The sequence below is a fragment of the Calliphora vicina genome, chromosome 1, assembly GCF_958450345.1.
Source record: "Calliphora vicina chromosome 1, idCalVici1.1, whole genome shotgun sequence".
NCBI lineage: Eukaryota > Metazoa > Arthropoda > Insecta > Diptera > Calliphoridae > Calliphora > Calliphora vicina.
The window spans coordinates 139,121,333-139,261,803 of record NC_088780.1 but is presented as its reverse complement, the minus strand read 5'-3'; the positions used below and the strand labels follow the sequence as shown (position 1 = coordinate 139,261,803).

At 28.6% G+C, this 140,471-nt stretch overlaps 1 protein-coding gene across 1 annotated transcript; it reads right to left on the bottom strand.

Moving 5' to 3' along the window:
• Positions 1-20,911: 20,911 nt before the first annotated feature.
• betaTub97EF (beta-Tubulin at 97EF) lies at positions 20,912-138,207 on the bottom strand. Its single transcript, XM_065515955.1, has 7 exons — positions 137,717-138,207; positions 70,612-70,846; positions 70,310-70,539; positions 43,859-44,026; positions 37,072-37,336; positions 26,372-26,694; positions 20,912-21,636 (listed from the first exon to the last, which is right to left on the bottom strand). The coding sequence occupies exons 1-7, from the start codon at positions 137,771-137,773 to the stop codon at positions 21,547-21,549; spliced, it is 1,368 nt and encodes a 455-aa protein (XP_065372027.1). The 5' UTR covers positions 137,774-138,207; the 3' UTR covers positions 20,912-21,546.
• Between the last annotated feature and the right edge of the window lie 2,264 nt (positions 138,208-140,471).

The window sequence follows — 140,471 nt, the reverse complement described above, 5'->3', positions numbered from 1 at the left end:
CAATAAAATTGCTATTTTTACTCTAAAATACGAAATTATTAAGGAAATTTTATTACACATTAATTAAACTTATTACTTATTACTTATTTCATAAAATTATTAAATTTAAACACTTTTTACTATTTTAAATAGAATTTTATTGAAAAATATTTCCAAAACACACGCGTTACCGAAAATGTTGCAAATAAACTGATTAACGAACTTAGATGTGAAAAGGAGCTAAAATAAACTACTTAATGCTAAAGTGAAGTGAGAATTAGAGGTAATAGAAAAAAACTTTAAAAAGCTTCTGATAAAAAGTTCGTTATTTATTTGTATCGTTTATTATTTATTAAATTAAGCCTAACTAATCAGTTTTTATAAGAAAAACGCAAATAGAGCGCATAGAAAATTAAAATAGAAGGAGACGTTGCACAGTGAGTTCAATCGCAATAGCTGTAATAAATCAGAATCGTCTACTGCTGGTCCGATTGCTAAATGATGGACGAATATATCCTACATGAGGATATAAGCTTTCATAAAATTTTATTTTTGACCACCTTATTTGAATATAAGGTCTGATACAGATTGTCAAAGACGACCAGGTCTGTACAGTAACGTCAATCGGAAAAATGGTGTAATAAATGTGAATATTCAACGCAACTGGTCCGATTTCAAAATGATATGTACGAAGCATTAACAAAATTAAATTTGTGACCACCCTGTTAGAATACAAGGGATATACTGGGTGTCAAAGTTAGGAAAACTTTGGACAACTTGTAACTTCTACAAATATGGACAGATTTCAATAAATAAAACTTTGTAATAAAACACTAATATAAGTGATCACAGATCGAGCTCCTTTTCTTGATTAATCGCTTATTAATCGCAAGTTATTAGAGATTTTAGATATTTTGAGTTTTTATATAAAAAAATTATTTTTGGTCAGAAATATGAGTGATCACAGATCGAGCTCCTTTTCTTAATTAAACGCTTATTGGCCAAGTTATTAGCGAATTTAGATACTTTGAGTTTTTATATAAAAAATGGATTTTTGTTAAGAAATATGAGTGATCACAGATCGAACTTCTTTACTTGATTAAACGCTTATTTGCCAAGCTATTAGCGAATTTAGATATTTTGAGTTTTTATATAAAAAATCGATTTTTGATCAGAAATATCAGTGATCACAGAGCTCCTTTTCTTGATTAAACGCTTATTGGTCAAGTTATTAGCGAATTTAGATATTTTGAGTTTTTATATAAAAAATAGATTTATGGTCAGAAATATCAGTGATCACAGATCGAGCTCTTTTTCTTAACTAAACGCTTATTGGCCAAGTTATTAGCGAATTTAGATATTTTGATTTTTTATATAAAAAAAATAGATTTTTGGTCTGAAATATAGTGATCACAGATCGAGCTCCTTTTCATGATTAAACGCTTATTGGCCAAGATATTAGCGAATTTAGATATTTAGAGTTTTTATATAAAAAAATAGATTTTTGGTCAGAAATATCAGTGATCACAGATCGCAATCTTTTTCTTAACTAAACGATTATTGGCCAAGTTATTAGGGAATTTAGATATTTTGATTTTTTATATAAAAAAAAATAGATTTTTGGTCTGAAATATAAAGATCACAGATCGATCTCCTTTTCTTGATTAAACGCTTATTGGCCAGGTTATTAGCGAATTTAGATATTTTGATTTTTTATATAAAAAAAAATCAATTTTTGGTCAGAAATATAGTGATCACAGATCGAGCTCCTTTTCTTGTTTAACGCTTATTGGCCAAGTTATTAGCGAATTTAGATATTTTGATTTTTTACATAAAAAAATCGATTTTTGGTCAGAAATATAGTGATCACAGATCGAGCTCCTTTTCTTGATTAAACGCTTATTGGCCAAGATATTAGCGAATTTAGATATTTTGAGTTTTTATATAAAAAAAAAATAGATTTTTGGTCTGAAATATAGTGATCACAGATCGAGCTCCTTTTCTTTATTAAACGCTTATTGGCCAAGATATTAGCAAATTTAGATATTTAGAGTTTTTATATAAAAAGACTCGATTTTTGGTCAGAAATATAGTGATCACAGATCGAGCTCCTTTTCTTGATTAAACGCTTATTGGCCAAGTTATTAGCGAATTTAGATATTTTGATTTTTTATATAAAAAAATCGATTTTTGGTCAGAAATATAGTGATCACAGATCGAGCTCCTTTTCTTGATTAAACGCTTATTGGCCAAGATATTAGCGAATTTAGATATTTTGAGTTTTTATATAAAAAATCGATTTTTGTTAAGAAATATGAGTGATCACAGATCGAGCTTCTTTTCTTGATTAAACGCTTATTGGCCAAGATATTAGCGAATTTATATATTTTGAGTTTTTATATAAAAAATCGATTTCTGGTCAGAAATATCAGTGATCACAGATCGCGCTCTTTTTCTTGATTAAACGCTTATTGGCCAAGTTATTAGCGAATTTAGATATTTTGATTTTTTATATAAAAAATAGATTTTTGTTAAGAAATATGAGTGATCACAGATCGAGCTCCTTTTCTTGATTAAACGCTTATTGGCCAAGATATTACGAATTTAGATATTTTGAGTTTTTATATAAAAAAGAGATTTTTGTTAAGAAATATGAGTGATCACAGATCGAGCTCCTTTTCTTGATTAAACGCTTATTGGCCAAGATATTAGCGAATTTAGATATTTTGATTTTTTATATAAAAAAAATCGATTTTTGGTCGGAAATATAGTGATCACAGATCGAGCTCCTTTTCTTGATTAAACGCTTATTGGCCAAGTTATTAGCAAATTTAGATATTTTGATTTTTTATATAAAAAAAATCGGTTTTTGGTCAGAAATATAGTGATCACAGATCGAGCTCATTTTCTTGATTAAACGCTTATTGGCCAAGATATTAGCGAATTTAGATATTTTTAGTTTTTTTTTTTTAAATCGATTTTTGGTTAGAAATATCAGTGATCACAGATCGAGCTCCTTTTCTTGATTAAACGTTTATTGGCCAAGTTATTAGCGAATTTAGATATTTTTAGTTTTTATATAAAAAAATTATTTTTGGTCAGAAATATGAGTGATCACAGATCGAGCTCTTTTACTTAACTAAACGCTTATTGGCCAAGATATTAGCGAATTTAGATATGGATTTTTGTTAAGAAATATGAGTGATCACAGATCGAGCTTCTTTTCTTAACTAAATGCTTATTGGCCAAGTTATTAGCAAATTTAGATATTTTGATTTTTTATATAAAAAAAATCGATTTTTGGTCAGAAATATAGTGATCACAGATCGAGCTCCTTTTCTTGATTAAACGCTTATTGGCCAAGATATTAGCGAATTTAGATATTTTGAGTTTTTATATAAAAAATCGATTTTTGTTAAGAAATATGAGTGATCACAGATCGAGCTTCTTTTCATGATTAAACGCTTATTGGCCAAGACATTAGCGAATTTAGATATTTTGAGTTTTTATATAAAAAATCGATTTCTGGTCAGAAATATCAGTGATCACAGATCGAGCTCTTTTTCTTAACTAAACGCTTATTGGCCAAGTTATTAGCGAATTTAGATATTTTGAGTTTTTATATAAAAAATCGATTTTTGGTCAGAAATATGATTGATAACATATCGATCTCCTTTTCTTGATTAAACTCTTATTGGCCAAGGTATTAGCGAATTTAAATATTTTGATTTTTTATATAAAAAAAATCGATTTTTGGTCAGAAATATAGTGATCACAGATCGAGATCCACCGATCGAGCTCCTTTTCTTGATTAAACGCTTATTGGTCAAGTTATTATCGAATTTAGATATTTTGAGTTTCAATATAAAAAATCGATTTTTGGTCAGAAATATGAGTGATCACAGATCGAGCTTCTTTTCTTGATTAAATGCTTATTGGCCAAGATATTAGCGAATTTAAATATTTTGAGTTTTTATATAAAAAATCGATTTTTGGTCAGAAATATCAGTGATCACAGATCGAGCTCCTTTTCTTGATTAAACGCTTATTGGCCAAGATATTAGCGAATTTAGATATGGATTTTTGTTAAGAAATATGAGTGATCACAGATCGAGCTTCTTTTCTTAACTAAATGCTTATTGGCCAAGTTATTAGCGAATTTAGATATTTTAATTTTTTATATAAAAAAAATCGGTTTTTGGTCAGAAATATAGTGATCACAGATCGAGCTCCTTTTCTTGATTAAACGCTTATTGGCCAAGATATTAGCGAATTTAGATATTTTTAGTTTTTTTTTTAAATCGATTTTTGGTTAGAAATATCAGTGATCACAGATCGAGCTCCTTTTCTTGATTAAACGTTTATTGGCCAAGTTATTAACGAATTTAGATATTTTTAGTTTTTATATAAAAAAATTATTTTTGGTCAGAAATATGAGTGATCACAGATCGAGCTCTTTCACTTAACTAAACGCTTATTGGCCAAGATATTAGCGAATTTAGATATGGATTTTTGTTAAGAAATATGAGTGATCACAGATCGAGCTTCTTTTCTTAACTAAATGCTTATTGGCCAAGTTATTAGCGAATTTAGATATTTTAATTTTTTATATAAAAAAAAATCGGTTTTTGGTCAGAAATATAGTGATCACAGATCGAGCTCCTTTTCTTGATTAAACGCTTATTGGCCAAGATATTAGCGAATTTAGATATTTTTAGTTTTTTTTTTTAAATCGATTTTTGGTTAGAAATATCAGTGATCGCAGATCGAGCTCCTTTTCTTGATTAAACGCTTATTGGCCAAGTTATTAGCGAATTTAGATATTTTTAGTTTTTATATAAAACAATTATTTTTGGTCAGAAATATGAGTGATCACATATCGAGCTCTTTTACTTAACTAAACGCTTATTGGCCAAGTTATTAGAGAATTTAAATATTTTGAGTTTTTATAAAAAAATCGATTTTTGGTCAGAAATATGAGTGATTGCAGATCGAGCTCTTTTTCTTAGCTAAACGCTTATTGGCCAATTTATTAGCGAATTTAGATATTTTGAGTTTTTATATAAAAAATCGATTTTTGGTCAGAAATATAGTGATCACAGATCGAGCTCCTTTTCTTGATTAAACGCTTATTGGCCAAGATATTAGCGAATTTAGATATTTTGAGTTTTTATATAAAAAATAGATTTTTGTTAAGAAATATGAGTGATCACAGATCGATCTCCTTTTCTTGATTAAACTCTTATTGGCCAAGTTATTAGCGAATTTAGACATTTTGATTTTTTATATAAAAAAAAAATAAATTTTTGGTCAGAAATATAGTGATCACAGATCGAGCTCCTTTTCTTGATTCAACGCTTATTGGCCTAGTTATTATCGATTTAAGCTATTGTGAGTTTTTATATAAGTAATCGATTTTTGGTCTGAAATATGATTGATCACAGACCGATGTATTTTGCAGATGTATTTATTTAATAAGTGGACGTATTAATGGACGTGGACAATTTTTATTTATGTAAAAACTTTTGCGGACTATGTATTGCGAACATTAAAAAAATAGTTAAATCGGTCGAGGCGTCCTGCGACCTGGTAAAAACTTAAATTGGATTACTATGAACAAAAAATTAGCCAAATCGATGTAGCCGTTTTCCGATTTTAGATAAATCGAAAAAAGTGGGCGTGGTAAATTTTTCATTCCGTAAAAACCTAAGTTGGGCTATGACCAACATTTAAAGTCGGTCTGGCCGTTCTCTACTGATGCAATTACCAACGAACGACATTTGATTTTTATTTATATAGAATAGATCGTGATCGGCCCGGTTATAACCGTTTTTTTTTTGGTTAAGTCAGTTTCGGTTTTTCTTCTTAAGTGTGTTTTTATAAACTCATAAAAGTGTGTTTTTATGAGTTTAAAAAATATTCAAAATCCAAAAAACTTTTTTAAAACAAATACTATCTGGAAAGCTTGAAAACTTACTTAATGATTTGTTAACTATATATCCTACAAGTACACTGATTGAAAGAGTGCACAAGAGCAAAAAATTGTATACATATTTTTCTTGCCAATTTGTTTTTTCTAAAAACCTAATGTAATTAGAAATAATTTCAATTTTAATTTCAAAATAGGTCAAAAATGACTTGAAGACCTTTTGTAGGTTAAAAGAAGTATTCAAAATTAGAACTAAAAAGTATTTAAGTGTTTTAAAAATGCTTATTTTTTGTTATTTGAATAAATGTATATTACTTATCAAAATTATATAATCTCTTTTTGTTTTGTTGTTTTCCCATGATCTGTTTATGTTTAAATAAGTACTATTTTAACAAATAAAACATTTTTCTTCTTGTTTCTAGACGTTTTAATATCATGTCGAAAAAACCGGTTAACCGGTTACTATTAAAAAACCGAAACCGGTTTATATTAAATTGCAATTTTTCGAAGAAAACGAAAACCGGTTTCTAAAAAATGTTTTATACATACAGAAGTCATGTCATCTAATTTTATGATGATCGGTCCATAATTAGTCATAGCTATAATTGGTCATATCTCCCACTTCCTAAAATCATTTTAACGAACATAAATCTCTTAAAAATGTTGGAATCCAAAAATAATTAACAAAAATAAGTTTCATATAGAAATTAATCAGACGGCCTAATCTCATGGTGATCTGTCCATAATTACTCGTAGCTCCCATATAAGGCCCACATCCGAAAATGACACAGGAAAATAAATTATTGAATTTTTAAATCATTTACTCAGTGTAGGTTTTCTATAAAATAAAACAATATTTTTAAAAATGGTATCAAAGTTTTTCAAAAATATGTTTAAATAAGCTTTAGAAAATATATTTCATTAAAACCGGTTAACCGTCTTACAAAAACCGGTTTCTCAAAAAACCGAAAAATTAAAGAAAGCCGAAACCAGTCGAGTATACAAAGATGAATAAATCAGTTGAACGGTTTTCGGTTTTGGATACTCTACCGACTATATACTTTCTTAATTGTTATTTTTTATGAAAAAATTTAATTTATAGCTCTGGTTTAAATTTTTCAAGTTAATAGCCCTAAAAATGTTTTAAAAAAGTAGCAAATTTTCTTTAACTGCTTTATGCAAATTTATGCAAAAATTCTACTTAAATTAACGGCCTGAATAAATAAAGAACTTTTGGTCAAAAGCTTTCAAAATTTCTTTTCAATTTCCTCTCATTCTCCCATTCCTTTAGCAATAAATCGTTTTTTCAAACTCCTTTTCTCACCCAAGTTTGTTACTCAGTTAATTTACAACAATTCGGAAACGCGTACGTTTTAGTGAAATCTCGTCAATAAAATAATAATAAAAATAGTAAAAAGTGTTTTAATTTAATAATTTCATTAAATAAATGTTAAGAAATTGTTTTTTTATAAGTGTATATAAAAATGTTCTTAAAAATGTAGTATTTTGTTGAGAAAAAATCAATTCGAATGGCAAATTTCTAAGTAGTGAAGTCGACAGCGCAGCCTCTGTCGCGTATTTTCTAATTCGGGTTGTTCGTTCATTCGTATGTATGTGTTGTTGTTTATTTTAAAGGAAGGAAAAAACAAGAAAAAAGTATTAAAAAAGCTAAATAATAAGTTTTTCAATTCTAAATAAAAAAGTGTGTATAAGTTTTTGTATAAAATAATTAAAATATTTATATTATTTAATATTTATAAAGGCAATTATGTGATGTATAGGTAAGTGTTTATTTAATACTTTTTTAAAACAATTTTACGTATGTACATATTTATATTTTGAAATTAATGCAAATTTAACAGAATAATGCCCATAGTGAGAGAACTGAAAGAAAGTGGAAATTTAATAAAATGTTCCCATTGCTATAGAAAGATTATATAGGTATCTAAGGATTTCGCACAAATTTCGAGTCATAAAAGTATTTTATTTAAAAAAAAAGTAAAGAAACTTGGTCAACGTTATACTAAAAGTCCATTAATTAAATAAAATATTAAAATATATAAATATTTTCCCGTAATGTAATAACATAATGTCTGAAACTGAAAACTTTATTTAGATAATTTTTCCAAATTATTATCGTGTTCAATTCACTGGTATTTCTATATTAATGTCTTTTTTAAATACAAAACCTAAGTGCACGTATTTTGTACATACATATGTATTTAGAAAAAACAGCACAGAACAAAAAATGTATCTACAAAGTTCAAAAAAAGGTTTACCCTTTCACCTTCGAATTATATATTTTCCAAAATGTTTTTTTTTTTTAATAAAAATATAATTTTTTTTATACACTATTGTTTTATTAAGGGAGCGATATGTTTCTTAAAAACTTACAAAGTATTTTTTTTACTATAACATGGTAAATAACGTCACAGTAGGCACTTTTCTAAAAAAAACTACGTTTTTGGAACACATTTTCCCCGTTTTAGAAATTTCGGTATTTGAAAATAAAAAAATTCTAATGCCATTGATTTAAGAACATTTGAGCCTATATTAGTTCCAAATTTTTAACCCTTAAAACTTTACGTTAATTCAAATTTTTTTAAAACTAAAAAAATCACCATTTTATATTTACTTTTAAGATAAATGACGTCCCAAAAATTTATAAAATTATTTAATTTTACTAAAATATCAATCTTCAAGTCTTAAGGTCTTCACCAATATCAAATACTTATTTAAAAAGTCTTTATTTACTCCTCAGAAGTTCCACAAACCTTGCCCCTTTTAACAAATTTGTACGTTTTTTCATACATATCAAGCAAATATATATGTATGTATATAGAAAAAGCTTCAAACTTTCGTAACAATATATCTAATATTTTCCGAGATACCGAATAATTTTCTAACAAAAAAAAAAAAAAACGTTTTTAAAACACTGCGTACCGCCTAAATACCGTCTAATGAAAAAAGTATTTTTTAAATACACATGCTTGTAAGTTTATGATAGAAAAAAGTTTAAATACAAAGTAAAAAAGAGGTACCAAAAAAGTACCATTGATATAATAGGTGTGTTCGCGTACTTTCCAGTAAAAATATCCAGTAACATTATTTTAGAGAGTAAAAATAAATTACTCTCAATCTGAAAAATTACAAAAAAAAGTACGCGAACAACAATTTGTAAAAATAAGTTGTATTTTATTATAAATCAAACATTAGTTTTGTAAATTGTATTAATTTTCCACTTTTTAGTTTTGTTTATATTTGCAACCATATGTTTTAAACATATTTTTGTGTTGATATTTTTTACTGGACTAGACTTGCCAACCGTCTAGTTTTCATCGGCTTAACCGACTCTCAGACATTCGTCGCAGGTCTCTGCTGGTTGATTACGATAACACAATAATACAGAGTAGTATTATTTTAGGACATTTTTTGCATGAAAAACAATAAAAACCATTGGCATTCGTCGCAGGTCTCTGCTGGTTAATTACGATAACACAATAATACAGAGTAGTATTATTTTAGGACATTTTTTGCATGAAAAACAATAAAAACCATTGTGAAATATTAGGACATTATGACATGATAAGAGACCTTGAGGTGAAACAAATTAGGTACAATTATAAAAATAAATTTTCAGACAAAGTTTGAAGAATCTCTCAATTTTAGTTATCCATATATTGACTATGTACTTTGTATGGAAGGTTCCACACCCACTGTTTTGATCCAGACAATTTGATTCATACAAAGTTTAAATACATTACAATTATAATACTCCAGATATTCGAAATTAACTATTTACTTTGTATGGGAGGTACCGCGCCTACTAATCCAATCCCAACCATTTTCAGCCAAACTATGTAAAATGATAAGAGAGCTATTCGGACAAAGTTTAAGGAATCTTGCAAGTCTAACCATTTTTGGTAGACTTCACAGATAAGAAATTGGATCGTATAGAGTTCGAAGACTTTCATAGTGATAGTTCTCCAGATTTTACACAATTAAAATTAATGTGTTATTGTTGATTTTAATATATAAAATAGGATAATAATTATAAACGAATTTGTTTGAATTTTTCTCTGATCATTTAGTGGTGTCCCGTTTTGGAAATTTCAAAAGGTGGCAAGTCTATACTGGACTAAAAATGTCCAGTAAAAAATATCATGTTCTCTAGCTACGAACTGTCACTTTTAACACTCTCCTGCTCTCTCGTTACATGTTTTTAAAAGTAAACGAACGCAATCCCGTATCTTCCAGTGATAATTTGTACAAATTATCAAATAATAATGTTTTCCATTAGTTTTAGATTTAGCTCTACATTACACCTTTTCCAAAACTCCAATCTCAAACTTTCAAAAAATATTTATGTTGATATCTCTCTTTATTGTTTGTAGCTGCAATTTGCATATTTTGGCTCGGTTTTAATAAAACAAATTTAAGAATTTGTTTACATTGTTTAAATATTTACATTAATTGAATATTTGGGAAAGTTTCCATTGTATTGACAACCACACTATGGTTTAAAATTTAGCTTTTCCCCACAACAACTATTAGCAAATTAATATCAATAACTTGTACTTTTGTTGATATGCTTATATTTTCGTTGTTATTAATTTTGTTTTTTATTGAAAATTCTGCGAAATTAAAAAAAAAAAACATCAGAAACCATCAATCTATTTTAATGGACTTTCTCCAAAACATAAATGCATTTTTTCTTCGTAATAAATTTTTAATACTTATTAGTGCAGGATGCGGGAGTTGCAAATAAATTATATATTTATGTATATAAATTAATGTACAGTACATATACAGATATGTGAGATTATTTGCAAAAAAAATACATACATATATGTATTTAATAGTAAATATGTACGTATATATGTATAAATTAATACCAGCGAAAGTAACAAAAATTAAAAAAAAAATATAAAAAAAATTTAAATATGGTTAAATCCCAGAAAATGTTGACATCAATGAAACTGATTTATAAAGGCAAATAATTTTTAAATTATTGAATTTTAATAAATCATGTTTCAATTATTGCTGTAACGACACTTGGATAACTAAATTTCGAAAAGCCGTTGGATTAAAACTAATTAATTTAAAAAGTTATGACCAGTCTAAGTTATCGTATGCCGCATCATAAACAATCAAAAGTAGCTTGAAAAACTTACCCTATTTATAACTATGAATGGAGTATGATGTGTCATTTAAAAATAATTATCAGTTTTTTCATAATCGAAATTTAAAAAATTCCGTGATTCTGCCATATATATGTACTTGCGTAGCCACATTATTTTAATATATTTTATTGTTGTTGTTTAATTACAATTACGCAATGAACAACGAACGGTCAGGTCAGTTAATTTACCTTGAGAGCTGCGTTATTATTCAGATGATGGCGGTGGTAATGACGATGATTATGTTGATGATTATTGCAGTGATGATGACCCAAACCACACTTGAAAAGCAATCAATTTAAAAATATATGCATTATTTGTAAACTGAGTTCAAGCGGAAACGGATGATAATAATAACGACATTATTTTGTAACGGTATTTAAAAACAAATTATTTGACATTTTATTATTATTTGTTGGAAATATTCTTATTTTTTTTTAACACTTGCATTTGATCAAGATTGGTAGGTAGATCCTTTTAATTTATTGTAGCGTATGTAACGTTTTCATTTAAATGATTTTGAAATATAAATATATTTGCATATAAAAATAGCGTATTTATATGTAAGCATATATGGAATATGCTGGAATGGAAATATGTCCAGTTTTCATATTAAAAAAAAAACTGCAATGTCGCTAATTTTATCTAAAAGTTCAATCAGAACAAGTGAAATTTTTATATACGGCTGTATCAATATGTGACAATAACATATTTTTCTGATACAGGAGTTATATGGGGGATAGGGTCAATTATGGACTGATCCTCACAAAAGCTGGTAGAAAGAGTTAGGATCATATAAAAATGTTTATGTCCAATTTCATCACGAAATTAATTATTATAAGGCAATTATAATGTTGCACGATTTTCTCCTTACTTTACAGTATAATTTCAGAGTACTTAGAAATAATTTGCCGAAATTTTATTTGAATTACCGCATAATAAACATACGTATGACATTTGTATTGGCGCTAGGAGAAATCGTGGAACGATATTGCCCATTTTCAACACCAAACAAACCTTATCATAAGGAAGTAGCTAGCTGGCTCCTTAGTTTCGTGGTCACAACCGACTTTGTCGCAAATGGAATTGTATCGGTTCCAACTACTATCTTATGAATCGCTTGCAATTTCCAAATATTTCGTTCATAAATATGGAATAATTCGGTAGAACAAACTGATTTAAAAATTACCTTTGTTATAAACAAAGTAACGCCCAAAAATATTAGTCTAACACCCACTTTAAAGTATACCGATTGACTTAGAATCACTTTCTGAGTCGATTAAATGATGTCCGTCCGTCTGGCTGGTCGGCTGGCTGGCTGTCCATGTAAACCTTGTGAGTAGGGTTTTTATCCCGGGAAGTCCCGGTACAAATTTCCCGGGAATTTTGCCAATTTTTCACTACCCGATTCCCGGGACTTTTAGTCGGGATTCCCGATAATTAAAAACTGACGAAACTACAAAGAAAACATGTTAGAACTCTATTTTTTTTTTTTAAAAAAAGTGAAAAGTTTTTTTTTTACAGAATTGTATAGAATTGATTTTGGCCTTGAAAGGAAACACAGCAATAGTCCTTGGTAACAATGACAGCTTTATAATGAGTGTGAAATATCTGATATTTTCAGATGTTGTATTATAAAAATTCACCTTTGAATCCAATAATTTGGAAATTTTCGAGATCAACATAAATTTTATCTTTTAACTATTCAGTTAAATGTATTGAATTCATTCCTTTTATTAAAATGATTAAGAAATTTTTTTCAATTCATTTTGAAAATGATTAAAATTTAAATAAAACTGAATGAATAAAAAACATTCTAACTCAATTTGTAGTAGATTTGAATCAACAAAAATTGAATCATTCAAAGTTTGAATAAATTCTGTTATTAATTAACTTCAAAATTAATTAATTTTGAAGGAAGCTAAAGAATTAGATATTGGGAATGGATTTATGAAATGAAAGTCTGACATTTTTTAATTACGGATTAAGATTTTAGTGAATTAAGCTCAAATTGAATTAATTACTACGAAGTTCTATATATGATGATTATAACACTAAGGGCCGTTTTCTCATTAGGTGATTATCTTTTTTCCCAACGAAAAACTGCAGATTAAAGAAATTTGGTTTTCTCAATGTCTCATTTGCTTCTATTCTGTCGCAAAGCTAACCCGACCTCACCTGCCAATTATTTATTTCTCGTACAGATAAATTCATAGTTTGTATGTGTTTGTGTTTTTCTAAACGAAATTAAATAGATTTTATAAAAAAAAAGTTTAATAGAGGAATTAACATTAATTTGATGGAGGATGAACACGAAGAACATGAGTTCGAAGTGAATGCTGAAAAATTTTATCATGCCAGGCCTAACTACCTGGCAGACATGGAGGATAATGAATATTTGAAAAGATTCCGGCTGTCGATGGCCACGTTAAACATGTAAACATGTTGTCAATTGAAGGCAGGGTTCCCAACTTTCACATCTATTTTGAGAGGTATTGCCAACTGAAAATAATCTTTTTTGTCGGTATATTGAGAAAAACAAAATTGTTAACGGACAGTTTATCGGCCTAATAAATTTATGTCGACATTTAGTAACAGACAGTTTGTCGATACATTGAGAAAACGGGCCTAAGTTTGTATATGAAATTTTACTATAATATTCATAGTTTACAGTATTATTATATATTTCGGGAATAGCCGGGTACCCGGGAATGTAGAGAAAAATTTTACCGATTCCCGGGAATCAAAAAAGGTCGGGAAATTAAAAACCCTACTTGTGAGTACAGTTCGCAATTTTGAAGATATTTCGATCAAATTTGGTACATATTATTTTTTGGGCCCAAGGACCAAGCCTATTGAAACTGGCTGAAATCGGTCCATTATTTCACCTAGCCACCATACAAATGTCCTTCCGAAATTGATCTTTATCGGTCATAAATGTTTAATTTATATATGTATCTACACAAATTTCTCTCCAAATAAGTTTTATATATACAAAATTCATATCACCAAATTTTGTTACGATCGGTCCATAATTAGTCATAGCTCCCATATAGTACCGCTTCCGAAAATCACTTTAACGTGCATAAATCGCTTCAAAATGTTGGTATACACACAAAGTCAACTTTAATATAGACATAAATCACACGACCGATCACCTAATTTCATGGTGATCGGTCCATATAAGGCCCACTTCCGAAAATCACTCAAAAATATAAATTATTGAAATTTTAAAAGAAAAATGTTATTGCTCTTTACTTTCTTACTTGTTTTACCTTGACTTTATTTTTCGCAAATATCTTCGGTATGAATTCTAAAATAATATGTAATTTTTTGGTAATCACCCCTATTATTATCGTTGTCGACGTCGACATCACTTCGTAGTCGTCATCACTTCGTAGTCGACATCACACAGTAGTTTAGAAACATGGTTGGAGCTGAGGTGTTTTCGAATTTTATCGCCAATATAGCTGATATTTTAAAAATACCCGCCATACCAAAAAAACCATAAAAAGATCGAGCGAAATTAAAAAAATAAATCAATATCCTAAATATCCCTTGAACTAAAAGAGATAAACAACATAAGTATGCATGTTTTTTGGAGATCTCCTTAAAGACTACACAGAAAGAATTATTGCAAAAATATTTTCAAACAATCGCCTGTCTGAAACTAATTTTATTTTCTATAAATATTTTTATAGATTCAATTAATGTTTTTGTTTGATTTTTATTTTAATCAGGGACCGAAAATAACAGTTATCCAGAAAATTTTAAATCAAAAAATCACTATGTTAGAGTCAACGGAGACATATACTCTTATATACCAATAGATTCGTATTGACGTGCTCTTTCAGAATCTATGGTGATATTAAAAAAATGATCCCAACTCCTAAGTTAACAGTTATTTTTAAACGTAAAAATAAAAGTTCTTATGATACTGTTAAAAAAGAGTTTTAAATATCCGTCATAAATAAAAGTCTTTTGAGGACTTTTATTTTTTCCGTCAGAAAAAAAACTCATTTGAGGACTTTTATTTTTTCCGTCAGAAAATAAAACTAATTTTTTTTCTTTTCTTCTTTTTTCAGTCTCTTTTTTATTGAGTGTGTAGTAATTGATTTGTTTAATTTAACGAACATAATTTTGTCCAAACTTTCTGCAGAAAGATTTGAACGCAGTTCACTCAAATCCAATTTAAGAGCAGGCAATGCTCTTTCCACGCTTACCTGTGTTACAAGAACACATTATACAGTTTTTGCCAATTTATATAAGTACGGATAATGTATTTTTTTTGCCTCCCAAAACTCAGAAATAGATTTATCAATTGTTAAGGGCCTTGGAGAAAAGTTATCTATTTCATACGAAGCAACTTTGTATTGAATACTAATTATTATTTTATTTAAATTGTTTAGACTCTATGAAACGCATAAAAACATGCGTTTTTAAATTGTTATTGTTTTATCTATTATCTTTTTATGCAGTTAGAATTGAGTTTTATTGAGCTAGTTATGATAAATAAAGAGATACGAAAACACGAAAACAATTTAATAATAGGAATCAATCAATAACAAATTAAAAACCCACATGTTTTTATTTTAATGACGATTTATTAAATTGCAATGCAAGGTGCTTACAAATTGTAATGATCTGACCAACGACAAGCAATTTACATAAAATTACTTTTATTTTATGACGGAAAAAAAGTCCTCAAATGAGTTTTTTTTCTGACGGAAAAAAGTCCTCAAAAGACCTTTATATATGACGGATATTTAAAACTCTTTTTTTTTAAAGTTTCATCGGAACTTTTATTTTTACGTTGAAAAATAACAGTTTTAGATGGATTTTTATTTTTAAAGTCACAAAATAACGGTTATAAAAGAACTTTTTTGATATCCCTTATAACCGTTTCGGTCGCTGATTTTAATACAACACTTGGGATAAAACAACAACACAAGCAAGTAAATAAGGTTGTTTGTTGTTATCATGTGCATATTAGTCACATTGGGTAATTTCGTTTGCATGTGAATTTTAATGATGTGTGGATATAATTCTCATTTGGTTAAAAATATTTTATCAAAGGCATACATAAATATGTATGTGAATTGTCTGATAAACAGATAATAGCATTGTTTAATGTTTTTCTTTTCCGTTCTTTACTTTTTTCTTTTTTTATTTGTAGTTTTTTTCATATTTTTATTTTCTGACATTTTTATTTTTAACAAATTTTTTTATTGGTACTCTAACAATTTTGTTTAAAAATATTATTTAAAGCAGACAAACTTTTCACTGAATCAGTAAAACTAAGAAATTCCAGAAAACCAGAATCAGTGAAATTTTTGTCTGATTTAAGCAAATATTTTTATTTAATATCATATTTTTTTAATTGAAAAAATATTGTTTTTTTTTTCAATTAAAATTTTGCAAAATTTTGTGTTTGAATTTACAAATTTTATGATAGGTCCTAATTCAAACAATATTTTGTCTGATTTGGTGAATTTCTTGATTGAATCAGAAATTTAATTCTTTCTGTATAATTAAATTTTAAATTTCAATTCATTCGAATCATACTTGGATTTTTGGCTTTATGGATTTTAAAAAAGTGCGTAAATCGCTTTATTTACAACATTAGTATCTTTGGTAACCCAACTTAAATTTTCCGGCAAAAATTTTCATAGAATATTTTAATCCTTAAACGTCCTTTTTGTTTATATAGTAAATTTTTAAGACATACATCTAAATACACATACCTTTAGAGTAGAAAGGGGATATCTGTTTCGATCTTGTCCTTTCTAATATGTACATATCGCTCATTTGTTGCAACAACGTCATAATTCAAAAAAAGTCGTTTCGAGAAAAACGACTTTGAATGTTTTATGACATTTTACTATTTCTTAAATAAATTTTCAACAAATCGTGCGATTTCAGAAATAAATCCTTATATAAATAGCAGATATTAATATCTTTCTAATCTGTACTTAACCCAAATTTTGACTTGTCAAATATACGAGAAAACTTCAATTTTAATTTTGACGCTTACAACGAAAAAACACTCTCATACAAAAAATAATTGACTTTTTTTTAAAACTGATAAAACTATATGAAAGACTAAAGAACGGCGCATATTTTGTATTACTCAGTTCAGTTGCAGATTTTGAGTTATCATGTTGTTGCAGCAAATGAGCGATATGTACAATTTTTTAATTGAATATAATTTTGAGTGCATCTGTTTTTTTGTAGTTAAAATTAAAAAAAAAAACACATGCCATTAAAACCAAATGAAAGAGTGTTTGTTTGTGGTTTTTAATGAAATTAACAATCACTGTAAACTACACCTTTAACAAATACATACATTCATACATACTAGGCTGACGCTTATTTTGATGCTTATAGTGAATGTGTTCCATCGGTTTCAACGTGCGAGAGATGGTTTGTGCGGCTCAGAAGTAGTGAGACCAAGAATTGAAGGCATTACCTAACAAGTGCTTGCAAAATAATTGAGAGCTACTCAAGCAGCAATTTTAAAACGTTTGCGAGCAACGTGAAGTCGAGAGACTTAGAAAGACGATTTTGTATGTTCGAAATGCCGAATCATTACTTGCTTGCCGAATCATGTGAAGCTCGGCCAATCAGACGAATGGACACCAAAGCCAAATATCCATGGCGCTAAGTTAATGGTCTGTATTTGGTGGGAACAAGAGGGTTCCTATATATTAGGAGCTACTGAAATCTGGCCAGACCTGTACCGAACTCAACTGATTCATTTAAATCATTGTTAACCAAACTCTCACAACAATTGATTTGTTTCGTATTCTAGTGTTACGATGTGTGTACACTGAACCAAATTTCTTATGAAAATATCTTTCACTGGCAACACTTGTAAAATAACTCAAGATCGTTTTTTTAAATTCGGTTTCACATATATAGGAAACTCACACATAGACGGTGTCCGCGGGCGTACTGCTGGAGACCAAGGATTTAAATCGAGCATCGCCAAATATGATACTGTAATCCTACATCATGACAACACATGTTGCAATACCTGTTAAAAACTATTTTGAACTAGCTGACCCGACAGACATTGTCCTGTCCATATTAATAAAATGCTTGTGTTAGATTTATGAATTTGTGAAAAGCGATTTGAAATGGGTAAAAATAGTTAAAAAGAAAAAAAACGTATTGTTGAATGATATTTTTTATTCTTATATGTATGTTTGGGTTATGTTTGATTTACATTTGATTTTAAAATTTTATCTCAGTAAAGCTGTTAACTAATCAAATTTTGGTCTGAAATATGAGTGATCACAGATCGAGCTCCTTTTCTTGATTAAACGCTTATTGACCAAGTTATTAGCGAATTTAGATATTTTGAGTTTTTATATAAAAAGTCGATTTTTGTTCAGTAATATGAGTGATCACAGATCGAGCTCCTTTCCTTGATTAAACGCTTATTGGCCAAGTTATTAGCGAATTCAGATATTGTGAGTTTTTATATAAAAAAATCGGTTTTTGGCCTAGAAATCACAGATTATTTTGAGTTTTTACATCACAGATCGAGCTCCTTTTCTTGATTAAACGCTTATTGGCGAATTTATATATTGTGAGTTTTTATATAAAAAAATCGATTTTTCGACAGAAATATGAGTGATCACAGATCGAGCTCTTTTTCTTGATTAAACGCTTATTGGCCAAGTTATAGCGAATTTAGATATTTTGAGTTTTTATATAAAAAGTCGATTTTTGTTCAGTAATATGAGTGATCACAGATCGAGCTCCTTTCCTTGATTAAACGCTTATTGGCCAAGTTATTAGAGAATTTAGATATTTTGAGTTTTTATATAAAAAAAATCAATTTTTGGTCAGAAATATGAGTGATCACTGATCGAGCTACTTTTTTTTACTAAACGTTTATTGGCCATTTATTAATGATTTAAGATATTGTGAGTTTTTATATAAAAATCGATTTTTGTTCAAAAATATGAGTTCTCACAGATCGAGTTCCTTTTCTTGATTAAACGCTTATTATCGTTTCTTGGATGGACCTAATGCGTCGTTGAAAAATAAATGGGGGAAACCTGAAACTGGATTTCCTTGATTCCGCCGTTGAAATTTCTTGACGATTGATTACAATATCATAGCATTTCGGAGTATTGCACCGTTCGGACAAATTTATCATTCTGGCACATTTCAAAAAATCTGGTCAATGTTGTAGATGGCGGTCGATCAACTCATTGTAATACATTCTCCTCAGTAAAGACACTCTTTGACCATTTTGGATAAATCGAAAAAAGTGGGCGTAAAATTGAGCGTGTTTAATTTTTCCTTATGTAAAAACTTAAATTGGAACTACGAACAAAAAATTAGCCAAATCGGTGTAGCCGTTTCCCAATTTTAGATAAATCGATAAAAGTGGGCGTGGTCAATTTTTAATTCCGTAAAAAACTAAGTTGGACTATGACCAACTTTTTAAAAACAAACAATTTCTAAATCGTTCCGGCCGCTCTCAACTGATGCAATTACCAACGAACGACATTTGATTTTTATTTATATAGAAGAAGACAAAGTGGTTGGGAAGTTTTACCTCACCCTCTTTATAGTCCACACCGTGCTACAGTGGAAAATTTTGGTCATTTTCGGATCAGATTTTTTATCCGAAAATTAACAAACGCTCTGTTAAATAGGTGGGACTTTAAGCTTTAATTTGTATTTTCGAACAAAAAAATCGAATCAAAAGTTATAAACGCCAAAAAAGACATTTTTTATTTTAGTTTTTTTATAAAAGTTTCTCATTAGATTTATAGGTCTTGCTGAGTACATTACAAATTTCAGAAACATCCTCAAATTCAGAAGTTGTTCTAAAAAATCCGTTTTTAGTGATGTTCGTCAACTTACGCAACTGTTACTCAGTCAGGTTTTGCTCATTAAATTTACAATTTTTGTTTTTAATTTCTGAGTTGCTCAACATTTTTGCATGCCATTTGCACAGGCACGAAAAGGCAACTAGTTTTGATATATCTTTTAGATAATAAGTCAAACATTAATTGTATATTAAAACTAGATAGGCGGCAAACGGCGCCAACAGTTAAAATCCTAGTCAAAGTTGCCAAAAAACTTTATATATTTCAAATGAATATAAAATATAAAAAAACTCATAAATATTAAAAATACGTTCTTGAATATGGTATAATTTTATTTTCGCCATTTTCGAATATTTCTGTTGACATAATAACTATAATTTCTGCAAATAATTATTGCTTGACATAGAACTTATTTTATGGTTAATTTCAAACATTTGCAAAAATCAATTATGAGATGCATTCACCTTATATTATGCACTGTGCGTGCCACGCCCAACTACTATTTATTTCGATCGATGCAGAATGCTCTCTCTGGTAAACATTTCACTTTGGAATAGAGTATCCGATAATGACTTGATTCGTTCTTTGCCTTAAAAGATGCGCAGTTATTTTGGCTCGGAATTCATATGTTGTTAGAAAGATGGGTGGATGGATGTAATGAAAATGCTAAAAATTTAAAAAAAATCACGCATTTTTAAATCATACACCCAATGTTTAATTTAAATTGCTGTTGTTTCTTTGGCTTGCTTATTTATGATTTTGTAATTTTTAATTTCTGGCCGAAATTGTCCAAATTGATTTCGAATTTTTGCAACAAAAATTGATTGTTCGAACAATAGACTTGTAGAAACCCTAATACTTACATACACACTTGCACAAATGTAATATTTATCTACATATTTACTCGTACTTATAGATTGGTATTTAAAATTAAAAAAAAATCCAAATAATGAAATAAAACAGCAGTATGATTTATTTTTAACGTTTTTTTTGTTGTTGTTATTGTATATATTTTTATTTAAAAAATACTCATATTTAATTATGATATACGTTTGAATGTGTGGCTGTATATACTACATACTACACATGCAGTAAAGTATATACACAGACACACAAATAAACGTATGAATTAATTACACGCAAATTGCGGATTTACAAACATAAACTTTTTTTATTTATCAATATTAACATTTTTACTTTTTGCTTTGTTTAAAAAGGAAGAAAAACGAAAAACACTACTAATTGAAGGATGAGGGAAAATAAGATTTAATATTTTGTTGCATTATATTGTTTTTTGTTGTTTTTTTTGTTGGCCTCTTATTGTTGAAGGGAGGTAGGAGACGGGTAAGGGGAAGGTAGGAAGAACGTTGTGTGTGTGTGTTTGTGTTGAAAGCCTTCTCCTTACAAAAATGGTAATATATGTTGTACTTCCATATACATATGTTTGTAGTTATTGTTGTTTATGATGTTGTGTTGGTATTGGTATTGTATTGATGTGTATATGTGGGTGTGTGTGTTTATTTGGATATTGACGAACAACATTATTTGGCTGTAGGGTGTATGTATGTGTACACACACTTACACATGTACAAGCGTGTGTTTGTATTTACATGCCACCATTTTGCAAATCAGCTTCATATGCTTCATGTTCTTCTTGTTCTTCGTCGAATTCGACATCATCGTCAGTGGTTGCCTCCTATGAGAAATAAAAAAGTAGAAAGAAAACAAACAAATGAACAAACAAACAAACAAATAAACGAAAAATCATCATCAACATCACCAACATCATCAGTGTAATGTAACAACGACGTGATGAAGGTTCAACAATAACAGCACGAGAAACAAAATTGAAAAATTGTTTTTAATTAAAAGTAGCAAATGGTTTCCGTTTCCTGTTCTACATACATATGACTATATCATCATGCATATTTGCAATATTAACAGTGTTGAGCAAAAGTGTAGATTCACACCTTTCTACCTTATACTCCTTTAGAGTAGCTCTAACGATCCTCAATTAAAACTCCCTGCAGAACAATGATCTTCTAATATTTCTTATCAGGACGTCTTTGTGTTTTGTAGAATTTGTTACAATTTAAAGTATCTCAATTTCAATTGATTTTAGCATGCGATTCAAGCAATAGACCTCTCGAAACAAATTCGTTGAGAGATGAATATGGAGTACTTTACTTTGACTTCTTTTTTTTGGAGTTTACCTTAACAAAATATCTTCTTCTATTTCTTATCAAGATGTCTTTGTCAACGACATTTGTAAAAAGTTATCACAATTAGAATAAGGAGAAGACTATAACTATAATTTATGTTACATTAGGTCGATCATTTTTCAATGATAGTTTTCCTGATATACGTTTAGAATGGTTGAATGCGATCGTTAGTTCACGAGATTATTTATTTTTGGAGGTTGAAAAATCTGAATCGTAGAGGACACATTTGACATTCGATATGCGACTGTGTATCCCTCTCCGTCTGATCTCATTGCTCTTTTTTCCGAATGAATAATGTATTTTCAGGTAATACGAAATGATGGAAATGAATCGACAATTGGTTGTATAAACTAGTAGTTCTATATGACAATCATTTAAAAATAGTTCTTATTCTCAAAAAGTTCTTTATCCGAAATCATTTTCTCAAATGGTGACAAATAGGGGCCGCATGAAAGCGGATCTAGACAGGAACAAGTAAAAAGAGCTGAATTTTATTCTATACTAGTTAACCGCCCCGGCTTCGCCCGGTAGCATTTACTAATGTTAGTTCGTCAAGTTTCACCAACCCACATACACTTGCCGCCTGTTCTTATTTACTTGCAAATAAAATATCTAAATTTGTACTGCATACTTTAGGGAGATTTTTTATTACAGTTGACTGGACTCAAAAAAATTACGAGTTTTACTGGGAATTTTTTAATTTTTTTTCTTTACAAACCATCTCCTGAAAATTTCGAATAAAATAAAAATCAGCCAAATCGCTCCAGCCGTTCTCACGTGATGACATTACATACATGGACCATTTATTTTTTATATATATAGATATTATTGCAGTTTTTTTATTTCTTCCTGTAGTTTATGCTAACTATACATACTTGCTCTTGAAAATTGTTGAGTATGTATGTACTACTAATATCAATACTACACCATTTTCAATATTAATTCACAAAAAAGGAATTGAAAATGAGATTGAGTATTCTTTGAAACTGATATTCAGAAAATACCTATTGAAATCAGAAAAGAACAATTGGAAATGAGATTTCCCATTAGAAAAAATCAAACGAAAATGAGATTTTCCATTTAAAATTCGGAATTTGTGTTTAATTTATAAATATACAAATAACTTAAGGAGTTCCATAAGCAATAATTTCACTTTAAAATTTGTTTGGATAAATTAATAAATAAACAGAGAAAATTCGGTTCCTACTACCAATAGGAACCGAATTTGTAGCCATTAAACAGAATGGTTCGGTTTTATTCACAGAAAGTCAGTTGATAAAGAAGAATTTCAGTTAAAGCAACAAAACTTTTGTTAACCCTTTTAAAATTTTATAGCCACAACTGTTAAATTCGGCCACTAAGGTAGAATCATTCGATTGACAACAAATTGTGTTGCTACTACGAATCTGTTTTCTCTATGTATAATTTAATTCAGTAGGATATATATTGGAAATATGTCAGTTTGGTCGGAGCCATTATATTCGTTTGAAATTATTGGCCTTTGGTATGGTTTTTAACAATGTTAACATAGATCTCAATGTATTGAATTGGATTGAGTCAAAAAAAAAAAATTTTTTTTCACTTGAACGTTCATGTGAAATATTCAGCCCAATTATGAATAAAAAATTCCGCGAGAGTTTGTTCCCCGGGAGTTTTTTTCCCATTGAATTTGAATAGGAAAAATGAAAAAAGGGAAAAACTCCCGGGGAATTTTTATTCATAATTCGGCTGATTGATTCGCGATAGGGGTGATTAACTTTCGTAATTGGTAAATGGGGTATGGCGAATGTTGAATATATTTATATGAATTTCAAACAATATTTTCCACAATACTTTTGCTCTTCACTGTATCTAGCAGCCTGGCGTTATGCTACACATCTACACATATTGTATGTTCATGGCTCATAAATGCTTTTCCTTGTGTAAGCCTTATCTAAATCACAATTTTTGTGTTCTTCGTAGTTTTCTTCAGAAAACCACAAACATTTATATTCTTTTCCAAATTTGTTGTTATTGTGAACATTAGAGTGCTCCAAAAAAATAAAATTGTGAATTTTGACCGTCCCCCCCTCTAGAATTGTTCTATGTATTGTAGAAACATATTGTGTAAAATATTAGGATGACAGGATAACGTTAACTGGTGGCGCAACGACGCTGAAGTTTTGAGGTGCATTTACAAGGGGAAAATATGCTATTTTTTCAGTTTTTGTAAAAATTTTGCCATTAAATAATGACTTTTACAATTTAATTTAAAAGAATCGAAATGTGTACGTAATTGTCGTTATAATAAGATATAAAAGACAAAAATTGGTGAAAAAATGTTAAAGTTATTAAAAAATCGCCAGGCCATTAACGTGTCTCAGGCCACTAGAACAAGAAATTTATGAACAAAATTAACATATTTTGAGAAATATTAAAATAAAAGCCCATTTTTACTTAAAATATATCCATATTTACTTGTATATGAGTTTTTGTCCTCGTAGGATACCGTTAACCTATTCGCAGGTATGACCAAAAAAATTAAATTTTTTTAACGGCAGTTTCAAAACTCCAATTTCAAATTTTTAAAAATTTTGTTAAACAAATTTCAGAATTTTTTGATCATCACATGGGGATTTATTGACAACATAATAGGGAATAAAAATGTGAAAAAAGTATGTCAATACCTCCCATAGTTTTTCCGTACCTGCGATATAAATTTTGCGATTTTCGAGAAAAACGAATTTTTTGGCCATATTTTGGGGAATGACCAGAATTTCCTTACTGTAATGATTTTTAAGTAAAAGCTATTCAGAATAATATAGTCCAGGTAATTTTAAATATAGTCTGAAAGTTTTACTAAAATCGGAAAACTTTAACCCTTAAATCTTGAAGGTCAAAGGTCAATTTTTTCAATATTTGGAATTTCTCGTGGAAAGATAGCGAAATATTATATATTTTTGGGCCGATTTTGATGAAACTTAAGAAAAATATAAAATGAAGTCTAGTATTCACAATAACGGTACAAAAATGGAAATTAACCCTTAATAGCACTTGGGGTCCAAATGACCCTCAACTTTTAAAATCACGAAAAACACATTCATTTTGACCCCAAGTACTCTTACTGGTTAATTTCCATCTTTGTACTGTTATTGTGAATACTAGACTTCATTTTATATTTTTCTTAAGTTTCATCAAAATCGGCCCAAAAATATATAATATTTCCCTATCTTTCCATGAGAAATTCCAAATATTGAAAAAATTTACATTTGACCTTCACGATTTAAGGGTTAAGGTTTTCCGATTTTAGTAAAACTTTCAGACTATATTTAAAATTACCTGGACTATATTATTCCGAATAGCTTTTACTTAAAAATCATTACAGTAAGGAAATTCTGGTCATTCCCCAAAATATGGCCAAAAAATTAGTTTTTCTCGAAAATCGCAAAATTTATATCGCAGGTACGGAAAAAATATGGGAGGTATTGACATACTTTTTTCACATTTTTATTCCCTATTATGTTGTCAATAAATCCCCATGTGATGATCAAAAAATTCTGAAATTTGTTTAACAAAATTTTTAAAAATTTGAAATTGGAGTTTTGAAACTGCCGTTAAAAAATTTAATTTTTTTGGTCATACCTGCGAATAGGTTAACGGTATCCTACGAGGACAAAAACTCATATACAAGTAAATATGGATATATTTTAAGTAAAAATGGGCTTTTATTTTAATATTTCTCAAAATATGTTAATTTTGTTCATAAATTTCTTGTTCTAGTGGCCTGAGACACGTTAATGGCCTGGCGATTTTTTAATAACTTTAACATTTTTTCACCAATTTTTGTCTTTTATATCTTATTATAACGACAATTACGTACACATTTCGATTCTTTTAAATTAAATTGTAAAAGTCATTATTTAATGGCAAAATTTTTACAAAAACTGAAAAAATTGCATATTTTCCCTTTGTAAATGCACCTCAAAACTTCAGCGTCGTTGCGCCACCAGTTAACGTTATCCTATCATCCTAATATTTTACACAACGTGTTTCTACAATACATAGAACAATTCTAGAGGGGGGGACGGCCTGTACCTAGAAAGTTTTTTTCGTCCATACAATCTTGGAGCACTCTAGTGAACATTTACATTTACACGTATTCCTTACATGCACATAGATACATACATGATTTACATGTATGTAACTATGTTAGTGCGTTTGTTTACATACCTGGTATTGTTGATATTCCGATATCAAATCATTCATATTCGATTCAGCTTCAGTGAATTCCATCTCATCCATACCCTCACCAGTAAACCAATGCAAGAAAGCCTTGCGACGGAACATAGCTGTGAATTGTTCCGATATTCTCTTGAAGATTTCTTGAATAGCGGTGGTGTTGCCAATAAATGTACCAGACATTTTCATGCCACGTGGTGGTATATCACACACAGCAACCTTAACGTTATTTGGAATCCATTCGACGAAGTAACTGCTATTTTTGCTCTGTACATTGAACATTTGTGTGTCGACTTCTTTCATGGACATGGGACCTAGGAAGATAAAAATAGTAAAAAAAAAAATAAAATTTATGAGAAATAATTTGAGATTTTAAAGATATGTATGTATGTATGTAAGAATTTTATTAAACTTTGTCGAGTTAAATATATTTATCGTTAGCTTATTTCGTTTTTCTGTGGTATGAAAAACCTTTTTTTTCAAGTACACATTTTTTTTGGAAAATTATTGATAAATATCTTTTCACTTCTTTTCTAGTTTGTTTTTGAACAGAAAAGAAAAATATTTTTTTTTTTGGAAAATTTTGTGTTTTCGTTTCTTAATTTCTGGTAATTTGTTTCATATTAAAAATGTTTTGAGAGCAACTTTAGTGAATAAAGAGCCTATAAATCAAATAAAAGACTTAATGAAAACGTGTTATAAGGAAATGAGCTAAGTCCACTAAAATAATATCAGTCCAATCCTGAATAAAAAATCCGTTGGAGTTTTTTCACATTTTTAACACTAAATTTGAATAGGAAAAGTGTGAAAAAGGGGAAAAATTTAGTTGGCTTCGTTGGGGGCTTAGAACTTTTGAGGTTTTATTTTCGGTCTCTAGTTACATTTTAAACATCATCTATTTGTCAATAAAATGAATTATTTATTTATAACAATTTTTCGAGCAGGTCCTATTATTTCCCAAACTACTTATCAAGAAATTCCTGATATAAAGGATTCCCTAAGTGAGTTGTTGCAAAAACTGAATTTTAAATGATAAATGATAGAAAATATGTGAACACCTTATTTTCGGCTTGTAGTAACATTTTAAACATCATCTATTTGTCAATCAAATGAATTATTTATCTATAACAATTTTTCGAGCAGACTATTAATCTACAAAACAAGTTATTGGTCCTATAAAAAATTCCTTCATGTCAATTATAATGCAGCTTGATCAAAGCTTCTTGAATAGTTAAATTGAAAAAAAAAACTTTATTAATACATTTCAGTAAGTACATTTTCTAATTAATTAAAATTTTAATTAAATGCGTGTTTAAAATTATAATTAATTTGCCAAAATTTGTTTTTCATATTTTCTGCTTTCGTTTTCCTTTGTACCCGTCAACATGTTTTTAACTAATGAACACAATTTTATACTTAATAACCAACATTAACAATTCCGTTTTATCTTAAATTCTAAAAACAAAAATCAAAAGAAATTGAAGAAAAACAAGTAATAGTGCTATATTCGGCTGTGCCGAATCTTAAATACCCTTCACCAAATTATACTTCAAAATTTTAAATATTTTTAGGTAAACAAAATTTAATTTTTTTTACAGTTGTTTTTTGAATTTTTTGGAAAAAAAAATTTTTTTTTGTTCATTTAAATTTAAAAATTTTTTTTTTTTAAATTTAAAATTTTTTTTTTTTAAATTTAAAATTTTTTTTTTTTTAAATTTTAAAATTTTTTTTTAAATTTTTTTTTTAAATTTAAAAAATTTTTTTTTTTAAATTTTAAATTTTTTTTTTTGTTTTTTAATTTTTTTAAAAAAAAAAAAAAAAAATCTGGTTCAAAATTTTATTCCCGATTTTGACCCATTGTAGGTCCAACTTTCTATGGTCTTATATACGTCGTTGCAAATGTCTTTGAAATATCTATCATTAGATATCCATATTGTCTATATTAATGTCTTAGTAATCCAGATATAGGTAAAAAAATAGGTCAAAAATCGAGGTTGTCTTGGTTTTTTCCTCATATCTCAGCCATTTGTGGACCGATTTTGCTGATTTTAAATAGCAAAATTCTCGAAAGCATGTCTGACAGAATTATTGAAGATTTGGATCCCGAAGATATCTGGGGTCTTCAGAAAACTGATTTCAACAGACAGACAGACAGACGGACAGACAGACAGACAGACAGACAGACAGACAGACAGACAGACAGACAGACAGACAGACAGACAGACAGACAGACAGACAGACAGACGGACATGGCTTAATCGACTCCGCTATCTATAAGGATCCAGAATATATATACTTTATAGGGTCGGAAATGAAAAATGTAGAAATTACAAACGGAATGACAAACTTATATATACCCTTCTCACGAAGGTGAAGGGTATAAAAACCAACAAGCCTACAAGAAGACAAATAACAACATAAAAAAACATATATTTTATTTGACTGATGACTCATAAAACAAAACAACAAAAAAAGGAACATAAAAATGTTTAAATTAAAATACAAATAATTAGAATTATATCAACTTTAAGACCATAGAGACCAAACCAAAAAAAAAAATATGTAAAAATACAGGTCGTGCGTGTGCGTGCCTCTCAAATATTAAAACAAATGAGCCTTAAAATAACTGACAAACAGCAATGTACTTATGACGTCCCAGCAATTCTAGGAGACAGTCCCGAACTAGTGATTTTACCCATTTACCCAACTAGCTATGAGGACTAATTATTTTAACACGTGCATGTCCTAAGCACCCTTTTTGATTACAATGAGACTGTCTGATAGCTGGTCCAAAGTAGCCAACGTCTTGAATTCACATACTGGTTACATCGCGACAATGCAAATGACTCAAATATATAAATTGGAGTCATCCAAGTGATAGGACATTAGTGACAATTACTGTCTATAAGGGATACATTGACTGCTTGTTTAACTGCTGGGGAGTATGATAGAAAGGGAGTGAGTGTGTATGTATGTGAGTGAGTGAATATCCTGTGTAAGTCAAGTTGTTATTTGGAACATTCATTATACCCGTGGCAAAATAATTAATCAAAAAATTTATGCGTAAAAATAGTGGTCTTCTGGGGATATAAACACACACCACTGACTGCCAATGGAAAACTGCGTTGCTTCCATTTGGTTTCTAAACACATTTGAACTTTTAACTGGGTTTGTTCGGTTGTAAAATCTATTTAAAATTTCTACTTAAATACTCGTACATATTCTTATTTTTTAATTTGCCATGGTAGCTGAAGGCCAGTTTTATGGTGGTGAATGTAAGTAGTTGTGGGGGTTTTATTTAAAGGTGTCAGGTGCATGTTTGATGCTGTTTGAGAGCTTTGAGATTTGAAAGACGTTTAAAACGTAGATTTTATTAACGTTGGCCAACATTTACAATTTATGTGTTTTTATTTATACGTTTCCTGCATAAATACACTTAAGCTTATGAGTTTTATTTTAGTTAAGTTTTTTGTTTTGTTATTTTTGTTGTTTTATTAAATGCAAATCTTTGTTGGCCTTTAAACTGCAAAATAAATGAGCTGAAATTTTAATGTTTTAATATTGTTTCATAAATACTTAGAAGAGGTCATAAAAATGATTGCCACACAATTTGTTAGATGATAAAAATGGTAATTTTAAAAGGCACAGGTATGCAAAATAAATGGTAATAAACATACAAACTAGGATTTTTCTGTAAACGAATGTTTTTTTCAACTCAAATTTATTGTATTTGGTACCATTCGAATTGAAGCCATTAGACCTTGAAATACTATTTTTCATGTCTGAAATGGTGTTTGAACGCTGTAAAAGAAAATCAGTTTTGCACCGAATTATTACTTGCGATGAAAAATGGATTCTTTACGATAACCCGAAGCATAAGAGATCATTCGTGAAGGGTCCTATCTACTACGAGATGCTGAAATCTGACATCAGAGAGTCCCTGTACCGAACGCAACTGATTCGTTTGAAGCGAGAATTTGCCGAAAAACGCCCATAATATGCGGCAAACCTGAAATCGTAATATTCCAACATGACAAAGCTCGGCCACATTATGCAATATCTGTTAAAAACTATTTAAAATTAAGTGGGACAGATCTTGCTTCTTCCGAATTCTAATTGTTTCGATCGATGCGCGCGCTTTCTATGGCATACGTTTCACTTCATAATACTTCTTCTCAAAAACCGAGCAGTTCTTTTGGCTCGGAATCCAAATGTTGATGGGGAAACGGTTATAGCTAACAATGGCCAATACATTAAATAAATTTATATTGTACAAATGATTCAAAATAAAAGCAAAACAATTGAATAAATCATACACCCAATGCAAATAAAGCTTTTTTTGAAAAGAGAGCGGAAAAAGAGCAACGTTATTTATCAGAAAATGAATCGGCTTTAAGAAATCGAACTCGTAATCCCCGAACTGACAGACTAACTTGTGATAAAATACGACATTGTTGTATGTGATAAATAATACAATAGTGCTATATACATTGTATTTGTTACTCGGAGTAGGATGATTGTGGGTTTAACCCAACTAACTAAAACTATTTAGAAATAACTTGTAACAAGCTTACCAACATAAGCCTTAAGCTTAGAAAAGTGTTGTGATTACTATTGTAAAAGTCTTATTAAAAATTATTTAATAATGAAAACTGAACCCTTGCGATAATATTACTTGTCTGTAGTATATAATAAGCTTACATTCGTAATATTTTTGTAAGCATGGGATTATAACCAAACAATATCAGTACTCGTTTTTCATTTGTACTTAATTTTTCAGAAATTTATTTATAAATTATTTATTAAGTTTTATTATTTTAATAATTACTTTTTTAAAAGTTTTAAACTTTTTAAAACACTTCACTCTTTGAACAAAACACTAAGACTAAAAACTTCAACAAATAATACTAAATGCACGCACGCGTCATATAATGGGACATCATTCTCAACAACACTTACAAAACTATTGCGTGCTTAAGTCATTTGCAATCATATTTGCTAAATTGTTAAATTTTTCTCTTATGAGAAGCTTATTCTACAATTTAGTTACATTTTGCTTATGAAATGGTCTGTTGGGAAAGCTGTGGTTGGCACTGATAGCCAAAAATGGCCGAACATGATCGCTTATTTACTTGCAAACAATACGAATGACAATGTTCATTAAAAATATTAAATAAGAAACCAACATCATAATAAATAAATGGCTTAAATTATTAAATTGAGAAAATGCACAGAGACTCATTTGAGAGAAAAACTATTAAAATTATTTTCATTAACTACAAATAAATTGATTTTGAAAATAAAAATTACATGAATAAATCCAAAAATGACCTCTGCAAATTAGCACTTTAGCAATAATTTGGCAACCCTTATAATGTCTTGCCATTCCATTATCTCTAAAACATTTTAAATTATTAATGATGAGCTGTGTCGTTAAGGGACGCGATCTCTAACGGTTGCAACAAACAGGTACATAAAGTAAGTCTTTATTGCTTTTTGACAACGCTGGATGGAACGCAATACAACAAAACTGAAAATCTTTCAAAGTTCCTTAGGGAATGAGAATTTTTGTTGTTTTCTCACAAATACGTGAAAAGAAGACAAAGGAAATGAGTCTACTACATTTAAATATATGAGCCTGTTGCGTCGCAAAGGTAATAAATAGAATAATGTGTCTTTTAATTAAGATTCCTACTACTTATTCTCTTTTTTCATTTAACTTTGTTTGAGTTTTTTTCCCCCCCATTTGTGTTGGGCTTATTTATATTTTTCTCTACGAATCTTGGTTATGTTTGTTTGCTGTTTCATCATTATTTATTTAATATAGAAAAACAACAAGACCAGCAAAAAATTACTTTTTTATTCTCTGTGTTTGTGAATGAACATTTAGGGATTATGGACTAAGACATAATTTTTTCCTTCATTGAATATTAAAATCATATACACATGTATGTTTTTACTTGCACATGTATGAATGAATGAATTACATTCTATACTCACTTGTGTAGGACTAATTTATGTGTGTTGTTTTTTTTTGCTTTCAATTTTAGTCCTTTGATAATTATTTAATTACAACAGGAACATATTGTGCAGCAAATTAAATGTGACCTTTTGAGGTGTGATTATCAAAGGTAATTAATATTCCAATGTTAATTATTTCTCATGATCTATGATGTTAATACAATTCTGTCATAAAAACAAAATTCAAATACTTTTTAAAGTATGACTGAGGTTTTATATCAAATAAAATAGAATAGAATCGTTGTAAAGCAGAACGAAAATCATTTTATTATGAAATATTTGTTTTATCTTGATGAAACTGAACGTTTTGTTTAACAAATGGTAATAGTTTGGAGCATAGAGAAAATAAAAATAGAGTGGAAACTCTCCTGTCAAAGACCTAACCTATTAGTAGAAAAAACTACGTGAAAACAAAAACAATATTCGTATGTGTTTTAAAATTTGAGTAGTTTTTTTTTCTAGTTTCCTCTCTATGTACCTAACTCAGTTGTGAAAAACCTAAGTGGTGAGAATGTATTAGTAAAAAAACTGTGAAAACAAAAACATCACTCGTATGTGTAACTTTTTTCAGTAATATTTTTGTTTGAGTTTTTTTCTAGTTTCCGCTCTATTTATGTTTTCTCTATGGTTTGGGGCATAGAAGCTTTACTGAGAGACAGAAAACCTAAGTCTGTTGGGAGAAGGATAGCTCGATTAAGTATTCTCTTGATGCATTGTTGAATATAAAAGGAGTTCCCAGTGAAATACTGCCTGATATGAAGGAGCTGGAGCCAATTCAACGGTGAGATAATTTGTGCAATATTGATAGTGGTCAATCGAAATTGACTCATCGTGGAACTTGTTTAAATTAAACTCTCGGATATGTGAACGATGTAGTGGTATTGATATCAAGTAATTTTCAGGACACAGTTAAAGTGAATTCACTTGAAGACTGAATTGGTTTATTGATTTATTACATTACTCCTCCGTTGGTGAATGAAACTGACTGAAATGGTATTATCATAGAGTCTAAATATCCAGAATATGGTAAATAAAGCCGATGGGCTCATATATTTATTGAAAAGGACAATTGGTACTAATCGCTTATCGAGGCTGTATTGAAAACTTCCTACAAGAAGTTCGCTTTACGTTCTTTTCCAACTGGAGCGGGGGACATTTGTATGGGGGCTAGGTGGTGAATGTGGTGGTGAATGTAAGTAGTTGTGGGGTTTTATTTAAAGGTGTCAGGTGCATGTTTGATGCTGTTTGAGAGCTTTGAGATTTGAAAGACGTTTAAAACGTAGATTTTATTATCGTTGGCCAACATTTACAATTTATGTGTTTTTATTTATACGTTTCCTGCATAAATACACTTAATCTTATGAGTTTTATTTTAGTTTTATTTAATTTTTTATTCTTGTTGTTGTTTTATTAAATGCAAATCTTTGTTGGCCTTTAAACTGCAAAATAAATGAGCTGAAATTTTAATGTTTTAATATTGTTTCATACATGATTGCCGCACAATTTGTTAGATGATAAAAATGGTAATTTAAAAAGGCACAGGTATGCAAAATAAATGGTAATAAACATACAACTGAATGGACTGACATTTCCCATTTTCAATACCAAACAAACCTTATCAACAGAGAGTATTTGTGGAAAATTTCAGACTGATCGTCTTAGAATCGTATGAGGACACAATGTGCGACAAATAATTTGAAGTGTTTTTAACATTCAGACCATTAACACGCATCTTTTGGATTTTATTTCAATAACAAATTCGATAAAAAACCTTTTTATTTTATTGACCATCGAAGGCAAAATATTAAAAATTGGGAAAATATGCTTTTTGAAGATAAATATAAGAAAATATGCCCTAACAAATCGATGCCATTTTACTGCAAAAGGTGTGATTCGGATAGATAATTAGTCTACATGGTATTTGGATGTTCGAGAAAAAACATGCATTTGCATATAAATCCGCCCCCTAGTCATAAGCTTTATCCTCAGTGTATTGTAAATACTTAGTTGTATTTGTTTAAGATCTATTAAGTAAAATATCGAACATCATTTGATAAATTGAATCGTTTTAAATAAAATCCAAAGCACTTCAACTAAATATTAATCATTTTAAGTTTATGTAAAAAATCTAACATCTATCATACCAATTTATTAAGAAAAAAAAACAAATTTAATTTTCAGCCACTTATTAAATTTATTTTACACAAGAGATGGGTTAAGAACTGAAGCATCAATGTCTGGTGTCTGCGTTTATAAATATGTATTCCAGCATATTTACTCGTACAGACTATTTTCCATCCATTAACCAAACAAGATCATTAATCATGTTACACAGAAGACAGGAAAGAGTATACAATAAAATAAAACAGTGGTAGGCTTGTTAACATTTGGCAGTTTCAAAGTGTCAGCTAAAAACAAAAAAATAAAAAAACTAACTAAACTTGTGGAATATTAATAAACGTGAAGTATGCAATGCAATGTCTCACGTCTTACCTGACAAATGTCTGAAAGGTTATTAAGTGGGCTTATTAAGTCTTTTTTTACACAAACAAACTTAACACCATGGGGGGGAGTGTTTGTTGAAACACTTTGTAGGTTTTTCATATTTGAAGATATATATATAGGTATATTCCTATTTGAACTCATATTTTGTTGATTTTTTAAAACCCAAAATGTCCTGAAATGTTGTTTATCTATGAACCCTAAAATTCACCATGTTTATGGTTTGTTGTTAAAAAACTATTTTTCATAATTTTTTTTTTGCCAACTTTTTTCTTATTAGGGTGAGTTTGCTTCGTTTTTTCTGAATAATGTAAAGTTTTGTTTGCTACAAGGTAGTTCTTATTCGGGTTTTTACATTTGCTATTTCTTTTCTCTCTTTCCACTATTTTTGGCTCATTATTCATTTGGATTTCGTTGACAAATAAAGTCAAAAAGTCATAAAGTTTGTAGTAGAAAAGTTGAACGTTTAACTTATTTATGATTACTGCTGCAAAATGGTCACACCATAAATTTTTCTTTGTTAAAGGATACATTTCATTTGGTTAAGTTTGTTTTTCAGTAATGTTAAACTTATTGAAATATTAAATGTTGTTTTAATGAGATTTTTAAGAGGGTAAAATAAGTGTTAGAAGAGCAGGAAGTTTTATGAAAGTTTTTTTTTAAAGAATTTTATTTTTTTTTAATTCATGTTTGCTGTAGACAGGGCTTTCAAATTCTGGGTAAGATTTCCCGATTCTAGTGATAAAATGATCACATCTATGACAATAGAAAATTTATTTTTGAAGATAAAAGTAAAAAAAATTTGGAAATTTTTTGTGGCAAATATCTTGTTTGATGTGTCAAATTTGATCACCTCGAGTACAAAAATATTTTTGAGATGCACAATGTAATGCATAATGAGAACAAAATACCAGATTCATGAACATTTTTATCTATTTTGGAAATGTTTTGTACAAGGTTCTTATACAGTTTAAGATTTTCTAGATAGCAGTCCTTCGTTTGGGTATGGAAAACATTTCGTTATAACATGGGTCTCGGAAAGGGTCATTTATAATCATCTAAGAATGACTTTACCATCAGAACTAAACAACTTTATTCTAAACAACTCGTTATTCGCTGGTGGGCTCTCCTTTTGTTACTTTATTGAAAATATAAAGAGCTTTTAATAATACTGAACGGATCTCTAAATCTCAGCATGCCTATATGTGTAAACTGCCTATCATTTTCTGGTGAGCTCTCCTTTTGTTACTTTCTTAGAAATATAAAGAGCTTATAATAATGCCAAGCACAGTGTCATGCTGTCTGGTTGGGTTGGAATGCGGAAGGCCTAAAAATGTCAAGTTTGCGACCTATGTAGCGGTTTATAGATTAGCAAAGCTGTAGTAAATTATTTTTAACACTGGAAAGACGTTTAACATTTTGTGAGTACTATTTTCATTCTGATAACTGCAGCGGTAAAGTTCAAAGGCTTGTTTACCATGTCAAGCTGGTTACTGGTGTATTTGAAATCACTTACGTTATTAATACGTTACTCTAAGCTTCCTATTACGATCACACATATAGACTCCAAGCCTGAAATTATCATTTATTATGACGTTTTTTTTATTGCCAATCGAGGAGTTTAGTTAAACATCAGATTTTTCCGGTTGCAGCAATAGCAATTCACTTGTGAAAGCCAAAATACAACTTAAACAAATGAATTTCCGTGGCTGTAATAAAAATGTTTAAACTACAACGAGAGAAATCAATTGCTGGAACTAATCCCCTAGATAGACAGTAAAATAATCAAAATAAATGGTGTAACATGTCTAAATAATAAATCATTCCAAAAAATCTAAATATTGCTGAAACAAATCCTTTTGAATTTTAACAAATTTAAACTGCATGTTAAACGAATAATACAGCATGTTAAATTAAATATTTACAAGTAATGGTATAATTTTACTAATCTGTTTAATACTTATTATTTTCTGTTTAATCCCCAACATTTTAACGCAATTTATTTGACATTAAAAGAAATTGCAGGCGTGTGAAATTAATACAGACAACAAATGTACACAGTCATTAATCAAAAGGGATTAATTGTTGGAATACAACTTACATAAATAAAATACTACAATATTTATAATTAAAACAGAATTAATTTATTAAATAATTTAAAAACTTACCACGGAAGATAGTAGCCACTGTAAGATAACGGCCATGTCGGGGATCACAGGCAGTCATCATGTTCTTGGCATCGAACATTTGAGAGGTCAATTCGGCGACAGTCATAGCACGATATTGTTGGCAACCCTTGGCGGTCAATGGAGCAAAACCAGGCATAAAGAAATGTAAACGTGGGAATGGCACCATGTTTACAGCCAATTTACGCAAATCAGCATTCAATTGACCGGGGAAACGTAAACAGGTGGTAACGCCAGACATTGTAACCTGTAATTATGATGATGGTTTGGGGTGGGCGGGGGAAGAAGAGGTAAGAAGAAATGAGTTATGAAATTTTAATTCAAATACAACATTCAAGTCCTTTAGACGAAAACGTTAAGATTATATTAATTAAATGTTATAAAATGCACGCGCCATTTAATATTTTTTGTTGTAACACCTCCAGATGGTTCGTGAGTAGAATGCACAATATCCTTATTATGTGTTTGAATTTTTAAATTATATCTCAATTATGTTTAATTTTCCAGCCATTTAAATTCCAATAGTAGAAGGTATTTATTTGGAATTTGTAATTATTACAATGTTTTGTGTCATCTTATGTTGTTAGCTGCTTTATTTTGTGTAATTTGAAGGATGGATGGAGTGTTGGTAGTTTATCGCTTGAAAACAAAAATGTCGATAAAAAAAATAATTTTTGAACCTTTATGTGCTGTTTTTCGATAGCGAACGATTGCTTTGAGTGGACGTTTTACATGTATTTTGTTTTTGTTACAATAACAAAACACATGTTAAATTTCCACTCAAAGCACACGTTCGCTATCGAAAAACAGCACATTAGTCATATAGAAACATAGAGCGGAAACTAGAAAAAAACTCAAACAAAAAAATTACTCAAAATAATCACACATACGAGTGTTGTTGTTGCTTTCACACAGTTTTTTCTACTAATACATTCTTACCACTTAGGTTTCTGACAACTGAGTTATATCTTTGACAGCAGAGTTTCCGCTCTATGTCTTTAGTCTTCATAATTCTAAAATATTTGGTATACATCTTTTCAGAATTTTGAAATTCGCTATAATTTGGTTTTTATTTTTTATATTAAAGTAAATATTTTTTAAATTTTTTTATAAAATAAAACAGTTAATAACTTTAGAACTGTTAGATTTTTAAAATTGTTGATCTCATATTAAAGCTAATAAATCATAGATTATAGAAATCTGTTTCTTCAATAAAAAATTGTTGTTGACCAAAGGATATCTTAAAAAAGATGTCTTCCATTTTCGATATATATAACCATTAACGATTAAAAACATATATTAAATTCAAAATGGGACCAGGAGGGGATTTCGAGATAATTATAATTTAAGACTATATTATGATCCAAAGTAATCATATTATCATTAAAAATTATTTTTGGGACTACAAAATTTACAACTTCAAATTTTGTATGACCATAAATAATCTGCTTACCAAGTTTTAACAAAGGTTTGGAAAGGTTAATTTGCGTTTCCTTGTCGAACATTTTTGTTTCCTCCCTATTGTTTTGTTTCTATTTCTATTGTTATTTTTTTTTTTGTTTGTTTGTTTTTAAATATATAATTGTTTACTAAATGCCCACAAACAGTTGCCAAAAATTAATAACAATGCGTTTCAATTATTAAAAATCGATTAAATTGTCATTTGCAGTTGACATTTCCTAATACACAATCTTAATAAGGAAGTAATCAAACTGAACATGACAGTCAAATCGAATAACCAAAAACAGCAACAACAACAACAACAAATAAAAAAAAAAAAAAATTAAATTGATCAATTTGTCGAAAAAGTTTTGGCCACAAAAACGACAAGGTGCATACAAACAAATACTGTTCAATATTGAAATATGCAGATTAGGAAGGCACCACAAACTATTTGTAGTAGCGATCTAGAAAGTATGATTTAAAATTGAAAATTATGCTCAAATGTTAAATTTATTATAGGTTTGAAATCATGGCAGAATCAAACAGGTACAATTATTAGAGAGAGTTGTCAATATTTACCCCTACAACGTCAAACTCTGAATGTTATCATTTTATGTTCTCATTTGATTTGTGCGCGTTTTTAGACATTTTTTGCGTTAAATTTTAATTTTTCACATTTTTATTTCGTAAAATTAATGAATTTTTTTCAGAAATAAATTTTTCAAATGGATTTTATTCAATAAAACTGTCGGCAAGAAACCAACCAATTGTAGTAAGGAAATGTAAGAAAAGATAAATCACGGTTTATTGTTGGTGTTTTGTTTAAGCTTTGATATTTTTACAAATAAAGCTTGAGTGTCTGTAATTCTCAAACACTCTATAGTTTTATTCGTATAATATCTTTAGTTTTTCTAAAGCCTTTTGGGAAAAGGTTTCCTGATGATCTGGTCTAAGCAACCAGTGAAATGCGCATAGGAACTAGCTTATCCCCCAACAATAAATTTCAGTGAATTTATCAAATTAAAAATTGGGAATTTAGCATAAAACAATTTTACTAAAAAACTGAAATTAATTTTATTTCTTTTAGACATTTTACTTTGATATTTTTAATTTTCTTTTGTTTGACATTTTAGGGAATTTATAATTGAGAACATACTTTATAATAATTGTACCTGGTTGATTCAGCCATGGTTTGAAATTTGAGAATAAGTTTGATATCAAAATATTTCAAATCAAAGGCCACAAAAACTCGTTTATTTTGAATCATGTTGATTCAATGATTGCTAATACTGAATTTTATTGAAATTTAGAACACATGTCTTTCATTTCATTTATTTTATTTCGAAACTTCGACGAATTTTTGTGGACATCCTAATGTACATAAATTTATGTATCGTTAATACATATACATATATGCTGGAGAATGCATACAGTGGAAAACAAAACATAACTATAAATTTTATATATTTAATTTTAGTGGAAATCTTGTGATTCATATGTGATCATGAGTGAACTCACATTATACAAATTAAGAAATATCTACATGATCATAAGTAAAGATCAATTTTTGTTCATAATGAGATAATGATGCTTAACAATATCTCTAAGATGGTGCAATCGTTTGATATCATTAAACAAATTACGATCGATATGTTGTTTACATGTTGCCTTTAAACGTCACAACAGAATGCTAATGATGACCGTAGCTGATCAGAAATTGAATATCATTCTGTTTCATTACATTCTTTAAAATTATTACAATAAATTGAACATAATTAATTAATATTATAAATTTTTATTTTAGAAAAAAAAAAATTTAAAACATCTACTACTATTTTGCTACACACTGTTAATGTTTGTTATTGGCAACATTTTTTTTTTGCCTTGTCAATTTAAATTTTAATGTTGAACTGTTTGAATTGAAATAAAATTGAAATGAAAAGTTCAGTGCTGCAGGCATGTTATTTGATAATGATTGGAGAAGTATGTAAATAAATATAAAAATTAAAACTAGTATGAAGGTGTAGTCAGGCAAGACCGACTGTATGGTATCCTGCACCATAAATAAATCAATAATTTTTTAAATGAAATTTTTTATTAAGCTTTTATTGTTTATTAACATTGTTTATTAACATAGACTTTTTGACTTTAGTGTTTGACTATGATTATGGATAAATCACATTTCTGTAAAAAGTTCAAAGTTCAATTCTTAAGTTTATAACAATTAAAGCTCAAAAAACATTTTTTTTAATTTTAAAAAATACATGTTGTTGACTATACCCCCTTCTTTATTTGTGCAAATTTTGAGTTTAGCTCGCATTGCTAAATATGTGGATATCCCGCATTCGATATCCTTCGATACTGAATTTGTTTCGCTACTACTATTATTGCTATCATATTTTTGGATTGAATTATGCAGTCGTAGTCTGGTAAGATGCAACTATAACGGCCACTAAAAAATCTTTGGTAAATTTAAACTAAAACAATTAAAAACAATTAAGAAAGTATGGTCGGTCATGCCCGACCATATAATACCCTACACTAAGTAAAAGAGCAAAAACATTTTTCTTTTAAAATTTCAATAATTTATATTTTTGAGTGATTTTCGGAAGTGGGCCTTATATGGGAGCTATGACCAATTATGGACCGATCACCATGAAATTAGGTGGTGTGATTTATGTCTATATTAAAGTTGACTATGTTGAATTTTGTGTGTATACAAACATTTTTAATCGATTTATGCACGTTAAAGTGATTTTCGAAAGCGGGTCTATATGGGAGCTATGACTAATTATGGACCGATAGTAACAAAATTTGGTGACATGAATTTTGTGTATATAAAACTTATTTGGAGCGGAATTTGTGGAGATACATATATAAATTAAACATTTATGACCGATAAAGTCCAATTTCGGAAGGACATTTGTATGGGGGCTAGGTGAAATAATGGACCGATTTCAGCCAGTGTCAATAGGCTTCGTCCTTGGACCGAAAAATTGCGACCTGTATTCTGCGCACAAGGTTTACATGGACATCCAGATATGTCCGACGGACGGACGGACATTGTTTAATCGACTCAAAAAGTGACCCAGTCTTTACAAACATCAGCAGAGACACATTATACCCTCACCACTATGGTGGTGTAGGGTATAACAAGATAGAAAACTATATTATACTTTAAATCAATTTTTTTTAAATATTTATAGGTAAACAAATTTTTATGAAAAAAAATGTTTGGATGAAAAAAAATTCGGGTTAAAAAATATGTTTCCCGATTTTAACCCATTGTAGGTCCAACTTACTATAGCCTTATATATATCGTTGCAATGGATTTTAAAGTATCAATCATTAGATATCAATATTGTCTATATTAATGACTTAGTAATCCAAATATAGATCAAAAATAGGTAAAAAAAATCGAGGTTGTCCTGGGTTATATCTCAGCCATTTGTAGTCGGATTTTAAATAGCAACCTAGCCGATATATTTATGTATGAATCACGTATGTAAGTTATTTGGGGGCTACGGAAAGTTGATTGATCAACATACAGACGGTCAGACGGACATGGCTATATCGACTCCGCCATCTATGTTTAACGACCCAGAATATATATATACTCTGTGGGGTCGCAAATAAAAAATGTAGAAATTGCAAATGGAATGACAAACTTATATACCGTTGCCACTCATGTTGAAGGTTATAAAAAATTTTGTGAAAAATAGCCATTAGTAGGTCAGTTTCCTAGATTTTGAATAGCAACATATGTTGGACTATAGCTGATATATTGATGTATCAATCATATATTTAAGTTATATCAGGGCTTCAGAAAGTTGATTTCAACATACTTACGGACATGGCTATATCGTCCGCAAATGAAAAATGTGCAAACAAACTATAAAGACTTGTTAATAATAAGAAAATCTAATTTATAAATCTAAAATGTTTTCCACCTATTCTGTAATTTTAGTGCAACAATTCTCATATTCTCTCAAAAAATCATCATCTGTATGAATTAAGCCTACTTAGGCAACACAAAAAGTATTGCAGATTTTTGCAATACATCTTTCTACCAATGAAGGTTGCACGATTTTTTATGCACACAATACATTTGTGCATAATTAGAAACATAATGGTAGTTTCAGTTTCCCGCCCCCAGAAAAGAACCGTTACTCACTATTGAACACAAACACATCCATCCAAAAAAAACACACACAAAACGTAAAGAAGAAAACTGGAAGCGTAGCAAATGTTGTGCATGCATTTAATTACTTACGGACACCAAATGATTCAGGTCGTCGTAGGTAGGAGAAGGGAAACGTAAAGTTCGATAGCAAATATCGTACAACGCCTCATTATCGATGCAGAATGTCAGATCTGTATTTTCGCACAATTGATGGGCCGACAATGTGGCATTGTAGGGTTCAACAACAACTTCTGACACCTGAGTATTAAGTGGTGGGGAGGTGAGTGAGCGGCCAGATGTTGGAGTAGGGTGGGAGCGCAGTGTGATGGTAAAAATGTTTGTTGGTTGGGTTTGAATGTACGTATAAGCAAATATTAACAAATGTACGCGTGTGTGTGTGTTTAAACATTTAACATTCATTTATTTCATTTCAAGTACCGTTACAGGAAATCAAATTCATTTGTATGGGTAAGAGTATTGTGAGTGTGTATTTATATCCCACGATTTATTCATTCATTCATCCATTCATTTGTTTGTGTTGGTTGATTCACACATTTACCAAATGCAATCGCAACATACACACAGTTAAATACATTCATGGTCGTAATGATGTTTACACAACCAATACAGAAATACATACAATCGTATATGCATAATGTGTAGGTGTGTTCATTATCATCACCATTGTCGTTGTTGTTTTTGTAGATGTTGTTGTTGTTGTTGGTAATGATGTTAATGATGGTTAAGAGTGTTGCAAGAACAAGATATCATTCGCACATTCAAGGCCGTACACACATTTTAACCAACCAATATTCCACGATTTGTAGAAAAGCGTTGGCAAAAAAAAAAAACCAAACAAACAAGCATAATCCATTTATATTTTTCCAAATTCCAGCAACAGCAGTTTAATCATCATTTCGTATATATTGTTGTTGTTGCCATTAACGTATTGCATTGTTTTGTGTTGTTACAAAGAATATTTTCACCATGCAACATTATCGTTTCAGTCATATGATGGCATGGCGCGTGCATTCCATAAATCATTCACATTAACGAGTGAATGTTAAAGGAAATGATAGATATGTAGATAGAAAGAGAAGAGAAGAGGGGAAAACAAATAAATTAGTTGAAAATTCGACTTACAGAAACAAGATGATTTAAATCTCCATAGGTTGGCGATGACAGCTTCAATGTACGGAAACAGATGTCATACAATGCTTCGTTGTCAATACAAAATGTTTCGTCGGTATTTTCGACAAGTTGATGAATCGACAATGTGGCATTGTATGGTTCAACAACTGTATCGGAAACCTATTATTATTATATATGCATTATACATAATTATACACATTCATGTACAAGACAGCCCAGCCCAGCACAGTATCAAATGTTGTCATTATTGTTGTTGCAGCAGCAGCAGCATGTTGCATGGTAGTACATAGTGGTAAATAATAATACAATTTCAGGTTTGTGTTTTTTTTTTTGTATCAATTTGCCAACAGCACAGCATTTTGTTTAAGTTGCAAGCAGCATTCAGCAGATTACAGATAAATGTTGCATATAAAGGGGAAAAAAGAAGAGAGAAAAAAAAAGAATTTTTCTTTAATTAGTTAGTTTAAACAAACAATTTGTAAAATTATAATTAAATTAATTACATTATAAATAGTTTTTAGTAATTATTAAATAACATATTAAAATTAATAAATAAACACAAACAAATATATAAATACACCAATACCCCGGTTTTCAACGCTTCGTAATGCGTCATTTCGAAGTTGCGTCTTTTTAAAATTTCTGTGATTCCGAAGTTGCGTCGTTTTTGTTTCGGTTTACTTCGCATGGCTTTGAAATTGTGTCGTTAGTGTTTCGATTTGCATCGTTTTTGTTTCAGTTTGAGTCGCATGGCTTTTAAGTTTCGTCGTTAATATGATCTATTTTTTTATTGAAAAATCAATTTTATCAGCTAAAATTATTAATCTCGGAACCAATTAAATGAAAATCAATACAAATGTATGGAAACTCGTGTTTCGGTTTGCGTCGTTTTTGTTTGCGTCGCCTTTATCCGGTCCCAATTAGCGACGCAAACCGGCGTATTAGTGTATTCTATTTATTTAGACGTATGATTAATATTAATTAAAACATATAATACTTATACGCCTGGGAGCAAAGATTGCGTAATTTTTTTAAATTTTAAGTATAATTCTTAAACAAAATATTAAAATTAATTAATAACTACACAAATAAAACTTTTTTCACCCTGGTTAAATTAGAAGTTAAGTTTAAACTCAAAAATATTACACTATGATTAATATTAATCTAAAACAATAATACTTATACGCCTTGGAGTGTTACAGTTGGCTTAATTGAAATTACAAATTTAAATAATCTATGTATTATTATATTTTGTTATTTGTTGATGTTTCTTGTTTATTTATGTAAATCCATTCGGTTATTTACTTAAAAATTTTCTAATTTAAATTTTCCCAACATTAAATACACATAACTTATTTACACACTTACAGAAGGCAGAAACATACCTAGATAAGTTCCATAATGATCAATATCAAAACTGAAAGAACCGAACAGATTGAAAAATGGTTTAATCGTTAATGCATTTTATGTATGTTCGTGTGTTTATGTTGCTGCAGAAAGCTAAAGTTTAATTATTTGTGTATAAATTTATGCCTAAAATAAATTAGCAACATTAATTTATCTACAACTAATGCCTTAGGAAGGACATGATAAATAGGATGGCCCAAAATTTGTTTATGTTGCTAACTGATTTTTAATTTCTTAAAATGTTAGCTCTATGTTTGCAAATGAACAATCTAATTATGTGGAATCATATGAGAGACTTTTTTAAAAATGCAATAAGGCGTAAAAATTTTAACATCATCCAATTTATTGTAGTTTTCTAAGATCATCAAAAGTGAATATTAAATAAGATAATTTTTTTTTAAGTTATGCGTTTGAAATATTATGGCCAGTTTATTTCTCGACACGACATATGTTTGTTCAAAAGGCGTTGTTTTAAAGAAAAAATTTTTACAGACAGGTAACTAGTGTTAAGTAGTGAATGAAAAAAACAAATTTTCGAGAAAAAAAACAACCAAAAGTGAAATCATTTATATCGGTTATCATCAAATCTACTGAACTAATTGCAATGTACCAGCTCATTATACACTGAAAATGAACTCAAAATTTCCCAAAAAGTACCAGGTTTGACAAGCTAATTGTTCTTGTGGGATAAATCCAAACCTAAGGACGTTTTTCATTAAAACTTTTAATCCACTTGATTTTTTTTGATAAAGTTACCTTTGTAAAGCATTTCAGTTATTATGTTTAATGTCAATTATGTTCATTTGTTCTTAATCTGATAAAAATGAACGAACTAAAATTATTAAATATTTTCAACTTGATCCTACAAACAATTAATGGTCTGCCATCAAACTGATTCCAATGTTATTAAACAGTATCGGGGGAACTTGTCTGGTTCATGTAGAAGGAATGGTCCACATGATGTTTCTAAAGCAGCGAAATGCAATGAGCTCTCAAATGAGCTCTCTTGTTTTTATTTTCACATGTACGCAAGCACACACATTGTATAGAAACAGTCAGTCTCGCATGAGCATTGATAGAAGCAGGTTGTGTTACGCTTTTATGCTTGTTTATTTCATTATTTCAGCTAGTTGTTTTTGTTTTTGCCAGAGAATAATTCTCAACTCATACAACTACAATATCTAAAAACTGTAGTGGTGTGAGTTTGCATTTCGCTGTTCTAAAGCCAATAAATAGAAAGCATTTTCAAAAGAGCTCCCAACACATCTGAAAGGAAATCAGTCCGAGAAAGTTAAAGGCAATGTAGGTTTAAAAACTTACAAGGCTCAAAAAGTTCATGGCAGGAACTCTGCAAACAAATTAGAGGCCAAAGACAGAGCATGGAAATTGAAATCAAATTTTTTTTTTTTAAAAAAAATATACCAGAACATTTTTCGCAGTTCCGGGTCAATATTTTTTGTGTGTTTTTGTAAATTGTAATAAAAATTTCAATGAAATAGTTTTATTTTAAGATTTTTTCGATCTCAGCCCTTATCTTCACAAGTGCTATAAAAAATGGAGATATTTATAAATATGAATGCATAAAAGAAAACTGTTATGACTTTTAAGATCCCACAGCACAAAACAACATATGATATAATGATACATCATGAACATGGTTGCCATAAACATATATTTATTTACACAATCATATATATGATTGCTACAATAATGTGAATGATAACTTAAACATATTATGGTTAACGCAATCATATAAATAATTACAGTGACCATAATATTGTTAAAAAATCTTTTAAAAATGTTGAAATGCTTATGGTAAACATGTACAACTGTATTTTTTCTCTGGGTGAGCTAGGAACACTAAATCAATTTTATAGCTAAAGGAAACAAACAAATAACAACCTAGATGAGAACATTGGTCATTTATAAAAGGGATTTTATAAAGGACAATAATGACAGTGTCAGCTATTGAAGAGCTCAGAACTAAATGGAATTTGTCAGACAAAAAAAGTGGGGTAGAGTGAATATCAGTAATCGTTTGATTTAAAATGAATCACTTTTGAATAAAGTTCAAATGTTCATGATTTTCGAACATCCACGGGCTGACAATCACTGCTAGAGCACATGGAATAGTTCGTAAGACTAATGCGATCCCAATGTAATCAGATCCCTGAATTATATGTAGTTGATCTACAAAATATTTCCAACTTGTTGAGATCCATCATATCTTTTATCTAGCTACAAAATGAGCCAATCTAATGTGTATTTAGCAATGGTAATGTATGAATGTATTAGTACGTTGTCCAAAACATACATTAAAATATATAAGTACATACATATATTAAATGTTATACATAATTTACACTTAAACATACAAAAAAGGTAAAATTTATAACATCAACAAATAAATACAAAGATTTTCTATAATACATGAACACATACACACATTCACAAAAGGATATTTCTACCTGGTTATGTGATTATGCGTTCAATGTTTGTGTAAATAGATCAGAACCCAGCAGTTCTGGGTGACCAATAGTTACATAAATAGCTATGTAACTTAGCATGGGTACAATTGGCCCTACATAGATTACAAATAGACTGTATAATAGCAAGTACGAAGTGGTCAATGTATTGAATGCAAATACCGGTTAAATAGAGTCAGTTACGTTACTACCTAACTAGTTACTTGATTATTTTAACATGTACGGGAGCTAATGGAACTCAAATAGCCAATAAAAAAGTCATCACCTAGACAATCCTACAGCCAATTTCTTTTAGTGTCTAGAATAACTACTTTCTAAATAGCAGTATAAAAAGTTTAAAGTAACTACACTCTAGATTACTTTGAGGCACTGAAGTGAAAATTAACTTCACTCTAGATTACCTGGGATGTATGAAGTAACTAATAGACTTCTCACTGCTCTAAAAATAGCACATATCACATGGTCGAATATATATAAACTGGAGTGAGTCAGTGATCAGACACTAGTGACAATTAATGTATCTAAGGGATATATTGACTACTTGCATAACCGCTGGGAAACAAAAACAAGACCAAACAAACAAGCAACTAACCAGCCAATACATAGACAAATATTTTAACACACATTTTCATACATATTAAGTAGGCGGTTGGAAATGCCGGAAAAACTGCTGACTTTTTAGCCGTCAGTCCATTTGAATAGAAACCGGTTTTAATTAAAATTAATAAAAATTAGTAGGTAAGCGACTTTAGAAACTCTGTAGGTCAGAAACTAACCTAAGTGCAATTATATCATTGCGGAAATTAAAAGGCTGGTTAATTGGATTCAAAGTTGTTGATAAAATGTAAATTTCTTATCACCTGTGGACCAAGTGATTCTTTCACTTTTCACAAGTCACGATAATAAGGACTGAGATTGAAAAAACATTAACTCACATTTTTCCTTAAAACTTTTAACCCAAGTATCAATTGTGTTCATTTGTTGTTAATCTGATTAAAATGAGTGACGAGAAAAAAATGCACATTAAAATTATTTAATATTTTCAACAAAAACCCAACTTGGTCCTACAAAAAGATGGTCAAACAATCAAAGGTCTGCCGACAGCATCGGGAGAACTTGTCCGTTGATAGAAAACCTGGTTCAGGTAGAAGGAATGGTCCACATGATGTTTCTAAAGCCAATAAATAGAAAGCTTTGCCAAAAGAGCTCCCAACATATACGTTAGGAAAGTAGTCCGGTTAGCTCAGTACTTGGAATATTCGGTTCGAAAAGTTAAAGCCAATGCAGGTTTAAAAACATACAAGGCTCAAAAAGTTCCTGACAGGAAGTCAGTTAAAAATTTAGAGGCCAAAAAAATAAATTCACCACATGGAGTTATGTTGCCTATATATTTAATCAAAACCTACAGTATATTTTCTATTGTCGCTACCAACTGTATCATTTGTACACAAAGTGCTAACATGTCCTGGTGACTGACATTATTTTTAGGACCCAGTTTCCTGTTGGGTACATAATTTAGCTAAAGGCATATAAAATGTCCACTCTTAATTGTATGTTTTCTGATACATATGCACTCGCACACAAACTCGCCATACACGCAAAAACACATCCATGTTAATGTACGTGTACTCGTTCATACATGTATGCATTAAATTGTACGTGTATGTATTATTCGTGCTTGGTTGTATGTAGTTGATGTTAATACCTCCTAAAGGCATAGACATATTGGGTATGAGAATCTAGTAAATTAAAAAAAAAATGAGGCAAAATATGTGTATGAGGAAAAACAAAAACAAAATTTTACCTTTAAGCCTAATAAGTGGATAATGTTAACATATGAATACATATACTACAGCTACACTATACATGCGAATTTAAATAAAACAATAAATTTGTTGCACGCAGGTGGTGTGAAAAGTGTAAATACTTTATTAATCTATGTTTTGGGTTCATAGTTCATCATTGCCTAGCAAAAGGACACGTTATGTAAGCTGATTTAAATAACATGTCAAGTGCAACTGAGCATTATAAAGAATTTCATTTAAACAAAATATTGCAGTTTAACCTATATTAAGAGTGAGATCGAAAAAATCTTAACATACATAAATGTTAATACAAAAGAAACCAATAAACCTACAGAGTTGATTTTTTTATTTGATTGAAATTATTATTACAGCTTACAAAAGATATTATTTTTATGGCTCTAATCAATAGTGATGAATTTATGAAGCTTTTCCGGAAACCCTTCCATTAAGGTTTATATAGAACCGTTTAAAATCTAGCACACTTTTGGACACCTTTTTGTGTTCTTCAATTCTCTCCAGGGCAGTTTGGAGGATTTGCCTCTCTTGATACAAATACCACATTATTGTTCTTGTACCATTCAATACCTTGCTTTTCATAGTGACAGTATGCCAAATCAGGCAAAACATAAGTGGACACTTTAAGAATTCTTATGAATGGAAGCATCTTCTTTTGTAAACATTCCTTGATGTAAATTTCGGAGCCCTTTTTAACAAATATTTGGCTTCTTTTGGCGCAACAGCATATTGCTTGCCATAGCAAGAACTTTTTGGGAAAATTTTCTGCTTTTGAGTCCTAAACTTTTCTACAACATTCCCTCTAGCATCAGCAATATAAAAATATTGACCTGCGAAAATCCATTCATCCATTAAGCAGCAGGTATATTTTTTTTTATTAAATTTGACTTCAATTTCCGTGCTCTGTGTCTAGCCTCTAAATTTTTAGCAGGAACTTTTTAAGCCTTGTATGTTTTTAAACCTGCTTTTGCTTTCGTACCAAATAGTCCAAGTACTAAGCTAACCGGACTACTTTCTTAACGGATGTGTTGGGAGCTCTTTTGAAAATGTCTTTAGAAACATCATGTGGACCATTCCTTCTACCTGAACCAGGTTTTCTACCAAGGGACATGTTCTCCTGATACTGTTTAATAACATTGGAATCAGTTTGACGACAGACCTTTGATTTTTTGGCCAACTTTTTGTAGGACCAAGTTTGGTTTTGTTGAAAATCTATATATATATAAAAATGAAATGGTCCATGTATGTAATGGCATCACGTGAGAACGGCTGAAGCGATTTGGCTGATTTTTTTATTCGATTAGAAATTTTCAGGAGATGGTTTGTAAAGAAAAAAATTCAAAAATTCCGGGTAAAACTCGGATCTTTTTTTAGTCCAGTCAACTTTAATAAAAAAGCTCCCTGAAGTATGCAGTACAAATTTAGATATTTTATTTGCAAATAAATAAAAACAGGCAGGTGTATGTGGGTTGGGCGCTACCGGGCGGGCCAACTAGTATTTAATAATTGTAGTACGCACTTTTTTCTCGTCACTCATTTTAATGAGACTAATAACAAATGAACACAACTGACATATTTTTCAAAGGTAACATGATCAAAAAAAAAATAATATTGGGGTTAAAAGTTTTAATGAAAAACGTGTGTTAAGGTTTTTTCGATCTCACTACTTATTTCATTAGACTTTCATTGCACCTGCCTCCTATTCATTAGTGTTTGTTGGTATTGATTTGAATTAATTTATTTACTTTTTATTTGCTTTGTTATATTAATGAATGCATTTCTCGTGTTTTGCTTAGATTTAGCTAAAGGTATACATATTATATTCATGCAATGCCTAACAAATATTCATAACTCTCTTATTTGAAATATAAATACATATACACTTTTCTATATTTCAGTACACAAATTTCTAGATTTAAATAAATATTAATTATAAAACCTACTTATTTATATGCAAGATAGTAGAAATTGAAGATATCTTAAATTTAAACTTTTAAAAATTGTAGCAAAACTAATATGTAAATCAGCATATACGTAAACCTTGTAAAGATTATAAATGTCTTTAGATTTCTTCCAACATATGTAGATTAGGTTTACGTACATAATTGCAAAGTTAAAATATTGTTTAAATAGGTTTGCACAATTCATAACTATGTGTACAGTGGGATGACTTTCAAAATAAAATGTTTCAATGTTGGCAACTAAAATTGAAGGTGAACTAAACTAAAAATCATGTGATTGCTAATAAAATTTTATCTAAAAATTCGAATTTAATATGCAGTTTAAAAAATTTCGAATCGATCGTTTGGGGCATTCAAACGATCTGCTTAATGTCCTAATATATTATGATAGTTTAAACAAATTGTTGTTGTGCTTCAAAAAAAAATTGTTTAAACTATTTAATATAGACAGCAAACTGTATCAGAACTTTCCTGGTCAAAATCAATGGCTAACGTACCCCCACTGTTCTGTATGATAGTATCTGTTTCACTTCACAATTATGATGAATTTTTTTTTGGGTTTTCATTTACAATACAAATAAATACAAATGAATAGTGAATTTGTAACAATAAATCATTATACAATTGTAATACTAAATAAATATTACATTACACCAGAAAAATATGGAGTAAAGTGCCCTTCTAAAGGCCTTATTGAAAAATTAAACTCGTGAATATAATCGCGAGTTTTTTGAAATTTAAAAGAATACAAATGAATATATCCATGCGACTCCTAAGGGTATGTGGTTACCGAATATGTTAAAAATCGAAAGAGTCAAGGTTAAAAACTTGGATTTTTTGTTGGAATTCATGATATTGAGACAACATATAGGAACAACTGCAAGCCATTCGTAAATAAAGGTTTTTTATATCTTATTTTGTAATGAAAAATAAGATGTCTATGCTATTTTTTTGAAGGATATCTGCTGAGAGAAGGCAAATGTGTAAATAGGTTTTCTAGCTGGCCTATAAAGTGAAGCCCTAGCAATTTTTCCCGCTGGGTTTCCCTAACGTTTAACCTCATAGTTACATACAAATCACACAGGCAACTACTTACTGGTATTTACATATGTAGATAGAGAATCATAAATCCAATTTCACAAATTGTGGTAGGCAAATATGAAAAAGCAAATTAATATTATGAGGTAAAACTGAAAATTTTGTTTAATATTTTCATAAAAACGTTTTTAATAATACTTCCCTCTATTTTTATAAAATTAAATTTGTTTACGAAATTCTCGTATAGAGCTGAATGTTTCAGATAGTTTGGCAATTGAGGAATTCAAATGTAAGTTCTGGGGGCCATTTCTCGCTTTCATATTCAAGCGAGTTTCTTTGTTTGATTCTCTTATTCGATATGGAATAAAATTTAGAGGAATTTGTAATGATGGTGCTCTAAAACAAGAGAGCTTTTATTCGATAGGTAATAAGCAGGGAAACCAAAATATGCAAATGCATGTTTTTTCTGGTGAGTCTAATGAGCACATGGATAATATATTTACACGTTTCAGAACTATTTAAGAATTTTGGCATCGATTTGTTAGTGCATATTTTTGCATATTTTACCCTTAAATACATATTTTTGCATATATTTGTTTTAAAAGCATATTTATGTCATATTTTGCGTTTTTAGAGCATATTTTACTGTTTAATAGCATATTTTGAGTTTATCAAAAACAAATTTTGTATTACATATTTTTCGCTGTTGTATTACAGGTTTTTACTTCCTTTGTTTAAAATTCAAAATTGAAAAATAGATGGCTTTTCACCAAAAAAAAAAAATTTAAAAACAGAAATTTTTTTTTTAAATTTAAAATAACAATTCGAAAAATGTTTTTATCCAAAAAATGAAAAAACTGAAAAAAATGTTCACCTAAAAAAAAAATTTTTTTTCCAAAAAATTAAAAAACTGAAAAAAAATTTTGTTCACCTAAAAATATTTAAATTTTTTATTTTGAAGTATAATTAGGTGAAGGGTATATAAGATTTGGCATAGTCGAATATAGCTCTCTTACTTGTTTTAATATAAAATAAGCACTATTTTAATAATAGCTCGATCTATATCAAATTTTAGTTCTAATTCAAACTTAACCCTTCTAAGTGTTAAAAAAATATTGTCTTTTAAATTTGCTCCTGTAACATCAGTTGATGTCGAAAGAACATATTCTATGTATAAAAATGTTTTCAGATCCAATAGACAACGATTTTTATTTGAAAATTTAAGTAAATTTTTTTTGGTTAAAAATTATGTAAAAGTTTGTTTTTTTAAGAGCATATTTTTTAAATTTTAAAAGCATATTTTAAAGTTTTTACTGCATATTTAAAGCGCCTAAAACCCTTTTTTTAGAGCATATTTCCGGTTTCCCTGGTAATAAGCCTACGAAATGCGAGAACAAAAAATCGCTGGCGATAATAATTTTTTGGTTTATATCGGTAACGATAATTACACTTATTTCGTTTTTTAAGTTAACTAGTATCTCTTACTGTTTTCATATCTGAAGAAGCAAAGTAGTACGATTTTTTGTAATTTTAAAGAACTTTTCTATCTGTTTTCATATTTGAAATTATGTATTATCCTTTATAAGTCCTTTATAACTTGGATTTCATGTTGTTTTCCCTTATTTTTCATTTCTAGAATATTGCATTAACAATAACAGTTACTTCTAGTTTACACTCTCCGTAAGGAGTTTTAATTAAACTAAATACTTTTGTTTGTAATATTTATGAAAATTAATGTTTGTCAAAAACATACAAAAACGCATATAAATATATAAAAATATGTTTGTATGTAGGATATTGTATTATAAAGATTATAAGTATGTATTTATACTTTATACATAAATCAGTTTATTATATACATTTTTGTTCTTATTTAACCAAACAAAAATAATTATGTTTATTCGCAGGTGTTATTTTACATAAGTATGAATAAATTTTAATTTAGCACAGACTTATAGTTTATTTATTTAAACAATTTGGTAAGCGAAAATAGCAGATTTAAGTGAAAATAAATGAAGCTTTTGAATCACAAATTCAATTACTTAAACGGATATTAGACATTGTTGGCATTTCTTTAGGGTGCCTGCAGTAGGGTGCTTTTTTCTATCGTTCTAGAATATCCGCTACATTTGTAGATATGTTGAAAGCCAGAAAAATCCCAAGGATCGACATTGTTTAAACAACAATTAACCTGCATTTAATGCGTTATTCACCCTTGTGTGTTGTTTTCCACACATTAGCAATATAATTATTTTTCTTTATTGTATTTATTGTACACAAACATTTTTTATTCAAACTCCATATTTCATTGAAAAAATGCGTTTCTAGTACAAAATACATAGAAATTATATATGTATGGAAAATCACACATCAAATATCTGGTCATGAAAAAATACTTTTTAATAAATTAATGCATTTTCTATGCTAAATTGATGCATAAGGAAGTGTCAAAAGATTTAACTAACATTCCTTAAGAATGTATTTTTCGAAAAGGAGAAAAATAATAATTTTGTATGATTTCCCACACAAGGGTGAGATGAAAGTTAAAACTCAATAAAACGTTCTTCTTAGTAGCTATTTTATAGTTTTTATACAAAGTTTAACTACCTGTCTACAAATGTTCTTTTTAGTTTTCAAAAAGCTTCTTGGCCACATTAAAACTTATGGCGTTTTCTTTTCTGACATAAAATGTTGCCAACATATATTGTACCATTTATTAACGATTACCCATATCCTCATAATGTTTTACATTTTTTACGATCACAATAGAACAAAAACCATTACCATTTATGCAATTTTATTTTATGTACCTTCTAAATGTTGTAAAACTATACATTTTGCTGTTTAAAAAAGTGCTGCATTTCCAACCCTTTGATAAAATTGAGGGTGAAATGTGTAGCATATCTTCGGGGTTTTAGGGCAACATTACTTGAAAAGAACACGTTATACCCTTACCAAACAACATTTTTTTTTAGAAAAGAACACAGAAAAGGATAAAAGGCAGAATAAAGGCATCATTTATGCCAGAAAAGAAAACGACATTAAACAAAAATATGAAACTCTATAAACTGATATAGGTTTTATAATATTTTATGCATGATCTGACCATCTGTCTAGAAATGTTCGGTTATGTTTTCAAAAAGCTTCTTTGGTTTTTTTTTTACTTTGTCCCTTAGCCGTTTTGTTTTATTCGTTCCTCTCTATTATTAGGTTCTTATTAAACTTTATGGTCGATTTGGAATCATTGTCTCTAATCTAATGTGTCTCCATCGAAAGTTTTATATGCGTTTAATTCGGATGACACTGATCAGATTGAAATTTATTTGTGTTCTTTACTTTTTCTGTCTCTTTAAACAATTTTCAGCCTTATTAAAATGTATGACCGATTTGATATTTTTATTTCTGATATAATGTATTTCTATCGAAAGTAATATATGAGTTGAATTCGGATGATTTTGACTTTTTGTCTACCTTGCAACGATCTTCAAGAATTGAAGGAGTATTATATAGATCGTTATATCGCTAAGTTTTCTAGGGAAATTCCACAATTTTTTATTTCAAATACTGCTGTTTCTTAATCCTGTTCTGTTAGTTTAGTATAGGCATTTTAATTGTACGTATGTATTTATTAACAAATAGGTTTAACAAATAATTTCCATAAATTTTCAATTTATTTATAAAAATTTATTAATTTAATTGTAAATTTTAAGAAACAAAAACACCAACAAAGTATCGTGTAATTTAAAATAAAACATTTAGATGTATGTAAATAAATTCATAGGCATGTGTTTATCAATTAGAGAAATATTATTGATAATTATGGTTTACAAAATTTATATTATAAATTTATGAAAATAATATTATATTTGATATATTAAGGAGAATTGTTTTTTATTGCAGTATTAAAGAAATTATTGTATATTTCCTAGTAAATAATACATTTAACAAATGTATGTAGTTTACGTTAGGCAATATTCATAATTGATATGAATATGAATTTAATAAAATTTCATTAAAATTTTAAAATAAAATAAATTACAAATATGTTTTGTTTTTTTAATTTACAGCATATGGTTTATTAAAAAAGATGTTTTTAATTAAACTTGTTTTTAATGTTAATTAATCTATAAACACATTTATTATAATAAAGAATGTGCTCTACTATAAAACTGAACTGTTTTTAAAAAAAATTTAACAAATAATAATAAAATAGTTTTGCAATTACTTTGTATGAACACCATTTGGCATTATTTGTATCTTTTAAATTTACATTCCAACCATAAGAGAGAGATACCACACAGACATTTATACATATGTTCATTAAAACCTACATTTTAACATACACTTTTTATATTAATAATGAATAGCAAACAGAGAGAAAATGTAAATAAAATTAAAAAAAAAAATAAAAAATTAAAAAAAAAATAAAAAATTAAAAAAAAATAAAAAATTAAAAAAATTATAAAAGAAATATAAAGAGGGAAATTTTTTAGGAGATCTATGCTGAAATGTTTTATGTTTCTCACAAGATCTAGGATCTTTTTACACATATATAGAGTTACCCTGGAGGAAACCTGGGAACAAGAGTCTCCAATTCGCAGTCTCCAGTGACGTTTCGGCTAAATTGTCAAAGAAGCATATACATTTATATATTAGCTTTTGATGAGAAAAAAAGAAAAGAAAAACAAGATTTTCAAGTCGACCGGTTATGAATTCGCCCCTTTTTGTTTTTAAATTTTTGTTTAATACAACTTCATTCCCGACATCTACTTCAGAAAAGTATCAACCGTGTAGACTAGAATAAACAAAAATGTACTAGTGAGTATCTGGTTCCAATGTCTACATATGGACCCAAAATAAGTACCTATTCAATAGTACTATCGTCAGCAGTAGACTTTCAATGACACGCACATGTTAAATGTCTATTAAAAAAGTTGGCCAAACAGTCAAAGGTTTGCCGTCAAACTGATTCCAATGTTATTAAACAGTATCGGAAGAACTTGTCCGTTGATAGAAGGAATGGTCCACATGATGTTTCTAAAGCCAATAAGAACAAAGCATTTTCAAAAGAGCTCCCAACACCTCCGGTAGGAAAGCAGTCCGATTAGTTCAGTACTCGAACTATATGGCTCAAAAAGTTCCTACAACGCTCAAAAAGTTCCTGACAGGAACTCTTAGAGGCCAAAACAGAGCATGAAAATTTAAGTCAAATTTTATAAAAAAAAATATACCGGCCGCTGATGAATGATGAAAATTTTTCGCAGCTTCCGGGTCAATATTTTTATGTTGCTCATGCTCGAGGGAATGTTGTAGAAAAGTTTAGGACTTAAAAGCAGAAAAAGTTCCCAAAAAGTTCATGGTATGGCAAGCAATATGCAGTTGCGGCAAAAGAAGCCAAACCTTTTGTTGCAAAGGGCTCTATAAATACCGAAATTTACATCAAGGAATGTTTACAAAAGAGGATGCTGCTTCCATTCATAAGACTTTATAATGTGTTCACTTCTTATTGTTCTGATTTGGAATCCTGCAATTATGGTAAGCGAGGTCTTGAATGGTACAAGAACAGTAATGTGGTATTTGTACCAAGAGATGCAAATCCTACAAACTTCCCTGGAGCTAAGGCCAGTGGAGAGCTATTGGTATCTTGTTAAAAGAGAATTGAAGATCACAAAAAAAAAATCTAATAGTGTGGTAGATTTGTAACAGAGATGGACTACCTGTTCCCTTCCTTAATGGAAGGGTTTCCCGAAAAGATTCATAAATTCATCGCTATTTATTAGAATTATAAAAATAATATCAATCAAATACAAAAAAATCAAAACTGTAATTTTAGTGGTTCCATTTTTTATTAACATTTATGTATGTATGTTAAGAATTTGTTGATCTCTCTCCTTATATAGAGTTAGGTACTTTTGTCCAAGAGTCAGACTACTTGTTCTACTTTGGTTTAAGCCATTATTTTGAAATAATATCAAAGTATTATGGGAATTTTTTTATTTAAGAAAACGCATTTTGAAGCATTTTGAAATTGCTATCAAAACTCCATAATTGCTGGGTGACAAACTAAAAATTTAATTTATATTTTTATTAATGTCTAAAATTTCCTAGCTAATGATCTCCAATGTCACCACTTTCCCACGCCATGAAACAATTTTAATGTGTTAAAAAAAAAGTGGAAAATAAAAAGTGTCCATGGCTATTATGATTATTTGGTGTTGTTAAATTGCTCAGCTTATCGTGCATAATTTACAAGTATGTACGAATAATATGAATGTATGTATCTATGAATATATAATATTAAATACATTCTATATGAGAATATAAATACACATGCGAAAAAGAGGAATGAATACATATTACGTACATACAAATAATGATAATAATACTTTAACGAATGCCAAATACAAATAAGTTTAAATACATATGCATATAATTAGTGAATTCACAAGGTATGCTATCATGTCATATTGTCAAAATCTTCTAATATTTCACGACTCGGCGGTTCGGCTTATACGGCTCTTAACAGGTATCTGCTGGTTGGTTACGACAGCACAATAAACATAGCATACAGAGTTGTATTATTTCAGGATATTTTTTGCTTGAAATTCAATAAAACCATTGTGAAATATTAGAACATTATGACAATATGACATGATACCTTGTGAATTCACTGAATATGTATTAATGTATATGCAAACACTAATACATACTTACATTCATACATACATATATAAATGATACAGTATGTGCATTTAATGTTTATGTTTAACATTATTAATGTACGTGTATGTTATAATAAAATATTTTATACTTATATATGGGCAATTCCATGTCATCTTACGTGACATTTCTACGCCTATAGAGTAGAATAGATTTTGCAAATATAAGAGTAACTGAAAAATAATTTGGTCTTTATGTTCCATACAGAGGATACTATATTCTAAAATAATAAGTTCTTTCGAAACATTGTTGTCCAAAATAACGAGCTATATAAGGGTATATCGTACGTGACATAAAACGGAAATAATTTTGAGGTACATGTAAAAATATGCGAAAATTTGCGAATCGTTAGAGGCGTTGTGTTTTCTTTTAATTTCTTACACTAAACCAAATATTTTTTTCCTTTACAATCCGTCATATTTAAATAAAAACAATCTTTGGATGATTTTATAATAAATAAAATTTAATATTGTACGTGACATACCGTACATGACAGATTTTTCTCTTATAGTAAAACAATATATATTCTGTTAATATATGTATACAAAAACTATAAAAATAAATAAATATAAAGTATTCGGTTTCAAACAAAACAATTTAATAATATCAATAAGACAATCAGAGTCAAAATCATTTCATACTACATGCTAATTGGAAGCTTATTTTTCGCCGCAATCTTACCTAGAACATACCAATTATATTAAAAAATTAAATGTAGTCAGTTTAAACTATTATTTTTGCCCTTAAAATATTGTAATAAGCTCTAAATGCTTTCACATAGTAACATTAGTGTTTTTTCTATTCAAATCATCTTGAAAAAAATGTCCAAGAGTATTTATTTTTTCAGTCGTGGTTGTGATTCTCGTGGAATTGCCCATATGTGTGTGTCTGATTATTTATGCGTGAGAATAAATGTTTGTGTAAATAAAACGGTTGAATAAGTAGTGCGTTGCTATAGCTGTAATTACATGGATTAACAAGGATTTATAAAGAATCCTATTATTTGATCACACTTGCACACACACACCCATACATACACCCATACATTATTAACATTAATACAAAATATTTTTTATAACATTATTGAAAAAAAAAAATGCTCATTACTTAAACGTATACAAAAGTGCATGTATGTATGTAAATTTGTGAAAGAATTTCAAAAAAGGAAATTGAAATTTATGTCATTATAAATTAAAAACATTTTCAAATGAATCTTTGTCAGATTTGAATGATAGTTACAGAAGCGTTAATCATTGTAGCATAACATTAGGCGGTACAATTTTCTATAGTAGGCAACTAATTATAAAGGAAATAAAAAAGTACTTATTCCTGTTGCCTTCAGTTCAAATATTGCCCTTTTCAAAATAGTGCCATTTATTATGCCACCATTGTAACACTGTATTGTGTGGCACATTTTTGTATTTTTTGTTTTATTTTTTGGTTGTGTGGAGTATTATCCACAATTTAACCAATTTTTGACTTGACACACAAATGCGTTTTTGTCTCTCATAAATAACATACGCATTGTACCATAAGTTAACCACTAAAATCTGGTTGTATGCAATAACGCCTTCACCGCAATATTGAATGCATTTAATGCCATTTTACAGGGTGCATACATCAATTTACGTACATAGTATGTCTATGTATGGATAGAAATTGGAGACGTATCACTTAGTTAAAGAGCCTGAGGCACATTCTTGTTTAATAAGGAACATAATTTTTATTAAACGATTTTATTTTGGTCATTTACCATAACATTTACACCAATCAAACTCTAGTAGTTTTTATTCAATTAAAATTTCTTAAGTTCTCGAGTTTGTTCAACTCGTTTTTGATGGAAACACAAATAGTGTAAATGCATTATTAGATTATTTAACTGCCTAAAATTATGTTATTTTCTTGGTAGCATAATTTGAGCGTTTTTTATTTATTTACTAAACAATAAAGAAACAAATTCTAGGAATATTCTTGATAATAAATTGAATTTGAAAAAATTACACTTTCGTGCCTAAAATTCCATAAGGATCTGGATCTGATATGGACTCTAAAAGCTTTGATTATATGGAAACGCGACTTGCACTCCCCTCAAGTGGTTGACCAGTATCCGCGCCTGGCTGGACTAAACACATTTTTAAAGTGTTTTTTTTTTAAAAAAACGAGGTAGGCAATTCTTCACTTCATCTGATCTGATCAAAAGTGAAATGCAACTGTTATTCATGGGCGGAACGTGTATTTTATATAATACACGTTATTCAGCTAGTGCTCAACAGTTCATAATCGATTGGACAGCGTATCGCACACTACACTGCAATATTAGTGGTAATATCTGTATGGGGAATACATTTCCTGCAGGCCTTCCTGTTATTTTCAATGTAGGATAATTCTAATCTAATGTCCACAAACATTAAACCATCTTTGTCCCTCCCAATACCCACAACATAATAGCTCCGTATTTCGACAGACATTGTTATTAAAGTGAAGTCATTTATAGTATTTTTTATAATATTTCTGAATTTTAATAATTTCAGTTAAGTTTTCCCCGTCTTACCCTTTATTAAGATCCTGTAGGGTACTTATTTTCACAGGCATACTTGGGTGAGTGTTAGTGTTTACATATGGTTCCCATAATGTGTGTGTGTGTCTATATGTATTTGAATGCCTGTAAATATTCGTATGTTCACATATGTGTGTCTGGTGTGTATAGAAAAGCTTAAACCAATCAACCAAATCCGCATTTCGATCCGCAATAAATTTTTGTCAATTTAAACAGAGAGCAAACACAAAAAAAAATAGTTGTACAAACGAAAACTAAAATTTATTTTACACACTCACACTTACGCTATTATGCAGTTATGCAAAAAGCAATATGTGTAATTGACAACCTAAGGCCCCTGAGTTCAATTTTCAGGTATGTAATGTTTTCCCTTAAATTAGCCAACAATGACAAACTTTAAATTTCAGTGAATTTATTCAATAATATTTAAAACAGGGAAGGAAGCACGTTGTTAAATTACAAGAAACTATTTTTTATAGAATAGAAACATCATTTTAGGTGTATTTTTCTCATTAAAATTATGGTAAATACAAGTGGAAATATAAATAATAGCTGCTCCGGTCTTAGTCTTAAAATTTACGACTGCTCTTACATTCTTTCTTTTACTGCACAAACTAAATAGTTTCCCCACCCCAACTGCCTCATCCAATTGCGTATAAAGCTTAACTGCTTATGCAATATGTCAAGTCAATTGGCATTCATCTAATTTCATGCTTGAATAGTTATAATTTATTATAACGCATGCAACACCAAAAAAAAAAAACAGCAACAATACGCCTTTAGCTTAAAACACATAGACCTAAACACACTTTCACACATCGATTACATGCTCATATTAGTAAATATTCATCTTAATAAGACCTCTATCTAAACCACACCCTTTGGTTTTTTTTTTTGATAACACTATGATTTTAAATTCAAATAAACTTGTTTCCTTAACTGACCCTTTTGAAGCGCTCAATTTTGAAATTACTTTAAACACATAGAAACACACACACACACACACTGACACATTTTTGTAAATATAACTACACATATAAACACGAATTGAAATCAAACGCTAATGTGTATGCTATAGTTTATTAATGATTCACAGTGGGGTGAATAGAAAACTAAATAATATTAGAGTTTGTAAATTAATGTTTCGATTAAGTTTTGTAAACTCATAAATTCGCTTATAAATATATATTTCTTGAGTGCGTAAATATTCGTAAAGTATGTATAATCTGTGTTTCTTAGCAGGTGTCGTTAATTTTACTATCTTGCCGAATGTAAAGGAAACATGAAATATGCAATTACATGCTTTTTTTGTGCGTCGTATGTTGAGATGCCAATCGGGACTGATTTTTGAAAATCCCGGGGTTCGAGATTTTGATAAAGAATCCCGAAAACCCTTTTCATTTTGTTCGTGCTACTCATCTGAGATAAAATCAATTTCGTTTGATGAGGCTTTTAAATGAATTTTGTTAGATAACTTACGAAAAAATACCTCTTTCCTTAACAACTTTGCAGAACATGACTTTGCGATATGTGGGCAAGTCAAAATATCCAAATGCATGAAAAGACCACACAAAAATTACAATTTCCCCTAGTTATTTATGAAAAACGGGATTTAAAATTAAAAAATATCCCGGGCTTTGGAATAACTCGTATGTAAATAATGATTTAGCAATTTTAAGAACGTTTTAAACATTTTAGCATATTTTTGCATGCATTTCCCTTAAGAGCATATTTGGCTCTTTTGTAGTATATATGTATGTCCCATGATACAATAATTGTAGAAGGTAGAATCACTAGGGAGAGTTTTCAATATTTAGCCCTATAACGTCAAACTTTTATTTTAATTTTTTTCATATTTTTTTATATTTTCTTTTGTTTGACGTTACAAGAATTGTATAATTGAGAATTTATTTTCTACTGTACCTTATGTTGTTGTATCATGTGTATGCCGTATTTATATTAACATTTTTTTTTTTAAATTTTGTGTTGAATTTGCCAAATATAAAATTTTGTGGAGTGCTGTAACCAATCGCTATAGGAACTGCTTAGGCAATATATAAGCCTTCGCAGAGACTACCAGAAGAATGATAAATTTTATTGTTTGAATTCTAAATCCAGCTGTTTTGAAAAACACATCAGTCGAAAATTGCTAGATAATTCAACGATTCTACAAAAATATTGGACGTAAATTTTGTTAATAACTTTGTTTTGATTTGCATAATGTACTTCAACCTATGAAGAATACATTATTGAATATTGGAATTCGACATCAAAAGTAAAATTTTAAAAATTGAATTTTATTATGGAAAAGTTGTTAAGAACTTTTTTAGGTTTTCTATATGCAAGTTATTTTGCATTAAGTGTTCAAAAAAACGAATTTTTTAGCTTCAAAAATTATATAGATTTTGGTTTTTTTAAGCATATTTCCAAGAAAACTGAAGGCTAGATAATCTTTAATATAGATAATTCCAAGGCGAATGCCTTTATTGGTGGTCTAATTTTTAAATTGAATGGTTTTGATTTCGTTAGCAAATACTTTTGATTTATATTGAGTTTTCTCAGCGATCGCACAAGTTTGTGTATGAGATTTAATCAAACGAGTTCAAGATCAGGGCCATCGCACAACTTTACTCTATGTTTTAGCTTTCAGAATGACATTCTATGTCGATGTAGGTGGTGGAAATATTTGTCATTGATATGTAGGCCAAGCCTATCACATTATGTAACAATACATGATCATCTAACTATATCTTGCAAGACTCAATGTTGTATTATTAATATTCTGTGCCTGAGAATTTCAAAACTTTGAAAAATACACTTTTTTCCGTCTGATCCTCTTTATCGTCATGTGATCGAAAATTGAATAAAACTCTCAGAGCATATTTTAAAGCTTCTCGAAGTCTTAAAGAGAATAACGAAGGTGGGTATTGGTGACGGTAGAGTATCCAGCTCTATTGATTCATTAGAGCAACATTGCAATGTGGATTCCTTTACAATAACTATTGCAAGCTATAAGTCTTCAAAGACTTATTCCTCTAGTATATTGTATAATTATATTAGTAGCATTTATAAAAATGATTTCCACAACATATACATAATTACAACAATCATATATATGATTGCTGAAATCATATGTAACGTATTTTCAACATATTATGATTGATGTAAGCAATAAATTGCAATAAATTTTGAAATGATTTGACAACTACTTAATCTCAGCCCTATCGGCAATAACATGTGAAATGTTGTTCTCATGAAATATCCATTTCCCTCGAAGGGGATTCGCAATTGTTGATTTTGTTCGTAATAGCTGCTTATTGTTTACGAAATTCCATCTAAAAATTTCGCAACATGGGGAATTTTTTCACGTGAACAAAATTGATGAATGAGAAATAGGAAAAGGGAATATATTTCATGTGAAATATTAATTCTCGATAGGGGTGAATGTATTTTCTCTGGATGTATCAAAGAAAGAAAGCTGAAAACTATTTATGTTTGATAGTTATTTACAGTTCTATACTGATCTAATGTATTTTAATATTTATTTTTCTCATTGATATTCACTGTGTGAATAATCTTTTCTATTAAGGACTTTGTGAAAAAAAGGAGTGCGAGGTAGTGGGAAATTCAGAAGCAGCATTTTATAATGCAGTTACTGCAAACATATTTCAATTTGCACACATAGTTTTATATAAACAACTAAATGTTCACTCATATAGAACATTTCTATAGAAAGGGTTAACAGTTAAGAGGGAGCTACAGTTAAGTTGTGGTTGTAGAAATTATTGTGGCTTTGGCTTATATGCGTTGTATGTGTTTTGAGCCTTTTGTTCGTGTGGTTATTTTGGTTGTACATACATATTTATGAGTGTATCAGTCAGTGTGCATGTGTTTGGGTAACCACTAAATAATACACACATTTCCATTCCAAAAAAAAAAAAAAAAAAAAAAAAAAAAACAACTTATCTTAAATGAGTTTGTATTTGTGTTTAGTTAAGTTTATTTGCTATATAACTTACGAGTGTAAGTAGCCCCAAATGTTGCTATTTAGTTCATATTTTATTTATTTATTTTTTGAACCATAAAGTATGCTTTAAATTTGCATATTATTTTTGGTCACACACACACACATGTACTTTTCTATGGGTATTTATTTATTTATTTATGTTATTTTTTTAAAATTTTTTTTATTTATGACCTTTAATCATATCTATTTTTTTAATATTTATTAGCATTTTATTTATTTTATGTATATGCATTTTTTTGTGTTCATTTTAGTTTTTGTTATTGATGAATGGTAATAAAAAGATTGGATCAGCAAAAAACCTATGTATGTTTAAAAAGTTTTTTATTTTAATAAGTCAATGCTGCAATTTAATCAGTTGGCATTAAGTTTTAAATTTTCGTTTTAATTTAAGGAAAAAATTGTCCAATTTCAAATCGTTATTCCAATATTAACAAATGTAAAGACTTTTTAAATTTTAAATTGAAAAATATATAGTATCAATAAAATACTAGCATTTAGGTCATGTTTTTGTTTTAGTTTAATTTTCAAAATAGCTTGTAATACATTTAAATTAAATTGCATATCCTTCCTGGAAACAAAATCAATCAACATTTTTTTATTTAAATTTAAATTTTTTTTTTAATTATTTTTGTAAATTTTACAAACATTTTTAATAAGAATATTTAAACATAATAATCATCGTTATCAGGCTCATCATTAACATAAACTACAAAAACAATTTATGCAAAATAACAAACAGAATAATTGAAATTAATTATTTTCATTATAATTTTACGATGTTGCGTAATTAGTAGAAACGTGTATAATGTTTTTGATGTCTCTTGTCAAAACTACGTTTCTATATGTTTAAAAGGATTCAAACTCACACATCAGTAGTGTTTAATGCCACTTTACATACATACAGGTATGAAAAAATAACGGATATTAATAATTAATTTAATATACAGTATAAATTAGCTTTTTGCAAAAAAGGCACAACAATAAACAAAAAGGTGAAATTTAATTTATGAAAAAAAAGTGAAAAGTGTATACATATGTTTATACACAAGTAATTGTATGTATATTTAAAATTACATTGTTAATTGATTGGAATGTATTTTTATAATTATGTCTATGTTATGTAAATATATGAAAATTATGTATACAGATAGGATATATGTATGTTCCTACATACATATTATGACTATATATTACATTTAAATATTTGTTTGTGTGTAAATTTTTGTTTTAAATTAAATTTACGTTTTGAAATCTGCTAAAATTTTCTTATTTGACAAAATTTTTGAATACCTTAGTCTCTTTTGTTTAATTTAATTACCAAACTTTAGTTATAAATGACAACACAGTTTTTTTTGTTAGTATTTTCATCATACATATGTATTAGTTATACATTCATATTTTATTATTAGCTAAATTTCAATTCATTTAAAAAGAATGTTTAAAATTGTCAGTTCCGAAGTTAAAGTATTTAAACCAGTAATACGCAAAAAGTGGGATTTTAGTTTGTGTAAATAATATCCGCAACAACATCAAGCAACTGAATGAAATATTTGTAATTTTACGCTCTATTGTTATTTGTATTTTTTTTACGATCTTGATGTGTGTTTTGTTTACATTCGGGTTGTGTACGTGTAGATTGACGAAAATCTTCGTATCTGAACAATATAAACGTGTTTCGCTGATTTAGACATTTGAATCGTTGCTGCTCTCTGTTACAATTAAACAGTCTGAGTAGCAGGCGTATGATGAATATTTAATTCCTTAATTGAATTAAATAACAAGTATACGTCATGTTTAGTATAACAAGAAAAATTAATTCTTTAAGATTTTTTGAAACAAATGCACAAGATCGCCAAAAGCGAAAAATAAAATAACAAAAAAGTAGATTTGACTATGTGGCATTGTACAGTGGATCATATGTAGCAAATGGAAAGAAGTCAGAAGAAGTTTATTACACTTTTTGCTGTGGAATTTTTGCAATAATAAGAACTGAACATAAAACATTAGTTGAAAGTGAAGCAAGGAGGCGTATAAAACATTTTAGACAAGATGTCGATAGTGAAAATTACACATTTTATCTAGTTTTATCCCATATAGGCTAAGACATAACATAACTCTAACCTATTAAAAGTTGAAGTTTATTTATTGTAATAAAAAATTTCGTTGCAGAGTACAATCAATTGTTTTTTCAGTTTACAAAATTATATTAAGACAATTAGAAAGTGAACCTCTGGTATAAAACTAGCTCAATTTGAGCAATGCTTTCACTGAAAGTTCCAGATAAAGACTGTAAATTTTGGTTGAGTTGAGTTGTGTCTCTCCTTATTTATTGAAATGTGTAGTAAGCAAAGAAATTTAAGCAATAAAAATGTTGTGATATCCTAAAGTGCATAAGTTTTTTACCAAAAGTAGTTAAAATTTGAGAAACTAAAGGACGATAGCATCAAATATACATATATCGATCTTGGTGATATGTGGTAAACAAGTCTATGCATTGATTCATATTCAGGTTTAATTTTGTTTTGATAGGGATAAAATTGAACTACACGCAGAGGAAAAATATAGTTATGCATGTTTACTGTAACCATTTCAATATTTTTACAAGTTTTTTAACAATATTATAGTTACAGTAACTATTTATATAATTGTGGTAAGCATAATATGGTTAATTAACGATTCACGTGATTGTATGATTGTACAGTAAGCAAACATATGTTTGTGACAACAATCTGACAACAACAATAATATGGTAAGTCATGTATTGTATAAATGATTGTCACAAATATATACTTGTTTACTGTAACCATATATATGGTTGATACAATCATGTGAATCGTGAATTAACCATATTATGGTTACCACAATCATATAAATAGTTACTGTAACTATAATATTGTTAAAAAACTTTTAAAAATGTTGAAATGGTTACAGTAAACATGCACAACAATATTTTTTCTCTGCGTGTAAATGCGTTTGAATGTAGGACATGGAAGCATATTTTTATGAAAAAGTATCCCATGATATGAGAGCTAAACAACCTATTCTTAAAATGGTTTCAAAAACCCCAAATTATGTAATTTTGGTGGCATGAATTTAATATTTTTTTTATGGTTTTTTAAACTTTTCATTGGTATCAGTGTTTAATTAAGTATATATCTACATAAATAAATATGTGTTCATTTCATTTTCATACTTGGTTTGTTATAAAACACGTAATTTACTTTGAACTGCCCAATTAACCTAGTTGTATTGGTATGAAAGACCATATATAAATACTAGTATGGACATTAGACATGCTCTTAAAAAACTCATTGGTAGCTAAAACTAACTACTGCTAAATTTAAGTGCAATCGGATAACTAGAACCCGTGCTGGAAATCAATTGAAAGTTGTAAAATTGGATAAATAGTGTTACTTTTTCCGATATCTTAAATAATAACATTTGAAATAAATCTTATCTTTCAAAAAAATGGTCTTCCTTATAAGGTATAAACCAATAATTTCGAATGAAAAATAGAAAATTTATTTGCTATTTTCTCTGACCATATATTGAGCAAAAAGTACTAGTTTTCGAATTTTATACTCGCATTTATGTGCAGAACATTTTTGTTTACATAACTTTTACATGCAAAACAGTGAGTAAATAATACAAAAATTTCGTTTTTCTTGAATATAGATAAACGTAGATAAAATATATTCATGTTTTATACCTTGATAGAAAAACAATTTTCTCTGGAAAATTAGATTTATTTCAAATATTTAGTTTTAGCTACTAATGAACAAAATAATACCCATCCAAGGCAAATCTGTTTTTATGGGCATGTCTAATGTACATACATACATATAATATATGAATAATTATCTATGTATTCAAGTAAATGTGTGTATTTAAGTAAATTTTTTAATATTAATATAAAATGACATTAAAACTTATTATTACACATCAGTATAAATTTAATTATGGTTATTTTTAAAAATAATATTAAATTATTTTTAAATTAATTGTCAATATACATAAATATCACAATATTAAGTGAATTGAACAGAAATATTAAAAATAATAAAATAAAAAAACAATCACTCATAATTATAATTAACTGAATATTGTAAAAATATAAATTTTAAAGACTTTAATAATATAATTTAATCTACTAATTAAAATTGATATTATTGATATTTTAATAATTAACATTTTTATAAAATACCACTAAATAGTAAACTAGAATACTAAATACCAGGGCGAATAAATAAAATATTAATCATACGTACTGTAATACTCATAACATATTTCAGTGAAAATTTAACTTATTTTGAGTTATTGAAATGTTGAAAAATATATTAAATTTTATATTAAGCAGCTATAAATTTAAGCTTATGGTTAATCTGGCCAACCCTTGTTTTTAGTAACAAAAAAAAAATGGACTTACCTTAGGAGAAGGTACAACAGAGAATGTATTCATAATTCTATCGGGATATTCTTCACGAATTTTGGAAATCAATAGAGTACCCAAACCGGAACCAGTACCGCCACCCAACGAATGGGCCAATTGGAAACCTTGCAGGCAATCACAGCCCTCAGACTCTTTACGCATAACATCGAGAATAGAATCAACTAATTCGGCACCTTCGGTATAATGACCCTTGGCCCAGTTGTTGCCTAGCATTTAAATATTAAATATCAAGAGATTAATAAACAAACATATTTTTTTAATTTCGATTTAACACTCACCAGCACCCGATTGACCAAACACAAAGTTATCTGGTCTAAACAATTGACCGTAGGGTGATTGACGCACAGAATCCATGGTGCCGGGTTCCAAATCAATCAATACTGCACGTGGTACATATTTGCCATTGTTTGCTTCATTATAGTAGACATCGATGCGTTCCAATTGCAAATCATTTTCACCATGATACATACCATTGGGGTCAATGCCATGTTCGTCGGAGATGATTTCCCAGAACTATAAAGAAATTAAAAAGAATTTTAATGTTAATTTTTGGAAATTAATTAAATTTATAAAACTGCATTAAGATAACATTTGTTTGGTAATATTATTTTTATAATTTTATGTAGATTCTGCTGCTTGTTATAAATGTATCAATATCTGTATGTGAATTTATTCTTTTATACAATAAATATTTTAAAATTATTATCAATCTCTATGGAAAAAACTAACAAATAATGCACTTTATTCACCACACACAATTTTATGACAAATATGTATTTTTAATAAATTCCGTTTGTTTCTTTATCATATAAACTTCCGTTTTTAACATTTCAAATGCAAAAAAAAATTGCATTTTTCTCTGACATAAAAATAAAGACAAAAGAAAAAATGAATGTTTGCAATTCGTGTTAGCATTTTTAATAAAACAGATTCCATAATAGATATTGGTTTTTATCACACAACCTCAGAAAAAAAAAAATGTGGATAAAAATAAAAATTAAGGATTTGAGAATGTTTATAGTGTACATGTGTCAACAGATAAATCTTCCATGAATAACAATTTTAACCATGAATATCATTTTATATTATTTTCCATCAGCATACCAAATTTGTATATATTTTTTTTTTTTGCAACTCGTATTGAGTATTGGGATATTAAACTCACATATGCAGATAAAAGGAGTGCTAGAGTAGGTGAATAAAATACATATTATGATATTATTGAAAATACCGGTAGAAGCATGTTCTGCTTTTATGAATCGTTCATAGATAAATATGTTACAAAAATTGGATTTAGGAAATCATATGTACATTTTTATATTAATTATAGTTTCCATAGTTTTCATTGCATATTTTTAGGAGTAGACAAATTCAAGAGTACAACAGAGTACGGAAATAAACAAATCGAAACGTTTGCTATCGTTTTGTTTTGTTTTTTGCTGTGAGTAAAACAAAAACCAAACATAACCAATGAGAATGATTGTGCCATTTTGATTTGTATTGTTTTTGCTCGTGAGCGCAAATTGTTCATTAATATAAACGTACGCAGCTTGAAAAGAAAAGACTAATGTGCTGTTTTTCTATAGCGAGCGAGTACTTTGAGTGGAATTTTAACATGTGTTTTGTTATTGTAACAAAAACAAAATACATGTAAAACGTCCACTCAAAACGTTCATTCGCTATAGAAAAACAGCACATAAGAACAATATTGAAACATTCGGATAAAAAACGTTTAACAAACGTTTGGTAAATGATTTACTCATTATAATAGAAAACACAGTACAAAACAAAACGAATAAAAAATACTTTTCTCTATCTGTTTTGTACTGAAATGTACGATTGTAACGGTAAATTAAATAATGCAGATGATTGAAAAGCTAATCGTTTCGTTTTCTCTTTTTGTCACTTGAAAAGTTTTTGTTTTGTTTTTGCTCATGTACAATACAATTTAAAAATTTTGATTTGTTTTGTACATTTTGAAAATGTTTTGTTTGTTTTCATACTCTGGTTAACAGTGTCAGCAAATTTTTATATCTAAAGATCTATTGGTAAATGAAATGCAAAAACAATTTTTAATTGGAAAATGTTTCATCATTTAATTTTTTATTTTTACCAAAATTCGAAATTTCAAGTAAAATATGAAACCATAGACAACAACTAGATAGGTAACTGAGAGCCAAAAACCTAAGTCTGTTGTCAAAAACCTAATTCATGAGAATGTATTGCATGTATTTTGTTATTGTATCACCCGTATGTGTGAAAAGAGAGTAATTTTTCCATATATATTACTCTCTCCTTCCTCTCACCTCTAAACCATAGACAACAACTAGATACGAAACTGAGAGCCAAAAACCTAAGTCTGTTGTCAAAAACCTAATTCATGACAATGTATTGCATGTATTTTGTTATTGTATCACCCGTATGTGTGAAAAGAGAGTAATTTTTCAATATATATTACTCTCTTCTTCCGTTCTATGTGTTTATTCTATACTCTAAACCTTATTCGATTTTACTCTAAATTTGTTTTTAGATGACTGAGAATAATTTTAGACCTTAGAACCAACGATAATCTAATAAGTAAGAGTGTTATATTTGGCTTTGTCGAATCTTATATACCCACCAACATTATAAAACGAGCAAATTTAAATGGGGGCTGGAAGAAATCATGGACCGATTCTTATAATTTTAAACAGAGCTTGTTCTGTTGTCTTAGAAACATTGTGTGTAAAATATAATGGCAATATAAAGGAAAATAGCAAAACATTTTTGAAAAATATAAACTTTTCTGGCGGTTGTATCACGATTCGGTCCGATATTGTCCATTTTCAATACCAAACATTTCTGATCAACAAAGAATATTTAGACAAAATGTTATACCCCTACGTCTTTCTTGCGAAGTCCTATCTTGCCTCAACAGACCGAAGGACATAGCTAAATCGTCTTAGAATTTTATATAAATACCACCCATCTTTTTTGTGGATATAAAAAAGTCCAAAATAAGAGCCATCCTAGTATTTATTTTAGGGCCATTATTACAACTTGTCGTTATAGTTAAAGGTAACTTTAAGCAATAGAAAAAGGTAACTTTAACTATAACGGCAAGTTGTAATAATGGCCCTTAATCTGCCATGGCTAAAAAATCAAATCATACAAATGGTTGTGGCAACATTAAAAACACAAATTTTTTCACTATACTCTATTCCTGAACATAGTTTTTTTTGTTAATTTTTCTATTAATTAACATTTATTCAATAAATTCTTTTAGTTATGTGGTAGTATGAATTCACAAAATTTTTATCCGGAACTCGAAATGAATGAAAATATTCATAAACAATTTTTTTATTAAACTTAAGCTTAGCTTGTGTGTGTTTGTGTAAAACATCCTTTCATCCAAAATAGAAAACTGAAATTATTATGATTTATTTAGAATGCTTATAATTGTCCTAGACAGTTTGGTATTGAAAATTTAAAACACGGCTTTATTAGAAAAAAAGTTGTAAAGCAAAATGTGAGACAACCTCGAGAAAACTGTTTATTTTTTGTAAGCTTAATAACTTCAGAAGCAACAGAGATATTTAAAGTAGTTTGGTACGTAAACCAGCAATCAATATAGCTTTTAAATGGCTGAATAAAAAAAATAAATAAACTAAATATTTTAAACTGATATTTTAAAACACAAAATTTTCTATTATTTTTTTTTGTTTTCTAACTTGTTGAACTTTTGCGACAATCATTTGAAAAGATTTTGGGAAAGCCGATTGATGGTCCAAGGCCGTAATGCCGTAATACTTTTTCTAAGATCAGCAAAACAAATGTGTATTGGATTGAATTTTTTATTTTATTTATGTCTTACAACTTTTTTCGTTCTTAAAAATTATTTTATGTAAAAAAAAAAATTTGTAAATATTGACCACACCCACCCACTATTCAAAATTGTGGGCGTGGCTAAAATGATTAATAGGATTTTAGATTTTGTGATCGTAAAATGGATCGCAATTTTCTTATTTAAGATTATGGCATTCGATATTGAGAAAGAAATCTAATAAACTTTATTATAATGTCGCTATCGAAATTATTTATCGATAAGAAAACTCATTCGCTCACGAATGGGATAAATCGGTTCGAGATTTTTCTTGTGATTCGAACACCAACTTTACATCATAAATAGGCGGCCTTTGTTCGAATGCCTACATTTTCTCTTCTGGGATATATCGAGCACGCATATTTTCACTATAAAATCTAATTTAACGATATGTAGAGCATTTTTATGTCCATTTGATGTTAAACATTATGCATGAATTTTTATAATTTTTTTTTTGTGCTACTTCCTCTTAACTGATTTAATTATGTTTTTGTTATTGTTATACTTTTAAGCTTAAAACATAATAGAACATAGATAGGGAAATAAAAAAAAAATGTTAATTGTGAGAATTTTGCAATATGTGGGTATGGGATTGTACTTGTTTAAAAAGGTAAACACATGTTTCTGACAATATCACCTTAAGCGTTTGCAAAAAAAAAAAGAGAATAAACTAGTAGCAGCAGGGGCATAACAGCAGCCATAACCGCAATAGAAAAATTTTAGTGAAAATACAATAATCAAGTTTGTTGTTGAAAATATACAAAAACAAACAATATCTATTAATAAATAATTGCATTGATTATGGTTTCAGATTCTAGCTCAGAATAATTTAAAAACAAGTATGAGGAAATTTTGTTTTAGGAAAAAGAGCCGCAGGTGAGCTAAACATGAATTTGTTGCTTTTGAAATTATAAATTTTGTTAAAGATTTTTCAATAGTTAATTTCAATAAATAGACATTTTAAATAAAACAGCAAATTTATAAATTTAAATTTCTTATTATGTATTTAAATTAGAAGTTTCATATCTTAACAGTACTCATAACTATCAATAAAATCTATTTATTTATGCTATTTAAACAAATTAAATTACTTTTACTGCAAATAGTTTTTTCTTAAAAACTTAAATCTGTAAATTTTTTTTATTTAGGAAATATTTAGCCTAAGGCCATTTCAAGTAAAAATTGTCTTCTTTGTAAATCTCTTTTTGTTGCCTTTTTTTTGTACTCGATATAAAGTTTTCTGAACTTTTATTGTCATTGTGACAGTCATGCGACATCATTCATATACACAGCAATATAACACTTGAAAAATGTTTTCGAGTCATACTTAAACTATAGACTGCTGGCTGTATAAATAAATACAGTCGAGAGTTGTGTTCAGCTAGAGAGAGAGAGAGTACAAGTACGTATTCATAATACTTTTGGCTATAATACAAAACTTTTCATTTTTGTGTCTGTTATCATAAACTATTGTCGAAAAAAAGGTTTAGTTTTTTTTGTTGTTTTTCTTTTATGAAATGGCAACAAGCACCACAACAATAACATACCAAAAGTAACCACACAAGTCGGGGATGTGCAATATTATAAATAGGCGCCCAACTCAAAATCATTCTACAGTACATACTTATGACACGCAGAGAAAAAATATAGTTGTACATGTTTACTGTAACCATTTAAAAATGTTTACAAGTATTTTAACAATATTATAGTCACTGTAATTATTTATATGATTGTGGTAACAATAATATGATAAAGTTACGATTCACATGATTGTATCAAGCATATATATGATTGCAGTAAACAAGTATATGTTTGTGACAACCATATTATTATCATAATATCTTGTTCTCAGATTATGATATGAATAAGCCGAGAACAACATAATATGGTAAATCCTACATCATAAAAATGATTGTCACAAACATATACATGTTTACTGTCACCATATATATGATTGACATAACCATGTGAATCGTAAATTAACCATATTATGGTTACTACAGTCATATAAATAATTACTGTGTCTATAATATTGTTAAAAAAAACTTGTAAAATTGTTAAAATGGTTACAGTAAACATGCTCAACTATATTTTTTCTCAGCGTGTGTATTTTCTTCATACATGTATGATATGACAATGTTAAAACGATGCTATTTACTTTCGCAGATATGTCATATCGAGCATGGCATGGCATGACAATGTCATGTAATTTTTAATAAAAATTCTAAAACTTTATTCATAAATAGTGTGAATATGGCAGCCAAGGACAAATTTGAGATTTTCATGATTTAAATGATGTCATATTGGGCCCTTAGTTTAGTCTCTCCCTGAAATAGACCATTGGTTTTGTTTATTTAAAGTAAAATATTTTGATATATTGCTTTTTTGCTTTTGTCTCAAACAACTCTAAAGTGTTTATCCGTAAAACATGCACACCATTTGTATAAAATTTCACAGATATATGTACATATGTGTATATATTAAACAAATATATGATACTAACTACTTATAATACAAATAGTGAGTGGGTGTTGGAATATGACACAAGCATTCAGACGGACAAAAGGAAAGAAAAAAAATATATAAGAAAAAAAAAGTTATTTTATAATCATTGTAGCGTAACTAAAAGCCAATAGAGAAATAAACAACAATCAGCAGCAGGACAAAAAAATAAGTAAGAAAGTAGAGTCGTTCAAGCCCGACAATAAAATACCCTACATAGGGTATGAGCAAATAATTATAAAATAAAATTTCAATCTTTTTTTCGTGAGTGATTTTCAGTAGTTGCCCTTATATGGGAGCTATATCAATTATGGACCGATCGCCATGAAATTTGGTGGCGAGATTTCTTTCTATATTAGACTTATTTGTGTGTAATTTTTTCTGCATGCCCGTTAGAGTAATTTTCGAAATGCTATGAGAGCTATGTTCAATTATGAATCGAGGAATAATTTGTGTGGATATCTATATAAATCAAGCATTTCGGGAGGACATTTGTATGGGGGCTAGGTGAAATAATGGACCGATTTCATCAGTTTCAATAGGCTTCGTCTATGGGCCGAAGATAATACATGTTGCTAATTCTATCGAAATATCTTCTAAATTGCAACCTGTACTTTGCGCACAAGGCAGGCAGCCAGACAGACAGACGGACAAAATTGTAACGGTAATTGAAGTTATTTCATTAGTGGCAAAACTAGTCGAGCTAAAACAACCTTATAACAAACTTATATCTACTCTTATCATCATGATGAAGGGTACTATTAGAAAAAAAAACAAACAAACAGCAAAAACTTTTAAAATAAACGGGGAAGGACTTTTGTTTCCTTTACAAAAAAAACTCGTTGAATATGATTTAAATAAAAAAAATGGAAGAGAAATTACTTATCATAAAATAAATCAGTATAAATAAAGTCAAATGTCAATTATAACGACAAAAGGTTCATACTACTTCAATATGAAAGAAACAGTTTTCTTTATTTTATTTCAAGAATAAAAAAAACTGGTGTGAGTTTTATTATCACATTTTGTATGGATGTTAGTGTTGTTTTTTTTTTATAGAACAGAACCATATTTCTTGTTGTTCTATAACTTAATGAATTTATTATTTCCGCTATTATAGGTAAAGTGTTTGTTTAAATAGTAAGGGAAGCTAGAGAAAAATTAGATGGATCAAAGTAGATTTTGAAAACACCCTACAGTGTAACGAGTGAATTAAAGAAAAATCTATTTTATGTTGAAAAATTAAACCCATTGGCTTTAGAATCATATAAGTAAACAAAACATTAAAATTAACTTACAACGTGTTTTATACATATATTTAAAAATATAAATACAAGTTGTATGTTTGAATCAAAATCTCATTTTAGCTTAAAATTACATAGATGTTCGAAGTTGTGGAATTTTCAATAAGATATTAAATGTGAATAAAATTTGAAGTAAAGCCTTTTAATACAAACAACAAACACCATTTATATTTCAACATACCCATTGTATGGGAAATTTTGAAACAATCGCTAGTAAAAATTCACTTTCAACTCCTTTATTTTTCTAAAATATGAATGAAGTGGGATGGCCTTTGCCTATTTTGCATAGATAAGTTTATGGCCTTTGAAGAAACAAAAAAAAAAAATACACAAAGAAAAACGACCAAACAAACTAAAAACAACAAAAGGAAAATAAACTGCACTTCCGTTTCCTATACAAACAAGAAGTTAAAGAATAAGAAACTCCTTATTAGTATAAACAAACACACTTACACAACATGCATGAATGTAAATCTAAAAGAGTGTGTAAAATGTTTCGCCATTTTCTACATATTTTTGCATACATGATAGTGTTTGTGTGTGTGTAATACACATGTGTGCAATCAACCGTTATCAAATTGAACACGTTCCACTTCTTACTTTTTATTCATAAACATTTATACTAAATAAAGAGAGCAAAAAAACGTTTCAGTATTTTTTTCCTCTACAAAACTTTGTTCGATAAAAAAGTTTATATGAGTGTGTGTTTTTTTTATATTTTTATTTTATTGTAAACTCGCCTGCAAATACTTTGAAGTTGTTTGCTGTTGGAATGAGTTCGGTTTTTAATACATGTAGATTTATTTATCTGTGTATTTGAGTAAGTGAGAGTGTGTGGATGTGGGTGTTTGTATAAAATTTATAGATTATTATTATTTGCAGTTTATATCACTCATTCTCATTCATTTTTCCAAAGTATAAGTTATGTATGCTAGGCTATTCATGTGTATGAGAGTAATGGTGAGTGTAAGTGGAAGTGTTAGTGTACGTGTGTGCGAATTGGTATATCCCAGCAGTTCTAGAAGACAGTCCCGAACTAGTGATTTTACCCATCATTTAGGGTGGGAACTAGTTACTTCAATAGCTGCGTGACTAGTTATTTTAACACGCGCATGACCTATTCAGGGGGTCAATTGAGACTGTCTAATAGTTGATCCACAGTAGTCAACGCATTGGATTCACATGTTGGTGATCAGTTGCCTTACTAGCTACCAAACTGTTCACTTGATCAGCTACATAACTATTTTTTTTTAACATGTACGGGTGTTCAAATAGTCAGCTAAAAAGACATATCATAGTCAGTTTAATAAAGGATTGCTTGTAAACAAATCTTCCCCCCGACAACTCTCCAATGGATTGCTTTCTAATAAACGTTTAAATTGACTACAATATAGGCTACAAAGAGACACTAAAATGACAACTGACGTCATGCTATGTTACATGGTATATCGGCATACTTAAGCAAAAACAAGTAAGAGAGCTATATTCGGCTGTGACGAATCTTATATACCCTTCACCAAATTATACTTAAAAATATATTTTTTTTAAATATTTTTATTTAAACAAAATCAAAATTATTTTTTTAATGTTTGAAAATTTTTTTAAAAAAATTTTTTTTTCCATATTGTTTTTTAATTTTTTTTTATAAAAAAGTTTTTTCAAAATTTTTTTTTTAAATGTCTTTAATTAATTTTTTTGGAAAAAGAATTTATGACAAAAAAAAATTTTTGATGAAAAAAAAAATTCGGGTTAAAAAATATTTTTTCCGATTTTGACCCATTGTAGGTCCAACTTACTATGGTCTTATATACGTCGTTGCAAAGGTCTTTGAAATATCTATCATCAGATATCCATATTGTCTATTTTAATGATATAGTTCAAAAATAGGTCAAAAATCGAGGTTGTCCTAGTTTTTTCCTTATATCTCAGCCATTTGTGGACCGATTTTCTCGATTTTATATAGCGACCGAGCCGGAAGAATTTCGGAGATATTGATGTATGAATCGTGTATGTAAGTTATTTGGGGGCTTCGGAAAGTTGATTTCAACACACAGACGGACAGGGCTATATCGATTCCGCTATCTATAACGATCCAGAATATATATACTTTATGGGGTCGCAAATGAAAAATGTGGAAATTACAAACGGAATGACAAACTTATATATACCCTTGCCACTCATGGTAAAGGGTATAATAAAAATAAACTGTATGAGAATTATATCAAAGCAATTTGTATAAAACCTGTTTGTACGACTTACTTACAAAACATTTAAACTGACTACACTCCAGATTACTTAGAGACACTTAAGTGACAATTGTCTTCACGTTAGATTACTTGGGATGTATAAAGTAAACAATTGTCTTCTCTCTGCACTACAAAGAGCACATACGTGTCATATGACCAATATATAAATATAAATAGGAGTCAGCCAAGTGATAAGACATTTGTGACAATTAATGTATCTAAGGGATACATTAACTACTTGCTTAACAGCTGGGTATTTTTCTATAAAGTGCAAGTGTTGAGTTTAAAAGCCCATTAGTATGATAAGTATGTGTATGGGTAAATAAGCATTTATTTTATATCTACATACATATTTTTATACCTATATACATACGAGTGATCACCGAAATGTTTTTAAATTCGTAATTTTTAAAATAAGTTTAATATTAAAAGCCAAAAAAAGTAATACTTTCATGCGGAGATTACAAACTTTTATTTGAATAATAAAACACCGGAATTCAAGACAAATCGGTTGAACTTTATACCACATGTGCACTACGGTTTTATAACAACAATCGAAAAATATTTTTTTTTCAGAGAAAAATCGAAAAGTTGTTTTGCTACCCGTTACCGAAATATCAATAAAATAAAACAGTCGACTGAATGAAAAAATTTTAATAGTCGATGAAAGTAGATTTTTTTAATCATTTTTAAAAATTCGACATTTGGAAACAGGAAAACAATTTTTCAATGTTTCTATGAAAATCGCTCAGTTTTGAAATAATTTTCGAATGTTTTTTAAACAAAAATTTTAAAATTGTTTTTCATTGGTGTTTTACTATATTTTACTGCAACCGTAACCGAAATAACTACAATTACAGTTATTCTATAAATAATTCTAAATTATGAAAAAAATCCAACAATCGTTTACGTAATTCCAAAAAAGTTGAAGAGTCGATTGAATGAAAAAAGTCGAATAGTCGATGAAAGTAGATTTTTTAAAAAAATATTAAAAAGTCGACATTTGGGGCATGATTTACAAACAGGAAAACGATTTTTCAATGTTTGTATGAAAATCGCTCAGTTTTGAAATAATTTTGGAAAGTTTTTCAAATAAAAATTTTAAAATTGTTTTCCATTGGTGTTTCTGAATCAGGCCCTTAAAAAATTAAGTTTCTGTTTCAGCTATAGAACCCTAATTTTTATTTCAATTGTTGGAGAATTTCTGGTATGAGAAAGGTTTCTGCAAGATGCGTGCCGCGTTTGCTCACAATCGATCACAAACGCAATGGTGTGAGAACTTAGCAAGAGTTTTTGGTCGGGATGAATCGCCACCAATGAAGGCAAACGTCAGTCAATAAAGTCACATTCACTACCTTCAAAATATAAAACAATCAATGGCAAATATTATGCCAACCTATTGGTCCAATTTAATGCACACATGTGCAGTTTATATGGCAAAATTCCATGAACTAGGCTACGAATTGCTCCCTCATTCTCCCCATTTACAGAATTTAGACCCAAGTGACTATTTCTTCTTTTCAGACCTGTAGAAATGTCTCGGCGGAAAGAGATTTGACTTTAACGTTGCAATCATCTCACAAAAAAAAATATATTTTGATGACCTCGACAAATCCTGTTTTTTTGGAGAGGATACAAAAATAGGAGAAACGTTGCTAAAAGTGTAGAGAGCTCAAAGGAGACTATGTTGAAAAATAAAATGATTATTTATCAAAAAAAAAAAATCTTGTGTTTCATTCAATAAGTCAGGAACATATTAACACCAGTAATATCAATAAAATAATTACCTTTATAGCGTTTCTGTTTGTACATTTGAATTCTCTATTACTTTTAGCTAACTTTTCCGACCATCCTCATTTGCTATAACATTTACTGTTACTATTATTGGCTATGTGTGTTACAAGTTTATAATTCTCAATGTTTCATGAATAATTTAAAAAATTTTTTTACGCCATTTACACTTACTTTTGCAAAATAAATTGCAATATTAATAAAACAACAAATAAACCTTTTCCCCATCGTTTGATCTTTCATTTTCACACATGTATGATTTTTTACAAAATTTGTATTTGCAAAGGTGTATGTGAGACAAAGTTATATGAATATTTCATAATTAAGTAAAGCTTTCCAGAGACGTCTTATGATATAATGACACCTTGAGCTAAGAGGATATTATAATATATTATAAGATTCAGTCGGATTCAGCAGGCCCTATATCCAATATATGCTCGAGTTAGCTTCGTTTAAAAAGGACTCATTATAACTCATTACAATCTTTTAACTTCTGGATAATGCTTTCATAAACATTTTATGGACGTTTTGACACTCCAATTACTTACAGATATACATGTATGTATGTATTTCTAATAAATTTCCAACATCTTTCCAAAAGAAACAAAATGTGTTACATACATGTTAAATTCCCATGACCAAAAGTTATACATTTCACTTCAATACACTAGTCATTAAAATTCGAATTTTGAAATGAATTTTTATGTTAAACATATAAAAAAAATCATAGCTTACGCTTGATTGCGTGTGAATTGAAAGATAACTGACTGATTAACATACAATTTTTGCCAAATACTCGTATTATATAGATGAAGAATTCATGTTATCAGTTTTATTCGTGTGTAAAAATGTCAAAGACAGTGTGCAGAAAGAGTAAATGTACCATTTAGAAAAAAATTATTGAATTACAAAATTATGAAATAAACTCAATATCAGTAACAATTAATCTAATACTTTCATAACTCGTTAATCCAAAGAAATTACATTCGCTAATGGGTATGTGATTTAAAGACTCTTTTTATGTGATCTAAAGATACACACACTATATATTTGTCAGTATTCATATATAGCCAAACTCTAGTCATATGATTTTTTTTTACCCACCATCAAAAAATATTGATTTTGTCGTTCGGTTTTTAACCCACATTATTATATATTGTTACGAAATTGCACTATCAACTTGAATTTAATGGTTTTACATCGGGTTTACACATCCACCATCTTTTGAATATATTATCATAAGGGGATACTTCTACTTATCAGCACAGTACTGCTAACATTAACTGTTAAAGCTTCTAACATTAACATTAAGGCTGCTGAAAGAATAGAACATTCTAGTTTTGTTCCTTGGATAATTCATGAAACTTCTATAAGATGGCACTGTGTATATCAATGGTAAAAGCAAGTTGCAGTCAGTCCGTTTATCATAGGCGCTGTTAGAATTAACATCAACTGTATTACCAGTTAATTCTTGGACATTATAAAGTGTGTTTTTAACCCTTTCACGACCATAAGACTAATTTTTGAACAATTCTTGAACACAGTACCAAAAAATTTGTCAATTTTCAAAGTCAATTAAAAATAAATGCTGTAACCGGACTTATTTTAATCTAAACACATTAATAAGAGACATCTTTACGAACTCATTCAAATTAAAATGGAACCCATTTTTTATTCGTTATTTAGTTATTCAATATTTATGTGTTGGGACACCGGTGTCTCCGTGGTCGTCAATGGGTTAAAGTGTGTGTTTTAAAAGAGTGTGACTATTTAAATTGTTGCTTAAATTTATATAATAAAGAGTTGTTACAATTTTTAAAGTAGTGATCGCTTTTATTTGCAATTAAAAGAATACAGTTTATTTAAAATAAATAAACCAACATTTTTAAAAGGTAGAAACGTAACAATATATTCTAGGTACTTATGAAATTCCAAGACGGTCTAGCTATGTACGTTTGTCTTTCTGTCGATTGAAAACACGATAGGGCCCAAACAAAAGGAACTCAGATTGAGCAGTAATAAAATCGAGCAAAATTTGTCCATAATCCCGCTCAGAAAACATTCATAATTGACTTAATTAATAGCTATTGTTATGAAATTGAACAAAAACAAGTTTTTTATGAACCTAAATTTTTGTAACAACTTTTGTAAGGATCGATCAATAATTGTCTCTACCCCCGTATATTCCCTATATCAGACAGATATTTTATTTGTATGTTGCATACCTTCTATTCACACTGTTTGTATCGAATATTTTACGAAAAATTGTTGTTACACGAGTATGAATTTTAGTATTAATTTATTGTATATATTAACATTACTTTTTTACCATAAAGATTGTTAAGATTTTTCTTTAGGTAATAAATTCATTTATACAATTGCTTGAGTTTTCTTCTTTTTTTTTTGGTTGCTCCTTTTATTCATAAAATTTCGTATCTATGTCGTTTTAATATTAGTGAAAATAATTATTGGTATTTTGAAAATTGATCTAATGTTTTTCTTCACCTTTATGTATTATTTATGATTTAGAATTTTATTAATATTTTAAAAAAGACAATGCCAACGTCAAGGAATAATAATAGTAAATGTTTACAAAAGGCATATACAATTTTAAGGTAATTTAGAGCTGGATATATAAAAATTAATAATATTTATTTTGATTTTTATCAAATGAACATCTTTAATAGACCTAAACTAAAATTGCATTAATTACATTCGTTTCAACATTTATTATTGCAATTTTTTTTTTAAATTTTTCAGTTTTGTTATTGTAATAACATTTTTTAGTGAGACTATTGAGCTGATTTTCAATACTGCTTAGAACAATCATAAACATTCCAGGTGAATCTCATTAATATCGGTTTCGTATTTAAGATTTGTGATTGATTTACACAAACAAATCGACACAGAAATAAGACTGTAAAATGATTTTTTCGTTTGTCTTCTGATCTGCTTTAATTTCTCTTTGAAATAATTAATAATACAATTTTTTGTTGAACAGTTTTACTACTCCTACATGAGTTCTTACATTAGTTTAATATTAATTATTGGATTGCTACTTATTGCCAATCTCAATTAATTTTTTTTTCCAAATACATATTTTAGTTGCATGGTTATTGTGTATTTTTTCTTTAACTAGTACAACTGTTGAAATTGTTTTAACTCTTTTCATGCATAAAGAAGCTTAAACGAAAACTTTTGTTGAGAACCTTTACAAGAAATTTGAATTTAGTAAAAATAATAATTCATGTTGTACACTATTTAAGAGGAAACTTTTATGTATTCCGAGTATTGTGCTCGCATCTATTTTTATATTTTTCTATTTATCTGTTACTTTTGTGAGTTTTGTTTAGCAAATTTTTTTTAATGGTTTCCATTTTCCGCAGTTTTTTTTTAATAGTTTATTGTCAACGCACAATGCACTTTGGCTAAAATGTTAACAATACCCCTGCCCTCCCTTAAAAAAATAAGAATATACATAAGACAAAACACGCTTAAATGAAATACAGTAAAATTAAAACCACAAATTCCCTTCAAAGCTAAAAAATATATATATAAGTAATAAAGGGGCTAAACATTTTCGATAGCAGGAGAAAATCAAAGAGTAAAGGAGCCTGAAAATTAAAAAAAAACAATAACGTTGGTTTCTTTGGAATTTTTTTCCAGCTTGAATTCTAGTCACAATTAATTTATGCAAGTTTTCAAATGCTTGGGGCTAGAAAATGAGGTTTAACTTTTGCTACGCTAGAGGAATTTTAATTTCAAACTTGTGCAAGAAAAAGAAAATTATATTTATCAGCCAGAGGTTGTAATGAAGAAAAAGTACATACTTAAGAGAATATGAGACAAAACATAAAGGGAAATGAAAATCAAGAACCCCAAAAACTAAATGAATCAAGGACAAACACAATAGAAGGAAGAGTGCGAAAAGTGGAATAAAATTTGTAACGACTTCCTGGCAACAAAAACACACTAGGCTGATGATGCAATTCTTAGGATTGTTGCTGGCAAAAAGGCGTCTTGAAGTCTTGAAGAGGAATTAAGTCAAGTCACAAATATTTTAAATAATTCATTGAAATATTTGAAATATTAATTAAGTATTAAGTAGAAGCTGTGAACTAACATTAGAAATTAAAAAAAAAAAATAAAAAATGTTCAAACTTAAGACTTTTGTTTGCTGGTTTAATAAAGGTTTGAATCTCATTCATACTTGATCTTGGAAGATTTCATAACTCTGTCAGAAATTATAAAAGATAACATTAGAATATAAACAGCTTATCATATCATTAATTCAATTTTAGCATAATTCTCTAAAATCTTAATTCGGAGTTAAAAAATGTCAGCCATTCATTCCGTAAATCCATTCGCAACATATTATCCTTTAGCTTCATTCAAAGGCTTTTATTTAAATAGAAATCGTTCATCGTTGAATTAATTCCTACAGAAAACATTCAAACTTTGAATGATTAAGTACCCAGCAGCGAAATTGTTGAGGCCTCCAGCTATAAGGCCTTCTGTAAGACCTTCCTGGACCTTTTTTTAGATCCAGTACTCATGCTCGCTTGCCTTCTCAGGAAGACCTTATGGAAGGCCTACCTGCTCCCTTCTTTTTGTTGCTAAAAACGTAGTACAAGCAGAAAATACCGTTAAAACTCACATTCCAAAGACAAAACTACAAATACAAAAAAATGCAAAAAGTGAAGAGAAAAAAATAAATAAACTTAAAATAGTTTTGCTTTAATTCTTGGTCAAAGCGGTTGTGAGAATTTTTTACTTGGTCATTATTGGATTTTATTATAAAAAAATTGAAATAAATAAGATATCGTTTAGGCCGGGTAAGTTTTTAAATTTTAAACTTAGTTTAGGCTTAATCAAAGATACAATTTATTTAACAAAATTTATTTACAAAAGGCCTGAAAACAAGTCTGTGAAGAAGGCCTGCTACCAGGCCTGTTGAAGAAGGCCTTCTATCAGGCCTGTTAAAGAAGGCCTTGGCTGCCTAGGACATCGTGTGTAAAAAATGTATGAGTATGGAATGGGTCAATAAGTCCTTGTGTCTGCTAAATAAGGCCTTCCAGAAGGCCTGCTTACTACTTCTTTTCGCCGCTGGGTATTTGTTAATTAAAATCTAATACAAATTGAATTAAAATGTTAATCATTTACAACATGAATTGAAACCAATTTACATAAGATAGATTTGAATTGAAGAAAAGCTTTAATGATTCAATACATTTTGAAAGCTATTTTGTAATGGATTTGAATTCAAGATAGTTTTAATAATTCAATAAGGAACTGATTATATAACGAATGATTTCTCAAAGGAATGAATTCGATACATTTTAAGTACAAAGGAATTAAGCCTATTAATTAAACTGTGCACGAATTTTACACTATTTTTTCTGTCAAGAGGGGCACCTGGCGGGTTAAACTAATTTGAGTACGCTGAATCCAGTTTTTAGGTTAGCTTTAAGAAAGACTGAAACAATTTTTAATCTGCGCCATCGTTTTGGAAAAAACGTTGATGCAGTTTTCTATAGAAAAAAAGTTTCCAGTAAAAAAAATTGAAGTTTTCTATACAAAAACTTGTCACAGATAAAGTTTTAAATAGTTAAATATATCATCATAAATAAAGTTTTCTAGAGAAAAACTTGTCATGGATATAGTTTTCTAGAGAAAGAGATTTCTGCTTTTGTTCAGGTCTAAAATGAAACATGTCAAAAAATGCTTGTTTCAGACTCAATTTTCTATCACTGATAAAGTTTTCTTTAGAAAAATGTGTCACAGATCAAGTATGCTGTAGAAAAAAGTGTCACAAATAAAGTTTTTTTTGTAGAAATACTTGTCGCGGATAAAGTTTTTTTAGGAAAACTAAGTTAGAAAGAGAAAATATAGAAAATATCCAAACATGTGACCATGGCAACTTCTGAAATTAATCTTCGAATTTTTCCACAATTTCCCATTGTAAATTACAGAAAATGTTTGCCAGAGTGCGTGCACATTGTTGTGCTAAATATGTATGACAAAATGAGAAAAAGGGACAAAGAGCAGTAATAGCGTCCACCAAAGAGATCTCTCATCTACTTATTAGAGAGAAAGTGCTTTGTTTATTTTTAATTTGCTTAACAGTTTTGTTTTTATGATTTTTTCTTGACAACATCAACACCATGCCACCAGCACCAGAATACCAACTCCACAAGCATGCTGCAGCAACATCAGTAACAACAACGACACCAATGTTGTCATTGTCATCTTAAACAGTGTGCAGCAGCAACAGCAATAGCAGAACCACAATCACAATGGTGGCTTTGTGGCATGTTAAATTTTGTTGGCAGTACTTGTAATTCGTACTGATATTTCTACATCCATAACAACCACTGTAGCTTTTGCTACTTCTGATGATAATGATGATGATGATTTTGATGATGTTGCTGTTGGTAGAGGTGTGTATGAGTGTTGCAACATTCAACGCAATTTTGTAATTAAGCAATTTGACCGCAAAACTTTTTTCTTCACATCTTTTTTTTTTATTGTTCTTCTTTCATTAAAGCTTTGTTTTGTTTGTCTTGCGTTTCTTGTGAGTGCTGTTTTTTTTTCTCTCGCTTTTTGCTACCAAAGGGATTGTAAGTAAGTAAGTTTGCATATATAAAAAAAATCTGTTAAAAAACGACATAATTGTTTTCTGTTGTTCCACTATGTAGTAGGAAAATATATTACTTGGCTGATGCTAGCGGTTTTGGTGGCAATGTTGCTGTGGCAGGTTGTCTAAGTGTAACAACCAAGCAAACATCTAGCCAGGGAGCCAGCCAACCCATCTTACTCGTACATTAATGGTCTGTAGAGGTTTATGGCCTGTAACAGGGGGAAACAAAATTGTTATTAAAGTAATGCAAACTAAAGCATATTAAAGTACAATTATATACTTGGTTATTTTATTATGATTTTTTTTGTTGTTTGCTACTTTGGTCTTGCTCTGCTTTTGTTTTCTTTAGTTGGCCACATTAATAGAAGAAAAATTAAATAATGATGCAAAGAGGTGAATTGTGATTGGTATAAGTAAACTACTTAGAGATAGTAAAATCACTAAGAGTTAGTAACGTTGGGTTTTTATTTTAGGAATTTGCCAAAAAATAATTACTTCTGCCACTTCTCGGAAAAGTAAAAGATTCCTGAATCCTAAGATTTGAAAGCTCATAAAAATATGACCGTTTAAGGTAATTCGTTTGGAAATTTTAACAGATTGTTATGTTTTTAATGATTAATGGAAAAAATATTATAAAAAAATAAATTTTTTTTAGTATAATTTTTATAGAATTGAATAAAATTCAATTGAAAATTTCAATATTTTTACAGAATCTGCTCCACATTCCACGTTGCGATCGTGAACGATCTGTTAACAATTAACAATATACCTTAAAATTGTATTATAATTATAATTAATTATAAAAAGTAATTTCTGATACCAATTCTTATCAAATATGTAAAAAAAAAGTCTCCTCTGAGATCTATGCACTTAATCCAACATTTCTCCAAGTTTTTGTATCCATTCCCAAAAAATAAGAAAATAAGTCATCAAAGTTGGTATTTCTTGTGATATGATTTCATCGTTGGAATCAAATCAATTTCCGCTGAGGCATTTCTTCAGGTTTGGAAATAAGAAATAGTCACTCGGGCCTACATCCGGAAAATATGGCGGAAGAGGGAGCATTTCGTAATATAATTCATGGATTTTTACCATGTAAACTGCACATATGTGCACACGATTGTGAATAAACGTGGCAGCCATCTTGCGGAAAGCTTTCTTATATCAAAATTGAAACCATTGAGCCATGTGAGATGACTATGACTTCCACAATCTCTCGCACTTTCAATCTCCGAACGGCCAACACCAATCGTGATTTTCTTCAATTGTTTCGGGTGTAGAGACCCCAACTGGACGTCTAGAATGTTCGGCATCTGCCGTGATTGTACGGCCACCTAGAAATTCAGTAAATTACTTCTTTACCTTTGAAACTGATGGTTCAGAGTTTTCATAGTATTTGTCAAGCTAAGCCTTTATTTGAGTGATGTTTTTTTTTATAAAATTTTATATAATCCAGAAAACAGTACGGAAGAGGTGCATTTCGTAGCATAATTCATGGTATGTGATTCTGTGATTTTTTTCCGCAAAATAATGCTTGATGAGCAGATGAAATTCACTTTTTTCCAATTTCTCCTCTAGTTACAAGGTAGTTTGCTATCAATGGCTGTCAAACACACCTAGATGACGCAGCTTCTTCAAATTTTGACAGGTGTCAACAGACAGATAGATGCCTGTTGACAGGAGCAGTATTGATAGGTAGTTTGCTATTAATGGCTGTCAAACACAAACTAAATGTCGCAGCTTCTTCAAATTTTGACAGGAGTCAACTGACAGATGCCTGTTGACAGGAGCAGTATTGGCATTTCAGTTAAAAACCGGGAAATTCAAAAAGTCGCGGACTTATCGACACACCCTTGTATAAGAGACAACATTGAGAAATAAACAGGATTTAATTATTTGCACAAGTTTATACAAGTTACGAGGTCTACAAAGTTTTGCAAACTGGAGATGGTCATCTCTGATAACCTTGTATTCTAACAGGCTAGTTAAAGATTTAATTTTCTGAATGCCTATGCCCTCTTCATTGATTCGTTCGTACATCATTTTGCAATCGGTGTAATATTTAATAAGTTCTAGATAAATTAACCCTTTTTTTGGAACGACCCCATTGTGCGGCGTCTGTCAAATCTGTTGTTCATTACTCAGTGTTACATTTGAACTTAGTTACTGACCAATATATTGTGTAGGGTACATATTGAATGCACAACATAGTCAAGTAATTATAAATATTTCTGAAAAGTTATTTGAGATTTTTTTCCTTGTGGTTAATGTAATTTACATACATATAATAATTATATTAAGAAAAAAGAAATTATTAAATTATTTTATACTTTAATTACCACAACTTATATAAACTTAATGTAGTAGATCTTATGACAAATAAGTATTTTTAAGAAATAATTTAAAATTAATAAAATACAAACAAAAGAAGTCTAAGCAGAGACATCAAGATTATTATGTTGAAGTAATGGGAAACGTAATTAAAATTACACTGCACTTTAATTCCTGATTTATTGATATATTTAAATACTTTGAGTTAATTCGCCTAATTTACCCCTGAATGTTATGCTTTAAAAGTAATTTCCTTAAAAAGTGCAACATTTTTTTATTAAAATCACTTAATGTCTTGTTATTGCACAATATTAATTTCAATGCAGAAATATTTGGGGATATATAAATATATTAAATAAAATTACTGACCTATCTCACTTGCAAAATTGGCAAAATGCCAAACAAATAAATGGTTTCCCTTTTTTTATATAAACATTATTTTTTTTAACTTTTAAGCTAAAATTCCCACGGTAAACAAGTGAAAATAATATTAAAATTAAACACTCCCCTTATAAATATTATTTTTATATTTAGTTATTACAAAATATTTAATTTAACAATAAAGTCTTGTTAATGTCAATAATTGTGTTTACGCTTTTGGAATTTATAATTTAGAATAATATAAAAATTTCATTAAAAACTTTTTTTATTTGTGGCAATTTAGCATAATTGTTCTTTTTTTTTTGTGCGTATTTACATTTTTTCATATTTCTTTTTAATATTTGTTTAAAAGTTTTTATTTTTTATAATTGTTTATATTAAGTTGGTAATTAGGAATATTTAAATTTTTAATAAAACTAGTTCGATTTGTTGTGAAACCCTACCTTGATTGTAGAGTAAAATTTTTGGGGAATTGAAAGGTTTTGTTTGGAATCAAGTAATATAGCGTAAATATACATATAAGGCACACCCAGTTCAAAAGTGACACAACTCAAAATTTTAATTTTTCATAAATCGAAAATAAATATATACCAATTGAAACATAATGAAAGACATTACAGTTTTTTTAGCAACAGTTAACAACAACAGAATGCACTGATATAGATAAACAAGTGTATTGTGCATAGTTTAAGCTCAAAATTCATTATTCGGGTTTATATAATCGGAAAAATTAATTTTGAGTTGTGTCACTTTTGAACTGGGTGTGCGATATGGTCAATTCACAAAGTCTCCTATCATGTCATATTGTCACAATGTTCTAATATTTCACGACTCGGCGGCTCGGCTTATCCCAGTCTTAGGCGTTCGGCGCAAATCTATGCATATCATACAGAGTAGTATTATTTTAGGACATTGTGAAATATTAGAACATTATGACAATATGACATGATAGGAGACCTTGTGAATCGATCAATAATATATAAGTAGTTGTTATTTTGAGTAGAGCACTATTTTGTCAGATTTGTCTAGCCTTGTTTATTATTGTTATATATTGTTATAATAGTGTAGCCATATTTCTTTTTCCAAAGAAGGAATGTAATTGTATTAATAATAGAGGTCTGCAGAGATAAGAGTATTATACATATTTTCAGATACGTTTCGAATCTAGGATCTGAACTAGCTTGCATGACCTTTAGAGTCAAAACACCAATCCGATAGTTGCACTACTAACTCTAGCCTGCGATGGTTGAAAGCCACAAACTGGCATTAATTCTTGAATTTTCTCCGATGAACTTGACCTTTTGATGTATCTTAGGCTGCATCAGACTGTACAGTCTTTAGAACCCAACCATTCACATGGTTGTAGTAAATAGTTTTATGTTTGTAGCAATCATTTTTATGATAAAAACCATAGCATGTTGTTCTCGGAATCTTGTACATCTATAATTTATTTCTGATAATTATGTACAACTTTATGTTTCTATGCAGAAACATGTTCTAGATCTAACACTTTAAATTAAGTAGACTTGTTAGTTGACTAGTTCGTTCCAGGAGAATATTTATACCATCGATACAGCTGGTGAATTGGAGAATTTTAACTTGAAACAACAACAACAAGTCTCTCATTTCTCTATTTCACAGTGGTTAGGTCGAACTTTCTACGTACGTTCTCTGGCCCATATAAAAGATTAGATGGACTGAGTAGGGCACCCGAAACATAAAGTCATCCAGGGTAATGGAAAAACCGCACACATTGGATTTATCCCGAAATCCTTAAAGTTCAAATCACAGCTAAGTCAAAATTATGAGAGGTATTGAACAAATTCTTTTTTACATGTGTTTTGTTTTTATTAAAATTTTTGTTACAATAACAAAACACATGTAAAATTTACACTCAAAGTACACGCTTGTACGCACATAAAATTTTCTGAAAATAAGCGAATTCACAGCGAATTTTGTTCCTATTGCATGTGGCTTTGCGATAAAGTAACAAAACTAAAATTTTTTTGCCGTTTTCGATTTTTCATGATTTTTTTAAAATAAAAAAAATTTGATATTTTCACATAAAAAATTTATTTTTTGCTTCTATTTGTTATTATAACTCCGAAACTACTGAGCCGATTAAAAAGCAATATATATGTGAAAATGTGTACATAGCATGGGGAAAATGTTTTCGAAATTCAATCAATCGAAAGAAGAACATTAACTACTCAATTTTATGTATATCAAATAAAAAAGTTAAATTTTGTGAAAATTAGCTAAAACAAATTTAATTGTGAATAAATTCGAAAAGGATCAATCGATTTTTATTTTCGATATCTCATTTTGTTGTTATTATATGCGGCTTTGCTATAAAGTAATAAACCAGAACAAGTTCTGCCGTTTTTGATTTTTGATGAGTTTTTAAAACACAAAAATTAGCTATTTTCACTTAAAAAAATATATTAATTAAAACTGGTTACTGGATTGAAGGTTATGTAAATTTTAACTTTTCTGAGTTTACTTCAATAATATCGGACTAATCCTTTTTAGTTATCATAAATTCTCGATTTTAGAAAAAAAATCGATCCATAGAATTCAAAAATTTTATCATTTTTGTACTTAGTGAAGCCTTTTTTTGCTGTTGACCTGTGTTATTTGAGTTGGATTATTATATCAAGTATCATAATAATCTCTAATTTACTAATTTAAGTTTGGCTACTCTGTTTAATGTTAATGTTCATCTACTGGTTTTAGTTTAATGTTTTTATTGTATTTAATTTAATATTTTATTAATTAGAAAAATATTTACTTTTTTTAGCAATTGAATTTAATTTTCAATAAAGCGAATGTATTTCTCTATGATTATGAATTCATTAAGTGCATTGTTTTACGCATTTATGTTAGTTAGCAGAGACAGCCCTAAAAAGGGAGACAAATTTATTGCCAAGAGAGCCGATCTCTTAAAAACTAGAAACTAATACAACCAAATACTGTTCTCGGAGATGTAACACATTTTTGATCATATACCAGTTTTTGTTATTTTATAAATTGGTTTCCTGAATTCCATATAAATTTTAACGTCCCTGCTGTAGGAATAGATTTTATTAAAATTTGTTATTATTTATGTTACAATTAAAATAAATTTTTAATTAAAAACTTAAATATTGTTTATAATTATTTTTTTGTTTTTGTTGCTGGCCATTGTTGATTGTTTTTATTATATAGCTGATATTATTGCTTTTGTATTATTATATTGAGAATAAAAAGGCTGAATGTTGTTTGTCTAATTATGATTGTTTGCATAATAATCACAACAGCCAGCTTTAACAATAATAATCAAATAACAAAATAATAATACAATTTCATTATAAAACTTACATTAAAATGTTCCAGTCAGTAATGACATGAGATGCCATTATTATGTTTATTATTTTAATGCCAAAAAATTCAAATGTTTTTGTATTGTTTTGGTTGTTGTTGGTGCACAATTAAAATTTATGTTTAATTTACCTGCAAAGAAAATAAATAAATGTTTAAAATTAATTAAAATTTATAATAAAAAAATGTTTGTTTTGTTTAAAAATATTGAAATTATATTCTAATTAAAGTGGGAATTTTCAAATTTAGGGCAAGTAGTTCAATAGTTGCTCGAAATTCGATTTCATTTTGTTTTTCAATACATAAATTATAGAAAATGTTTTACCATAGAATAGTTTTTATGATCGATATTTCATTTTGTTCCCATTACATGTGGCTTTGCGATAAAGTAACAAATCTAAAAAATTTCTGCCGTTTTCGATTTTTCATGATTTTTAGTTCAAATAAAAAACAAAATTTTACTGTTTTATGCAAATTTTTAATATTTTTGTGTAAAAAAACAAACTTTTACTTTAAAAATTAAAACATTTCCCCCAAAAAAAAACATTTAGTAAAATAAATTTAAGCATGTTATTATTTTTATTGAATCCATTAAGAAAATGAGCTATTTAACATTGGATGCCAATGGCGGACGGTAAATCCTTTTACAATTTACGACAGTTAATAAAAGTTGTTGAATGTTAAAGATGTTTCGCAAAGTAATTGCAATAACGGTTGTTGTGCCAAAAGATAAAAAAAAAGTTGTTAAGATGAACTCACAGACCCAGACAGAATTAAATGAAAGGAAAAGAGAAGAGTGAAAGATGAGGATGTTCAGGCAACTCAATAACTTTAAAAGTCTGCCAATTCAAAAAGGACATATACGAGAGTATTCTAACGCTAATAGAGTATCAACATAAAATATCCACACAAAAATAAACAAAACGTGGTAATAAAATACGACACAAGTTTTTAGCAGTAATAAAGGAATAGGGAAATTATAGCTTTATAAAAAATTCGAAATAAAAAACACAATTCAATTGACAAATATTCCTGAAATTGTTAGACACATATTTCTAGTAGAAATACGAGTACACTGATAAAAAAAGTTGGAATAAAATCGTTGAATTTGGTATTGCATGTAGAAGCAAAATAAAGTCTGTTTCAGCATTTTTTTTAATATTACCCTACAAGGTGTAAAAAGTCCTTGAACTAGCGAAAATATACATACGTAATAAATATTGTTACGAAATTGTACTTGAATTCAAATATATCGATTTTAACGGCTGGTTTAAAGTTGCATAATGTTCTCATCCTTTCTATTTTATGTTAACAGCAATTAACATATCTGTGGATATTATTAATACAGCTGTGGAACATACAACATTGAATAAAAGCTTTGATTAAGCTTTATTATTTAGTGTTGCTATACTTACAAACAAGGGGCAAGTTTGTAAGTATAGCAACACTAAATAATAAAGCTGCAAACAGTAACATCGAAAGCTCTAGAATTCGAATATAATAGTTTGAAGATCATTGCAGAAATAGAGCTTTCAAGAACCATCTAGATGGTAATGCAGTGTATATAAATTGGCCTTGAGAACAAGTCAGTTTAATTTGAAGCATCGTTAAGTAAAGACAAATTAACTGCCTTTATGTGTGCTGTATATTGCTTGTACATTATAAAGTGTGTTTTTAAAGTGTGTAATTTAAGTGTGTGTACTTCTGTGTTGTTGTAGATTTGAATAAATAAAGAGTTGTTACAATTTTAAACTACTAAACAGCTTTTATTTTCAATCAAATACAAACATTTTATTTAAAGGAAATAAACCAACGTTTTTAAAAGGTAAAAACGTAACAATATGGAAGACAAGACAGTGTTAAGTAATCAAGGGGCATATTTAGATTTCAAATGTCTTTTTGTTTTTGCTGACTATATATTTTCCAAGTGTATACAATTGAAAGCTTTCATGCACTTACCGGCACACACTAAAACAAGTAGGCAATAAACAATATTTTTTTGACACTATGTTTGTATGTGGTAAAATGTAAATACTTTTGCACACACTCATACAGCCATACACAAATACAAATGCATCCTACACATATATCAACTACTATTTATGTTCATTAGGGTGACCCTAAAATGATGTGGATGTTTCCAACTAAAATAAAGTTCTATTCATTCCAAAATACCGTTACTCCTGGGTACACACCAGCTATTTTGCTGAGCTGAATCAAAGGATAAAAATGTCCTTTTTAAAGGTTTTTATTTCTTTCTATTTCTCGCAGAGGAAACATATAAAATATTGGTAACATCAGATCGGAGACATGGTTCAATAACTGTGCGAATACGAGTGAATGAGTTGAAAAGTAAGCGTGTTACGTTCGCTCCACTTGTCACACTCAACAACGTTAATATACTGCAGTCTGATTATGTCACCAACCTTGGTATTCATCTGGATGGACGGTTTACTTGGCGCCGTCACATAGAAACCATGAGACTTCAAATGAAGCTAAAAGCCTCTAGCTTTTATTGTTTAATCAGTGATCAATCAAAATAATGCCCTGAATATAATTGAAGGGAATGGCTAACATCACCAGTATTGATCTAAAATTCTTAGGACCATGACGGGAGCACCATGGTATATGTATAAGAAATGAAAACATTCACAGGAACTTGAAAATGCCATTGGTAATGGAAGAGTTCAAGAAAGTCCGTGAGAAATATATCAAGGCTCCGTAGAGCAGATCTATCACCCCGCAAAGATGAGTGCCATTTATCGATGAAAGCTCTCTTGTTAGAGCTCTACTAGAACATCGACACCTTATTTTCCCCCCATAGAAATGGGGCTACCCTAATGTTCATACGTACAAATGTAAGCGTGTGTGAGGAATAATAACCTGAAATGTATAAATACACGTTACTTTTAAATACAAGTTACTCATACAGAGAGGCCGTCATGCAGACGGACCGACAGATATGTATACATTCATATTCATTCATATGTTCGGTGTGTACGCCACTATGTACGAGTTTTTCTTTTATGGTTAAAAAGTTGCAACAAAAAAACACACACACACACACTCAATTGAAAATGGAAAATCCATTATGATGAAAGAGGACAACGTTTTTTACAGCATACTTTTTGTAGTCTGCACATACATACATATTTATATAAACACCAGTGTATTTATATAGGTTTGTGTGAGTAAGTTCGTAAGTTTTATGTATTGCTATGTTGTTATATTGATATTTCAGTGTGTTGTTTTTATTAAGCAAGGATTAAATACTTTGATGAGACTTATTGGTGTACATGGAAGGGGTTTAATGTAGTGCATTGTTTAACTACCTTATATATTGATAGTAGATCAATAAGTTTAATTTAAAGATTTTTTGTATTCTATTCAATAATTCAAAAAGAAATTATTTTCTTGATTTTGACATATTTCAAAAGCAAATGTCTTTAAGAAAGATTAGGACATAGATTGGAAACTTTCCTGTCAAAAACCTAACTCAGTTGTCAAAAACCTAAGTAAAAAAAAACTATGTGAAAACAAAAACAACACTTGTACGTTTGATTATTTTGAGTAAGTTTTGTGTTTGAATTTTTTTCTAGTTTCTGCTCGATGTATATTTCTCTATGGATTAGGAGTCGAATTCAAAGAAAATCCAATGACATAAAAAATTACTTTTCTTTAAGAAGTTCCAAGTTTTGATGTGAAAAGTCATTCCGTACTTTTCTAATTTTGAAAACTTTTGTCATAAACTGATTGATATTTTTGAAATTATGTGGCTCTGAATATTGAAAAAAAAAACAAATCGAGATATTTTTATTCTTAGTTATATCCCAAACAAACTTCCTAATAAAAATAAAATAAGAAAATAGATAGAATAGCACTAAATTGATCTCACTCTCAAAAACACTTACATTGTTTATCCTCGTGTGTCGTTTTCCACACATACAGTATGTTTACATATTTTGCACTATCAAAGTAATTTTTTTTTAAAAAACTATAAGTTTTTGTGTGGTTTTATACACAAGGGTGAGATGAAGGTTAATATTTAATTTAGTTTTGTGAAACAAGTCTTGAAATTGAATGAAGTAAATTTTTTTTGCACGAATATAATAGAAATAAAACTGTTTCCATGCGCTTGATATCGTCATTTTACCATATCCTACGGTAAGAAAATGTATTAAAAAAGCTTACGAAACAGTCAATGGTCAGAGAGATGATTTGAAAGCTTGAAATAAATCTAGGAATGAGATGCTTTCCCTCCTTTAGGGATTAAGACAAGCACAAAGCTAGCCCTGAATATTTTCTATAGCCATTGCATTAATGTTTAAATGTTCTCCTGTAAGTCAGCTGGAATGTTTGGAACTATCGTTTGTTAATAATTATAACACATCCAACTTTAACGGCGTTTTCTTTTGTCAACATTATTTTGTAACATTTATTAAATAGTACCCCAATAATGTGTTACATTTTTAACGAACACAATTGAACACATTTATGCAATTTTCTTTTATGTAGCTTGTTAATATTTATTATCAAATTTGCCTCCATTTCAACACTTTTAATAAAAAATTACAAAAACAATTGCATTAACAGAAACGAATTTTAAAAACAATAACACAAAAAGCTGTTTAAAAACTGACTCCTTTCTAACCATTTGATAAAATTAAGATAGAAATATGTAGCATATTTTCGGTGTTTTAGGGCAACTTTATTTCAAAAGAACATATTATACGCTTACCAAACTACATTTTCTACAGAAAAGAACACAAGGAAGGTAAAAGGGAGAATAAAGGCATAATTTATGCCAGAAAAGAAAACACCATAAGTGTATCAATAAACTCGGAGTTACTTTATTACAGTTGTAATGATATGTGGCAAACATTCTTTTTTTTTGTCCATGGGTGAAGATTATTGATATTAATTGAATATTTACATTTGTTCGTCAGTCTGTCTGTTGGATTAAACCACCAAAAATGGCATGTCTTCCAGAATATGGTATTTTAAATTGGAAAATCGTTCAATCGATGAAATTATAAGTGAACTTACATACGATGACTTCAAAAAATATAATTGTTTAGCAAAATGCCAATAGATGCCAATAAACCATGTTTTAAAGACTATAGCAAAGGTGGTTAGTAAAGTGACCACTTAACCACAAAGAATTAATTACAAAAGCAACTACGCATATTATTCTAAAGGTAAGAGAAACTTTTTTTAAATAAGCGTGCTTATAATTTTGCGTAATTGGCTGTTTGAATAATTTATCTCGATATTGGTAAGCTTTCTTTTATATAATGTTTGATAACGCTGGAGAAGAGTTTATCATTTTAGGCATATATCAACTTCGTGCAATATAATTACATTCTTTCAAACATCACACAATTCGATGGCCATTTAATTTTTACCGTGGACCCAGATGCACATGTTTTCATGGCCAATTTCAATATGCAATTTGAAAAAAAAAATCTTTTTTTTCCGTTATTATTTCTTTCACTTTACAACATTTCACTGTTTTTATAGTCATATATACAAATAACAATAAATATGTGTGGCAGAATATAGACTACTACTTGTATATTTGCTTGAGTTTCTTTATTTTTTTATGCATATTTTTCTATGTATGTATGTATTCATATTTTCTATGTATGGATGGATTTCTGTTTTATACGTTTTTGTTTATGATAAATATACAAATATTTAATATGACTAAAAGGGGTCGTATAACAATGTCACAAATAAGTGGCTTGTTTATTTTGCTGCTGCTGGTGGTTGGCAAAATGAATATAAATAAATAAAAAAAAAACATTTCAAATGAAAAAAAATATATGTATATAAAATGATATAAAAGCAAATGTATACTTGCAGAAGAAACAACAATGTATTAGTTTTAGAATTTATTTGCCATAGTCGTACAAACAACAATTTTCACAAATTGAGATGAAACAAACGGAAAAACATTTATGCAACGAAAATAAATGTAAAATCCTAGCATTTGTGGATATAAAAATGAAAAACAACGAAAAAAAAAACTATGAGAATAAAAATTTATTATAACACTTATTGTCATGTGATGCATAAAATTGCATGGATAAACACATACATACATAGAAACCAGTGTCTGTGTGTGATTCTGTATATGTTTGTTAGTATGTGTATTCAAAATTGAATACTGAATAATTTAAAATGATTATCGAAAGCCTGTATCTATATACTGATGCATACATGTGTCTATTCTCTAGAGATGTTTCATTGTATTGTTGTTTTTTTTTCTGTTCTGCTACATTTTATACCAGCATTATCAATAAATTTATAACATTTATTACAGCTTTAGGCTTAAAAAATACAAAATGGCTACATTATACTAAAGCCCTAACATTTTTAAGCATAATTATGTGTTTTTTTGTTATGCACATTCGTTTGTTTCATTTTCTCTTGCATTTTAAATGAAGCAATTTAAATTCCTTTCGACACTTGATTGCAGGTTATTCATTTTGTTGTTGTTGCTCGTTGTTTTTGAAAAATTTATAACATTATTGGCATTAGGATGGAGCTTAATAGTTGGTTTAACCGGGAGTTTTCATTTATGTTTTTAGGGAAACAAAAAATTAATAAAAAAAATTTCCTGCAGATCATGTGGAAAATTTCACTACATTGTGTCTGCTTAATTTCTTATTGAGTCTTTGATAAATGGCTGGTGAGGAATTTAATTTTAAAAGCATAAGTACCTTTATGATTTTTATAAGCTTTGGTTTTGGTTTTCAATCGGACCAAAGCAACCAATTTAAATCATATTGAAGGGTTTCGCACAAATCCGCCTGTCTGTTGAAGGCACGATCGAGTCTAGATGAAAGGAACTAGGTTGATGAAATTTTCCCAAAAGATTATTATAAGATATTTTTGTAATTAATTTGACCTGCTTTGCATAATATAATTGCCAAAATCCGTTTTGTTTTATAAATGATTGAAATTATTTAGCACAGACACAATAAGCAAGTAACCGAAGACACTACACAGTGTTGCATTGTTGCAAAGGATACAAAAATATGAAGTTTGCGAAGCCATCCTACTTTTATATATGTATATAGTTTGCCTTTATTGAACTAGTAACAATAATAAATGTAAAATTATAATCACAAAAAGTATAGTCGGTCAAGATCGACCAATATCATCCCTATACTGTATAGACATTTGAGCAAACAATTATTTTTTTGGTTACCAACATTTAATCTAATTGTGGAGCGATCGTCATGAAATTAGGTCTCATGAGCTATGGCCAATTATGGATTGATCCGTTCAAAATGTGTTTTCTTTTTATATTAAATTTATTTGGAAAGATCTCAGACATTTATGAGAAATAAAGTTCTATTTTAGGAGGAAATTGATACACCAATTTTAAAGAATTTGAATAGGCTTCATACTTGGACTAAAGAAAAGACATGTGCCAATAATTAACAAAATATTACCACTATGGTGATGTAGGGTGTAAAATCCACCTGATGTGTATATATATGTACTTATGTTCAGTTGTGAATAAGATTCAAACTGAATTGTACTGAACCGTACTGCACAGTAGCGGACTGCAGTGGACTGAAATGAGCCCCGGACTTGATGTTTACATTCATTAATGCGTACTAGTGGAATCTTATTTGCTTTAATATGCGTGCGTGTTTAAAACCAATACGATGATATTTGAGTTTGTCATTCTTTCACTCGTCATTCAATCGTCCATTTATTCATACAACTACAATATAAATTTGTTATGTACATGTGTTATGTATGTGTGCGAATTTAAGTGTGATATCTATGTGTATGTTATTGTATGTTTGTGTAATAATACACATTTACATTTATATGCATGTTAAATTTACTCCTGTAGTATTTGTATCATCATTGAATGCATGTGTGAAATTTTGGTTTTCATTGTATGGTTTGCCAGAAAAATGCATTTATTTGTTTTGTGTTCAGGGATTCTTTTCGTCATTTTTTTTTCTTTCATACATATGTATATATTTTCTCTTTCCCTTTTATGTAAGCGAATGAATATATGTATGTGCAAGTGTTTCGATAAAATAAATTTACATTTTGCTTGACAAACAGAAAATACATTGTTCAGATCATACATTTAAATGTGACAGTTACTAAGTAATGTATTGCATACAAATAGGGGCCCATGGATATTTTTTTTTGTGGTTTTTCCATCAGTTAATTTAAATTTTACAGAATTTTGGTGTAAGATTTAGCGGAAGTGGAACTTCATGAGGATTTGCTGCAAGCAGCTTATTTTGATTACAATGGAAACCTAGTTAGTATTACTCATGAGAGAAACTATATTGAATTGCTCCAAATAATATCGTAAAATATCTTTTCAACCCATTACTGTGTCTACGCTAACTAGGGCAATGTGTCTTAGCTAAATGTCTTCAAGATCAATTAACAAAACCAAAAAAATGTCTGCTGATTAGCATTTGATAACTAATATATTTAAAGCTCAACAAATTGAGTTTGAAAATTAGAATAATAAAATACTACTCGAAATACTTTTGACACGATTTGCTTGAAACAACCTCCTGTTGATCTTAGATATTTGGAAACATTCTTGCAAATTTATTTTTATTTATATTTTAGCCATATTCAAACAAATATTCCAACAAATATCTTGGAATATGTTAAGTATTTTACTTTTATTCTTTGGTATACAAATATTTTATAATTTCATATTTTTCTACCATTTCTGAATTAGTTTAATAAGCTCAACTGAATACAAATTGCCGTCCATCACATATGCCTTATAATTACTGACATAAATGTTTCTGTTGTTAAATTAGATTTTAATGATGACCAATCAACAAAATAATTAAAAAGCGGAAAAAAACTATATTCAAAACATTTCAAAATATTGTACAATACATGTTTCAACATCACAAACCACCAAACTCTATTTATAAATATGTAATGACAATAATTACTTTCTAAATAGAAATCAAAATAATGCAACAGCAATATCATAATACTGTAACAAAAGTATCAAAATGTTTTGTTTTTAGTTATTTTAGATGTTAAAATTCGTATGTTGTTTTTCTTCCTGTGCATGTATTCTTTATTTCAATTTTTATAAAATGTGGTTTAAATGAAAATTGTATGTAGTAAATTAATTATATATATATATAGTACGTGTGTATATCTTTTAAAGTTAATTATGTGAAAATTCAAATTAGAATGGTTACATTTGTGTGGAGCCACAGAAGGGAGCTATAAATTCTAAGAATCAGCGGGATTGGAGAACAATGCAATAACTGTATTTTGTCTTCCCTTACTTGCGTTTTGTAACTCAGCTTAAAGTCTTCGAAAATAAAATGTTATATTTACATCCAGGAGATGATTTCACAAGCATCGCTTTGCAAAACAAAATGTCTATGACATTGCTTTTGGCAGTTACCTAAGACACATTTAGCTAAGACACAATAATAAATAATAAAATCCATTTTAAAATGTATAAATACTCATATTTTCTTTAATTTTATTGAAAATTCTTTTGTTTTGGCATTTTTTCACCACAAAAATAAAATTTTAAATAAATAAATAGTATGTAGTTTGAATCTTTTAACCAAGGTTGTCTACGAATAGGTTTTCTTTAAATAATTATTTTTATACCCTTCACCTTCGTGAGAAGGGTATATATAAGTTTGTCATTTCGTTTGTAATTTCTACATTTTTCATTTCCGACCCTATAAAGTTATTCTGGATCCTTATAGATAGAGTCAACATTTGGTAATAGCCCTAATACGTATGTATGTGTTTACATTTGTATATATATGTGTGTGTATAAATATTTTGAAAACTAATGTTTAGCAATTACAATCAATGATGATTTAAGTTAAACACTGAAAGAAAATGCAGTATTAAAAACAAATTCAATACTATCTGCATAAGCTAGAGCTCTCAAAATCAAGCAGACTTTCAAAATAGTTATTCCAATTTCCAGTAGTTAAGCAAGTAGTCAATGTATAGAGAGTAATTTTCACTTGGCTGATTACAATTTATCACCCCTATCGTGAAAAACATGTGAAATTTATGTTCCCATGAAATATTCATTTCCCTCGAAGGGAAAATTGCTATCGTGATATTCCCCTAAACTTTTCATTCACAATAGTTGATTTTGTTCGTAGCAGCTGTTTATTGTTTACAAAATTTCATCTAAAAATTTCACAACATGGGGAATTTTTTCACGTGAACAAAGTTTATGAACGAAAAATGGGAACATACTTCATGTGAAATTTTGTTTCGCGATAGGGGTGTATATATTTTGGGTCATTTGACACGTATGTTCTCTTTATATTGCATGAAGAAATCAATTGGTTACTTTATACATCCCATGTAGTCTAGCTTAAAGCCAATTGTCACTTTAGAGTGTCTAAGTAACTTTAAACTTTTATGTTGTACTGCACTTTAAATAGTAGTTATTTTGCCCGCCTGAAGTAATCTATTGGAGAATTGTCGAAGGACTGTATATGAGATGTCAACTAGCATGTTGTACATGTTAAAATAACTAGTTGTGTAGCCAGTAACCAGTTAGGTAGCTAGTAAGGTAACTGAATCTATATTATCGGTATGTGACTCCAATGCATTGACTACTTTGGACCAGCTATGTGACTGTCTCATTGTAATTATTAATTAATTGTTCTTTTCTCAGTGTATTTTACTGGTTATTTAATGTCCTGGTAATTTAGTTGATATTAGTGGTATTGGTGGATGATGATGATGTTGTCGATGACGACGATAATAGTATAGGGAAAATTATAGGCTTCATTATAGTAAAATTAATTATCAAGTGCATGTAGTGTAAGTATATGTACGTGTATAACATGTATTTACATAAATGTGGCTAAAAGTAATTGATACAATCACTGACATTATTAGCTATCACTTCAATTTCAGTACATTCTAATAATATTACTTGTTTATATATGTCAAAGTACATGAAGTAAAATTTTAAATCCATTTGACTTGAAAGAGTAAAATATTCCAACTAAGTAATTACTGATAGTTGTGGTTGCATCACTAAGATTACATCGTTAAGACCATGTAATTAATTAATTTTATTCCTAATCACAGATTTAAAAGGAACATTTATCTTTTGTTATATTTGTACCACTTGTGGTTTGTCACTCTGTTCTATAATTACATACCAAATTTCCATCCATATTATAGTTTATTTAGCATACTATTAATTTTATTCAATGAACAATAAAGACAAAACAAAAAATTGTATTACTAAATTTATTATATTTATATATTATGCATTGTTCTTTATTTATGTTTAACTATAACAATATGTATGTATACATTTTCAAATACAAAAGAAATTGATTGTTTAACTAAAATTATTGAGTGTTTGTTTTATAAGTAATTTTGTACAATCACATTTATAATTCAATAATTTTAATCAATTTATTTTGTTAATTAAATGTGTATGGCAAATACTAGCGTTACATTAAATTAGTAATTGGAAGACATTTGTATAATGATACGGATATCAAGTATTTTTATAATATTTATGGTCGGACAAAAAAGTTTAGGTCAAAAAAATCACCAAATTTTAATAAAATTTAAAAAAAATTCGTAGATTTTTAATTATTTACACTTAAAATACATTGTTTACATAAAATAAATATTTTAAATTTTTGGTAATATGTATTTGAGAAATTTAAAAAAATATCGGTATTGTTTGATTAACTATTATAATTAACATTTAATTACATTATTTACATAATGTAAAAAATAAACTTGTGTTGCATCTTTAATAAAATTTAATAACAAATTTTATTGCAAAAAAAAAACTAACGAAAATATAGTGATTTTGTATTAATTATGTTTTGTTTACATTGTTTACATAAGGTAAACAATTCGCATTTTCAGTATATAGAGAATAAATTTCAAAATTATTGACATTATTTGGTATGTTAATATAATTGACATTAGAAAAACATTCATTACATTAAGTAAACAATAAAATTAAAAGGAATATATACGATATATTTTTATAAATAAATATATGTAAATTTGGTAATTTTGTGTAGTTTACAATTAAAATACATTGTTTACCTAATGCAAACAATGTGAATTTTTAATAACTTCTAAGAAAATTTTAAGCTATTGACTTAAGCAATTAATGTAATGTACATTATAAATACATTGTTTACCTAATGTAAACTATAATATTTTTTCAAATTTATAAAAATTTTTTTTTTTTTATTATTTACACCTTAAATACTTACTTTACATAAAGTAAACAATTTGAATTTTCAACTAAACTTAAGAACATTTGGAACTATTGACATTATTTTGATTAATAATGTAGTTTATATTGAAAATACTTAGTTAACAAAATGTAAACTATGGATTTTTTTGCAAAAATTTAGAAAACAAATTTTAGTGACAATATCTTTGGTAAATTTATTAATTTTGTTTAAATTTGTTATCATTTAAACTTAAAATACATTGTTTACATAAGGTAAAGAATTTTATAATTTACCTTTAAATTACTTTCTTTACATAATGTAAACAAAATAGTTGTTTAGTAAACTTGAAGGAAATATCTTAATAAAATGTTTGAAATAATTAAAGCAATACATTTGTTAATGTTTACACTAAAAGTACATTGTTTACCTTATGTAAGAAATCAAAATGTTTAGCAAAAATTAAGAACATTCCAAGTTTTTTGGTATTTGTGACTTAAAAATGCGAGATTTACAAAAGCTGGCGTATCTTTTGAACGCCGTTTTTGTTTTTAATAACTTGTATGTCATTTATTCTAAAAAAGTTTAAAGACCAAGAACTGGAGGCATTACTCCATGAAGATTGCTGTCAAACTCAACTTGCAAAATCATTAGGTGCTACTCAAGCAGCAATTTCAAAACGTTTGCGAGCAGACGGATTTATCCAAAAGTAGGGAGATTGAGTACCATAATAATTGAAGCTGAGAGACCTTGAAAGACAATTTTGCATCTCCGAAATGCACAAATTATTACTTGCGATAAAAAATGCATCCGATGAGCCATAAGAGATCGTATGTGAATCCCGGCCATCCAGCCGAATCGACACCAAACCCAAATAACCATGGCGCTAAGGTAATGCTCTGTATTGGTGAGAGCCAAAAGGTCCTATATAATATGAGCTGCTGAATCTGGCCATGTCATCACATTAAACATTTATCGAACGCAACTGATTCGTTTACAATCCGTAACAATCCATCATGACAATACGCCAGTACCTGTTAAAACTATTTTCAATGAAGTGGTTGGGAAGTTTTGCCTCGCCCACCTTATAGTTCAGACCTTGCGCTGTCCAAATAAAATTTTGTTCGATCAATGCAAACCGCCCTCTCTGTTCATACACCCAATAATATTTAGAGTTATAAGTAAAGTATTTTAAAATGTAAGACAGTTAGTTGTTTGATCCTAACAATATAACTAATTAAAAATTTGCTCTTTTAAATTATTATGTAAAAAAAAAACGTTTCTGTTAAATTAAGAACAGAACAGAATATACATAAATGCTTATTAAGTACAAATTCTGTAGCAAATACACACAGCTAAAGTCGATTCATAAATTCAACTACACAGAATTGATGATGTACATAAATTGAACATTTGAATTGATGTGATAAAATGTATCTGATGTAAATATACTGAAATATACATGTTTGCATTCTATAAACTTGCATACAAAAGATTATATACTCATAGTTAATGACCAACAACACACAAATAGATAAATAAATTTACCTTTGCAAGCGTATGTCAGCATGTACAATTCTATTGAATTTAGATTTCAATAGACAAGAAATAGTGATACAATTTATATAAATATCTATATCTACCGCCATTCAAATGCACACATATGGATTTTTAGTACACTAAATGTAATTACACTGATGAAATATTATAAGAAAAACCGGGAAAAGCTAATAATTCATAGAATTTACATAATTTGAATGTAAGAATCCAAAATCGATTTTAAATTCTGCTTCAAAATATTATCATTTTATCTAAAAGCCATACAAATTTCTATACACATTTCTTTCAGTGTTGTTTTACTTATACTATTTCGTATATATAATAGTGTATATTATTTTCCATCATAATTATTATCATCATTATCATAATTATTATTATTATTATTTTATCCAACAAACTAGATGTCATTGCACATTAGTTAAACCAATAGAAACGTCAAATAAATATTTACATAATTGTTATACTCAATAATTGAAATCACAATTAGAAAATTGTTGCAAAATTAATGTAAATCTACAAATACACATGTATGTACACTTGTAAATATACAATGGAGGTTAGAGTAAATAAATAATAAAAGGGTTAAAATTGAATTAAAATTTTGTAATTAAATTTTACAATTGCAACATAATATTTTTCAAAAAAGGAGCATAATTAAAAAAACGCATTTGAAAATTAAATATACAACAATATTGAATTTAAATAGGTTGCAAAAAGGATGAATTGTACATAAGTTCCACTTGTAATCAGAATTTTATAGGGCAGGATGTAAATATGAAGATTTAGTTCGAATACTGCAAAAACTCTGTACGCTAATGGGGTTACAATTGAAATAATATTTTACAAGTGAATAATAATAATTTTAAAAAGGGGAGATAGTTAAAAATTTAAATTTTTTGGAATATAAATTAAAATTCAATATAAAGTTATTATTAAACTTAGATAGATAAGTTGTCAAGGGCTTTATAATTATTATAAACTAGTTGATCGCCCCGGCTTCGCCCGGTAGCATTTACTAATGTTAGTTCTTCAAGTTTCTCCAACCCACGCACACCAGGCTGTTCTTATTTATTTGCAAATAAAATATCTAAATTTGTACTGCATACTTTAGGGAGCTTTTTTTATTACAGTTGACTGGACTCACAAAAAAAGAATTTCCAAGTTTTATCTGGAATTTTTGAATTTTTTTTCTTTACAAACCATCTCCTGAAAATTTCGAATCGAATAAAAAAAAATGGGCCAAATCGCTCCAACCGTTCTCACGCTTTCTCAATAAAAATCTTCTTAGAAGCATGATAAATATTGTTACGAAATTGTACTTGAATTCAAATATAACGATTTTAACGGCTGATTTAAAAGTAGCATAATGCTTTCAAGTAACAGTGCTGTAAAACTGTAACATATCTGTGGGCATTGTTAAATAAAAGCTTTCAGTTGATTTGATTGTAAGTTGGCAACGCTGTATTCGATTTCGAATAATCAGTTAAAGAACATTGTAGAAAGTACACCACAGATGGCGTATGATCTAGAATATTCGAACTTTGACAGTAAAAGAGCTTTCTAGATGGTAATGCAGTGTTATAAATAGTGGCAGAGGTTGCAGTCGTTAGTGAGTTTATCAGAGACGCTTTTCGAATAAACATCATCTAAGTGCCTTAAAGTGTGTTGTGTTTTCAAAGTAAATTCGTGTACATTATAAATTATGTCTGTAATTCTGAGAATTTATAAACGTGTATAAAAAAACATTGAGTGGCTATTTAATTCTGTTGTTGTTGTACATTTTAAAGAAATAAAGAGTTGTTACAATTTTCAAACTACTAAACGGCTTTTATTTGCAATCAAAAGTATCCGGTTTATTTAAAGGAAATAAACCAGCGTTTTGAAAAGGTTAAAACGTAACAATATTCTGGGTAAAAATAATTCATTTTATATTTTATACGTTAGGTTATTTTCCAAACACAAAGGGACAGATATGTTCAAGTTTAACATGAAATGCCTGACGCCTAATCTCACGATGGTCTCTTACGAAATGTTTGTCTATGATTTATTCTGGCTGTTATTCTGAAATTTTCTACTGTTGCAGCGTTCCTATACTATTTCCAACTGGGTGCTCTTAGCATTAAAAATATATGGCAACAATTTTTATTTATTTAATAAAACACCACATCAATAAAAAATAAGATAACTCTCTAAAAGTTTGCAAACGAACAATTATTTATTCGATATATATATTTAGGATTGAAATATGTACAATTAAATTTAGAAACGACTTTTAAATGCCCTATGACCAAAAGTAATTTCAGTCATTACCAAGTTTCAAAAACTTTTCAATGAAATCGATATGAAGTCAAGGTATTTGATATTCATAAAATGCAAAAGCAAATTTTAGACTACAGCTTTTTCAGAGTCTTTGGTTTACTCTAATTATTATAGAAAAAGATATAAATGTTTAAAATCTGTTACAATCATGTAGCCAAACCCAATGCATCTGTATTCATAAATACTTTCTTTTTAAAATGTATTTTTTAAAACAAAAATATTAAATGAAATATGCATGTACAATTTTTTTTTGTAGGTGGACGAAAATATGAAGCGTGTTAAATTAAAAAGTTTTATTAAAAACATTTGATGCATACAAAAGTATTTTGTTATAAACGATATTTGTTGTTCATGTTCATCGCCAAAAAAAAAAATTGAAAATGTTTGAAATAAATACAAAAATGCAACTAAATAAAGAACATATTTTAAAACTAATAACAACCATAGATTTAAGCACACAAGCATGCAATTTATTAAAAAAAAAAACAGACCGAGAGCAAGAGGAAAAAAAGGAAAATTAAATAATTTAAAAAAAAATTTAACATTTTAAAATATAAATACAAACACATGCATATTATGCAGATAAAAAACACTGATTTTATTTATGTATAAGAGCATAAAATATGGCCAAATTGTTGACACTCTACAATTGCTGGACTGGAGATTTTAATTGTAGAAATTGAATAAAATCTAAAGCAAAACATGTAAAAAAAAATGTGATTTATCACAATACTTAAACCAAAATTGGTACCTGCAGTTCCGATTCTGATTTTATGCTTACTCTAAATATTCAGAGTTCTCTCAGAATCAACTTATAATATTGAAATTACTACCTTTTTAGTATAGCACATTTTAAAAGTATAATTTATATGCGAAAATAAAAACTTTCCTATAAATAATATAATGAATTTGTTTTAATCATAGTTGCAAATATTTAAGTCTTTACCAAATATATTCGTATGTACTATACATACATTATTTTTCCAAATATTTAAATTTTAAATTGAAACCAATAAAAAAATAAAACGATATGCACAAATTAGTTTTAAAATATAAATACGAATACATGCAAATATGCATGTGAGTGTTTGTTCGTTTGTGGTTAAATATTTTAATAATAAAAAAAAAATCTGACAAATTGGTTCTATAAATTTATACATACATATTTCGTGTGTAGAAAATAGAATTTACTCATTCGAATGTCATATTATTATGAATAACTGAGTAATTTAAAGAGGAGTTGAAATGTTGTGGTGTTTTAACAGGAATTTTCGAAAATGGGAATATCACAAAGATTTGCTCTTAGTCACTTAATTATTATTATTATCAAATAACTTTTTGAAGTAGCATTTCATTTATTTTTGTCACAAGAAAACACATTAGATTAAAGCAATATGCATAAAATCCTTGGCATCCTTCTAGCCTCGGTTGGGCACCACCCATATGTAAATAAACTCCGACAAGAAGCAGAGCGTTAAAGTCTTGAATGTTATCTTATGTCAAAGTCTGTTGACATGTTAAATTCAGGCGACAAGAAGCAGATCGTTAAAGTCATGAACGTTATCTTATGTCAAAGTCTGTTGACATACTAAATTCAGGCGACAATGTCTGAAATGTTGTCTTATGTTAAACTCAGTCGTAAACATTGTCTCGTAATGCCGTGTTTTTTTTATCATGGTGACATATGAAGGCAGTGTCGAACAATAGTTCAACATTGTGACACGTGTGACACTTCATAGCAGTTCTAGGAGACTGTCACGAACTAGTGATTTTACCAATCATTTAGGATGACTACTAGTTACATGACTAGCTAGGTGATTAGTTATTTTAACATGTGCATGTCTTAAGTAGGATGTCAATTGTACTTTTTTTGATTACAATGGGACTGTCTGATAGCTGCTCCAAAGTACTCAACGCATTGGATTCACCTAACTGGTTACTTGATCAGCTACATTACTAATTTTTTTTACATTTACGGTTGCTAATCGACCTCAAATAGTCAGTTAAAAAGACATCTCATAGCTAGCCCAATAACCGATTACTTGATTACTTCCTCCGACAATTTTCCCAAAGTGGGTAAAATAACTACAGTACAAAATAAACGTTTAAAGTGACTTCACTATAGATTACTAAGAGACACTAAAGTGACAATTGACTTCACGATATGTTACATGGGATGTCAGTATGCTTACGCAAAAAGAAAATAAACTGTCTGAGGATTATATAAACACAATTTGAATAAAACCAGTTTGTAGGAATTACCCACAAATAAGTACAGTACAAAATAAATGTTTAAAGTGACTACATCCCAGATTACATTGAGACACTTAAGTGCCTATTGACTTCACGCTAGATTACCTGGGATATAGAGAGTAACCAATTCTCTCTGCTCTACAAATAGCACATATGTGTCAAATTATCCAACAAATATCTATAACGGATGCATTGACTACTTGCTTAACTGCTGGGTTGTGCAGCCAGATAAATTCTTTTAAGTCCCTATTTGTAGGCAAGCGTTCCTTTTAATAACATCATTGGGTAAAATCGCAAGTTAAAATGCCAAAGTAGTGAAGAGTCATAATTCAAGTAATGAAAGTTTAAGCTAAGTGCACTTTTTGCGAGTATTTTTATTTGATTATCAAATAAAACATTAAACTAGTTCAAAACTAGGAAACATCGTCAGAAAAGTGTTTACAGATATGTCAAATTTGATTTCAGCTAAGGCCGAGCTTTTGCAAACTTTTCGATTCTTTTAATATTTTGAAGTTTTTCCACAATGGATTTCTTTTGGATTCTTATAACCAGGGCAACCAAAAATATGCTCTAAAAAAAGTGTTTTATGCGCATAAAATATGCACTTAAAAACGAAAAATATGCTCTTAAAATATAAAAATATGCACTTAAAAATAGTTGGTTATTGTTTGATTTCAAAGTTTTATTAATAAAATATATGAGAAGTAAAATAAATATTGAGCTCATAAATTAAAATTGGTTATTATAGCACTAAATTTCGATTTTGGTGACTTGGGCACTACATAAAAAAGGTTTGGTTCAATTAATTTCATTAATTTAGCAATAGGTTACTATGAGTTTACTTAAGTTTTTAAATTTCTTAGACAATCTTAATTAATTTATTTTTCTCATATTTTAAAATGCCTAATACTTCCAAAATTTGTTAGTAAGTAGTAGCATAATATTTATAGGATCAGTAGGGAGAGGATGTTCCATATACATTTTTCAATACGTTTTTATTCTACATAAAGCTGTAAAAACCACTTTTTTAACATTTGAATTATGTTTAAAAAACGGAAAGCTTGTGTAATTTTTTATTAAAAAATTTCAATGGAACATTCATCGTGTATGTAGATTAACATCTAAATAAATTCGGCTTCCAAAATTTAAATAGAATTATCAAATGGAACAATAGTGGAATGATTTGTTCTATTTAAGACTGCGGTAATTTAAAAAAAAAAACATTTTGTTGCAGTTTTATCATTGGACTCAGAATGCCGTGACAATTTCTGTTTGATCCTTGCTCATCCATTGTTTCGACTATCGATATCCATGTATATTGTTTTTAATGATTTCTTAATATCTTTGTTAAAATTTTTGAACGCGAAGTTTTCGATGAATCTTAATATTCTGAATATTTGTTGAATAGTTGTTTAGTTTTATATTAGTGGTAAACTGTTAATGCCCAACCATAACTGCCTCAAGCAACCTTATGTTTTTTTAATGTATCCAAAATTGTAAGAAGTTGGCCTAATAACATACAATTTTTAAATTTTCTTTTAATTTTTACGTATTTTTTACTACAAATTTGTTTAATTCAAATATATGGAAACTAAGCTGCCTTAAGTTAACGAAAATTCGATGAAGATAATTCGATTACAGATACTATAATTTTTTCTTTAAGTAGATTATGCCAATTATCATTTGACCTTAACAAAATATTAAAATATAGAAATGAAAAATTACAATGCAAACAATAAAATTATATTAAGAAAACAAAATAAAGAAAAAAAAAAAGAAAATATGCAACAAAAATATGCAGTTATGCGTTGAATATGCAAAAATATGATATAAAATGCAAAATATGCTAAAATATGCAGTAAAGAGCAAAATATGCAAAAATATGCACTAACAAATCGATGCCAAAATTCTTAAAATTATCTGAAACGGATAAATAACTAACTCATATGTTTATACGACGCACAGCAAATAATATGATATTGCATATTTTTGGTTGCCCTGCTTATAACTTACTTGCAACCTCATTTTCTGAGTTTGTTATAGATTTCGTTTTATAAGCCAAAATAATATATTACCTGTAATGAAAAGAATAAAAAGAATTTTGATTAATTATTTAATAATTAAATGTTATATGCTTAAATAGATAATAGTAGGAGTAAGAAGTTTCTCATGATCTAGCTAATCTAGCCAAAATACAACAAAAATAGTTCTAACAAATCAGCAACATAGAAATATATATAATCAATTAAAGGAAGTGGTCGACACTCATAAGGAGCCGAACTCACAAGGAGCCGAACATGATCGGCTATTTACCTGTAGGCCAAACGAATGTCAACGAAATAATCGAAGGATAGAATACAAAAAAGAAAGTAAAACCATAATACTTAGCGGTAATCATGATGTGCAGCTCTTGGCCTAGTAAAAAGCAGAATATCTATTTATTGACAAACATTTATATATATAATGTATTTCGTTTTTAGTTAATTCTAATGTGCTCTTTTACTGCATAACCAGGCCAAGTACTCTATATTGTGAATACCGCACTCCATATTTCCCTATTTTCTCTCCATGCCGACCACTGATTTAAAGCCTTAAATAATATAAAAGGTTTTATAATGAAAAAAAATACATTTTAACACCCTCATACTTCAATACTTTAATCCTTTGTTAAAAGCAATGATTTTCATAAAAAAACCATCGTTTTTTTGCAATATAAAAAATTGCTTAATATGCGGTTTTTCAGCGATTACATCAAATTTAGTGTCAACTTTGCATAAAGTAAGCTGAACTGCAACATAATAGTATTTATACATATTCCAACGATTACAATAGGAACTATTATATTAATAAAACAAATACTATCGTGTCATGTATCTAAAATGTTATCTCAGTATTTATGGTTTATTTTACAACCACTAAAGAGATAATGTTAAAAATAAAATAAAAAAATTATTGTACAAAAATCTAATTTATTAAAAAGAGTTAAAACAAATTAAATCCATGTCATAAATATTAATGATTATAGGAGAGTGTGAACTAAATATTTAAAAAAAAAAATAATGTATTTTTTTTCTATCAATAACATCGTGACTTCTTTTAACGTTAACACACATGTCAGTAATCAGTTAAAGATAACTATAACCTGCAATTTAGTACGTGCTGCATATGTTTCCTTTTGAAATTGCGATTTTCCGCCATTTATACTTGTTGTAATAGCTTTTAATAATACACATATGTATTGTTATTATTTTTTGGTGGTTCTTTGTAAAGATACAAAATGTTGATATTATTATTTAGGGTGTCACAAAGAGAAAATAATATGTAAGAAATTGTATGTGTTGAAAGTTGTTAAACACACACTCGTACAACATTGGCAAACCTCATTGCTACTTTTATTACACAGACATCATTTTAAAAGCGCGAAACCCCAAAGGACTCTGAACGCAAACCTTGGGGAGTTTAATGCTGACATATTTGTTTTCATTATTACAAATTTCTATGTTTTCTAAGCAAGTTCTTGTGTTCTTTTTGTATTTTGTTAAAAATTTGTATCAGCCGTTTGTTAACAAACACATGTTGTCAGTAAATCATTTGAATTGTAAATATTAACCCCTCGAAAGTGAAATTTATGAATAAAATATTGTTGGTTAACTGTGTTATCGAGTGTTTGCAATAAATTCGTTAATTGGTATTACATATTTATAGCCTTCACCATTCCTTGGCAATTATAATAATATGAAATTTTAATTCTATAATGAATTATAGGCAGCAGGGTGGACTTGACAATGTCCAACTAACCATTTGTCTGTCTCTTGAAATCAGTTTTTCAAGGTTGCCAAATATATACTATTGAGACTATTTCACGAGAATAAAATTGTAGATATAAACAAACAAATTAGTTAAATCAGCCAATAAATCTGTGGTCGTTTGGAAAAACTAGGTAGGTAACTCCATTTTTTGAAAACAATAGAACAACAACTTAACAACTTAACGTTTAAAACATATTTCACATATTTCACGGTGGTATAACACTAAAACGCCACCCAAGTAAAATAATTAAATAAAGGTTGTTGGCTTGACGAAGGCGCCATCTCACCACCAGAGGCGATGCAACCTGCACTAATAACAAACATAACGCGCAATTGCACCACCTTTTCCTCTACACTCTATCCCCTTTCCAAAGAAAGTAACACATTTATATATAGGCATATAATTGCCTGAGTGTTAATTCTCTTATAAAAAAAAATATGAATTTATGTTATTATGTTATTATGCATGAGCATTAAACAAAACATAATTTCTAATAATGTTAAATATTTCTGATTTCATTGAACATTTTTGGACATTAAAATCGAAAATCGATGACAGTTACCCTGTTTTTTCGAAAAATGGAGTTACCTAGTTTATCCAAAAAACTACTTTTTTTCAATTTATTTTTATATTTTTATATATATCAGTCAAATAGTAATGTTTGTGAAAAAACATTAATATTTGACTGAGCACGTTAATTAACACGTTTTTTTAAAACATATATTTTTTCCTTTTATTCTTACATACATATTTTTAGGTTCAAAATTTGGACCCAAAGAGCTTGTAACCCGAATTTGTTCTATCTCTCTATTTCTGTCTTAGTTTTCCAAACAACTTCGTTTTAAGCTTCTAATTTTGGAGTTACCTTGTTTTAGCTGAGAACCCCAATAGTAGTTAAATTTTTTCACCAAACCTATTACAAAAATATTTTGAAAATAAAGAGTCTCTACTTAATAAACCTCATGCAAATCTATGTTCCCTAATAATAAAAAAATACCACAAACATTTTATCAAATATATTATTCAGAAATACTGCCCCAATTGAACATTAAAGAAGAGTAAATGAAATATGATTGATATTTATTTGAGTCACAAGGTAGCAGAATACATATCGTTATTTCAAATCAAAATATTTTAAGTTCCTAAGTTCCCCTAACTTAATATTTACACCATTTAGTGTGACATTTAGTGTGACAAGGTTTAGCTTAACCCATTAACTTCGAATGAGTAGAATAATTCCCAAAATTAGAACTGTTTTAGAAAAATTCTAACTAAAGTCAGATAGATAATTCAAAACTGTTTTCATGGCTAAATAAAGGAAGAATAGGACTACTCAAGAAAAAAAACTTTTTGCAGAGGGTGAGAGCTATTTTTGCTCTCCAACTTCTGCATGGCCTTACAGAAGACATGATTTTTGAAGGTGAGTTGTTACCACTTCGAAGCAAGTCTATTTTGTTCTGTTTAAAACTTAAAACTGCTGCTAGCAAAGCAATGACGTATTTCTAAGTTGCTCTCCAAAACTTGTATGATTAGTTTGGAAATTAGGTTCGTAATTAAATATCGAATTACGAATGAGAAAGCGAATAAGGAATGACCATGCCGCGGCATGCCGTTGGAATATGGTTTGGTATAAATAATTATAAACGGATGTATTCAAAAGGCCAAAAGAAGTTGGTAATCATCGTTTTCAAAGAAATATGGACCAGCCCTAAAACCAGACCACACAGTGACTTATCTGGGTTGCATTGGATGCTCTTGGATGTCATGAGGATGGGTATCATCCCAAATACATCATCCTGAAATGATACACATCGGTGAATAATTTTTTTTTTTTAAGAAAATTAGGGTCAGGTTCCAAGAGCGTGGCAAAACAAACTGAATAAACCGTAGCTACGGCTACATGTTAGATTTGATTTATGTATGTTAGAAAAATCCTGGCAAAAGATTGAAAATGTTAGATGTTATTTTTAATATATATTATATCTATATAGATAGTTACAATGAGATTCAATAAGAAAACCATAAATTTTTAAATTTGTTCTGACTTGAATAATGCTCTAAATCAGCGATACGCGTTCATATTGTTCAGATTACAAAGATTTTCGTCAATTTACACGTACACAACCCGAATGTAAGCAATAGAGCATAATGGAGCGTAAAAATACAAATATTTCATTCAGTTGCTTGATGTTGTTGCGGATATTTTATTTTTTACCCATACATGCACACAAATTAAATGCCTCTATTTGCTTAATACTGCTCTATATAACTTTTTCATATAAATTATTAGAACAACAAACAGTCTCTCTTCCCGAGTAATCAATCAAGGAACTAGTTCCGTTACAGTTCCCTTTCCTTCATATAAATAAATCATAATATTTAGCCTTGATGTTTTCATTAAATAAATAATAGCAATTTAAACACGATTTAAAACCATTCTTCTGTTATAACTGTAACCATTCTACATTTAAATACCATGTTTCTGAATTCAAATGCTCCATTATTATAAAAAAGAAAATTAAACAATATTTTCTTTTAATTAGATATTATGTTAATTTGCATTTTAATTAATAATTTTTAATATAACATACATATTTTTCTGTGTTTTTTTTTCTTTCATATTTATTATAATTTTTTTTTTTCATTTAATACATAAATTTTTGTTATGGTATTCTTAATTTCTATTATTTATCATGGCAGTCAGGCAGGCAGGCAATAATAATGACATGCAACCAACCGCAATTAAATAAAATTTATTTATTATTGTTGTTTGCAAAATACACAAACAAATTAATAATTGTTGAAGAGTAGTAGAAATAAGTAGTAAAAGAAGAAGAGCTTAAATTGAAAATCATAAATGACGAAGGTGATCTTAGAAGTTTGAAAATAATTAGAAGGTGGAAATACTTAAGCAATCCAGCAGTTAAGTAAGTAGTCAATGTATTCCTTAAAGACAGTAATTGTCACAAATGTCTTATCACTTGGCTGACTCCAATTTATATATTTTGATTATTTGACATGTAGTGCAGAGAGAAGACAATTGGTTACTTTACACATACCAAGTAATCTAGCGTGAAGACAATTGTCACTTAAGTGTCTCTAAGTAATCTGGAGTGTAGTCACTTTAAATGTTTTGTGAGTAATTCGTACAAACTGGTTTTATACAAATTTTTTTGATATAATTCTCATACAGTTTATTTTTATTTTTACTTATGTATATTGATATACCATGCAACATAGCGTAAAGTTAATAGACACTTTAGTGTCTCTAAGTAACCTATAATGAAGTCACTTTAAACGTTTATTTTGTGCTGCACTTTAGAAAGCAATTAATTGGAAGAAGGTTTGTTTACAAGCAATACTTTATTAGAACATAACAATAACAAGTCACGTAGCTATTGAAGTAACAAGTTCCCACCCTAAATGATGGGTAAAATCACTAGTTCGGTAATATCTCCTGGTAATTGAATCAGACAGAAACAGATATTATTGGTATAGGTATGCAAATACATCAGTTAGCTTAATTAAAGAAAAATTACAAAAATAAAGAACAAATATAAAATAAACTGTATGAGAATTATATCAAAAGAATCTGCACTTACAAAAAATAGCGGTACAAAATAAACGTTTAAAGTGGCTACAGCCTAGATTACTAAGAGACACTTAAGTGACGATTGACATCACGCTATATTAACTGGGTTGTATAAAGTAAACAATTGAGTTTCCTCTACACTACAAAGAACAGATACATTAATGACCCAAAATATATAAATTGGAATCAGCCAAGTGATCAGACATTAATGACCAGGGCAACCAAAAATATGCTCTAAAAAAAGTGTTTTATGCGCATAAAATATGCACTTATAAACGAAAAATATGCTCTTAAAATATAAAAAATATGCACTTAAAAATAGTTTTTTTACTGTTTGATTTCAACGTTTTATTAAAAAAATATATAAGAAGTAAATAAAATATTGAGCTGATTAATTAAAATTGTTTATTATAGGATTAAATTTCGATTGTACTGTCTTTTTCTCTACATAAAAATAGTTTGATTCAATTCATTTTATTATATTTAGCAATAAATTACTATGTGTTTTAAAGTTTAAGTTTTAAACTAAATGATTGTTTTAGATTTCCGTAGAATTGATTTATCTCATCTTTTAAACTGCCTTATACTTCAAACTTTGTTTTTGTAAGTAGTAGCATAATATTTTTTACTTGCTCAATCCATGTGCCCCATGTTCCGGATGTTCCAGATAAATTTCTCGAAATATTTCTATTCTACATAAAGCTTTAAAAATCACTTTTATATCATTTGAATTATGTTTCAAAAACTCTATGGAGAACGTGTGTAAGTTGTTGGTAAAAATTGCAATATATCTTTTTAATTCGGCTTCCAAAATTTAAATTGAATTATAAAAAATCCTTACAATAGTGGAATGATTTGTTCTAGTGCGACAATTAAAGAAATATTTTTGTTGGAGTTTTGTGATTGGGACACAAAATTTCTTTCTGATTTCTTAATATCTTTTTTACAATTTTTCTAAATCTATCAACATGCTTTGAACGCAAGATTTTCGATGGATCTTAATATTCTGAAGTTTTGTTTAATTTTATATTAGTGGTAAACTGTTAATGCCCAACCATAACAGTCTCAACCTTAAGTTTCTTTTTTTAAATGTATCCAAAATTTTGTTAAGAAGTTACCCATAACACAATTTAGAAATTTACATTTAATTTTTTACGTATTTTTACTATTTGTTCAATTTTAATAATTGTGTGAAACTATACTCATTTGAGTCAACGAAAATTCATTTAAGATAAGTCGATTATGGGTACTCTCATTTTTTCTTTAAGTAACCTAGGCCAATTATCATTGGACCTTAACAAAATATTAAAATATAGAAATAAAAAATTACAATACAAACAATAAAATTGTATTAAGAAAACAAACTAATGAAAAAAAAAGAAAATATGCAACAAAAATATGCAGTTATGAGTCAAATATGCAAAAATATGCTATAAAACGTAAAATATGCTAAAATATGCAGTAAAGAGCAAAATATGCAAAAATATGCACTAACAAATCGATGCCAAAATTCTTAAAATTGTCTGAAACGGATAAATAACTAACTCATATGTTTATACGAAGCACTGCAAAAAATATGATATTGCATATTTTTGGTTGCCCTGTTAATGACATTACTGTCTATAAGGCATACATTGGCTACTGATGGGTATTTATCACTTAACATACATACCCCAACTATATTTCGTTTCATTGAAGTATACTTACTTACGTATAAATATTACTTTATTGAAATTTATTTGACCTTATTATTTAATCAACTAATGACCACTTAAGTCTATATAATATTGTTGATTTTATTATTTAAAGTGTCTTTTCTATTGATGTCTTTTAATTGAAGTTTATGTTTTCTTTATTTATTTATTTTTTTAGGACGACCTACGTTTAGTGTTCGCCCACAAATATTTGATGTGTTAAAACATTTTAAAAAACTTTCAATAGCAAGTAGGTATTTAATTAATAAAAATTCACTATTTAACCGTATTAAACCTCAATGTGGTTTAATAAAAAGTTTAAAAATTAAAATTTGGTTTATTATATTTGTGTTTATTTAACAAACAAACAAATGAAAACATTTTAAATTTTAAAGTTCAACAACTAAAAATACTTCAATGAAATTTGAGAAAGTTTTGGGTATAACTAAATAGTAAATGATTTAATTATGAATAAGTGATATTATTTGTAACAATGCCAAAACCTTTTAGAATCAGTTTACGATCTTTACACTTTCATCAGCTCCAAACTACTCAAACTAGAGGGCACTTCTTAAACACCCAAAAATAATTCTCCCTATTATTACACCCCCAATTTTTTCAGTCACTCTTTTATTTTCCCCACCATATTTCTCTAGCGATTTTTTTAATAATTGTTTTTATTAATTTTCATTCCATTTAACTATTGTTTATTCATGATCTCTATTTTTTCAATGTTCTGTTTTGTGTTAATACATAAAACAGATGTTTGCCTTCTGGGCTAACAGCATACAATACCATCGAATGTAAAAAGAATTTCAAAATAATTTGAAATTCAGATGAAAAGTGCAATAGAAAAAAATTATAAAAATTAATGTAAAACAAATAATATTCATTGGCAACAATTAAAAATAGAGTGGAAAATCATGGTGAACATGGTGGAAATTATGCAGATTTTAATTTACAAAAAAAAAAAGAAAAGTAACAATAATATTTTTAAAACAATATTTATGTAGTTATGTATTTATGTATTTACAACTAAAATGTAATGTACAACCTGTTGAAAAGCTAAATAGGAGTAGTGCATGGAAACAAGTTGTAAGCTAAACATGAGTACATTGATACTATTCCCAGCCATTTACATATATAAATATTTACAAACCCTCCGACAAACTGAAGGCTCACAAATGTTGAATTGTTTAACATGGCGACAAGTGTAGTGCTCTTCATAAATGCTCGACATTACATACGAAGGCAAGGCTTTCAAGTTTTTTTTTTTATAAGAAGCTGATAATAAGAAAATTTATTCCTTATATGTAATACATTCTAAAGAATAACCCAATATGCATTTGTTTCTTCTCCCGAAGTGATGAAAATGTGATTTGCTAAGAAGAACTTGATTTTTTTCCTAAATAAGTTAAAGCTACCTTTTTGAAAATTTGTGTCAATTGTTTCTATGAAAAGATAACTTTCAATTATAATCAGTCTAAAGATCACCTTTACAATGAACTGATAGAACTAAAACCGTTTCCTATTCCCTTGGAATAAATCACATCTTTCTTGGGATGTGATTTATAGTAAACCAAGGTTTACTTATTAATTACAATTTAATCATGATTTAAATTAATTGCTCAATTTCAAATGCAACCGTTTTAAATTTATGTTTTCCAATGCCGAATATTTTAATTCCAAAGTCATACATTTCAGTTCATTGCCTAGCTAAATTAAACTGGTGGCATATGTTTTGTAAGAACATTGTCTTATAATTGAAAATTCGGCACGAATTCAATTCAACATGATCAGTAGTTAGGAAATATTCTTCATGACACTGCACAACAATTTGGTTACGTTGCAATGGCATAACATGACAATGTTAGAGTCATGACAACATAGCAGAGCATGAAATACTTGAACATTAAAACGAAATACTTTTTACATAGAAAGATTAATTAATGATTACACAAAGTGTAGGTATATTTTGTGTACATTTTAGATTCTTATGAAATTCGTAATCGCTCAATTCCAAAATACTAAACAAAATTTAATGAGATTAATCTAGAATAAATATCACTGTCCTAAGCATATTTTCTCAATTTGTAGTCAAATTTGTTTCTCAAATTATTCTCTAGCCAAAAAATAACTGAATAATCGACATTTAAAATTATTTATGTTTCACATCATTTATTTTCCTTTGAGAATGCCATTATTCTCAAATGTTTACCAAATCACCCTCTTCAAATCATTCTCATTTTGGGCTTCAAACCTGAATGTTTCATGACAACTGAATGTGTTTGGCATCAAATTGGTTTATTATAAAGCAAATTGGCTTGTTATAAAACTTATAAACCAAAATTGTTCTTATTCAAAAAAAAGAAGATATCTTTGTTTTTTATATTTACCTAGAAGTTTTTTTATTTTATTAAAAGCTATTCGAACGGTTTCTAAAAGTGGAAGTGGACATTTTTATGAGAAACTTGTAATTACTTTGCAATACTCAATGACATACTTTTCAATGACTAGTATATACCGTCTGCATTACTTAGAAGTAGTCGTATAATGACATATTTATTTCCTGTTTTACTGGGATGTATTAGAAAGAGTGCAATTCATGTTATTCTTTTAATACAAATCATTCCATTTACATAACCAATAGTTTATAAACCTAGAAAGATTTTCCACCAATATTTCTATGATTTACCAATAGAAGGACGAAATCAATACACTAGTTACCTTTGATGTAATGCTAATATATAAATAAATTTATTTATAAATGTTTTCAGGAATGAATTTTAATTAACAGCATAAACAAAGCATAAACATATTTATGAGCAAATATGTATAAATAAACTATTGGATTTATATGCTTCAATAATTAAAACAATAACAATCAAAAATTAATGAATATTTTTAAGGTTGCAATAATTGTTTATTTTGTGTAAATTTTTTTTTTTTTTTGAATTTTATTTAATGTCAAATGTTTAGGAAAACAACAAGTTTTTCATATAGAAATAGTAGTCTTGCTCAAAATAAAAAGTCTTTGAAATCTAAAAAATAAAACCAAAGAAAATATCCTCAGCTATTAGTGTTGCCGCTAAAGAAATTATAAAAACTTGTTTGGTTTTTCAATATTTGATAATCTGTGACACTCCCAACTCTAACTCTTCCTGCAGCCAACACAAATTTCCTATCCTCATACATTATATGCAATATACGGATTTTTTTTGGGCGTTTTTTTCCCCATATTTTTTCTTTTAATAGAATTCTTGTTGCATAAAGATTAATACGATGATACTACATACACACAACCAAACATATTATCGTATTATCATCATTATTGTAGTCGGAAGTGATTTACACAAAATTGGTTTTTAAGTAAATAATGAAGACCAATAAAGAAAAAAAATATTTATTCTTTGAAATAAATTGTATGTACATGGTGGTTTTATAATAGAAAAGCGAAAATTTGTAAAGTGGATAAAAAAAACTATTAAAATAATGATAATAATACAATTTATGAGATATTTGTAGAAAGAAAAAAAAACAATTTCGTGGTTGTATAGTTTTTCTATTTTTAATGCCATAAATAATAAGATTTATCAATAATTGAAATCATAAAAGTATTGAAATGGTTATTTAAGCAATTGTATATGCAATACCAGGGGATTGTGGGGTTAAACAAAAAAATGGCTTAATTAACCTTACTCATAAATCAATTAATATTCGTAGTAAAATTTCACATTAAACAAAATCTTGAATTCCAATACTTTAATTAACATTCAAATATTATAGTTTTAAAAATGCATTTTGAGAACTAGTGGTGCCTTAAGAATTTCTAGCATTATTATTATGATTCTAAATCATTGATGCCTATTTCCTAGCACAATTGTGCAAGCTAACCGCACACATATTCTTATTCTCTTTTGTTTAGTCGTCACTGAGACAGCTACGAATGCACATGCTATGCATGTATATTGCTATTTTTCATGACCACTTCGACCTTAAAAAAAATCATTGTAGAATTGTTTCGTTTTTTCCCATCAATTTACTTCATTGAACAATTGATATTAATTTGATCAAAACAACGTTTTTTTCAAAAATTATTAATATCGAACTCTCAATTAATGAGCTATATATTGTTAAAAAATAAAGCCTGATAAATACTGACATCTTCTATTTAATTCACTAAACTTTTCTTTCACTGAAGTTATGTTTCGCTCACCAACACAAATACAGTTTTAGCTTTGGGCATCCCTGTTCTAAATCAAAGTAGCCAAAAAGAGAAAGGAAGCAGAATTTTGAAGAACCCAGAAGGACTATGATAGTCCGGATGGGAACAAAAACTGCATCACCAAGTTCCCTAAGAAACTTATATTCTAGACAATTATCAATTACTTATGGATACGAATAAGATATTATTTAATTAACAGGAAAATTTCTAATGAAATTGGGCAAAAATTGTTAACGATTGGCAGCTATTAGAGATAAATACAAGCCTAAACGAAAGCATTCAAAATATATTCAAACCTTTCAAATCAAAATAATTGCCAACCGTTAACAAATTGTACATGTCTGAGGAAGCCAATAACACCGATCCTGAAGGATCAGTGGCTTCATATCTTTACTAAATGATTCGACTTTGTTTATTATACAATTTACTTTAAGCTTAGATTATTTTTGAGTTGAAAACATTTCTGCGCTAAGGCAATTTTCTTAATTGCTTTATTTGCAAAACAATTATGTTAATTATCATTAAATTTCTCCATAATTATTTACATCTGTAAATTAAGCAACGAAACACAGCTACAAATAAATTATTAAAATACAAATTAACATTAATGTTAAAACTTATTAAATCATTTGTTTTTTTTTTTAAATCATGTTTTAATGTTATTTTTGTTTGTCATTTGTTTTATACAACTGCATACAATTCATATAAATTATAGAATATTGTAAACACTTAACTTTAATGTGATTAAATATTATTGCATCTGATGTATGTATGTATATTTGTTGATATGACATTTTTATTTTAATATAAATAGACTGTTTGGAAAATATTTTTATTTTCTGTATATTAATTGCAAAAACAAAAGGAATAACTGAGTATTTTGTCTATTAGAAAGTGACTATTTGTACGGCTGTAGTTTGAAAATGTGTTTGAATGTGCTGCCTAAATGTTTCATACCCTGAGCTTGCACATGCAAGTAACTTCTTAGATGCTGAAAATCCATATTACCCTCTGTCTATACCTGATCAATTTCTGTCATGATAAACGTCAGAATGGTTGTCAAGATAAAAAATTATCAGTTATCTTCCTCATTTATTAGTATTATTGATAAATATTTGTCAAGTATAGACTGGCGGTTATAAGTGATGAATTCGAAGAATACCACGAAATTACCAGAAGTTGCAATTACAAGTTGACACAAATTTCCCACAAGAAATCCATAAGTTCTATATGTACCAATTATGTCAATTAGACAGTTAGTTTCACAAAAAGCACGTACTTGCTCTTTATAATGCAAATGAAGTCAATTGGTTACTTTATACAACCCAGGTAATCAAGCTTGAAGTCAATTGTCACTTTAGTGCCCCTAAGTAAACTAAAGTGTAGTCAATTTACACTTTTTGATTACATCACTTTAGAATGTAGTAATTTTACGCACCAGAAGTAAGCTATTGTAGTCAATTATCACAATGTGTATTTATAATTGAACTTAAAGTTACACTGACAGTTTTCATATAAAAATTATTTTAACAGAGACTAAAGTTATACTCTCTGTTAAAGTCCATATAACCACACTTCTTGACAAAGTGTTATTTAATAAACCGTAGTTAAGTCTTTGTCATTTATGTAGGATCGTTTGACTTTAGTCGGATTTAACAAATGGTGAGTGACCCCAATGATTTTTATAATCACTAGTTCGATACACTTTTCCTGATCATCTGGTAAGTTTCAAATGAAATGGTGGAGAATATACTAACTTTTTCCAATTTCTACTGGAATGTGTAGCCACTAGGTTAAAACAAACTAAAATTTCCAAACATTTAAAAAACATAAAATTAATAAAAAAAAAAAATAAACTTTCCATGGATATTAGTTATACAAATTTTCTATTGTCTTGTCATTTCCTAAGAGTTATTCATGCCACCTTGAAAATTAACCAACTACAATTTAATTTCTCACACTACGAGGCCACAGTGTCTCGCAACTATTTGATGTATATACTATGTATGTAAGTAAAAGTGAGTATGAGATAAATTATAATAATTCACACTGCATCATAATAAATCAAAAGAACTTTTAATTAAAATCGTGGAAACTGTATACGCATTATATTATTAAATTAAAACAAAAATAGTAATAAAAAAAACAATAACAACAAACATTATAACAATAATAAATATAATACTGAGAAATATGCCTCAATTCACACCACAAACACAGCTTAATTTAAATTATTTTTCAAAAAATAAATTTAAAAAAAAAAATAAAACTGTCACTATTTGTTAATGGCAAAAAATCATAATGGAAAATAAAAAAAGGAATTAATGTAAAAAAAGCATAAATATTATCAAAACTTAATTAACATTTGAATTTGTAACAAAAAAAAAAGAAAGAAAATCAAATTAAATAACATTTTTGCGATAACAACAAATAAATTAATTATTTATTTTACAGCAAAAAAATAAAAAATAAACGAGAGTGGATAAGAGAAAATGTCTGCTGAGATACTGATATATCATCAAGTAACTACAGCTGTTTGGTAAACTTGAAAAATACATAAAAAAATTTAAGACCTGCTAATGTTTACTTTCAAGCATTGTCAAATCATGCCGTGTGATCACAACTCTGGTACATTTTTGAATATTTTTAACAACGATGAAACATACAAATTAAAGTCGATATTAGTTATAAAAACTATTGTCTTTTCATTTCCTAAAAGTTATTCATGACACCTTGAAAATTAACCTGTTTGCCAATTTTGACTTGCAAACATTGTCAAGTCGTGCCGTGTTCTAAAATTATGGCGAAAATGAAATGCAATGTGGAACACAACTCTAGTAAATGTTTGAATCTTTTTAATATTTAATCATTCGATTGGCAACAAATTCGGTTGCCACTACGATTGTGTAGTATTCTTTATGACACAGTAATTCAATTTGATTGCAATGACATAATATAACAATGTGTTTTTTCATTATTGCAGCCCAATATAACAATCTTACTTGTGTTTATTCTAACACTTTAATTTAATTTCAAATGAATATTTCCCTATTATATGTCACTTTTAAGAAATCGTTTCTAAATAAATATAACTTCAATATATTTACCCATTAAATTTAACTCAATAACTATACAAATATTTAACTATTCAATCACTCGCAAAAACTAAACAAACAAATCATTCATTGAAACATCTGGATTGCGTTCAGCTAACCGCAAAAAAGCTAGATACATAAGTAAGTAAACAATTTAAAATAAAATTAAAAAAAAACTCTACTAATTAGTAACAAACACGTCATTTTAAATTTTGTTCTCAAGATAAAAAAAATAAAACCAAACAAACGTACGAGTATTAAAAAAAAAATTCCCTTCCTTCTTAAATTTTATGAAAAATAAAATATATAAATTAAATAAAAAAGCCATAAACAAAAACTACAAAGAAGTATTTAAATTGTTTACCGCAAACACAACAAAAATTTACATAAATACTTAAATTGTTTTTTCAGTTTTTTTTTTTTAATTTTATTTCAAAATTTTGGCACATTAATGCTAAACAATTTACAACACGCGATTTACACTGGCAAACAAAACTATTTGTCTACAGGTTTGCAACAGGTTTTGATCTCAAAAAAAAAATTAAAACTATAATTTATGTATTTGGTATAAACATCAAATTGAAAAATAAAAAACTAAAAAAAAATTTAAAATCATGATCTCAACATGTTTGTCAGGTTCAAATACACATTTAGAACGTTAAATGATCATGTTCAATGTTCGCTCGAATCACCGAACACGGGCAATTGAATGAACAAACATATTTGTTATCATCATTAAGCGAATTCCTACACTAAACACTAGTTGTACAGATAACTATTTTTTATGAGTGCTAAAGTACAGCAACATTTTTGAATCTTATCTTAAGTATTCTTAGCATAACAAATAAAATATTGGTTTTAAAGGCTGGGTCTTAAGTGATTCATTGAACAGAATTGATCAGTTTATGAAATGTTGAGTCCGCTACTTATTTGTTAAATCATTTTTAATAAATAACTTAATTAAACCGCTTGGTGGATGGAAGAGAATTTTTCATGCATAGAATTTTAAAAGTGGAGTGAGTGTTTTACGGATGAAGTAACCATGAATCTCGGTGAGAAAGTAAATGGTAAATATAAATTTGACATTTAAGGTTTAAATTAAACAACTGGATTTACTTGAAACGGTCTTGTAGTGTCCCTAAATGGGAATTGTAAATTAGATTTCCAAAATTGAAAATTGCTGATTTTTATAAAGTGATCGAACTCTCTGTTTTCGTACAGTTTTAAGAAGGCTTAGGTTAATTGGAGAAATGGGCATTGTATGCTCTAGAGAGCTTCATCCGGTTGGCCCGACATTTTAATCATTTTGATACCTTGGAAATTTCTAGTTGTTATCTAGTTTATATCTTCCAAGTTAGGTATTAATTTTTTTCTTATTCGAGCCTTCATAATACTGTTTAACTCAATTTTAGGATTCTTTCCGTTTTATCTTTGTCGGGATCTCTCTATAGTATTTTAGAATTCTCTCCATCTTCATCGCTTTTTTGATACTACCAACAGAAAATCAGCTGGCATAGAAGAATTAGGATTTAATAACACTCTGTGTGACAAGGTTGGGTGGTCAGTTTACTAACCACCTTTTCCTTAGTCTTTAAAACATAGTTTATTGTCATCTATTGCCATTTTGCTAAACAATTATATTTTTTGAAGTCATCGTTTATGATTTTTTTCAAAACTTTGCCGACAGGGTGCTCTGGTTAGATAAATATTGTTACGAAATTGTGGTTGCAGTCGTGAGTGAGTTTATCAGAGACGCTTTTTGAATAAACATCAATTGAGTGCCTTAAAGTGTGCTGTATTTTTCAAGTGAATTCGTATACATTATAAAGTGTCTGTATTTCTGAGAAGTTATAAACGTGTATAAAAAAACATTGAGTGACTATTTAATTCTGTTGTTGTACATTTTAAATAAATAAAGAGTTGTTACAATTTTCAAACTACTAAGCGGCTTTTATTTGCAATCAAAAGTATCCGGTTTATTTAAAGGAAATAAACCAAACGTTTTGAAAAGGTTAAAACGTAACAATATATTAATTTGAAAATATTGTAAAAATCATTTTTTTAAGAGACTTTCACGCATTCAATAAAAAAATGCTCAGAGTGTTTATTGTTCATCAAATTTAGTGTTACTTTTCTATTTCATTTGTTTGGTCAGAAAATTTAGTCAAAAATATTCGATTTTCAAAAAAATTATCGTGACTTTTTGAATGAAACACAGGTTTTTGGTTTAACCATATCCTGATTGTTTTCAATTGTTTCGGGTGTAGAGACGTTAACTGGTCGTCCAGAACGTTCGGTATCTTCCGTGCTTATACGGCCATAACGAAATCCAGTAAACCACTTTTATACCACTGAAATTGATGGTGAAGAGTTTCTGTAGTATTTATTAAGCTTAACCTTTATTTAATTGATGGTTTTTGTCTGCACTTTTCTCCAATTTCTCCTTAAGTTACGAGGTAGTTTGCTGTAAAACACAAACTATATGACGCAGCTATTTAAAATTTTGACAGGAGTTAACATATTTGACAGAAGTAGTGTTGTAGTAGTAGTAGGAATTGTTTATTTCTGATTAAACTTAGTCAGATCTCTTAAATCGTTTAATAAAAAATTATAAATTACAGAATTTTTAACGATTATTTTAAAAATTTTACTGGTTTTTGGCTTAATTTTGTGTTAAAAAATTTTCAGAATTCCCGGGTATGAAATTAGGAATCCGATATGTCTTGGGATCCAAATGATCTCTATGTTGAGTAGACATTTATTTCCTTTTTATATTTTAGTACAGTCCGTTCTGCCATTCGAAATGTTAAGTTTTTTTAATGGTAGATTTTAGGTAGTCTCTGTTAATAATGTTTCCACCGTTTTGAAGTTTCAAAATCCATTTCTATACTCTCATTTTGGCAACTAAAAATAATTGTGTAAAGATCTTTAAGTGATATATTTCCCAGCTTATAGGCTATTTCGAAATTTGAAAAATCTCGCGATCACAAATTAATTGCTTCCTTAAAACTGATCGTAATTTTCTTATTCGAGATTAGATCATCTGTTATCCATCAAGAAATTTAGTACATTTTATTATAATTTCGATATCGAAATCAGTTTTCGATGCGATTCTGATACTTGTGCAGCTAAGACCAAAAATGTTTGTAGAGACGTCTGAAATATAATCTGTCAAATAGGTCATTGACCGATTGCTCAACAAGGTATCAGTGTAAACTAGTATATATCGTCACCTAAATAAAATGCAAAATGACGTAACATCATTTAAAAATGTTTAAATTGAGCAGTAAAAAACCACAGCAAAGTGAAAAATATCTCTGATACAAACTTAAAACATTTCCAAATTAAGATTTAGTTTTTTTTTATTATTTTTAAAATTATGCATCATTAGATTTTAGTATTTTTGATGTTACGTTGTTTGGCATTTTAGGTGACGAAATGTATATCGTTACAAGTCTTGTTCTGTCTCTTTATGAACAAAACTATATGACAAAATAATAAAAAAAAACTCATACATAATTGTACTTGAAGCAATGAATGATAAGATAATTTTCGTTTAAAAATAAACTATTACGTGTTTGCGTGTAAAATTCTATAAAACTACTAATAAATTTTGTTGAAAAATTGTTTTCTGAAAAGTATTAAATCATATACCACTTGCAATTGAGAGAGAGAAAGAGAGAACGGTTGAAAATGGTGTCAGTTTCCAGTTTAATAAATTCTAATGAACTTTAGATTAACTGATAGTTGTTTTTATTCTAATAAAAAACTTGATTCTATAAATATGAACTACACACCACCTTCCCCTACATTTAAAAATTAATACAATTAACTTTTAAACAATTTAAAAGGAAACAGCTTTTTCAATTCTCGTCTGTTTTGTTTTTTTTTTAACAAATTATTTAACATTTTTTGCTAGAATTGTTATCATAAATCTGCCGTAAATAATTAATTAATATATTTTAAAGAAATCTTTGCATACATTTATAGATTTTTAGATCTATAGAATAAATTTAACATGATTGCCAATTAGTGTTGGGTCTAGAGTCCACGTCATAGAATCTAAATTGCGCTCTAGTTAATTAAACACATTTAAATATTTTCTGTTGTATGGATTTTAAAATACTTTGGCTTTGTTTTTAATTTATTTTTAGATTGACCTCCCAGTGTTTTAAGTGTTGTTGTTTTCTATTTATTGTATAAGGAATTTAAATGTCAATAAATAAATGTTGCTAGTAATGGTAATAATAGTTGTTTAAAACAGCTGCTTCTTAATTATAAGGTGGGGGGATTAAGTCAAGGGAAGTACCTAGATATGTAAGTAAATAACCTTTTTGAAATGCAATTTTATTAAAGGTTGAGATACTTTTTTAAGTAATGTTAAATATTTCTACCTGTTTAAGGAAAATTATAAATTAAATTGTGTTGTTTTGGGTTTTTCAGAAATCCCTTTTGGGTTTTCTATGAAATTATAGATTAAACAATAGTAAATATTTGTAGTTACAATTGTGTGTTGCATTCTTTTTGGAAATAAGGTTATACAATAACAGGAACTTGAGAATTAATGATGACTTAGTTACTTTTGCAGGTTTCTTGTAATATATATGTATGTACCTACATAAATCTATATACTATGTATTTATATGATAGAAACATGAAAAGAATAAGTGTTAAAAAAGGCGAAAAAGTAAAATGAATAACGATTGTACTTACACTCATTTCTATATATAGAAATGTGTCAGACATGGGAAATTTATAGGTAATTTGAATAGGTACTGAATGAATTCTTACAAAAAACTGTACTTTTTTATACTTAATAGAAAGTTTTAAACAATTATTATGTTTGATTCGAACAAAACTACTTAAAAAATATAATTTAAATGATAAGTCTTTATTAAGATCCATAAGTGAAAGTTCTCTTGAACAAATTTCATGTTGGGTGGATTTGTTAATTTTTGAGTCGTGTGGGAAGAAACATGCATTTTTGTATGACACACTATTAGTTGTAAATGTTTATATTATTTAAATATATTAATTTATAGCAGAGGAAATCGAGCTGAACAAATGACCCCAGCAGGAAAAATTGCAACATTTTGTACTAACAGAACGCTGTAAATACAAAATTGAGACTCTTCCTGAAGTTAGATGTAACAACCACTAATGGGACCTAGTTCTTTTTGAAAGTCTGATGGACATTTTGTTCAACATTTTTTTATGTTAGCCATTTTAAAATTGCATCCCTCTGGGCCCTACTTATCTTATACAGATGGTTGGGCATAGATAAATCCTCTTAGAATAAGGACCCAGGAGTCTATGACCAATATTTCGATGTGTTACAAACGAAATGACAAAATCAATATAAGTACTCCCATGTTTTTGGTGGTGGATTTAATAAATTTACGCAACTTACGCATTTTTATTAATGTCTTTTATTCTGATCCTTAGATGACAGCTAGATAGGTAACGAGAAAAGAGAGTAATTTTTTCATTGACATTTCTCTCTCCTTCCGGTCTATGTATTTTTCTATGTTATGAGCTTTTGAAAATAACATTAAGTTATTTAGCTTTTCAGGAGTGTTTTTATTCTCTTCTGTATTTTACAAAATGTTTGATGGAGTGTACAGTTGTGTTCATAATAGTTGTAGGTATTAGCAATACAATAGAAACCAAAGAAAAATCTCACCCCAATTCATCCCAATAATATTGACTCATAAATCCATCATATTCTCAGAGACTTCGATAGAATTTATTTTACAAGAGAGAAAGAACTAAATGTAAAACGATCTTACCTACAAAATAGTTTAGGGGAGTAGTGAATTGAAGGAGTTAAAATCATTTAAGTGCAGGATATGATAAAGATTTTCGGTTATAAAGGACGAAGTTAAAAGCCTGTTTCACGAATCAAGAGGATATCGCTGCTTTAAGTCTCTAGATCTGTATTTCATTTGTTTGGCAACTTGAAAGGATCAGGTCATTTTACACTGATTGGAAAGTCTGATCTAAAACAAAGGCTTGATTTGTAGTTTTACAAAATACGGAAGGAAAGACATACATATTGAGGAATAAAAATTAATTTTGCAACTTGAAAATATGTATCAGTTAACATATTTTACACTAATTGAATTATCAGATGATAAATATGGAAATAGAGTACCATGGGATAAAGTACTTATTATGGAATAACAGTTCATTGAAAAAAAACAATTTTACATGAAAATTTACACAGAAAGATCGCTTTGTAACCCAGTAAAAACTTGGGTTTTGTGACTAATATACATATTTGTCAATGACTAATATATTCCGTCTGCATAACATGGAAGTAGTCGTATAATAAATTACATTATAATCTATTCTGGTCATTATGTTTCTACTGATATCGATTTCTTTGAGACCTAACTGTCAAGAGAAAAATCTACATAAAATCAATAAAAAACCATATTGAATCAATAAGAAACATTAACGAAAGTCTAGTAATGTTGAAATTTTTTATTTCAATATGGAACAATATTAATTTAAAGTTGAAAATTATTGATTTATCGTATTTCAATATAATTTTTGAAAATTATTGAATTAATATGACGCGATCTTATTTTTAAGTTGCAGCTTTTCCCTGAGTGTACTTGTAACCAGTTTTAAAGGCACCAAAGTAATGACGATTGTGGTGACATCATCGTGTTAAAATAAAGAGTTTAAGTGATATTTTGTAAGTAATGAATAGTTGCAATTTAACCAATTATTTGTTAATGAAAGTTCATTACAATACGTGTTCAATAGTGGTATCCAAAATGAACCTAATCCAACCATCTGTTAAAACTCCACGAGTACAATTTTAACTCACATCCCACATGACTAAGCAACACAACCAATATACATATTTTGATTTTCAAACACAAGTTTTAAATCAAAACACGATGACTGCATTCAATATCATCATCGTCAGTGAATGTCGTTAACGCCGCCACTGTGACCAGTGACTAACGATATTTTTATAGAAATAAATTTAGAATTCAGGTTGTATAGGTACATACCTATTATAAATAAATAAATACAATATTTCTTAAAGTGTTATGACTTTATCACATGTTATTAATACTGTTGCAAATATGTACTTATTTTGTTTTCTGACGTTTTGCCCCTTTCCGTGGTTGCGCTAATCGGAGACGCTCTGCCTGGGTCCCTATTCACACCCCACTTACCACCCAGACTTTGTAAAAAAAAAGAATTAAACAAATAAATGCTAAACATGGCAAAATAATGAGAAAAAAAAACAACAACTAACAACAACAACTTTAACAGTAAAATCATAAAATGAAACCAAAACCAACACAACATACAAATATAAATGCTTAAAAGGAACAACTGCAAAGCAAGATAATGTGGTCAAGCCGGGTCGACTTTATAATGCGGTATTTAAAATTATGGTTTTTGCAAGAAACTATTATTTTAGGCAGTTGGATCAGAAATTAGAACCAACCCACAGTGGAATATTTTGCGATAAGGCAACAAAAAGTTATTTTTTCAAAAATAAGGCAATTTAAAACAATTGAAATGATCATAGATATCAAATAGATATAAACGAAAAAGGCGTATCCTCTATTTGTATGATCATACATAACTTATAACCTGTGATCTTGCCAAAATTAAAACAAATTTAATTATTTTTTATAATTTTACCGGAAATCATACATTTACTGGTACAAATTTGGAGATCGTCGTAGAAAACGATCACAAAAACATTGTGATAACTCTTAAATGTAACAAACAGTCCACTCAAATTTATAATACCCACCCTAATTCAGATAATGTAGGGCATAAAATAAAAGAGGGAGGTGGTAACTCACGATACCAGCAACCAGAGTGTACAGATAGCAAAAATAAGCAAGAAGAAATGAAAAAAAAATTGCACGCTTTCTATTGATAAAAAAAATGTATAAAATGAAAGAACAGAAGAAACATGAATAAGAAATGACGAAAACAACAACAACATGGGAAAATGTACTCATGTGTTATAATTAAATATTGAGGTTAGGAAAGAAATGAAAAAAAAACTGAATAAATTTTAATTTAAAGAGTCATTTCAACGAGAGGCATCAATTGTATAGAAGTTTCTATTATCTTCATAAAGTATTACTCATTGTAATGTAAAATATTTTATAATTTGTTAACCAAAATGTATACTAACCTTAGAGCCAATTTGGTTACCACATTGACCAGCTTGTAAGTGAACAATTTCCCTCATATTGAATTTGTTTTAAATGGATGAACAAATAAACGGCAACAGCAAAAATTTATTAATAATAAAACCACTTGATTTTTCTTTTTGTAAACTTGAACTTTGATGATATTTCAAAGTTAAAACAAACAAAAATGTCAAATTTTACTAAGAAACACAAATTTAAATTAACTACAAAAATTCTTCAGAGATGTTAACGAAACGCTACAACGTGTTTAAATCAACCGGCTGTATTTCTTATATTATTTCGTATTTCTTTTTATTTTTTGTTTTCGCTTAATGGAATTTTCTGTTTTATTCCTTTTTAAATTTACTGAGCACAAACAGGTTATTGTTATTTTTATTATTTTTGGATAAATTTTGTTTAACTAAACCTTACGCACAAACGCACTAATAGATACTACAGTCGACCGATCTGTTTAACAATCAACAGATACTGAGATACATTTACTACTCTGTTCAAGCTGATAGTAACTACGAGTACACTAATAACAAAAAATGCTAATGCTAAAAGTATACCAACAACAACCAGACATACCCATATACTGGCTATTATTGTGTAGAGGTATGTGTGTGTGTGTGTCTGAGTATGTTCAAATAGAGAAGAGCATTTTGTTGAGAAATTACAAAATACACTAAGAGAAAAAACACGGCATAATAAAATAATATATCTATGTAAGTGAATGTAAATGAGTGTTGAGTACATACAATTTTGTTGAATTATTGTGATGACGTTGCTGGTTGCACTGTGGCTTTGGTGCTTATTAATTGATAAAAATATAAGTATTTTATTTAATTTGTGTAAATCACTTTGTAACCAGTGGGACAGTAAAGATACAAATTTGCAAGATCACTAAAAATATATATGCACCTATGTATTTTGCAATTACTTTAGCCTTTAAATTAAAGTTTAATAGCTATTTAAACTATTATTTCAGTGCAGAAATAATGGCGCATAATCATAAATCATAACTAAACTCAGAACTAGTAAAACAGAAACTAAAAAATAGTTCATAGATAGTTGTAGAACTTATTCACAATTCATAACTAAATTAGTTACTGCTCTGACATGTAGAGAAAACAAAATGTCGATAATATTTTGATCGATATATACTGTAATTAATTAAAAGGCTTATAAAGCTATTAAAAAACTATTTTTGTTCTAAAAAAGTTCATACACAATTTATAGTTATAGTTTGTATGTAAATCAATTAAAATAAGGGCATGTAAAATTAAATTTTTCAATAGAATGTTGTTGACAAAAAAAAAACACATCTCTAGATTTTTGTATAGATGTATTGAAATGAAATCCATCAGCTGTTTTTTGAATGTATTAGTTTGTTGGCATTTAGTTACAACTTTACCCATGATTAAGTGCTAACTAATTGTGCTGAAAGTAACCAATTGTGAATAACTTAAATAGGTACTTAAAAAGTTAACACTTGGTGATCGTTTATGAATATGCGTCAATGTTTTATTATATTTTTATAGATACATACTAGCTTAACTAGCAAAATAAAAAATTAAATGAATACCGGGCAGTTTTGACAGTTTCTAAGGGCACTGCTATACATTCAGATCGCAATCTGGATTTCACAATGTTAGGCTATTCTGCTATCCACCAATATTGCATGCTACACTTTCAATAAATATCGCGATACCCTAAGGGTACTGCTACACATTCAATATATATTGTGATATTTGGATAGCGATCCATTGTAATGGGTCACGCAAAATTAGGTTATTCTGCGGTTTGGATCGCGATCCATCAATACTGCATGCTACACGTTCACTAAATATCGCGATACTGGATCGCGGTCAATATACAGGCAAATTCCGGTATAACGAAAATCCGATATAAAGTACAACCATATTTTTAACATTAACTACCTTATATAACGAACGTTTCAACAATTTTGTACTCGATATAGCGAATGTTGAGAAAAATAAAGCAAAATCAAACAAACGATCACATTTTTAACATTGACAATTATATCAAGCTATCAAGAATGGCTCAAATAATCGTCGATCTATAAAGAATGATGTGTATCCCCTTGTGGAAAAGGATTTTAATTGTTGATTAGTCGACCAGAGGTAAAAACACTTTTCAGTTAAAAAAATTGCTTTTTAATCCAGAGCCCTGGCTTTATAATGGTCGATTTCATGCATGTGAAATTTGTATTCTAAAAAATATGGTGTAAGACTTCTTAAAGAATCAGCAGACAATTAAAGTTGAACAAAATCTAACTCCTGATGTTATTCTCAAAGCGAATAAAACTGATATCTATTGGAAAATGATATCAGATAAAATGTTTTTTCACGATAGAGAAACTAGTGCTCCAGGAAGAAAGTTATTGAATGATAGACTAACAATTTTGGTTTACACTAATGAATGTCGAACAAAGAAGATTAAATCAGTGAAAGGCAAATAAGCAAATAAACGCCGTTCTTTTCGAAACAAAGTATTGTTGTAAATTATCTTCATTGATATAATGGATATTTTTAATGGTAGGATAAATTTTAGAACCGAAATCCCTTTCAATGAAGGCTTTATTAATCCAGAAGTCAAGCTAATGTCACACCGCTTAAAACTTATTCAAAAAATAAATCGCGATATAACGAATTTTTCGGTTTAACGAATGGGCCTGACAACATATCGTTCGTTATACCGTGATTTACCGTATATTGAACGTGTAGCAGTGCC

Bases quoted from the DNA above. Each gene is read 5' to 3' on its own strand.
- betaTub97EF (XM_065515955.1), bottom strand. From the start codon at position 137,773: ATGAGGGAAATTGTTCACTTACAAGCTGGTCAATGTGGTAACCAAATT. The intron at 44,027-70,309 runs GTAAGTCCATTT...TAATAATAATAG, and splicing joins CTGTTGTACCTTCTCCTAAG to GTTTCCGATACAGTTGTTGA. The intron at 37,337-43,858 runs GTAAGTCGAATT...TCATAATTACAG, and splicing joins ATTTAAATCATCTTGTTTCT to GTTACAATGTCTGGCGTTAC.